Raw genomic sequence first — 127,973 nt, forward strand, 5'->3', positions numbered from 1 at the left:
TGTTCATGCTGGTACAGACAGGTCTGGATACACTCAGGATCTGGGGATTAGGCTCATCTATTTAGGGTCTGCATGCTTACTGGGTTTAAGAGGTTCCTAGGAAGTGAATTATTCAACTGTCTCTGTCCTCCTGATTACATAACCCATTTGTGGCAAAAAGTAAAGTGTACAGTTGGATGTCATAAGCTGTTTGTGTTCTTTTAGTGTCTTTTAGTTCTTTTAGTGTGTTCTCCTAGTGTCCCAGCGTCTACCTAAGTCTCACTGCGAACCACAAATCAAGATATCTGATTTAAACAATTGTTTTGGGGAGACTGGCAGGGGTGTGTGTGGCACAGCTGTTAATGAGACATGAATTTGCAAATAACTCTTCGGAAGCTTAAGACTAAAAAGGTATAATTTCTAAAGGATTTAGCATATTTAAAATGGATACATGCAAAACAAGCTTCCTTCTTAAGAAAGAAAATCAATTCTAAGTGTTGCGTCATAGAAACGTGGTATTGCCTCTGCACACATCTACACCCCCAGCCACACACTCTGCACCTCCGTTTCCCCATTTTAGCAATTCTGTGACACAGGTCATGCTTCTGAGCAGTTGTCACCATGTTATAAAGTCAAGACTGTTTTACTCACTACTAAGGGTGCCTTGATCACCCATTCCCACAGTCTCCTCCAGTTTTCTGGAGATATGAGTACAGCCCAATTATGGACTGCCTGCATGGGAAGGGCGGGGAGGGGATCTTATTCCAAAGGCTGATTCTTCCCCAGACCCACTGAAACAGAATCTCTTGGGTTGGAATCAGCGGTTAAAAAAGATCTCTAGCTAATTCTTATGCACAATGAAGTTTAGTGACCGCTGACAGCAAGACCACAAGTAAATTGGTCCATAAAGGAGCCGACCCAATGCCTTGATTTCATTCTCATATGTATCCCATTAACTGTATCTCCAGTTCACCACCAGTCTCCAATGGTCCAGTGATAAGAAAAAGAAATGTACAAGAAAGGTTTAAATGTGAGGGAGCAAAATAAGAGAAATAAAACCTAAGTAATTCATGCTAAAATGTGAAACATTCTAACTCTTTTTAATGACACCAAGACACCTAAGACATAATTACTTTTAAAGCCATTGTGATTCAGGTAACCAAGATGACTGAAATTACAAACACATTTTAATACGGATGCCTATTTAGAGCAAATGAACTAGAGACAGCAAAGCAAAGCAAAATAAAACAAAACAGAAAGAGGGGTTTTTCTTCAAAATATTTTTAAAAAATGCTTTATTAAAACATATGGATAGACAGTAAAAGTGTTAGTTGCTTAGTCATGTCTCACTCTTGGCAACTTTATGGATTGTAGCCCACCACACTCCTCTGTTCATGGAATTATCCGGGCAAGAGTACTGGAGTGGGTAGCCATTCCTTTCTCCAGGAGATCTTCCAGATCCACGGACTGAACCCTGGTCTCCTGCTTTCCAAGCAGATTCTTTACTCTCTGAGCCACCAGGAAAGCCCTGGATAGATAGTTCAGTTCAGTTCAGTTGCTCAGTCGTGTCCGACTCTTTGCAACCCCATGAACCAGAGCACGCCAGGCTTCTCTGTCCATCACCAACTCCCAGAGCTTACTCAAACTCAAGTCCATCGAGTCGGTGATGCCATCCAGCCATCTCATCCTCTGTCGTCCCCTTCTACTCCTACCTTCAATCTTTCCCAGCATCAGGGTCTTTTCAAATGAGTCAGTTCTTTGCATCAGGTGGCCAAAGGACTAGAGTTTCAGCTTCAACATCAATCCTTCCAATGAATATTTAGGACTGATCTCCTTTAGGATGGACTGGTTGTATCTCCTTACAGTCCAAGGGACTCTCAAGAGTCTTCTCCAACACCACAGTTCAAAAGCATCAATTCTTCAGTGTTCAGCCTTCTTTATGGTCCATTGCTCACATCCATACATGACTACTGAGAAAAACATAGCTTTGACTAGACAGACTTTTGTTGGCAAAGTAATGTCTCTGCTTTTTAATATGCTATCTAGGTTAGTCATAGCTTTTCTTCCAAGAAGAAAGCATCTTTTAATTTCACAACTGCAGTCACCATCCGCAGTGACTTTGGAGCCAAAAAAAATAAAGTCTCTCACTATTTCCATTGTTTCCCCATTGATTTGTCATGAAGTGATGGGACTGGATGCCATGATCTTAGTTTTCTGAATGTTGAGCTTTAAGCCAACTTTTTCACTCTCCTCTTTCACTTTCATCAGGAGGCTCTTTAGTTCTTCACTTTCTGCCATAAGGGTGGTGTCATCTGCATATCTGAGGTTATTGATATTCTCCTGGCAATCTTGATTCCAGCTTGTGCTTCATCCAGCCCGGCATTTCTCATGATGTACTCTGCATATAAGTTAAATAAACGGGGTGACAATACACAGCCTTGATGTAGTCCTTTCCCGATTTGGAACCAGTCTGTTGTTCCATGTCCAGTTCTAACTGTTGCTTCCTGACCTGCATACAGATTTCTCAGGAGGCAGGTCAGGTGGTCTGGTATTCCCATCTTTTTAAGAATTTTCCACAGTTTGTGGTGATCCACACAGTCAAAGGCTTTGGCATACTCAATAAAGCTGAAATAGATGTTTTTCTGGAACTCTCTTGCTTTTTCGATGATCCAGCAGATGTTGGCAATGTGATTTCTGGTTCCTCTGTATTTTCTAAATCCAGCTTGAATATCTGGAAGTTCACAGTTCACGTACTGTTGAAACGTGGCTTGGAGAATTTTGAGCATCACTTTGCTAGTGTGTGAGATGAGTGCAATTGTGCGGTAGTTTGAACATTTTTTGGCATTGCCTTTCTTTGGGATTGGAATGAAAACTGACCTTTTCCAGTCCTGTGGCCACTGCAGAGTTTTCCAAATTTGTTGGCATATTGAGTGCAGCACTTTCACAGCATCATCTTTTAGAATTTGAAATAGCTCAACTGGAATTCCATCACCTCCACTAGCTTTGTTTGTAGTGATGCTCCCTAAGGCCCACTTGACTTCGCATTCCAGGATGTCTGGCTCTAGGTGAGTGATCATACCATTGTGGTTATCTGGGTCATGAAGATCTTTTTCGTACAGTTCTTCTGTGTATTCTTGGATAGACAGAATACCAATAAATATACATATACTGGGGACAGAGTTCAAAAGTTTTCTTGATAAGAATACATAATCAAAGGTGTTGGGAGACTACTGCTTTATTTCATTCCTTCACAATCTTGGTAGTTCAGATCAATCTAATAAATTTTTGAATTACAAAATGATACAAATACATGGTCCTCTGTGACCCCTCTTAGAAGATATCTGTATTTTAACAGGGGACAATGCTTACTCCAGAGGAAGCCACTCAAGGTGAGTTTCAGGCTTGCTGGCTGGCAGGTAGATGAGACTTTGGGGTAGAGAAGACTTTCCCATGAAAAGCATATCCAAGAAGAAACTTCTAAGGGTTCTTAACCCTTCCCTTGGCTGGGAGGAGGAAATCAAGACAAGCATGGTTTTTCAGTGAATTCATCAATTACCTTCTATTTTCCCACCTGAGTGGGCTTCAAAATATGCTCAAGTAGGTTACTGATGGTGTCCTCAGGTAGTCTGAGGATAAGTGTCTTATTGGTGTTTCCTATATTCATATTTTTATTGCAGTTTTACATAGGCTATTTCAGTTTGAAGAATCAACTCCATGAGCACATTAATCCTTTCATTTGAAAGAATATTTTTTGTGTGTTTTGCTTGGGAAGGAAAACTCAGTTCCTTATCTTGCCTCTGTGTTTCTCTCCCTTTCACTCTACACTATAGCCGGCACATGTCTAATTCACGCTTCGCAAAATGCCAAACATTATATCTGCTTTAGAGTGATTGAGTATCCTAGTTTGCCTGGGATTGTCTTGTTTTAATGTTGAGTGTCCTGCATTCCCAGTCTTGCTCACCCAGAGCTGCACTACCCAATATGATCCTCACTTTGTTGCTGTTTAGGTGCTCAGTCGAGTCCGACTCTCTGTGACCCTATGGACTGTATTCAGCCAGGCTCCTCTGTCCATGGGATTTCCCAGGCAAGAATACTGGGGTGGGTTGCCATTTCCTTCTCCAGGGGAGATTTCTGACCCAGGGATCAAACCCACACCTCCTTCATTGTGGGCGGATTCTTTACCACTAAGCCTCCTGGACTTCCCCACTAGCCACATAAAGCAAGTTAAGTCTCAGTAAGTTAAAACAGATAAAACAGCTCCTCACTTGCACTAGCTATAGTTGAAGTGTTTAATAACTACATGTGGCTTGTAGTTACCTTATTGGCCAAGGTAGACGTAAAAATCTCCAGCGTTGCAACAAGTTCTGTTGGGTAGTGCTGAGCTAGAGGGTTTTTCCAGCAATTACCTAGAACTAACATCTTTGAAAGCCGTACCCTGGTCAGGCATCACCAGTTGGTTGAGCAAACTCATGTGATGGGGCCTGCCGTCTCAGTGAACACACAGAGTGTGCTAGCTCAGCAAAGCCTCAGTGAAAACTTTTGTTTTTCAGAGTTCACATTTCCTGATGCATCAGGCTTCTGGAACCATGCCCCTAATCTTCCCGGCTCCTGGGGATTCATAAACAGTTGTTGGCATTTAGTGAAAATGGGGACATGGCATATGAAGCGAACATGACAATCTGCCTCCTCTTAAATTGTGTCCGTGAGGGATGAGGGAGCACACCAGTTGTGTTCCCGTTTGTGGGTTTTCCCCTGATGCACAACACAGCAAAGAGGGGAGCTGGACCTGACTGAGTTAGAGCCAAAGGAGGACATGCAAGAGGAAAACTGTCTTAGGAATGGGGGCTTTTAAGTCAGTTGCATCCCGACCCCAAGCCATCAGCTGGCTGGAGCAAGGATGCTTCTCTTACAAAGTGGCCAAGAGTCACGGAGGACACAGCACTTTGACAACACCCCTGCTCCTCCAGGTCTAAGGAGAATTAGAAACAGAAGCAGGAACAAACCGCCCATTGGTCAGAAGAGTCTTTGCTGCGAGATCTAATCGTGAGCACAGGGATTTATTTGTTTCAATAATAGGTTAAGCACCTACTATGGGCCCTACTCTTGAGTCGTTCACTGTCTAGGAGGGGGGATTAATATGTCCGCTGGCTTTTAAAATATAAAGTAACCAATGGTTGTTTGTGAAGACAGTGATGATGATAATCATGACGGTGATGACTAACATTTATTGAGAGCTTTCCACGTGGCAGGCTCTACTCTGAGTGTTCTACGTGAAGAAATAAAAGAACACTTAGGAATATAGATGCCGGAAGAACCCCCAGGTGACGATGTAACACACTTTCAAAACTTCCAGGAAATTTAGCAAATAAACAAAGCAAAAGTCTCACAAGTTGCTTGAAAAAATAGCCTAGTAAATCGATTTAGACAATGAATGTTATTTTTCAAATAACCTTCTTTATTTTGGAATGACTTTAGATTCACAGAGTAGTTTCAAAGAAAGCACACAGAGTCCCCATATGATAATTGGTTTCTGAGTCAGAGAGAAATGCCTTCAAGTCCCAGTTCTGCTATTTACTGTTATGCCCTTGGATAAGTTATTTAACCACTCAGATCCTCAGATGCGGCTTCCTCAATTGTAAAACAGCACAATAGAAGCTACTTTGGAGGGCCGTGGGAAGGAAAACAATGAGAGAATTTGTGTAAAGTGCTTTGTACATGCTTGGGCCACTGATGTGCTTACTAAACAGTGCATTATTATTTATGTGGGTCAAATCTTTGTTTTAATGAATTAATGAAAATAATATGTCATAATAATTTTAAATGGCCAATACTTAATAGCTATGGTTTTAGCTGGGAAAGATTGAGAGCAGAAGGAGAAGGGGGCAACAGAGGATGAGATGGGTGCATAGCATCACCAACTCAGTGGACGTGAGTTTAAGCAAACTCCGGGAGATAGTGAAGGACAGGGAAGCCTGGTGTGCTGCAGGCCCTGGAGTTGCAAAGGGTCGGGCACGACTGAGCGACTGCACAACAATAACCGCGTAGTTTCCGCACTTCAGAGGACATGTTCTATTTCCTCATCTTGGTCCTTTTCTCAGGCAGTTGAAGAGGTGCTCAGTCTACCCTTCAACAGACTCAGTCTGCACCAGGCCAAAGGGATGCAGCCTCACTTTGTCTCACATTGTGAACATGTCTCTGCCCACCCACAGAGATGGAGGGGCGGTGGAGTGTACGTACCCACTGTCTTAGATAGCTCAGGCAGAGACAACCAAAACACCACAGACTGGGTGACTTAAGCACAGAAACTTATGCCACATGGTTCTGGAGGCAAGAAGTCCGAGACCAAGGTGCCCGCAGACCCAGTGTCTGGTGTGAGACCACTCTGGCTTGTAGATCATCGTCTTCTCATTGTATCTTCACAAGGCAGAGAGCAGAGACAGGAAGCAAACTGTCCAGTGTATTCTCATAAGAGCACTAATCCCGTCTTGAGGGCTCCAGCCTCATGACCTAATTACCCCTCAAAGCGTCTCCAAACACCGGCCAGTTGGGAACTAGAGTTTCAACACGTGAGTTCTGAGAGGACACACTCTGACCATGGAATCCATGCAGGATGCGAGGCTGAAATACCCTCCTCTGGTCTGCCCAGTGGGGGATCCCTGAGAGGGCTCACACTGCACCCCCTCGGGAGCCCTAGACATGGGCCCAGGGGCTCCTTCTTCTGTGCACTTGGGGAAAGTTCCATAGCTCAGGGTCCCGCTGTCCCCCTGCTGGGCTGGGGCTGGAAGCGGCAGGGCAGAGAGACAGGAGGACGTTTGGCAACTTCTTCCCTTTTCTTCCCCGTCTACGATCTCTGTGGCCCTGAGAGCTGTTTCTCTGTTTCTCAAACTCAGAGAACTCCCAGGATCCTTGGGCCCCTGTGTGTCCATCAGAGCCACACACGTGTGTCCCCATCTGAGTGGAGGAAGAGTCACTCCTGCTGTCTGATTCCTTCAGAAGAAAATACTAACTAGATAATATTTGGGCTATGAATTCAAAATCAGTTTTCGGAGACTTCAGAATTTGGTCAACAGTTGAACACACTTGAATTTTTCCATATGTCACTCTGTTAGCAGAAGACTTCTGATTATTACTTACAATCCCCCTTGATTAAAGCAAAGACTCCAGGTCAACACTTATCATTTACTTTTCTTCTTATCTACCCTTGCCCACATGAACTCGCCCCCATTACACACACACACACACACAGAAAGAGGTGTGATAATCCACAAACCTTGGACTTCAAGTCTATTTCAGTTGCTCTTTTCAATTCCTAAGAAGCTACTCAGGGTGCACTGGGAAATTCTGAGTTACAGACTTAATGGAAAGCCCCAGGTCAAGAGTAACAGCTCTTCTTCAGTTTAAAAGTTAATGTTGACCTTAAGAGAATTCTAAAATATGCTTGGAAATTGTTCCCATCAAATGTTTTCTGCAAAGAGTTCAGCCTTCTTGCAACGAAGAACCTATTTGACAGATTTAGCACCTCAGCATGCCCTTCACCAAAGATACACTGTGAAAGTTGGCCCTGCCACTTTCCGTTCCTGTACTTTCTACCAGTGAGGTACCTGTCGGTTAGACGGGCATTCTGACCAGGTGCCAGCTGTGAGGACAGACGGGCTGGGGGTAATTCCCATCATGAAACCTAACACTGACTGAGTACTTACTTAGCACTTCACATGTACTGTCTCATTCAACCTCTGATGAGTTGGGCACTCTTATTATCCCATTTTACAGTTGAAGAAACTGAGATTCAGAGATTCATTCACTTGCTTGCTGTCACACAGGTGAGGAGAAGTGAAACTAGGATTTGAAGAAGGACACACTGACTTCGGAGCCCACACTCTTGGCCATTAAGTGACCAGGCTTTGCCTCACTTCACTCCGGAGTCCACGCTTCTTTGGAAGTCAACATTTAGCTGCAGACCAGTAGGCTCACCAAACAGAAAGCAATCTGAGGCCCACCCAAATCATCCAGCATTTTGCAAACCCTTCCTCAGTCACCCCCTCTCTCTCAGTAGCGCTGTAGTGATGTCCCTGATGGGAGAAGAGCAGCAGTGCTGGGACTGCGCGCTGGGTTTTCCTGTGTGGCACTTGGCTTCTAGGCCCAGTGTATTCTCTCTTAGCTCCTGAGACGGTCCTCACTTTGAAAGCTACAACTAGACTCATAGGACCAGGGATGCTCTCTTTAACACCATCAAAGACCCAAAAACTTTGTAAAAGCTGTTCTGTGTTATTACAACAGTTGGGAGTCAATAGGCCTGCCGTGAAACAATCACTGTTTCCGAGAACAGAAAAAAAGTCACCTCCTCAGCACTTCAAGTAGCTCATTGGCGAAGAGGGCTCGTGGTTTGAGGTCAGCCTTGAAGACAAGTGGCTAGGCTTCATCTACTCCCTATGTAGACCTTTTCCATATCATTTTAACATTACTCCCTCTGAATCTTGGAAGGTGGATAGGGAAGGGGAAAAGGCAGAATATCATGGGAAAAGTTTTGATATCTTTGAAGACAAGTATACAAAGGGTTGATACTGGAGTAGAGGGTCAGGAAGAGACCTTACCTCTGACCAGCTGAGAAGCAGCTGTGCTTCTGTCAACAGGAGCTCACAAGCCATAAAACATTCTCATCCTGAGCAGGCCAGGTTTCAAAGAAATCTACTGTTCTTGAAGGTAAGAGAGAGATGCTGAGTTTATTCTGCATTGGCATGTGATTTATTTTTGGCACCAATAAAAACTGGAATCCCTTTGAGTAGCCCCAAAATGCCATGATTCTGGAGGAGAATGATGGAAAATGTACCTCCACCAACCAGACAATGTGAAACATTCTAGATGAATAATTGATACATAATGATTCAGACAGGGTTGGCAGACAGAAAATGCCAAAGGGGCCTACAGATTTGACCTTAAACTTCAGCCATTTTGTAAACAAGTATTCTGGGAGGTTTCACTTCATTTTTAAACAGGTCAAGTGTGGCATTTCTATTCAGGGGTCAGTCGAGTAAATTATTAACCAAAACAACTCCTTTTGACCAAATGAGTCAACTCTGCAATGAACAATTTGGCAGTTTGTGTGTGTTTTTGGATCTTTTTGTTTACTTTTTTGTTAAGGGGATTTAAAAACAAAACAAAACAAAAAACACAGCAACCTTTTCCTTGCTTTTATGAAACACTGCCCTATGTTTCCAGGCAGAAAAGCAAAAAAACTTTCAAAAGGTCGCCTGATGTCATTTCAGCAATGCAGAAATGAGAAGAAAACCAACTAACATGAAAAAAAAAAAAAAGATGTATTGGATAACAATCTTTGGCAGATGTCTTAAAGCAGAATGTATAAATATGCCTGCCATAGACGTAATACTAAAAGGATTTCACCTTGAAACTCGATAGCTGTAGTTCCTTAATAAAGACCACTTGTTTGTCAAGGGCTAGATTAATCTCTGAGCTGGGTTCTACAGGAAATCAAATTCTGGTCCATTATAGGAGTCATTATCAATATCCTCCCTGAGCATAAATTTGAGATGGAACAAGAGGCAAATAAAGCCTTTCCTCATCCCAAGCCAGTGCATGTAAACACAAACTGAGGTCCTGAGGTGCTTCTCCAAAGCGTCAGGGGAGAGCATGCTCCCATCTCCCCACAGGATCATGGCCTGGTCCATATGGAGGACGTTGAATTCTTTTGGTTTCTATAGAGTAATGGTCTTCACTTTAGGGGTGATTTTCTCCCCATGGACTTTTGGTAACGTCCAGAGATACTTTTGGTTGTAACATTGGGACCCCGGTGGCACCAAATACACAAAGTAAATCAAGGTAGCATCACAAAGGCTCAGGAAATTAGGTTGTCATTGGAACCATGGTCTACGAAAGTCAGGCCAGGACCTGTGTGCTAACCTTAACAGGGTGACTGATCGCTCAAATAAAAGATTTAAATAGGATTCAGAGAGTCTTAAGATAATAATCAAAATTTCTAGGATACAACTGAAAACCCTGGCCATACCATGAACCAGAAAAAGCACAGCTTGAATTCAAAGAAACAATCAACTTCTACCAACACAGAAATGAATAGGATATTGGGTTTATCTGACAAAGAGTGTAAAGTAGCTTTACATTAATTTAATATGAAGCATTAAAAAATGCTTTAATGGGCAATTGAAAATTCTCTTGAAACAGATAAAAAATAGAAAATATCCACAAAGAAGTAGAAGCTATAAAAAAGAACCCAATTAAAATTATAGAATTGAAAGATACAGTAATAGAAGAAAAACAAAAAACCTCACTGAATGGGCTCAGTACCAGAGTAGAGATAACAGAGGATACAACCAATTAACCTTTTTCTTTTTTTTTTTTAAAGGAAGTTCCATTTATTTATTGAAGGATAATTTTTTTACAGAATTGTGCTAGTTTCTGCCAAACATCATTTCTGGACCAATTTACTCAAGTCAAAAACCAGAGAGAAAATAGACCGGAAAAAACAAAATCTAATTAGAAGAGCCTTTGGGAACTGTGGGACAACAACTAAAGATCCAAAATTCATACCATTGGAGATCCAGAAGGAAAATAGAAAAAGAGTTAGATTGAAAGAGCATTTTTTTTAATGGCTGAAAATTTCTCAAATTTGGTAAAAGATATAAATCTACAGACTTAAGAAACTACACAATCTCCAAATATGGGAAGTCCAAAGAAATTCAAGCCACAACACATTGTAAATACACTTCAGAAAACTAAAGATAGTTTTCAAAACAACCAGAGACAAATGAAGCATTAACCATAGCGGAACATAGCTTCAAATAAAAGCATATTTCTTACCTAAAACAGTGGAGGCCAGAAGGAAGTTGCACAGTATTTTCAAGTGCTGAAAAAAAAGAACTGTTAGCAGTGAATTCTGTATCTTAGAAAACTATTCTTTAGGAATGAAAGGGAAATAAAAACATTCTCAGATGAAGGAAAACTTAAAAGAATTTTGTTACTAGCAGACGTGCCCTTAAACCATGGCTAAAGGAATTACAGTCAGCCCTCCCTATCTATAAAGACCCTGGTGGCTCAGTTGGCAAAGAACCTGCCTGCATGCCGGAGACCTGGATTCGATCCCTGGGTCGGGAAGATCCCCTAGAGAAGGAAATAGCAACCCATTTCAGTATTCTTGCCTAGAAAATTCCATGGACAGAGAAGCCTGGCGGGCTACAGTCCATGGGGTTGCAAAGAGTCAGACATGACTGAACATGTCCATATCTGTGAGTTCCACATCTACAGATTCGACCAACTGTGGGTCAAAGATATTCCCCACCTCCCAAAATTCCAGAAAGTTCCAAAAAGCAAAAGTTGAATTTGCCAGACAGAAATTATTAACATAAAATTTTTATTGTTTTTGTAACTATTCATAGACACACCTCATTTTATTGCACTCTGCTTCATTGTACTTCACAGATAATTGCCTTTTTTTTTTTTTTTTTAAATTGAAGGTCTGTGGCAACCCTGCATCAAGTAAGTCTATCAGCACCAACTTTCCAACAGATCTGTCACTGCGTGTCTCTATGTCACATTTTGATAACTCTCACAATATTTCAAACCTTTTCATTATTATTATATCTGTTTGGTGTTCTGTGATCAGTGAGTTTTGATGTTTCTGCAATGACTCAGATGATGGTTAGCATTTTTTACTAATAAAGTATTTTTTAAATTAAGTTATGTACATTCTTTCAGAAATAATGCTACTGCACACTAAATAAACTATCAGATCAGATCGGTCACTCAGTCGTGTCCGACTCTTTGCGACCCCATGAATCGCAGCACGCCAGGCCTCCCTGTCCATCACCAACCCCTGGAGTTCACTGAGACTCATGTCTGTCGAGTCAGTGATGCCATCCAGCCATCTCAGCTTCTGTCGTCCCCTTCTCTTCCTACCCCCAATCCCTCCCAGCATCAGGGTCTTTTCCAATGAATCAACTCTTCGCATGAGGTGGCCAAAGTACTGGACTTTCAGCTTTAGCATCATTACTTCCAAAGAAATCCCAGGGCTGATCTCCAACTATAGAAGGCTGTAAATACAATTTTTATATGCCCTGGGAAACCAAAAAATTGTGAGTGACTCACTTTATGATGTTATTTGCTTTATTGTGGTGGCCTGGACCTGAACCTGTAATATCCCCAAGATCTGCCTGTACATAGCATTTATTCTACAGTAGGGACTATAAGTAATTTAGAGATTTAACACGTACAGGAGGATGTACCTAGGTTATAGGCAAATGCTACACCATTTTATATAAGGGACTTGAGCATGTTTGGATTTTGGATCTGCAGGAGGTCTTAAAATTAATCACCCAAGGATCTTGAGGGATGTCTATAATTCTAACTGGAAGAGGATGACAAAAGGATGAAGCTTGAAGCATCAGAAAGGATGAAAGAACAATGTCGAGAGCAGATATGTGGCCTAAACAATAGACTAACTCTTCTCATGAGTTTTAAAAATTACTTGATGGGGAGAACAAAAACTGTAACACAATCTGATTTCTAAGAGTATGATATTAAAAGTGGGGAAAGTGAAGGGACTAAAATGGAAGTAAGAAATCCAAGAGGCAAACTGTAATGCCAGCAGGCTGTAATAAGTCACATGTGTGTATTGTCATACCCAGAGCAATCATTAAGAAAACGACACAAACAGATACACTCAAAAATACTATAATTAAACCAAGACAGACTCTTAAGAAGTGTTTAATGAACACACAGCAGGCATGAAAGGAGGAACAGTGGTAAAAAACAAACAAAAAACAGAGGAAACAAGTAACTAAGTGGAAAACTTAAGTCCTAATAAACTAAAACCTACCTTAACTGTAATTGCCTAAATATATCTATTGAAAGGCAGAGACTGGCACAGTGCCTCACAACTCGTCTATGACACTTACATGAAACTTGCTTTAATGTCAACAAAATAGATAGGCTGGCAGTAAAAAGATTAAAAATATGTACCATGTAAGCATTAATTCAAAAAGAAAGAATAATATTAATATCAGATAAAGTAGGCTTTATCTGAGCACAGAAACTTGTTAGAGACAAAGTGATACATTACAAATGTTAAAAGGATTAATCACCAGGAAGGTAAGTGATTCTGAAGTTGTATATACCAAATAATAGAGTCTTATACACATAAAGGAAAAACTGAAAGGCTGGAAAGTAGAGATAGCCTAATTTATAATTATTGTTAGGCCCTTCAATACTGCTCTTCAACAAATGACATAATTATTAGATAAAAAATCAGCAAATCAGAGTGCAGTTTCTATATACAAATATACATGACTCAAACATGGTACTGTACAGGCTGCTAAAACAAGGTAGCCAGAGCTTAACCGCTAACCTTCTTGTGGTGAATTTCCCAGGAAAATAGGCATTCACATGAGTTTTAAAAGGTTGAAACTGGAATTACTGATTGGTCAATATTGAATACATTTCTTAACTTTGCTGATTAGTTCAACATGTAGAAGTCTATCTGAAATATCTGAGTTCTTTCATGAGAAAACTCACACATTTCTGATTAACACAGTTTTGCAAAACATGAAATCTGACATGGCATTAAAAAAGTCGTTTGTAGGTACACAGCTTCTCTTTAATAACTTCATCAGACCTCACATAATCAAGTGATACACTAATTCAAGCAAGAGAAATACACTTGAAAATTTTAGAACTTGGGTACAAAACAAAGTAATTCAAGAAATAGTGAAAACTCACTGGCCTGATTGTTAAGACACTTGTGTTCTGGTCATTGGTCCCCCCATTAATAGCTGTGTGATTTGGGGCAAGTCCCTTAACCTCTCTGAGCTTTAATTTCTCATCTGACCTCAAACCGTTCTTTCCTGCTCTAAACCTTCAAGACAATGTGAGTCAATTTCATGCTTGTAAACAGGAAGAGTTCTTTGGCCTTGCAACTGAAAACGCACCATTAAAATTATCAAGAGAACTCAGCTCCTTTGAGTGGGTCCAAGAAGGTTAATACAGACACTGCATTCTACTGTGAAAGCAGAGCTGGATTAGAGAGTAAGGTAGATCTGGATCGGGTTTCCCAATGCAACAGCCAACATGAAGGCTAGGAAAGTTCTCATAGATTGGAAAAGGGAAAAAAAAAAGGTTCTGATGCCTTTCAGAGTTGGCTTGGTTTGGTGACTGGAAACCCACACGTGGTTTCCCCAAACGGACTTCAGATGGGAACCTTTAATAAATGTTCTAGCTTTTAAAAAGCAGGGCAGTAACAATGACATCTAAGAGAAACAAGTGCTATTAGATGGGACATAAATAACCCAAAGGGTGAAACACTTCATTCTAACTCAGTCCTCAGCCGCTTGTACAGCAAATGGATGAGGGGCCCTAGGGATGCAAAGTCCACTGGAAGGAAGATGCTAATCTCCCTGAACTTGGCTTCAACTGGGCATGACACACATTTAATTATTTCCAGAAACATCTACTTTTTACTGGGGGAAAGAGCCATTAGACGACTGTGGGGGTGATATTGGTTCAGAGGCAGCAGGGCTTCTAGATAAATACAAACAGCTCTGGGTGATGAGAGCAGTAATGATCAGGAAATCCAAGGGTAAGAGAAACTTCCCCTGCCCCAGGCAGATATTAAGAAAACCACAATACCAGAACTGATCCATGCAAACAAAGTTTATTAGCATCTAGAATTTACCTGCTATCTTAAACAGTGCTGGCTTCCCAGGAGGCTCAGTGGTAAAGAATCCACCTACCAATGCAGGAGATGCAAGTTTGATCCCGAGCTGGGAAGATCCCCCGGAGAAGGAAATGGCAACTCCAGTATTCTTGCCTGGGAAATCCCCTGGACAGAAGAGCCTGGTGGGCTACAGTCCACAAGGTCACAAAAGAGTCAGACACGACTTAGTGACTAAACATCAACAACAAATAAAAAGTGCTGAGGACCCAGAGGTGTATCAGATACCCTGGGAGGCGCTCATAATCTGATTGGCTCCCCAGAATTGCAGCAGAAAGAGGTAGCCCCCACTCAGCTGGGAATTTAATAATGGGACTGTTCACTAAAGGGTGGATGAAGTGAAGAGAGTGTGCAAGGGCTGTGGAGGTATAGATCAACTTTGAAAGGAATGAGCCAAATTGAAATGGCTCTTTATAGGTTAACAGGGTAAGTGGAATACAGATAAGTTCCACCAACTTGTCTTGAAGCTTAAAGGGACTAAGATTTACCAGTTAGTTTGCTTAGCATCGTCAGCTGGAGGGGTCCCTCCCTTGCGCCAGAATGAAACCATAATCCTTCAACCTTTTCGCCATAACCTCAAGAATTTTGAGCTCCACGGCCCTTAATTCCCTCTCACCATTGTGCTACCTGCGGCCATCACTGTGAAGGGTCTTCCACTAACCCTTCCACTGTGGTTGGTGCTATGGCATGCCTGGAAGTGGGTGTGCATCTGCGAGGGCATGGGGCTTCCCTCCAGTCTCTTTAGAGGCAAGCCCCCTTCAACTACTCCTTTAGCCCAGTAGACATCCTGGCTTTAGGAAGCGAGACAATCACCACCTCTTACTTGAGGGAACTAACACCCCAATGGAAGCCAACGTCTGACCAGCTCAAGGTCACGCAGTAGATGCAAGCCCACATTTGAGCCCCTGCCCTTTTGCACTTCATCATTCTGTGGCTGGCCTAGGAGTGGGTTATCGTTTCTGTCAGACAAAACTGTTCCCTGTGTTGGTGGCCATAACAACTTTGTTCAGGGAGATGACATTAATTCTTACTTTCTCCTGCACAACCTCCAGAGTCTCCCCTGCTTTAGTCAATGCATTCATCCTTAACTCTGTCTTCTGTATATTTAGAATGACAGAATAAATTTGCAGGCTAATTTAGGCTCCATTAGTACGCTCTGCCTGCCTCTATTACAGTACTTATCACATCGTGCTATAATTTTTTGTTTACATATCTGTCTCTGCCATTTGACTGTGAGATCCTACAGGGATTAGCCTATGTCTTGCTCATTGTAGTACTGTACCTCCTCCCCAGAAGCCAGCAGCTGAACATTTTGAGTATAGTAGGTATTTAATGAATGAAACAGCTTTATAGTAAGGTTCAATAGACAAGGGGCTTCCCTTGTGGCTCAGCTGGTAAAGAATCCACCTGCAATGCGGGAGACCTGGGTTCGATCCCTGGATTGGGACGATCCCCTGGAGAAGGGAAAGGCTACCCACTCCAGTATTCTGGCCTGGAGAATTCATTAGACAAACACACCCACTATGCACATATTCATTTATTCAACAGATATTTACAAAGTTCTTATTGTGTGCTTAACACTATGCTAAGCTCTAGGAATCAAAACACACCACCTGTCTGTGTTTGAGAGATAATGGGACACACAAAAAGATAAATTCCTAATTGTTATAGACTGTGTTTCTCCAAAATTCATGAGTTGAAATCTTACCCCCAAAGTGATGGTATGGGGAGATGTCACCTTATGAAGGTGATTACGTCATGAGGCTGGAGCACTGGTGAGGGGGCTGGAGTCACTACAAACGGTGCCCCAGAGAGCTGCTGGCCGCTTTCCACACGTGCAGCAATGTGACTGTCTGGAAAGCAAGCTCTCACCAGACAGGATCTACCGGCATCTTAGCCTTGGACTTCCCAGCCTCCAAAACTGAGATAAATAAGTTTCTGTTGTTGAAAAGCCACTCCATCTGTGGTATTTTTGTTACAGCACTAAGACACTAATCATCATGCAATTTGCAGAGATGCACAGGGTATTAAGGGAGACTAGAAGTGGCTATTCAACATGGCCTGGTTGAGGAGAGGTTCAGGTAAGGGTTCTAAGAGAAGGAAACTGCTGAGCTGTATTAGTAAATGGTTATGGGATACCAAGTCAAAGACATGTTAGGAGGAGGCCTCCAGGGAGAAGAAACAGGAAGGGTAAGGGTACAGGACGTGACATAGCCGGTGTAATTGGAAACTCTGCCAATTTGGATTGTAGGAGGAGCATTAAGTATGAGACAAGAGTGCGGCAGGAAACAGCATCAAAGCTAGGTGAGAGGGGCCACTTCATCAAGTTATGGGACTTGGATATTATTCTATTAATGATACCGACATAGTAAAGGGACCTGAGTTGAGGAGAGACAGAGATGTTATAAGGTTGGCATTTTAGGTTGAATCACTCCCTGACCGTGTGAAGAACACAGTTGGGGGATGAGGCGAGAATTAGGAAAACCAGGTAGAACAGAGTTACTGTAGTACTAGAAAGAGATGAAGACTTGCACTAGGGCAGCTGCAGAAGAAATGGTGAGAGGAGGACTGGCTCGGGCTGGATTGGGAGATGAACTTGGCACCGTGAGAGAGAGGAAACAAGGAGGACTCCCAGGAAGAGAATGGGTCCCTACTCACAGAGAAGGGAGGGAACAGTCAGGTGTGGGGCAAGGTAGTGAGTTCATCTTATACATCTTGAGTTTGGGGCGCATCTAACTAATTGAGGGAATGTCCAACATGTAGCTGAAGATATGCTTGAAGCTTGATGGGGATGGGGAGACGGTTGGGACCAGAAGTATGAAATTTTGACCACAAGCTAGAAAGCAGTGGTAGAGACCAAGATGATGGCAAAACCACTGCGGTAATACATAGTATGAGATGGACAAAGGGCTGGACCAGCTCCCTGGGAAACGCCAGGGAGACTGAGGCCTTTGTCTCCTCTCCTTTCCCAATATTTCTTCAAATCCTTACCCATCTGCAGACCTGTGCTTGAGATTTTGTATAAAGAGATAAAAGTCCCTCAATCCATGATGATGCTTACTAGGAATCCATCCTGGGGGATATAGCACAGGGAGTCACATGAGCACCAAGTTTTAAGATGTATCTGATCCTTTCCTGAGAGAATTTTCTGATGGAAGAAGTAGAGGAAGTGGAGAAATATTGCAAAGGGAGTCTGAGGGTGGACAGAGCACATATGGTTCCTTTGTGGTTAGGCATGATGGCTCAGATGGTAAAGAATCCACCTGCCATGTGGGAGACCTGGGTTCGATACCTGGATTGGGAAGATTCTCCAAAGAAGGGAACGGCTACTCATTCCAGTATTCTGGCCTGGAGAATCCCCACGGACAGAGGAGCCTGGTGGGCTACCGTTCATGGGGTCGCAGACTTGGACACAACTGAGCGATTTTCACTTCACTCTGGTTAGGGTTCAGACTGCAACTCAACCTGCCTCTTAGTTTCTGTTGAATGCATTCAGCTCGGGCTTCAATTTTCTCATCTGAAAATGAGGATTACACTAGAACGTGCTTCATAGCGGTGTTTAGAGTGCTGCACAAAGCACTTGGAACAATACCTCCCGCACGATAAGTACTATATTAGGCAATATTGTTATATTCAGTGTTAACTTGGGCTGTGGACCTGTGTATGGGATTTTATATTTCTCATTTCCCAGACTGCCCTTTCCTTTGAGAATGGTTCCAATGCAGACCTTATACTGTTGGCTCAGGCTTGCTCTTCCCTCGTGTTTAGCACCTGATGTCTAGGATCCAGTGATTCCTAGGAGGTAGTTTGCTTGTGTTTTGCACTCCAGGTACAGCCTGCTGTTCTTTCCCCTAGTTCCTGCGAGCTCTGATTAAATCACCAAGCACCGCCCACTCCAGACTTACTAACTGCACCAGGAGCACTTCCCTCAGGGACCTGCTCAGAACCCTGCGAGCCAGTTGCCCGGGGAAACAAGCTGGTGATGTCACAAGGTAGACACTTCCAGACCTCTCTGAGGCCCCCTCTGTAGGGCCTGTGGCAGGGCCCAGTTCTGAAAACTTTGCCCAGCCTGAGCATATTCTTGTCCACTCCAAGGCAATGCAGAGACCCTCATTCCCTTCCAGCGGTGTCCGAACTCAGGTATGTTGGGGTCATGGCCACACGTCTCTTCCTGGTTCTCTGGCTACAGACCTCTTGCCGTACTTCTTCCCTCCCAGGGAATAGAAATGCCTATGCAAATGGAGTGTGTGGGACAGCTCTCAGTAACTCTTGGTTCTCTAGCATACAGATAAAAATCCGGGGGGGTGGGGGGAGGCAGCTAAAACCCTGGGGCTGATCGATAGAGGATCAAAGGTTATTTCAGATTTCAGAGGGCCTCAGAGACCTTCGGAGCAAGATTACAACACCCTTCCCATTTCTAGTTACTCCCGTCTGTGTGCTAAACGTACCCACAATCTCTTCCACCAATCTCTTCCACCAGGTTTGTCAACCTCATTCTCATTCTCTCAGGATATATTATGGCAACTTCCTCACGCTTCCCTTTGCCCAAAGGACAGGGTAGAAAAGAGAATATCTGGCTGTGAGGATATTTCACTAGACTTGACTTACCGATGAGGTCATTTAATCATGCCCCACCCTAGCCAAATAGTGCAAAGGGCACTTCTTGCATTGCTCCCTGCCCTCTTCAAAGCCTAAATACTGAAATGCACGAGCAAAGCTGCACATTCCCTGCTATTTTCTAAATGAAGGCATCTGAGACTCAGCCATAATCCTCTCCCCCACGTTTATCAGGAACAGGAGCCTATGAGGGAAGCAAAACCCAGCTGCGTTGGAGTTGTCAGTCCCAGAGGGGTGTGTTTTACGGTGCTCGTCTCTGGCCTGCCCTAGGGCTTCTGCTGTTACAAGGACTCTGGAAGGAAGCTGCTCACTGCTCTCTGCTTAGACCTAGCCATGACGAGGACATCTACGTGTGTATATCACTTGTTTGTCTTGAGCTGGTATATCTTCCTCAACTTTTATATCTCACGAGAAGGAGAGGATCTGCGGAAATCCCAAATCTTTCTAACTGGGGGACAATGGAAGTACCTAACATTCCTTAATCTGGTAAGTACGCATCAGGAAGCAAGCTATTTGTCTCTAATATCAGTGCCTTAAACGTTAACACCCTTTGGTTTTATCCAGTACAAAATTCCATGATCTTTCTTCTTCATAGTTTGTGAGTTTGGGCATTCTCTTTTACTTGGCAATTTGCTCTGAGAAACCCACTTTGGGAGTTATCCATAGCTACCTCCTGTGCTGACTAATTGTGAAACACTTTTTAAAATTCTCTTTTAAAGAAACTTATCTCTTTTTTTAAAAATTATTAAAAATTGTTATTTTTAAAAATGTTTAACTGGAAGATAATTGCTTTACAATGTTGTGTTGGGTTCTGCCATACAACAGTTGGAATCAGATATTAGTCAGTTCGTCCCGCCCACTCCTTCCCCTGCTGTGTCCACAACTCCTTGCCCCCATTGGATGTTTATTTCTCCTCTGCTCAAGCCCCCTCATGAATATGCATGTTCCCTTAGCTTGAAACCTCCCCAGTTTTGCTATTTGGGGAGACACTACTTGAGGAGAGATCCCCAGTGTTCTCCTTACCTGCTACAGGTAATAAATCCTTCCTACTCAGGAAAAAAAAAAAAAGAATCTTACCCTGAAGTGCTTCTCAGATGAGCCTAAACGAGGAACTAAAGTCATAGTCTCATGGTTTCCTTATGACATTGACAACATATGCAGAAGAGATTTTGAACTTTGCTTGGGGAAGTCTGTGAGGGAAGGCAGAGTGGCGTATGTTGCGTAGGAAGTGCAATTTCCAGTGGAGGAATAATGCCATTTTACAGCACACCCAGACTAACAGATTTATCTAAGAAAAGCAAATACATTTTGCCACATTCAGATCCCACTTCAATTTTTTTATAGGCTCAGGCTCTATCTTAAAGGACAAATCACCCAACCAAATGGCAAATGCACATTTTCAACCATCCACAAACCAATCATATCGCTTGCTCCTTTCTTCTCTTCCTAGCCCAGCTGACCACAATGGGATGAATGAAATGATGAAGTATAAGTGAACGGGAGAAAAATAGATTTCTAAAAAACATTTGGGGAATATGTAACATTATTTTTGGAGTTAAAAGCTAAGAATGCTGTATCCTTTGGAGATGCTAATTTAAGCTTTGGAATTTTTAACCTAAATGTAGGGTGCAACATAAGTATCTGATTCCAATTTTTTGGCATCATGATCCAGGCATACGTAATGCATGGTAAGAAAAAAAAAATGACTCTCTGTAATGCTAAGGAGAGGAAATTCAGAAAGCTCAGTTCACAGAGGCCTGGAATTTCAGCTTCCTCCTCACTGGTAATCTGACTTTGGTACCTGAAGTTTGAGATTTGAGGTCTGTGTACATGCTAAGTCGATTCAGTCATGTCCAACTCTGCAAACCTATGGACTGTAGCCCACCAGGCTCCTCTATTCATGGGGTTCTCCAGGCAAGAACACTGAATGGGTTGCCATGCCCCCGTCCAGGGGCTCTTCCTGACCCAGGGATCAAACCCTTATCTACTGCGTTGCAGGCGGGTTCTTTACCACTAGTGCCGCCTGGGAAGCCTGAGTACAGCTCTGCCATGCTTGAAAAACATCAAAGTGACTGCCTGTTTCAATCGTAGAATTTTATGAAAACAAGTAAGCAGAAAACAATAACAAAAAACGATTTTGTAGAATTAGAATAATACAGCAAAAGTCTCAGCTTTCTGTATCTATTTGCTTTATATTAAGAATGGTCAATGTAAAGGGAGCAGTGTCAGCCAGGACTCATGATCTAATCAAATCTAAATTTTAGTATGGCTGTCCTATCTCACTCTCAGGTCAGTTCTGTCACTCAGTCGTGACCAACTCTTTGCAACCCCACGGACTGCAGCACTCCAGGCCTCCCATTCCATCACCAACTCCCGGAGCTTACTCAAACTCATGTCCATTGGGTCGGTGATGCCATCCAAACATCTCGCTCTCTGTCGTCCCCTTCTCCTCCTGCCTTCAATCTTTCCCAGCATCAGGGGCTTTTCAAATGAGTCAGTTCTTTGCATCAGGTGGCCAAAGTATTGGAATTTCATCTTCAACATCAGTCCTTCCAATGAACATTCAAGACTGATTTCCTTTAGGATGGACTGACTGGATCTCCTTGCAGTCCAAGGGACTGCAACGCCAACAGTGTTCTCCAACACCACAGTTCAAAAGCATCAATTCTTCAGCACTCAGCTTTCACACTAAGCGTGGCTAACAGCGGATTCATCACCTATTCCCTCAAACCAGCTTAGTGACTTCTAGCTCAGTTACATGTCCCAGAGCCATCACATTTCCAAGACCAGAGAAAGACAGTCATCTGTCAAAGACACATTTCCTAGTGCTAATTCCCTGAGTAACAAAAGGAAGACTTTTCTGCATTCTTTAGCAGTATAGTCTCTTTGGACATCTTTGGGCCCTTTGAAATGGGCTGAGAGGGGCTTACCTGTGGCTGTTTCCTTTTTTTTAGTTGTCATCTTGAAAATGTGACTTAATGAAGCATTTTCCAACTGATAAAGATGGGTTAAAAATATTTTTAGAGGATTAATTTAAGGTCAGATTTCAAATACGTGACTTCATGTATGAGCCACATATGAGTAATGAACCACCAAGTCCTGTTTCCCCTCTTGCTAGGCTCTCCCCTTCTCCCCTAGTCGTATCGCCCCTCTCATTGTAGGCACTTATTAATTGGTACCTAGATGACCAGATCATCTCTTCACTGTCCTCTCACTATCAGTCCAACCATCCATCACTCAGATTTCAGATTAATCTTCCCGACAAATGGTTTTGGTTTTATTTTGTTTCAAACATCGTGAGCCTGATTGGGAAGTGTGGTCAGCTATTCAAGAAACTAGAGTGGCTCCCTCCTACCTCACAGGATCAATCGAAAGTCCTGATCTAGGAGCTCACTGCCTACTTCGCTCTCTTTCTGGCGCTCCCCTCCCCAGTAAGGCTGGTCCGTTCTCCGGGAAGCCCTGTGTCTTCTCCAGTGTTGGTCCCCAGGCTTCTGCGGTCACTGCTCTATCCACAGTCACACCCTCCTTGAACAAAAGGCCCCCCTGCTTCTCCACCACGTTGCTGCTTTCCCAGACCACATGAAATCTCAGATCTTCCTTAAAAATCTCTGCTGAGCCTCTTTGTTTTTTCCAGATTTGTTTTTCCCTTTCCCTGAGTTTTTCCAGCATCTATTAGTCTCTGCTTATTTATGTATTGTTTGCACATCTCCACCCACATGTGATTCTTAACATTTCAATTTGTAAATAGCTCTAGAACAGTAGTTTGATCTCCAGTCTTCACCAGCCCTAACATTCTACGAGTCTCCATTGTATTATAGTGATGGGCACAGATTATCCCCATAATAAAAATTTGGTGCCTTTGTATATTGACTGGACTTGACCTCAGACTTTTCTGCATTCCTGAGCAGTACAGTCTCTTCGGACAGCTTCAGGCCCTTTAAATGGGCAGAGAGGGGCTTACCTGTAGCTGTTTCCTTTTTGTTAGGTGTCGTCTTGAAAGTGTGACTTAATGAAGCATTTTCCAATTGATAAAGATGGGTTGAATATGTTTTAGAGGATAAATTTAAGGTCAGACTTCAAATATGTGACTTCACGTGAAATACTGGGCCTTAAAATTTGTAGCTCTTGGGGTCTTAAAGGATCGTGTTTCCTAATGATTAGTGTTAGCAAATGACTAATTAACTAATGGTTGCATTTATAAAGTCACAGAGGTCTCATAACTTACTATAACACTCTTGGATTTATTTTACGTAAATTTACTGAAGTCAGTACCCCATCCTGCTTCCAGGAAATTTACACCCCTCGCCTTTAAATGGGGCTTCCTAGGTGGCTTCTTAGTGGTAAAGAACTGCCTGCCAATTCAGGAGACATGAGAGATGCAGGTTCGATCCCTGGGTCAGAAAGATCCCCTGGAGGAAGGCATGGCAACCTACTTCAGTATTCTTGCCTGGAGAATCCTATGGACAGAGGATCCTGGTGGGCTACAGTCCATGGGGTCGCAAAGGGTCAGTCAGACATGACTAAAGTGACTTAGCATGCCCGCACTTCTTTAGACAGCCTTAATTTCTAGTGGGCTGAATATCCATTATGGACCCTGAGAACAAAGTCTGACTTAATACAAGTCAGCATTCTAAGAGTGTCTCATTTCTTTCTGAGGCCACCTCAGGGGATTCAAAGGATTGACGCCTGGGGCGTGAGGTGATTTGTGGGAATTTCACGGAGAACTGGTCACCATGACCGATTCCTGCCTGGTGCCTAAGGAGAGTAGAGGAAGGAGAGGAGAGATGTGAGTCTCTGAGGGAGTAAACTGACCCAGGGAAGAGGCAGCCAGTTCTCTGTGGAGAGGGAAGGCAGCATAGCCTAGCGGTTATCATTGGCTCTAGGAGCATGGGCTCTGTGGGCAGCTCCTCGGTTCTACCACTCCTGACCCCAGGCTGGATATTTCTTTGTCTCTTACTTCCAAATCTGTCAGACAGAAAAAAAATAGTGCTTAACCACAGACTGACTGTGAGGGACAAAGGACCTGACATGAGGGAAGCACCCAGAATGGTGTTAAGCAGTAAACAGTGGAATGAGAAGATGGGAGAATGCTGGTGAGTTTCTAGTCATCTCAGCTAGAGCAGGGGTGGGGCAGAGGGGAGGGGATTTTGTGGGACATCAGTCCCCTCCCTGAGCACCATGGGTGGTGGGTCATGGATTCAGGCAAGGATCACCCACGTGCCTCACTGCTCAAGTATCTGCCTCCATGGGCTTTGTGCTCCAACTCCCCAGCTGGCAGAGGCCCACAGTGGAGTCCCTGCTTTATCTACGTAACAGAGGCCCAGTGGATGCTCAAGGGGGTGGGGGCAGCACCCTAGGGGAGAGTCTGCAGGCTCAAGTAGAGGGCAGTGAATCCCACTGAATGTGAAAGCTCCCAGAAGCTGGGCATGGAGATCAGGCAGTGCTGTCGGACACCCTCCGGGTGCTCATGTTGGCAGGGCTTCCAGAGCCTTGATCTTCCACAAACGTTACGTTCCCTCCACTCTGTCTGCTCCACTTCCATCCAGGGGTGGTCCTGGATTCCCCAGGGAATGCAAGCTGGGGAGAGGAGATAGAGGGAATTTTCAGCTACAATTTAAACTGGCTTGCAGAATTCATAGAGTTTGCTGGATTTTCCTCTTTTGAAAAATAAACTTCCTTCTGAAACGTGGTTGGAGGTGGTGCCTCATAACTGGGATCTCCAGGGGAGATTCTGGGCAAGCCCCTCCCTGTTTCCCACGCCCCACTTTATCGACAGAGGCACTGATATTTCCCTCCGCTCTTCATATAAAATTGCCCAAGTCAGGCAGCTCTGACTCGAGTATCATCAAGCTGTCTGGCTCTTTGGCTTCCCTGGTGGCTCAGATGGTAAAGAATCTGCCTGCCAATTCAGGAGCCCCATGTGTGATCTCTGGGTCAGGAAGATCCCCTGGAGGAGGAAATGGCAACCCACTCCAGGATGCTTGCCTGGAGAATCCCATGGACAGAGGAGCCTGGTGGGCTACAGTCCATGGGGTCACAAACAGCCAGACACGACTGAGCTACTTTCACTTTCACTTTCAGGCTCTCAGGATGACAACAGCAACTCCAGTGCATAGGTCCTCAGGGATGGCAGAGCAGGGCCAGGGGGAGAGAGATGCTTGGGGACATCTCATCGTCCAAAGTCCAAGGTAACCCGTGAACAGTGAGAAGACAGGGATTCATTTACAGTATACAGAGCCCACTTCCATACTTGGGACCAACCTCTGATTTCCATCATCAGTCTAATATATTCACTCTCAAGCTCAACAGAGTCAGAAATAAATATACTTAACTGTCTATTCCACAAAAACGCTTGAGACCACTGCTTTTACCTCTCAGAGAGCGGAAAGAATGTGGGCTGATAGGAGGGGAGAGTCCCCACCAGCACCCGAATAAAAGAACTGCAATTTATTGAGTAACCACAACAACCTTTTGGGAAGTTCACTCTGCACAGTATAAAGACTAGTGGCTGAAGGAAGGCCTAGCTTCCTGGGTGCCCCTCACTTGCCGTGTTCTCCTGAGTGAGTTACCTACCTTCTCTGTGCCTCGTGCATAGTGGCTGTGTGGTGTGGCGCACGGACTCCTGCCCTTCCCAGCCTCAAGGTACTCAATCCCCAGCTCCTGGGAGGAGGGTTGACTGCTGATTCCTTACATGCGAGCGCCTGTCCCGCAGCTGTCCTCAGCAGAAGGGAGCAGCCAGGACCAGGGCTTAAGGCCAGTGACCAGCGGACCTGGGCTCCAGAGGCTGGCCTCCAGGGCAACTCTGACGGCAGAGCGAGCTCCAGAGCTCCTTCCCAGAGTGCGAGAGCAGCTGATGGCCCTCAGCTGCACTGCCCTTCCGGTTTTCCTGGCTCCCTTCCTCTTGAGCCCTCCTCTTTGAACACTCGGCAGGTAGCTCTCAGCATCTCAGATGCTGTTTCTCGAGGAACCTGACCCACAAAATGTGAGTCAATGTACAGAAACGGTTCCTCTGCCACCGCCTCTTTCTTCTTCTTCCTAATAAAGACATATTAACATAGAGCCTGCCCTGGTCTGTATCATGTCTAATTTCTGGCACCTAACAGACATTCTGTGAATGTTGGCTGCACATGATTAAAACATGACTCCCACTGCTAAGAGTGACTTTCTAGAGAAGCCCATCCCACTGGTAAGACAGTCTACCCCATGGCCATCCTTCCCCTACACAGAAGCCAGCTGTGATCAGCTGCACAACACAGGCCAAGCACTCTGACAAATATATCTTCCTTCCAACCTGTCCCTCAATGTTCTTAATTCACCACTAGATCTCCAGGGAAGCCCCAGTTCAGATCCATTTGGCAAAGGCTTCCTCTACTTGCCCCAAGCGCCACCACCCTGACCACCACAGTTACATATTAATAAAACTCCTCAGAACTAATCCCCATTTGCTGCTTTATTCTGGATTAATCTCCAGTGCAAGTGTTGCATCATTCTGAAGGCGAGACCTGAGAAAGTCCCAGCCTGTCTGAGTCAGGCACGGAGAGCTGAGCTGGGCGTTGTATTACTTGACTCATTCAATCAGAGCTGTAATGCCTTGCTCAGGAAATTTGTGGAATCTCCCTCTGTGGAATTATTTTTAAATGAAGCAATTCTCATTTCCTGGGATAGGTTAATAGGGTTCTGGCTTAAAGCAAGGAAAATAAACTTGATGGCTTAGAAAGGTTAATAAGCTTCTGTGTTCTCAAGATTTTTGTGAATCTTGTGAAGACGTACAAATGTAAAAACTGAATATCCTTTAGCTGTGGTTTCTTAAATTGCACTAGTTATAAAAAATGTAAATTAAGCTCTCCCAGGTGGTAAGTTTGTCAGCTAGCAATAAAAATGGAAGACCGTGAACAAACTTAGATCAGCAGCATTTCAGGAGAAGGCATCAAAGAGCCAATGGAATTACGCAAGAAAACATAAATTAGAGGACAGCAACTCTGAAGTAAACCCTGACTGAGAAGATACCATCAGCTCTGCTTTTCTGAGCAGCCAAAATAGTTGAGGAATGTAAACAACAGTAGTTTTGTTGTAAGAGCCATAAAAGGTGGCCAGTGGTCCTATCTTCTTTGAATGCTACTGTATTAATTTGCTGCTATAACAGCGCACCACAGGCTAGGGGACTTGAACAGCAGAAATTTCCTCAGAGTTCTGGAGGCCAGAAGTCCACGACCAAGCGGTAGCGGGGTTGCTTCTACAAGCCTCTCTTGTTGGCTTGCAGATGGCTGCGTCTCCCTGTCTTCACGTGGTCTACCCTCCGTGTGGTTCTGTGTCCTTATCTCCTCTTCTTATAAGGACACCGGTCCACCCTACCGTCCTCATTTTAACTTCATCAGCTCTTTAAAGGCCCTACGTCCAAACACAGCCCCTTTCTGAGGTACTGAGGGTTATAACTTCAACATGTGAATTTGGGTGGGGGAGTGGGTACCATTCAGTCCATAACAGCTGCCATGTTCCCCTTGACTATTCTTTCTGTGAGTGTCTTCTCAACATTCCAGTGTATCATCCTTAGAGAATGAGCAGACGAGTGTCCGTTTTGTGAGCTGATTCAAACCTGGCCTCAAGGCCTTCCCTGAAGCCTCCCTCTCCTTGCTCCCAGCTCTGCTGTGAGCATCCTCTAGGCCCTGTGTGCCTGCTCAGTCGCTTCAGTCCCGTCCGACTCTGTGGCCCCATGGACTGTAGCCCACCAGCTCCTCTGTCCATGGGATTCCCCTGGCTAGAATACTGGAATGGGTAGCTATGCACTCCTCCAGGGGATCTTCCCAACTCAGGGATCAAACCTGCATCTCTCATGCCTCCTGCATTAGCAGGCGGGTTCTTTACCTTTGAGGGCTTCCCTGATAGCTCAGTTGGTAAAGAATCCGCCTGCAATGTGGGAGACCTGGGTCCGATTCCTGGGTCGGGAAGACCCCCAAGAGAAGGGAAAGGCTGCCCACTCCAGGATCTGGCCTGGAGAATTCCATGGACTGTATAGTCCACGGGGTCTCAAAGAGTCAGACACGACTGAGCACCTTTCATTTTCTTTACCTTTAGGGCTACCTGGGAAACCCTCAAGCCCTCACTCTCCCTTATTTATTTCTTTTGGCAACCCCCTATCCCCTGCCTCCTGGGCTCCTCCACAAGGGCCCCATAGAGACTCCTTGTTGATGCAGACGGTGGCGCGGCACTGCGGGTGGAGATCAGTGGAGACAAGGCTGCCTCATGTCCACAGTGGGCATCTCTCCAAGGCAGCGTCCGCCTGCGAGCTGAGGGGAGAGGGGAGACGGGGTTGATGGGTTTGTGGGCTCAAGTTGTGTCGGAGAAGGAGAAGCCCCGGAGGCTGTGAGTAAGAGCCGGTGAGAGCCCACTTTCCGTGTTCTGCAACTGGGAAAAGGCAAGAGAAAGTCAGGATGCGCTTGACGTGGGATGACACGAGGAAGGTCCCTGCAGAAAGCAGTCACGTGGACTTCACATGCTGGGCGGAGGCCGCTCTCCCCGAGGAGGGAAAACCTGGCAGACGCTCAGTGCTCAGCGCGTGATGAATTGCCGTGTTGACAGAACGGTGCAGGCCTCCTCACCGGGGCCCAGGCCCCCGCCGGCCCTCCCTGACTCCAGCAGCTGCCTACGCTGTCCTCGGGGGGCGAGCTGAAGGCCGCTGGGGAGGAAGGAAGGAGAGGCCTCTGCAGCCAGCTTCCGCGGGCAGAGGCTGCCCCCCGGTTCTGCAGCTCTGAAGGGGCAGAACAGCAGGAGTGAATGACAAGTCCGGGGGTGGTGGCAGCCTCTTCCTGGCCTTTAAAACTGTTGCCCACGGTGGTGCCAGTGGTAAAGAATGCACTTGCCCATGCAGGAGACTTAAAGAGACATGCGTTCGATCCCTGGGTGGGGAAGATCCCCTGGAGGAGGGCATGGAAACCCACTCCAGTATTCTTGCCTGGAGAATCCCATGGACAGAGGAGCCTGGTGGGCTAGGGTCCCATAGCGTTGCAGAGTCCGACACGACTGAAGTGACTTCCCACACTTTGTTGCACACCCATCCTCGCTGGAAGGCCCCCTTCTGGCTTGAAGCTTCCTCCTCAGGGTCAGATAGGCGTTCTTGCATGTTCCTGCTTTTCTATCATCTGGTCATTCTTGGCTACTTTGCGGCCCCTCCTGCCCCTTAGAGGAGGGTGTTTCCTCAGCCTTGGCTGCCTGCTTCTCTCCTCTTCCTTCTGTCATCTCTTCAGAAACCTCATTCCACCATGGAGCTTCACTTTCTGCATCTGGGCAGCCCCGCCTCCCTGGAGACTGCGAGGTCTGCGTTTGCAAAAGCAAGTTCCTCTAGACAAGTGATTCTCAACCTTGGCTGCTCTGATGGAATCACCCGAGAGAATGTTTTAACATCCTGAAGCTAGGTTGCACCCGAAGACTCATTACATTAGAATCTTTGGGGGCTGAGAATCAGACTTCGGGATTTTTTGGAGTCATTTTTAATTCTCCCACCTGGAGACAGTGGTCTCTGGTCTGAGCTCCCACAGTGGTTTCATCTTTGTTCTTAGACAACTGACACGTGGTTTGTTTGTTTGTGGGTTGTAAAGTCTGGCTTGAAAAACAAACTGGGTTTCCTGGCCTTGATATTTATCAACCATGAGACTTCAGGCAAGTTTGTTCAGCCTCAATTTTCTCGTCTGTAAATGGGATGTGGAGAGGAATAATACTACTTACCTCAGGGGGTTGCTACAAGAAACTGAAAGCTTAGATCAGTGCCTGGCATACAACAGGAAATCAATAAAAGTCAACTATTACCCCCAAATCAGCTATCATAGTTTTGAGTAGTCAGTAAGATTTGTAAATGATAAATTTGTGTCTAATCCAGTGGTTCTAGAACCTAAGCCTTTAAAAAGATCACCTGAAGAGTTTATTAGAAAACAAATTCCTGGGCTCTATCCCCAGAGTCTCTGATTCTGCAGGCTGGGGATGGGGTGGGGAGGGGCTGAGCACCCTCATTTCTAACAGACTGGGGGGCATTGCAGGTCTGAGGACCCAGGTGGGAGCGTCCCTGCCCTCTTCCCCCAGCGTCCTTTCCTGCTCACCCCTGCTGCCGCAGGAGTGGCAGGAGGCCAGCTTGGCTAGAGGTCTTCTAGGGTCCCGGACACCGAGATTGTTTTCCAGCCACCGATGTGGTTGATCATTAATTAGTCCAACTGCCCAGGTACCAGAACTTGCCTGACTCAGACTCGGAGCAGAGTCCAGGTTGTTCTTTCTGTACCAATCAGAGCTCTCAAGGAACAGGATGGATTCTGAGGCAATAACTCAAAACCAGCTCCTAGTCTGTACTGTCATGACACTTTTTAGAAGCTGTGGGTTTGTGGCAAACTGTGCGAATGGACAGAGTCTGCTCTGATTGTGATCTATGTCCTCAAAAACGACCCTGCTTCTTTTTTTTTAAATAAAAAATTATTTATTTTTAATTGAAGGATAATTGCTTTACAATATTGGTTTCATTTCTGTCATACATCAGGGGGGGCTTCCCTGGTGGCTCAAACGGTAAAGAATCTGCCTTCAATGCAGGAGACTCAGGTTTGATCCCTGGGTCGGGAAGGTCCCTGAAGAAGGGAATGGCAACCCACTCCCGTATTCTGGCTGGGATGGTTCCACAGGCAGAGGATCCTGGTGGGCTACAGTCCCTAGGGTCGCAAGGAGTCAGGCGCGACTGAGTGACTAACACTTTCACTTTCACTGGCAGATATCAGCTGGAATTAGCCATAGCCAATGTACGTATGTACATAGCCATTGTACATATGTCCCCTCCCTCTTGAACCTCCCTCCCACCTCCCACCTTTCCCCTCTCAGGCGAGGAGAACAGACTTACAGAGACGGGCAGGGGGGAGGAAGGAGAGGGTGAGACGGACAGAGAGAGAAGCAGGGAAGCACATACGCCGCCATATGGGACACAGATAGCCAGCGGGGATTTTCAGGATGACGCAGGGCACTCAGACTGGTGCTCCGTAACAGCCTGCTTCTGTTTTACCCCCAAGGTACTCAGATGTACCCGAGCCCACCAGGTGCTCTATCCCTGTGGACTGAAATCACTCCCTCAGACAGATAGTCTCTGCAAAGCCTTCAGATTGACCCTCTTTGTTTTTAGGTGTTTTTTTTTTTTTTTTTTTAGTTTATTTATTTTAATTGGAGGCTAATTACTTTACAATATTGTAGTGGTTTTGCCATACATTCTCATGAATCAGTCCCCTCTTAATGAGGCGAGGAGGGGGCACTGGCTTCTTCCTCAGACACGCAAGATGCTGCTGTGTGGGTGTCCCCCGGGGGAGCACAGAGGTCCTTCGCAGTGCTCTTGACCCTGATTCTGGCTTCTCTAATGAGATTGCAGCACCAGGCTTTTAAAGCCATTTTCTTCCGAGGAAGGAGCCAGAACACATCCACCACTGAGTCTGGTGCTGTGCCCTGGTGCTGTTTACTTGATTTTCCCCTCCTCTGTGCAGCCAGGGCATCTATCTCATTACATTCTCCTGTTAAGCGGACTCTATTCTGTTTCCATTTTCACTCAAGTCCATTATGCTAACTACTGTACACATTATTATCCCCTAAACAACTTTACACATTCCGTTTTAGTGAGCAAGGTCAGGGCCCAGTGAGCTGAAAGACCAGCCTTCCAGTTGGCTCCCAACCAGAACAGCCAGCAGCCCCCTGCTCCTCAAATCAACCCTGCTCCCAGAGGGATGGCGCTTCACGTCAGTGAAGAATGTATTAATTAAAGGAAATGAAAATGTGCTCATTTGTTGTAATGAATTTAGGTCTTGCAGGCCATTTTCTTCGGGGTGGCCTGCCTGGAAGATGTGCTGAAAAGAACCAAAGGGAAAAAAGACATTAAGTTTGTAACGGCCTTCAGGGACCTGCTTTTCACCACACTGGCTTTTCCGATATCCACAGTAAGTTACAAAGATATACAGGTGATATAATGCACGTGTCATATGGACCAACGGTTCTCCTAGGCAGCAAGAGCCCATTACTGTAATCCATGGCAACTGCATTTGCATAAATAGCCCGAGGACTGCATTGCACTGCCCAGTGTCTTGGGGAAATAAGACACATCACTGCCAAGATTTATCATTAGCTTTTGTATCTTTGTGAATGTTTGATATGAGATCCTTATTACTGTCTGGCAGGGAAGTCTAAAGGACCTTTCTTAACCAAAATACATCCAAGATAACCTTGGTTCCAACAAGATGACGGGAATGGAGGGTGCTAAAGATGGACAGGGAGGCCTGGCGTGCTGCGATTCATGGGGTCGCAAAGAGTCGGACACGACTGAGCGACTGAACTGAACTGAAAGAGGGAGATGAATAACTTGCCTTTCCTACATTTGGTTTCACTTGAACAATAAGCATTTGTTACTTTTGCAAGTGGAAACCATTTTTTTAAAAAAGGTATGAAACCTTCCAAAGTTGACATTTTGAGAGGAGAGAGACAGTCTGTCTGAAATACCTGGGGTGGGGCCCACAGTGCGTGGTGCCTCATGCATTTTGTTGAATGAGTGGACATCGGGAAAAAGTAAGACATATGCCAGGGGCAGTTGTAGCTGGTACTGTCCACATTTCTACAACATCACTCACGATCTCATTCATTAGTTAGAATGAAAACAAACTGAAGCCAGGCACACCAGTGGCCCAGCAGGGCCTGTAATGAAAAATGACTATCTCCTTCCACCTGTCATTGTCCTGCTTCCTACAGTATTGAGACTTTAAACTTAAATCCAGCATGAAACTCTCCAAGCACTAATGAGTTCTCAGATGGCAGAGCAAGTACTGGCATTCCAATCTTACTTTGCAGGACACCTTCTCCTCCACCCCCAAAAATCTTCTAAAGCCCAAGTTGCTTAACAATGGAGTTTATTCATTTTTTCTAAGAGTTAGAAATTGAGCCTTTGGAATTTAAGAAGATAGGACAATCAGAAGATTAATGTTTTGTTTTGTTTTTTTATCTCTGCATTGATTTTGTAGCATGGAAGGCAGAGACTGAAAAGATAGCCAAGGGGTACAAGAGGATGGAGATCAATCCAGCGTTCTGAGCAAGAAAGAGATCCAACTGTCAGTTAACTAGCTTGGTGGATTATCCTGGGGGCTTGTCACTTATCCTCCCCCCCAACCCCGACCCCGTCTCCCTGCTCCCCTGGCCACGCCTACCTAGAGAGTGGGCAAGCTGTAAGGCTTAGCCACTCCATTTGGCTGCTTTCAACCTCCTGGGGAAGCTTAGAGAAGAGAAAAGTCATTGGTTAAAATGAAATGACTTAACGATCTGCAAATTCTGTTTCTCTACATCCTCTTTGCCTGCCACAATGACAACTGATTCCTAACTCTCTCAAGTCCCCAGAGACTGAGCGTTGTAATTCTGTGATTAATAATTTTTTCCTTCATTTAATAATTCTATATAAGAATGTATCTTTAAAACTGGTATCTATTTTTATTTTGCTATGTTTCTCAACTATCTTAGGAAGCGCTGATTGAAAATAAACCTAATGGTGTTATTTTTCTGTTCTATTTTGCAGTTTGTATTTCTGTCATTCTGGATTCTCTTTCTCTATGATAGAGAACTCGTTTACCCTAAGGCCCTAGATAACGTCTTTCCAGTGTGGCTGAATCATGGAATGGTGAGTAAAAGGAAAATTTAGTGAATCCTGAAAAGCAGTAGACTCTGTTCTGAGAACTCCAAGTGCCTTATTTATGTTTCCAAGCTTCTCCTCAAGCCCCGGCATCCCACTCACTCCTCCCGCTTCACCCTGTCACTGTTTATTTAAAGAGCACACAGAACATGAAATGAACAAAAAGTGGTGCTGTAGTCAGAATCACTGAGAGCAGATGGGATGTCCAGGCAAAACTCTTGCCAAGTTGCTTATGAAGTCATCGAAAAGACATGAAACCAAACGGACAGGCAACTTCTTGGAGGTTCCAGTCCTGAAAGAGAAGCACCTTCAGCAAATATTAATAACGTGTAATGAGATTCCTACCTGGGAATTGAATCAAGCAAGCTTTAAAATTAATCCATCCTGAATGTTAACTAGACTTACCGTGGTAAACATTTTGCCGTACATACGAACGTCAGATCATTATGTTGTACTCCTGAAAGTAATATGTAATTCCTGTCGATTATACTTAAACACCTCCCCCACCAAACCACCCAAGTGTTCAAAGCATATGTCACAGCTCAGAAGTAATTTCTTAGTCAATACCTGATCAGGAACATTTATCACAAAGTGTTCTGCATAATTCTGTTTCCCATTTGATTTTTTTATTCATGCATTTATTTTTGAGGAACTGAAGAGTACACAGGACCTGTTCTGAGTTATTCAGGTCACAGTATCTGGATGCCCCTGCCAGTGGCCTGCACAAGCAGAGCTGGAGCAGGCCTGCCCAGGTCTGGGATGAAGGAGGAGGTCTGAGTCATGGGCACGAAGCCATCGTTCAGAGTGTTTGCTCCACTTCTCAGTATTTACAAAATGTATTTCCACGTTAGTCAGGTGTTCAGAAGGAGGTCCGAGAGTCTGTGAAGCAAATGACGTTTAAAAACCTCCGGGAAATCACAAGGGAGTTGCGTGTCCAGGCAAAAGGAGAAGGGGTCAGCAGAGGAGGAGATGGTTAGATAGCATTACTGACTCAATGGCCAAGAACTTGAGCAAACTCTGGAAGACAGTGGAGGACAAAGGCATCCGGCATGCTGAGACCACGGGGCCACAAGGACCCAGACTTGACTGAGCAACTGAACAACAGAGTGTGTCAAGGCTCCTCGGGTTCACGGACTTTCTTGCACCCTCAACTTTTCCACTGTCCAAAACGTACACGATTAGCAGTTTGGAAAAGCGGCTCTGTCCACTAACTCTGCTCTACCACACGGCCTGCCCCTTAGGAAAAAAACATACTTTCACTTGAAATATGTTCTCAGTGAGACACTAATTATTAACTAAGGTATACAATTCCAATCTCATTTAGAGTTCAGGACCAAATGTATTAAATAAATCCCAGTGCTCAGAGACCCCTCCTACAACCTTCTCTGTGTCAGATCACCTCCTCACCGTCCCAGCTTCCCATGAGCATTAATCTGAAACCCTTACATAGGGAATATTCTGAATATTTGATGGCACTTACACTGTTAAACGGGCTTCCCAGGTGACTCAGTGGTAAAGAATCAGCCTGCCAATCTGGGAGACACAGGAGATGTGGGTTCAGCCCCTGGGTCAGGAAGATCTCCTGGAGGAGAAAATGGCAACCCACTCCAGTACCTGGAAAAATCCCATGGACAGAGGAGCCTGGGGGGCTACAATCCATAGGGTCGAAAAGAGCAGGACATGACCGAGACTGCACTCACAGACACACACACGTACTGTGTTAAGCCTTTTCCTCAAATAGGAGCCCATTTAATTCACACAACTTTCTTTAAATAACAACTATAATCCTGACTTTTTTTTCCAAATTTAAAAAACACTCAGAAAATTTAAGTGATTTACCTGGGGCCACTGAACTCATAAGTGGGACAGTATTTAAATCCAAGGCTGATTCACTCTTCGTCACCTTATATTACAGTAAGTGCAGAACTTTTGGTTTGATCTGGTTTCATAATTCACCAGGCAATCAAAAAAGATGTCACTTTGCTGATTAACATAGCAAAGTGAGAATTCTCACTTAAAAAAATCCAAAACCCCCATCTGCCTGCTAATAAGCCAAAGCACTACTTAAGAAAATGAAGCTATTTGAGACAACTGACTGAGCTAGACGTTACTGAAATAAAAAGGCAGAGTATTGAAAGTGTCTTTTATCTGGAGCCAAATACATATATCAAATAAATACCTTTTCGAGGTTTTGTTAGCCCAGCTAGTAGTTTTCTTACATCTATTTCAAGCTTCCTACCTCTTTGGGGTACCATTTTCCCTCATGGAAGTAAAGTTAGGTTTCTTCCAAATAGTTGTGATGGTGATGCCCAGCACTTGTGAGCTTGCTAAACAGCCATATGGATTTTTGGTACTTTTGGAAGCAGACAGCTTGATAATGTACATCCTATCCATCAGTTAATTAGCCAGGCAGATACTATACAACAGAGAACACAAAATAGTTGCATACCTTCACAATTGGGGGTTTCTTTTGACCCTGCTCCTTGACTTTTGGCCAATCAGGTAACCCGAATCCTTTAACGTGAAGGTCAAAAAAGGTGGGATGAGAGTGAAAAAGAGAGCAAAAAAGGCAACCTGCCCTGTGTCAGACACAGACTCTTCTGTGATTTTGTTAATTTAATTGGAGAACCTCTCAAGAGAACCATTTCTGGTGACAATGTTGGTGTCAGCAAAACCAGCATTGGGTACACCCAGTAGGATCATCCCCAAACTTCCAGGCTCCTTTTCATGTCTGACCCACATCCAGTGTGCTCACGACTGCCTCTCATCCCTCTCCCCCAGCCTGCCACCCTTACTCTGGACATTTTCTGTCCTCAGCATTAAAGTCTCCTGGTCTGTGGCCTCAAGGAATGCTCTCTGTTAATTTTCTAAATACTGGTACAAAAGAATACAGAAATGACTGTTACTGGGTTAATTTGTCAACACTTCCTACATTGTAACAGTGTCCTCGTGTGACAACTCAAATGAGTAAATAAAAATACCCAGAAACCACCACTGTGGCGGCCAAAGTGATGATGGGTAGTCAAACCGGCATGGATCTAGTTGTCTCCACCTGAGGCTGGGCCTGGCCTTAAAAGGAACCGGTATTGTTCCTTTTTTCCTTTCCACACTATAAGAATTTCTTCTGTACAAATCCAGTGTTATGCTTTCCTGAAAGGGCCTTTCATTTCACAACAGCATTTGCGTTTGCTATTCCTTAGCTTTGGAATATCCTTCCTGTTGTCATTTGCGTTGCTGCCCTGGGATTATTGATATTTGTGCAGTCCTTCGTAGTTTGTAAGGTGCTTATATACACATGCTCAATAATCGGGTGGTATTTTCAAATGCAGAGGGCATCTGCGGGGGTGGGTGGGGTTCTCTGATATTTTCACCTTTCATTTGGAGAAACCTGAATGATGTAGGTTGATTTCCAGAGAAATAAGTTCCCCAGACACCCCAGGTTAGGATCTAACTGTTTCCTCAGTTACTGAGTCCTCCTCCTGCTGTTTAAATCTGTCTTTTCTGGTTCTATCTTTAGTAGTCTTTTAGATAATGCCTGAGGAGTTAATGTTTTCCTGGCAAAACCTGGTGGAATACTTTGTCGTTTCTTTCCCTTCTTTCATGAAGACTGGAGAATGCTTAGCAATAAAACAGTCAGGTTGATCTACTTTAAATAAGGCAGCCTGACCGTGGTGGATGTAGGCATTTAACCGATGTTACTGTTTGGTTTGAATATACAGCAAGGATAGAAAAATGTCAATTAAAGGTGATGATCAGCTTTGAACGGTCTTACTGCAATGGCAAGTCTATTATGAACTAGAGGGGTTAGACTGGAAGGAGACCAAAGACTTGAAACATAAAGGTTTTAGAACTACACTGTGTCAAAGGGGAGAGTGGTATTTCTTCATTTGACAAATATTATGTCACTGTAAGATGATCACTGGATTTGCAGTAGTGATCTCTGGTGACTTGCAGGAGAGAAGTTTGATCAAGGGGGCCAAGGAGAGCCTTGGTAGTGCTGTATGTATTCGATTCCTGCTGCTGCTGTAACAAACTAACACAAACTTAATGACTTAAAACAGTACAAACTATTATTTTGCAGTTCTAGAGGTCAGAAGTTCAAGGGGTTTCCCTCGTAGCTCAGTTGGTAAAGAATCTGCCTGCAATGCAGGATACCTGGGTTTGATTTCTGGGTGGAAAAGATCCCCTGGAGAAGGAAATGGCCACCCATTCCAGTACTTTTGCCTGGAAAATCCCATGGACAGGGGAGCCTGGCAGGCTACAGTCCATGGGATCGCAAGAGTTGGATATGACTTAGCGACTAAACCACATGTTCAAAACGGGTCTTAAGTGGGCTAAACTCAAGGTGTCAGAGCACCGCTCCTCCTGGCAGCTCTAGGGCAGAGTCTGTTTCCATGCCTTGCCCATCGACAGTCTGCCTGCATTCCTCGGTCCATGGTCTCCTCCTACTTCACATCTGTTGCACCATTAAATTCTTAAATCTTCTCTGAACATTTTGTACTCTAGACCAAGTCCACATTAGAAAAAAAAGCTGTGACTGTCAACAATGACCAGAGAAGGGTGTTGGGAAATAACTTGTCATGTGACTCTGCAGAGGGAAGAGCGGCTCTAGCTAAGCCAGTGACTGGATGTGTCAATGCTGTAACCACAGGAAAGATCCTTTTTCACAGCCCTGCCCTAAAGCTCCTGGGCAAGAATGACACTAGAATCATTCATCACACCTTGATATTTACTTTGGTATTTTTTTCAGGTTTAATCACTACAGTGTTATTTATAAATTATCCTCTTGCTTTAAAATACCTTATTCTTTCCATTCATCTCCTAATCTAAAGTAGATTAGGCTCTCCAATGGGACTAGAGAAACACTGAGAAGTTAAATGAATGCTTAAAACTCAGCAGTGAAATCAGAAGCTAAGCTGGGATTAGAAGACAGAGTGAGTTGAGTAAGGACAATAAAGCCATCTTGCCCCTCAGGAAGTCTTAAGGTAAACAGAGGAGATTCTGATAATGAACTTCCAAAGGATTACCAGTCCACTTAGAGTTTTATATAACTAGAACCAATCAATCACAGTGCCTGCTTTCTTCATCACTTGAGAGCAGGAGCCAGAATGGTGAAAGTATATCTTTTTTTTTTTTAATCCCAATTCAGAGAACTTCCAATGTGTGCTAAAGAGTAGCTTTCTTTAATAATTCTATTATCCAGTGATACTCTATCAAGGGGCTGCCTTTTAAATAGAAGAACACCAGTAGAAAATACATCCCAATTTCAAAATCAAGGTCAAAGATTTTTAATGACCAAAAATTATACATGTCTTCTAAGAAGTTACTGGGAATTTGAATAAGTGAAATCATTTGGTGCCCTTGAGGGTTTGCTAGCAGTTCTCCTCTCCTGTGTGATGTAATTAATCCCCACTTCCATGGGAACCATGTGCAATACCACCAAGAGGATGCTAGAGAATAACCAGGATGGAGAAACTCACAACAGAAGATCCTAAACCTCCCTGAAATTCCAAGACAGATAAATAGAACCTAAGTAGGTTCAGTTCAGTTCAGTTCAGTCACTCAGTCATTTTCGACTCTTTGCGACCCCATGGACTGCAGCATGCCAGGCTTCCCTGCCCATCACCAACTCCCAGAGCTTACTCAAACTCATGTCCATTGAGTTGGTGATGCCATTCAACCATCTCATCCTCTGTCATCCCCTTCTCCTCCTGCCTTCAATCTTTCCCAGCATCAGGGTCTTTTCAAACGAGTCAGTTCTTTGCATCAGGTGGCCAAAGTACTGGAGTTTCAGCTTCAGCATCAGCCCTTCCAATGAATATTCAGGAGTGATTTCCTTTAGGATGGACTGCTTGGATCTCCTTACTGTCCAAGGGACTCTCAAGAGTCTTGTCCAATACCACAGTCCAAAAGCATCAATTCTTCAGTACTCAGCTTTCTTTATAGTCCAACTCTCAGATCCATACATGACTACTAGCAAAACTAAAGCTTTGACTAGACAGACCTAAGTAGGTAGGGGAGCATTAAAGTCCCATGATCTCAGAACAGAAGTGAAAATGCCCACAAGCAGCCTGGTAGAAAGTGGGAAAGCCTTCTCTGATAGATCTGAATGGACATCCCCTTCCTAATTAGGGAGCCAGCACAGAAAAGCCCCTTCATGCTTCTAGCTGCTTCGTTACCCGACAGCAGACACTGAGAGCTGCAGAGTCCTGCCCTTGAACAGGGAGCTGCTGACAGACTCAACCAGCGCCCACATCTCTTTCCCTGGTCTCTTCATCTTCTCTGCCTACAGAGCAATCACTCATGCCTAACTGGGAATTGAGCCTCTCCAAGTCCTCTAATCTTACTCTCACCTCCAGGGCTTTGGGTTACCAACCAGGAGATGATTTCTATGAGCTTCCTTGGTGACTCAGTGGTAAAGAACTAACCTGCCAGTGCAGGAGGTGCTGATTCCATCCCTGGGTCGGGAAGGTCCCCTGGAGGAGGAAATGGCAACCCACTGCAGTATTCTTGCCCGGGAAATCCCATGAACAGAGAAGCCTGGTGGGCTGCAGTCCATGGGGTTGCAAAATGTCACACAGGACTTAGCAACTAAACCACCACCACAACAAGATTTCTATAGAGAATTATCTAGTCTATTTGATGGTGATTCCACTTGCCCACATATTATACATCCATCGCATGGTTTCCTAGCTCTCACATGCTTATATTCAAAGTTTTGAATTCCCAGCCCTGCCCTCTGTCCCTCCCAACCCAATGGGCACATTCATTTATATATAGGTACTTGCTTGCCAGGTGCTTCCTAAATCTCAACAGCTCTTCCAACCCACCGTAACTTACCAGCTTCAGCCCTTTTCTATCACCTTCATGTACTCATTAGACTCATGCATTTTCTCTAAAAGTTTATATTTAGAACAAAGCCGAAGAGGAGTGAGAACATGGAGACGAGAATGAACTCTTTCTCTAGGGACCTAGGGAGTTCGTGAGTGTTGAGCCACGTGAGACGGGGTGACTGCCAGAGCCTATGGGAGTATGAGCAAAAGATTTGCTCAAAGAGAAGATCCTGCTCTTAAGCTCAGTGATTCTACACTGAGTGCTGAATGTATATGCACCGTCTTTTAATACTGGTCTGACAGCCAAAATGGCCCAGATGCCGTTAAAGAGCATCTCCATTATTATGAAAATCTGTAGGCAGGTCGTGCCCATTCCCCCTAGTCACTCAACGAATCAGCTATCTAATTATGAATGTTTAATAACAGAATAAAAACCTGACGTTAGAAACAAGGCTGCCGATCAGGAGCAAGAGGGCATGGCCATTGATTACTTGAAAATACCATTTTTGCTACTGTTTTAGGACATGTGACTAACAGACAATAATGTAGTGATATTTCCCTTTTTAGCCATTTCGTGCTTGACATTCTTTAGCAGCAGTGATTGGCAGAGATACTAAAATACTTAACCTATCAAACAGTATTTAATGAAAGTCTTTTGTCTCCAATCAACCTAGGGAGTTTAGTTTAAGGCTTATATGTGGGAACATTTTTAATTAATATGCATACTTTTTCTGACATATTTTAAAATACTTTGCGAACCTAATCATGTCAGAGTTAGTGGCATTAAAATATCACGGTGATCACAGAAATTGTAAGCTTAGCAAAAAAGGTGCTTAAGAAATATTTGTTGAATGATATTTGACAACTGGAATATTAAGCTGCCTATCCAATGGGAATGACACTTAATATCTTTTGAGACAGTGACTTTTAGAGCATGGTATATATAGTCTAAGACAACTCCAGGTGCAGATCAGCAGGAAATGTGCCATCTGGTGAACCAAACTCTATCTTCACAAAAGCCCTTTCACATCTGTTAAGGTTCTTCTTGGGCTAAAAAGTTTGAATGGATAAATATTAGGAAGAAAGGTGCTGACCCTTGATCCCTAAACCTCAGTTGGGGATGAGTGGAAGCAAAATGTCTTGGCTCTGGGTCTCAGTTGCAGAAATGGTTGATCTCAGATCAACAAGTTTTCTACAAGTTAAAGTTTGATTTAATGTAAAGATTTTACTTAGGTACCAGAAAATCTCAGTTCTAGCTCCATTTCTGGGATTGTCTTGCTGTGTGGTGTTTGGGAAAGCTAATAGACTTACATTGGGTATTAATTCCTTAAAATAGGTGTGTTTACTCTTCTTAATTCTCCCTGATGCTATTGTTGTTCAGTTGCTAAGTTGTGTCCAGCTCTTTGTGACCCCATGGACTGCAGCATGCCAGGTTTCCCTGTCCTTTACTATCTCCCAGAGTTTGCTCAAACTCATGTTCATTGAGTTGGTGATGCCATCCAACCATCTCATCCTCTGTCATCCCCTTTTGCTCTTGCCCTCAATCTTTTCCAGCATTAGGGTCTTTTCCAATGTGTCAGCTCTTCAAATCAAGTGGCCAAAGTATTGGAGTTTCAGCTTCAGCATCAGTCCTTCCAAGGAATATTCAGGGTTCATTTCCTTTAGGATGGACTGGTTTGATCTCTTTGCTGTCCAAGGGACTCTCAAGAGTCTTCTCCAGCATCATAGTTTGAAAGCATCAATTCTTCAGCACGTAGTTTTCTTTATGGTCCTACTCTCACATCCATACATGATTATTGGAAAAACCATAGCTTTGTTGACAAAGGTGATGCTATTAGGAGCAAATAAAATAATATGTGTGCAACATAAATGCTATCAGGGATATGTATCAACCTACGCCAAACTGTTGTGAACTTGGAATCATCGTCACCCCTTATCCATCCTCCTCTGTGTAGCAAGGGGTAAGTTTGGAACCACACGCCAGCTCCTAGAATCTCTTTCTCCATATGGTTCCAGGTAAGAACCATGTGCCAATGAGAGGCACACCCATGAGATGTAAAAGTGGAGATGTAAAGTAAGGAAGCCATTTGTATCTAATGTTCGTTGAAAACAGTTGTGCAGACGTGAGATTAGCATCAGCTCCTGGACAGGCACCCAGGAATCACAGGCTTTTATCCTCAGCGGCTAAGTTCAAGGGAGGCAGTGCCCAGAGACTGCTGAGATTTGCTGCAGCTTCTTGGCCAGCTCCCTTGATCGTTCTCTCGTAGTGGAAGTCTCTGTGACTTTTATTGCTTTCCCTTTTCCAATAACTGCCAATGCCTCTAAAACCTTCATGCTTGAAAACCCTCAACGGGCTCCCCTGTTCTTGGGGGATCCTGACTGATAATGAGAGTGAATTCCTACATCTTTCCAAATCATGCCCTCAACCCTTAACAAGAGGAGAGAGTCATTCATCCAAAGGAAACAAGGTCCTGAGTGATGGCAGTTTCTGGCTACAGAGAGCAAGAGTAGCTTGAAGCAAACACACACACACACACACACACACACACACACACTTTACAAGACATCTCAAATGTCAAACAAAATATTTTAAAAATATTAGTAAACATTTGACTTACAAGAAAATAATGGAAATTCTCCAAAGCTAAAATAAAATAGAAGAGGAGCTAAGGAAGAGTGATGTGCAGGCAATATTTGAAGAGAGAATCACTCATTATTTCTTGGAATTTATGAGAAACTAATCCTCAGATTCAAAAAGTGCAATTAAATATAAGACATACACAGGACACAGAGCATCCATGTCTTGTATGACATCACAGACACCTTAGACAAAAAGATCCTAGAAGTAGCCAGACTAATAAAGTGCATCTTCCCAAAAGAGAACATTGCTACACTGATAGCTGATTTCTCAGTATCAACAAAGAAGCCAGAAGAGGTGGAATCACAGCTTCAAATATCGAAGAAAAAAATGGCCAACCTATTTCCTCACTGAAAGTGTCTTCTGAAACAGGGACAAAGTAAAGACGTGTTTAGACACATCAAAACAGACCTTATCACCTGCAGACCTACATTAGTGGAAAATGCTAAAGGTTATGCTGCAGGAAGATGGAAAATGGTCTCCAAAGGGGAAGTATGAGATACCAAAAGTGATGACAAGTAACATGTTCAGTTTATGGTGATTTTAAAAAGAATGAACTAAAATCCTGGATGAAAATAGGGTAAGTTGAGAGAGAGCTGATTAGAATTAAGTTATACCCCTCCTCGATTGCTGGTGGGGAGGGCTAGAAATAATGATTTATATTAGCCATTACCACATTAAATAAGCATGTTTTAATGTCTAGAATGGGCTTACCTGGAGGTTCAGAAGGTAAAACAATCTGCCTGCAACGCAGGAGACCCACGTTTGATCCCTGAGTCCGGAAGGTCCCTTGAAGAAGGGAATGTCTACCCACTCCAGTATTCTTGCCTGGAGAATCCCAGGGACAGAGGAGCCAGGTGGGCTATAGCCCATGGGGTCGCAAAGAGTCGGACACAATTGAGTGCCTAACACTTTCACTACACTAATGTTTAGATTCAGTTCAGTTCAGTTCAGTCACTCAGTCGTGTCCGACTCTTTGCGACCCCATGAATCGCAGCACTCCAGGCCTCCCTGTCCATCACCAACTCCCGGAGTTCACTCAGACTCATGTCCATGGAGTCAGTGATGCCATCCAGCCTCTCATCCTCTGTCGTCCACTTCTCCTCCTGCCCCCAATCCCCCCAGCATCAGGGTCTTTTCCAATGAGTTGGTTCTTCGCATGAGGTAGCCAAAGTACTGGAGTTTCAGCTTCAGCATCAGTCCTTCCAATGAACACCCAAGACTGATCTCCTTTAGGATGGACTGGTTGGATCTCGTTGAAGTCCAAGGGACTCTCAAGAGTCTTCTCCAACACCACGGTTCAAAAGCATCAATTCTTTGGCTCTCAGCTTTCTTCACAGTCCAACTCTCACATCTATACATGACCACTGGAAAAACCATAGCCTTGACTAGACAGACCTTTGTTGGCAAAGTAATGTCTCTGCTTTTGAATATGCTGTCTAGGTTGGTTATATCTTTCCTTCCAAGGAGTAAGCATCTTTTAGCCACATAGAAATGGAGTGTATGAATTCTACATCAGTAGAAAGGGAAAAAATGAATAGGAAAAAAAACTGATGAAAATTCAAATCCATAGTGAGAGGCTACTCTAAGATGTGGAGACAAGCATGGGAACAGGACCCAGTGTAAAGTAGATTCAAAGAAAGACCTGTTCTGCAGGATTAAATTCCCGTAACTGAGCTATTTCAGTTAATAATGGAGTCAGATATGCTGGGGGGTGGGGATGGGTGCAGTGGCATTATGGGAAGGTCAGAATATATTTGAAAGGGAAACACAAAGTCTCTGCAGTACTCATTTTAAAGGGATCAACAGAAGCCAAGAAGGAAAGAACGATTAAATCACCCTCTTTGTTCATCCATTTATTAGGGACAAGAGCCCCATCCCTCAGGTTATTCCACAGGCTGCTATTTAATAATACTAAATTGTGATTATAGATGAATTTGGTGGTATGTTCTCCTTTCTACTTCTGGCGACTGTCCCTGGAGAGGAGGTCCTGAGAGTTTCCTGGCAATTAAGAAAAGGCTCTTGATCCTAAAGTGATCTCTGGAGGTGATCAAATTGCTTGCCTTTCATACTAGGCAATGTAACAATTAAGCACAAGTTTGGTTTTTTTGGGTTTTTTTTTTTTTTTTTTACTATTCTGGTACATGCTGTGTATTTATTCGTATATAATTAAAGTTTCAGGATTGGGTTTTAAAGTCCCAAGATTGCCTGATTTACCTTCCTGTTAATGTCAACAGGGCAGTTCTGCACACACATCTGCAGAATAATCTGGACCTACTAGTGAGTGGAGGGGTGAGATGCATGTCCTACTTGTTAACTGGGATTTCTCCCACTGAGAGAGCTAACTGGAAACCAAGCTCTCAGCTCTCCCCTGAAGCTGCCCAGTGCCCCCACATGGAGACTTTACCAACAGAGGCATGCATGCGTGCTAAGTCCCGTCAGTCATGTCCAACTCTGTGCGGCCTTATGGACTATAGCCCACCAGGCTCCTCTGTCTGTGGGATTCTCCAACAAGAATACTAGAGTGGGCTGCAGTGCTCTCCTCCAGGGGAATCTTCCCAACCCAGGGATGGAACTCACGTCTCTGTGTGTCCTGCGTTGGCAGGTGGGTTCTTTACCACTAATGCCACCTGGGAAGCCCTCGGGGGCTACAAAAGAAAGAAAGTGAAAATGAAGTCCCTCAGTCGTGTCCAACTCTTTGCAACCCCATGGACTGTAGCCTACCAGGCTCCTCCATCCATGGACTTTTCCAGGCAAGAATACTGGAGTGGGTTGCCATTGCCTTCTTCAGGGGATCTTCCCCACCCAGGAATCGAACCCGGGTCTCCTGCATTGCAGGCAGACTTACTGGGGGCTGTGTGGTTGGCTAATTAGGAGTCTCTTTCAGGGCAGATGCTTCTATTCCAGCCACACATACTAGAAGCAGGCGTGCCTTTCCAAACAGAGCAGCGCCCAAGAGCACTGCCCCAGACCCACACGTGTTCCGTGTACATTTTGCTCATCCCTCTTACTCTGCTCGCCAAGTGTCCCCACGCCGCCAAACCCAGGGCTCCTGCATCCACCCCATCTCACTTGCCTCTCAGCAGCATTAGGCCCACTCCACTTCTCCTTCCCTGAAACTCTGCTTTTTTTTGGCTCTACTGATAGCAGACCGACTAGTTTTCCTCCTACCGCAGTCTCTGACGTGCCCTCTGCCTGCCCTAAACGATGGTGTTCTTTAAGGCCAACGCGCTGGTGTCCACCTTCATTCCTCATGTAGACCTCCAAACTGATCTCCCTGCTTCCGTCCTCAACCTTCTCTGTAGAGCAGCAATAAACAGGAAATCCGGTCTCTCTCCTAGTGCCTGCAATGGCTTTCCATTATACTTAGAATAAAGCTCGAACTTCTCCTGGGCCCGGCTGAATGTTCTAGACTCTGGTGGAGCCTGTCTCCCCTGACCCTGTGTTACAGCAGCTTCAGCTCTGCTTTGTCCGTGCATCTGTCAGAGCTCTTTCCCACACGAGGACCTCTGCATATGCTGTCCCCCTTCCCTGGAATGTTCTCTGTCCGCTCTTCCATGCCTTGCACTTACCATATACATCCCAGCTTAAAAACAACCTCTCCAGAATGACCTTCCTGGATTGCGTTACGGAAAAGCAAGCGCCTCCCTCCACTTTCCTTCCGATGCGTAGATTCCTGTTTGTTTCTTAGGACACTTATCATGACTGGAATCTGTGTGGTTGTTTAGCTGTTTATGGAAAATCTTGCTGGTTAAACTGTAAGGTCTACAAGGCAGGGCTCATATTTGTCTACATTTAATCCCAGCACCTCGTACAGCACATGGCCTGGGGTACACATGCCATGAAATCGAACGGCTGTGCCAAAGAATGAACCAGGTTTTCCCCTGTTGCCCTGGCAGCTCCTCTGTGCCCTTGACTGACCCCAGAGTTCCTCCTCAGGTACAGAGAGAGGTGCGTGGGGCCAAAGGGCATTGAAGGCGGAGAAAAAGCCGTTAGCAGCCCTGCCTTCAGTGTCTGTGGCTGATATTATATACTTGAAACTTTGAGGTGTTCTTTTGTACAGAAAGTTAGGAGTGACGAAAATTATAGAGAGATTATTGGTACCTTGAAGTATCTCTGGTGTTTTAGTTGTTTTATCTGAGATATAGGACTGATTTATGCTCAAAGAGTTGACAGAGTCATAGTAATGACATATCTTTTATTAAAACAGTTGATATTTGTTCTAATTTGGACTGAACTGTGGCTCAAAAACGGTTCTGGAGAAACCATTTCCAGGCTTACACTTTCCTCTGCTATCACCATTCTCAGCTGTTATTTAGGTAACTGAGTATTCATGTAGCCAAAAAGAGTTCAAAAAAACCCATTAAATCAAGAAGGAGGGGTGGCAAAGGCTGAACTTCAGAAGAGGGATGAAGAAATGACCATGGTGAAAAGAAAACCAGATGAAAGAAAAGCAGTCAAAGGGAAGAGGAGAAGAATCAGTTGCAAAAATAGCCTCTTTATTTATTTATTTATTTGTTTTTTTAACTCTATGAAAGTGTGTGAAAGGTCAGTTTCCCCTTCCTCTTTCTGGCTGGGCTAGCCCTGGCTCTGAGACAGATTCTTGATAAGATCCAATCGAGGGTTCTTGTTAATGGGCAGAAGCTAGTAAGTATGGGGTGCATTAGTATATGTGAAAAGTAAGCCCAGTAATGTGGAATTCCACCAATAGAAAAAGAACAGCAACTTAGGTGGCTGCATGGAACCTAATGTTTTAAGAATGCCATCATAATGAAGAACCTTATGTTGAGGGCAGAACAGAAAGTGAAAAAAAAAAAAAGGAAGGCCTCATAAAGGCAAGGGAGATTTTAGCATTTCACTTCCCTTACTGAGAACAGAGTTTACCAGTGAAAATTCAGATCTGAAAGCTATAAAAACTAAACAGAAACAAAACAAAAACCTTTGTGCTATTTTTCCCCTGAGTTTGGAAACCAGAAAATGCAAAAATCATTTCAGAGGGGCATCCTGGAGAGCTCAGCTAGCACAAACTGGTTGGGAATTAAAACTCGTGTGTTTTGAGCATCTCTCTCCAAACACATCTAGGAACTCATACAAGCCGCATTTTACTATTCCGTGGTAAGAGGGAATTTTGTGACCTTTTGAGAAACTTGTTTTGTCTTTCCTAAGAAGACCACAATAAGGAAGTCAGCCACATTTCTTGGCAATGGGACACTATTTCAGTCCCCAGGCTTGCATTCCTGGGAGTGGAGAGGGCTCTGAACAAGCGACTTGTCATCAGCTTGTCCCACACGTAGACTCCCAAAATGTACACTTACAAACATGTCTAGATTTCCACCCACTGCTGGGGGTTTGTAGAACAGAAGGCCATGGTAACCATGGAAGCATCTTTATGTTAACCTTCTCCCAGACCCAGGGGCTCCAAGGTCCAAGTCTAACAATACTATGAAGAGGAGGTTGAAACCCAAAGATGCAGGAACCTGGACCAGAAACATGGAAGTCGGCCTAGGAGGAAGAAGGAGCCACCGGGACGTGGTGGCAAGCTCCTTTCTGCCCACCACATGTCCTCAGCCCTAAAACCAGGGGCACTACACCTTGGCATTGGACCACATCTTTTCCTCAAAATACTCTCTGCCTTTACCTTACCGTAGACTGTCTGACACTCCTTTTCAACTACTTTTGCAAGATGGACTTCTTTTGTCCATCACTTAAATCAGGGATTTTCAACTGGGATTGCTTTTGCTCTCCAGGGAACACATGGCAATATGTGGAGACAGTTGTGATTGTCACAACCAGGGCTGGGGGGGTGGCGGGGGGCGCTCCTGGCTTCTAGTGAGTTGAGGCAAGGGCCGTGTCACACCTCCTACAAGGTAGAGTCAGCCCCCCATGCCCAGGTATTATCTCTTCAACATCAGGGGTTCAGAGACTGAGAAACCCTGGCTTTCACAGTGTTTATTTCTAGATTCCTTACCACTATTCTCGCTCTCATGCATTCTCTGGGTTATCTCATCAACTACCACTAAAAAATCATCCTCGCTCTGATGGCTCACACAGCTCTATCTCCAGCTAGCTTTCTCTTTTGAGCACCAAACTTGCGTATCTACTATCCTATCCAGGCTTCTTCCGTTTACTGTCCTATAAAGATCCCTTTTGTTTTCACTGTTGGGCTTTTTGATGCTCAGCAAGAAAAATAATTGTTCATAACAGAAAAAGTAGTCTGTGGTTATAGCTATCTGCTTTTAATAAAAGAGAATGGAGATTGACTGTTATTTTGAGAGAACAAAACGCAGCTTAGTGACTGTCTATGAGACGTTAAGATACAGACTGTCTTGACACTCCTTTTCTGGGATGCCTCGAAAGCTGTTTGGGAGAAACCCTTGAGTCTCTTAGGTGTGAAGAATTCTTACCTAGTGTGTCTTTGCAGTGAACGACAACTTGTTCTCTTTGGTTGTGGACTACAAGGGCTCAACCCAGTGCCGCCTGCTGCTACTTAATGCTGTCAAAGCCTCCACGACAGAGAACCTGCCCAGGTCTGTGTGCAACCTGTAGTGTTAGAGTCAGTGTAAGTTGAAATTCATCAGTATCTTTGTGAGTTCCAAGACCATATCTTCTGGACCTTTTAATGGCCTGGAATGCTGAAACATCTCTGCTGCTCATGAGGTGGTTGATGGATATCAGATGAGGGCACTTCCCAAGCAAACTTTTCTTTTGCTTCCAGACCCCATTCCGATCCATCTCTTTCCTTTACGGGGGAGACACAGTGAACTCATGTACCCCCCTCATACAGACTAACTTACAGGCTAACCCTCAATCAACCACTTACATACATCTGGGAAAATCCTCAGTGAGCAACCGCCATTCTTGCCAAACAGCGCGTGAGTCCCTTTAGAGACAGTGTGGAAATGATCCACCGCAGGATCCATCACCTGGAAAGTTTGGAACTTTGCCCCCAGTGCCCGTGCTGACCCGGGGAGGAGAGAGTCGTCGAGAGAAAGGACAGCGTCCTGAGAGACGGGGGCTCTAAAGCAAGGGCGGATTCTTGCGCTTCCCAAACTCTCTCTTTCTTGAAAAGAACAGTCTCCTTCCTCCAACTTGGAGCAGCTTTCTAGAGAGCTGCCCATCTGTCTATGTCTTAAAAACAAGTCTCCATGTGTGCTCTGTGGAGCCAGGCACAGCGGCATGGAGGAAGCATGGATTACAGATGGACAGAGAGGAGGGGTTACAAGGAGGACAGCAGACAAAGCCTGGCGAGTTTCCATCTGGCCCAGTCTCAGAACGGAGGGCCCCAGCCAGCGGGCCCCAGAAAAAAAGAGTCTGCTGGCTCAGCACCTCCTGACTTCCTGCAGGGCTGCAGGGAGGGTGACCCATCTTTACTGAGTCTGTAGTTTAGTTGCCATCATGTGGGCACCCAGAGGTTGTTCGCAGGAGTCACATTTTCTTACAGGTGCTCCTGTGACCCACAACATACTGGTTTTCAGGATTTGGAGTGCCATCTATAGCTTCCCTGGTGGCTCAGTGGTAAAGAATCTGCCTGGAATGCAGTGAGTACAGGAGACGCATGTTCAATCCCTGGGTGGGGCAGATCCCTTGGATGAAGGCATGGCAACCCACCCCAGTGTTCTTTCTTGCCTGGAGAATCCCATGGACAGAGGAGCCTGGCGGAATACAGTCCATAGGTTCGAAAAAAATCGGATGTGACTACAGCAACTTAGCACACGTGCACGCACCATAGCCATGACAAAGGGTAAAGGTGGCCAGCCTGAAGTGGGGTTGACTCTGTGGCCCTGCTAACCACGGGCATAGCCTAATCTGCTGCTGCCAAGGCCAGCTGAGTCTAGCCTGTGGCTGTTGTCCTCTTGCTCTGCAACACTGACTGTCTTCCCAGGCTATGCAGAAGAACCCTTCTTTCTCTTCTGTCCCACTCTGCTGTTTCACTGATTCAAGCATTAATGCCATAGGTATTCAGTGGCCAGAGAGGTTAAGCCCCATGTTAGACACTGGAGGTCACCTGGAGACAGCCCTGCGCCTTGAGTTGTTTCCATCTCTGGAAGGTCTGGCTAGAATTGGACGAATGAGATAGTGTGATGCTGTGATGCAGGTGAGCAGAGGGGTGATCCAGCCCTGCCAAGAAAGGCTGCCTGCTAGAGGTTCCGTTCTGCCCTGGAGGCTGTGATACCTACACTGAGCCCTACAAGGGGAGAAGGTGGAGGGGGCTGAGGAAGGAGAGACACAAGTGTGTGTAATGTACCAGGGGTGAGAACGGGGACCGTGGGTGGAGGGCAGTGTAGTCGGGGGGTAAGGGCCAGGTGAAGGTCATAGGAGAGGGGCTTCGCAGGGCAAGGAAGTCAGATGGGGCAGGCAACTGGATCACGGCGAGCTTTGCAGGCCATGCTGCTGCTAAGTCATGTCAGTCATGTCTGACTCTGTGCGACCCCATAAACGGCAGCCTACCAGGGTCCGCCGTCCCTGGGATTCTCCAGGCAAGAACACTGGAGTGGGTTGCCATTTCCTTCTCCAATGCATGAAAGTGAAAAGTGAAAGTGAAGTCACTCAGTCATGTCCAACTCAGCGACCCCATGGACTGAAGCCTACTGGGCTCCTCCATCCATGGGATTTTCCAGGCAAGAGTACTGGAGTGGGTTGCCATTGCCTTCTCCATTGCAGGCCATATTAGGGGTTTAATTCTTTGTGACACACAGGTTCCAATGAAGAAAATCAGTCAAAAAGTATGATTTGATCAGAAGGTGAAAGGGAGTCCTGAAAAAAAATAGGAGGTGAGAGCTTTGACCTTAAATTGTTTATAATCTAATTGAGAATAGAAGAAAAATACATGAAATCAACAGTGTAAAAATGAAAACTGAATATAATTAAGCACAGAAGAGCCTGATGTAAACCGAAAGAGCTGCAGGAGGGGCAGCGAGAGTCCGCATCTCAGGCAGAAGCAGGATGCGTCAGGGTTGGAACACGCCTGTGACTTGGGCCCCAGAGGTGGCAGAAAGGGCTGGCCGCTCAGCTCTGAGAGGCAGGATGGTTTCTGTGGTGAGGCTGCTTACTTGCAATAAAAGAATGTCAGCACCACCACTGACTCTGAATTCCTGCAAGCCTTTAGATCTCTGAGTCATCAACAGTGTATAAAACCTACACTCTAGGGTCTAAGCAGAGAAGGAAACACTGGCTGTTGTCTGACTCACAGGGTGAAAGCCCACAAAAGCACTCGTGGCAGAGATGTTTTTTCTGGAGTCCCTCTATCGCTCAGAAGCCTAGGTAATCGTACAGTGTTATCCCCTTACTGGCAGAATCCCCTTCAAAGTATGTTTTATTATTTTGCCTCCAGATTGTATCAGATTGTATCATTTTAGGGTGCTGAGGTCTCTGAAATGTTTTGCTATGGGGACACTGGGGAGGCCGGTGCACTATTACTTCAGTCAGTCATTTCAGTCACTCAGTCATGTCCAACTCTTTGCGACCCCATGGACTGCAGCACACCAGGCTTCCCTGTCCATCACCAACTCCCAGAGCTTGCCCAAATTCATGTCCTTCAAGTCATTGATGCCATCCAACCATCTCATGCTTGGTCGTCCCCTTCTCCTCCTGCCTTCAATCTTTCCCAGCATCAGGGTCTTTTCAAATGAGTCAGTTCTTCGCATCAGCTTCAACATCAGTCCTTCTAATCTATATTCAGGACTGATTTCCTTTAGGATTGACTGATTTGATTTCCTTGCTGTCCAAGGGACTCTCAAGAATCTTTAACACCACAGTTCAAAGACATCAATTCTTTGGCGCTCAGCTTTCTTTATGGTCCAATTCTCACATCCATACATGACTCCTGGAAAACCATAGCTTTGACTAGACAGACCTTTATTGGCAAAGTAATGTCTCTGCTTTTCAATATGTTGTCTAGGTTTCTCAGAGTTTTTCTTCCAAGGAGTAAGCATCTTATAATTGCATGTCTGCAGTCACCATCTGCAGTGATTTTGGAGCCCCCAAAAATTAACTTCTGTCACTGTTTCCGTTGTTTCCCCACCTATTTGCCATGAAGTGATGACATGAAGATGCCATGATCTTAGTTTTCTGAATGTTGAGCTTTAAGCCAGCTTTTTCACTCTCCTCTTTCACCTTCATCAGAAGGCTCTTTAGTTCCTCTTCACAATAAAATGCAACAGAAAAAAGTTCTTTGAGGCCTAATTACTAGTGAAAAAGCTTAATTTCCCCTAGAAAAGGAACTGTACATGTTCTCTTTCTTTTCATTCTGGCTCTTGAATGGAACTGCTAAGTTTGAATCTCGACCACAGCAGTCCAGCAAACCTCTGGCAGGCGCATTCCTGTTTCAGTCTTCTGGGTCCTCATGACCTTTCACATCTTCTCATGTTAATGTGTGTGCTTTTGGTTGGGAGGCATCTCAAAGGTGTGTGGGTCTGACTGAGAGGGAAGAATTGAGAAAAGAGTTAGGTAGATGAGAAGAGGGAGGAGTTCTAGAGAAGGAAACAGAATGGAACACAATAATGAGGAGCTGGGGTTGAGTGGAAGCCTGTGGAGATACTGTGGGAAATTCGAGAGACAGACGAGGTCAGAGGAGTGGACAGTGGGCTGAGGCAACAGGGAGCCACAGAAGTAACACGAAACTTGCCTTAAGAGGTTTGGTCTAATTGCAATGTTGAGTATGTACCAAAATAGGAGAAAGTGAGCGAGGTGAAACTGGGGAAGATAAAAGGAATAGGAGGCCATGGGAAACATCTGAGGGGGGAAGTGAATCGAGTTTGGATTGAGAAGGAAAAGAAATGAGTCACTGATTACAGCTGGTGTCTGGGGTGTTATTATTGCTGGAAAGAGTCAGCTTAGAAGAAGGGGTTTGGGTGCTTTGGAGAGGCAGGGACAGAGAGGAGGAGAACAGGAAGAGGCAGGTATATTCCTGACTGCAGCGTCCTAAGAGCCCAGATCTTTCTTTTGTCTCATCCTTAACTGGATAGAATCTAAATGGGCACTCCTTCACCAGGCTGGACACCATCAGAGCCAACTAGCTTCCTATTTATAGAAGAACGCTGCTTTGAAATGTTGGCTAAACTACTTATTAACCCGAAGGACAATAGCATAGTAAGTAAAAAATCACTTAGAAAGTTCAGAAGATTCAGAAAGTTATCTTTTAACCACCTGCTCAAGTCACATACAAGTTCATAAATAATGGCATGCTTTTCTTCCTCAGCCCAATGGAGCATTCATTTCACTTTCCAGGTCCGTAAGACTATTCACATTGCTCCCAACATTTTATTAGGAATATTTTTAAACATAAAGCACAGCTGAAAGAATTTTATAGAGAACACCTGTAACCTGCCTGATAGGTCCTACTATTAATAGTTTACTGTATTTGCTTTGTCATAAACCTATGTATCTATCTATCCACCAACTCATCTTATTTTTGGTGCAGTTCAGTTCAGTTCAGTCAGTCAGTCATGTCCAGCTCTTTGCAACCCCATGAACAGCAACACACCAGGCCTCCCTGTCCATCAGCAACTCCCAGAGTCCACCCAAACCCATGTCCATTGTGTCAGTGATGCCATCCAACCATCTCATTCTCTGTTGTCCCCAGAGTAAACTGCAAACATTACTACTCTTCTGCAATAAATAAAACTATTGTTTTTTAACTTCTGTTCTCTGAATTTTTACCCAACTGGGCTGTGTCAGCCCACCTAGGTAGACTCTGAAGATCAAAGAGAAGTATTTAGCTCTTTCCATGGGTGGCTTATCTTCCCAGTCCCTCATACCCAAGCACTGACTCTTTGATTACAGTTCAGTCGCTCAGTCGTGTCCAGCTCTTTGTGACCCCATGAATCACAGCACGCCAGGCCTCCCTGTCCATCACCAACTCCCGGAGTTCACTCAGACTCACGTCCATCGAGTCCATCTCATCCTCTGTCATCCCCTTCTCCTCCTGCCCTCAATCTTTCTCAGCATTGGGGTCTTTTCCAATGAGTCAACTCTTCGTATGAGGTGGCCAAAGTACTGGAGTTTCAGCTTTAGCATCATTCCTTCCAAAGAAACCCCAGGGCTTATCTCCTTTAGAATGGACTGGTTGGATCTCCTTGCAGTCCAAAGGACTCTCAAGAGTCTTCTCCAACACTACAGTTCAAAAGCAGCAATTCTTCGGTGCTCAGCTTTCTTCACAGTCCAACTCTCACATCCATGCATGACCACAGGAAAAACCATAGCCTTGACTAGACTGACCTGTGTTGGCAAAGTAATGTCTCTGCTTTTGAATATGCTATCTAGCTTGGTCATAACTTTCCTTCCAAGGAGTAAGCGTCTTTTAATTTCATGGCTGCAGTCACCATCTGCAGTCATTTTGGAGTACCCAAAAATAAAGTCTGACACTGTTTCCACTGTTCCCCCATCTATTTCCCATGAAGTGATGGGACCAGATGCCATGATCTTCATTTTCTGAATGTTGAGCTTTAAGCCAACTTTTTCACCCTCCACTTTCACTTTCATCAAGAGGCTTTTTAGTCCCTCTTCACTTTAAGCCAACTTTTTCACCCTCCACTTTCACTTTCATCAAGAGGCTTTTTAGTCCCTCTTCACTTTCTGCCATAAGGGTGGTGTCATCTGCATATCTGAGGTTATTGATATTTCTCCCGGCAATCTTGATTCCAGCTTGTGTTTCTTCCAGCCCAGCGTTTCTCATGATGTACTCTGCATATAAGTTAAATAAGCAGGGTGACAATATACAGCCTTGACGTACTCCTTTTCCTATTTGGAACCAGTCTGTTGTTCCATGTCCAGTTCTAACTGTTGCTTCCTGACCTGCATACAGATTTCTCAAGAGGCAGGTCAGGTGGTCTGGTATTCCCATCTCTTTAGAATTTTCAAGTTTGTGCTGATTCACACAGTCAAAGGCTTTGGCATAGTCGATAAAGCAGAAGTAGATGTTTTTCTGGAACTGTCTTGCTTTTTCCATGATCCTGTGGATGTTGGAAATTTGATCTCTGCTTCCTCTGCCTTTTCTAAAACCAGCTTGAACATCTGGAAGTTCACGGTTCACATATTGCTGAAGCCTGGCTTGGAGAATTTTGAGCATTACTTTACTAGCATGTGAGATGAGTGCAATTGTGCGGTAGTTTGAGCTTTCTTTGGCATTGCCTTTCTTTGGGATTGGAATCAAAACTGCCCTTTTCCAGTCCTGTGGCCAGTGCTGAGTTTTCCAAATTTGCTGGCATATTGAGTGCAGCACTTTCACAGCATCACCTTTCAGGATTTGAAATAGCTCAACTGGAATTCCATCACCTCCACTAGCTTTGTTCGTAGTGATGCTTTCTAAGGCCCACTTGACTTCACATTCTGGGATGTCTGGCTCTAGGTGAGTGATCACACCATCATGATTATCTGGGTCGTGAAGCTCTTTTTTGTACAGTTCTTCTGTGTATTCTTGCCTCCTCTTCTTAATATCTTCTGCTTCTGTTAGGTCCATACCATTAATAGTGCCTAATCTGTGCCCTTGGAGAAGGCAATGGCACCCCACCCCAGTACTCTTGCCTGGAAAATCCCATGGATGGAGGAGCCTGGTAGGCTTCAGTCCATGGGGTCGCGAAGAGTCAGACATGACTGAGCAACTTCACTTTTACTTTTCACTTTCATGTACTGGAGAAGGAAATGGCAACCCACTCCAGTGTTCTTGCCTGGAGAATCCCAGGGACGGCAGAGCCTGGCGGGCTGCCATCTACGGGTCCCGCAGAATCGGACACGACTGAAGTGACTTAGCAGTAGCAGTAGCAGTAATCTGTGCCCTTGAGTTCCTAGTAAGTAGAAAAGGGAATTTTTACAAACCCAGTTATCTTCCATAAACTCTCGTATTTGACATGGCAAAGACTCCTGGTGGAAGAGTGAAAAAAAGTCCCTAAGATAAATAAGTAATATAACCTATGTCTACATACCTAGATTGCCATCTATGCAGCAAAACTGCACCTTTAGTAACATAAGGGCCACAGAGAATACAGATGGTTTCTGCTTTTGGATACAAAATATTCCCAGAAAGACCATCACCCCTGTCCCAAACTGTGGGATTTAGAGGCAGAAACTACAGTGAGAGAAGCTGGTGAGGAGTGAGGTCAAGTTTTTTAGCTGGCAAATGGATATTATCAAAACCAGAGATTGCCTTACTAAGATTTACAAAACAAGCATTTACTGTGTGTGTTTCACCGTGCGTAGTTTTCAAGCTTAAGGAACATGATCTGCCACTGTAATAACAAGCCTGGGTACAATGGTGTTCTATTAAGATTTGTTTTGCCTCCATCTTCATGTCTATTGTTTTATTTATGTTTACGTTTTAATTGATGTTTTGACCATGTGGTTGCCTTGAGGAGATTTTGTGAAGGCTTCCATTTTGAAACACATTTTAAAAATAATATATTTAATGTACAGTAAGCAAAAATATTCTTGTGTATGTACCCAGAAGTAAAATCTTACTGGTGCACTAAAACTTCATTTTAAATGTCTATTCATTAGTATGATAAACAAACCAAAGACGTGATCTTAGAGTCTCGAGAGAAAGAACCTCAGTTTGGGGAGAGCCAATAGAAGGAACTAATTCTCAGATCCAAGTGCTGCCGAACAGAGAGGAAGGAGGGAGAAGACTGAAGCAAATGTGAACTGGGCAATGTTACATCAGCTCAGGACAAGGAACAGCACATGGAGGAAAAAGCCTCTCGATGACCAGTCTGAGAAGGTGGAGGCTTCTCAGACTGGTCAGCTCAGTCTGGTTGACTGAGTCGGTCAACTCAACCTAAGTTGGTCAACTCAACCTAAGGGCTGGTGTCATAAGGAAATGAAATAGAGGAAAGAGGCAGAGAACTGACTTTAAAATGTTATTGTCTGATTTTTAAAATGTCTCGGCTCTCTGAGTTTCTTTCGCTGAAAACAATCAAGTGCTCTTGGATCCCCAAAAATCTTGGAGATAAGTGTGTGGCTATCCTAGCCTTCCAAAGGAGGGAGATTTGTCACCTCTGTGGGTAATCTGAGTGACCAAGACTTGGGTCTTTCTCAATAGTCAGGCAAATGCATCCTGTTTTAATTTGAGCCTCAGACGCAGGGAAGCTATTTAGAGCAGCTACTTGTCTACTATGAAGTTAGTAAAACTAAGTGCTCGTTACTTTCCGTGTTGCCATTCGTATAACCTTACAGGAATTCTCCATAGGCTGGTAAATTTTAGTACTTATCTGCAAGGCTACTTTGCAACCACAGACTCTGAAGTGCAATTATTATATGATACTTAAATCAGTCTTTCATGCTTATGTTTCTGTCTCCAAGATGTTCAGATGGAAGTAGGTATCACACAAAGGATAGAAGGAAAGGTGTAACTTAGTAGGAAAAGATGAAAAGAAAGAACAACACTTGCCTTTTAACCAATGCTCTTGGAATGAGGTATTTAAATAAAAATCGACCGAAATGATGGCTCAGTTGACGAGGAAAGATAGCTTCCTCCCATCCCCTCTGTTTACGCATACTATTGTTGCAGCCCATGATGTTTTGTTTACTTTGGAAGGAAATATTTTACCCCCTCAGAGATAATTAATTTTTGTCAGCTTCACTGTTTATAAGGGAAACTGAGAAACTGTTAATTGAAATACAGAATGAGTCACTGTTTTCAGTAATTTTTGGCAGCATTCTAATTTGTGTCAATCCCAGCCCAATTATTAGATTTTTTGGAAGCAGAAAGCATATTTGATTTTTCTCTTACTAAATTTTTCTCCTGTTTTTTTCAAAAATATGTGCTGCCTGACAAAGGTTATGTAATTTATGTCAACGTGAGGTGAAATGCCAGTACCTGCGGAACACCAGGAGGTTTATGGCGTCACACCTGGCTCTTCGCACTGGCTCAATATTTAGAAAGCTCACAGAATACAATCTTCCTCTTTTCCACACTCCTACCCCTCAGCCCTGATCAAACAATGTGATTCTTTTAAAGACCTTTTAGCTGGTATTAAGCCACAGTATATGGCCCATCACTCATGACATCCCTGAAGTAAACTTCCCAGAAGCCATCAGGGAGAACTCATTTGGAAATCCAATTGAATGTCGCTTGCAAAGGGCAGGCTCCTAGAAGAGGCGACCAGTCATGCATTCCTGAGTTATTTGTCGTAAAAGCATTAATCACTGTGAACTCATTTGCTCCCGATGCAAACTCGCCACACTGTAGCACAGGAATTCTGTTCCAAGCGATCATTAACGTAGAGAACAGAAGCTGCTGACTGTGGGCAGGGATAATAAACTCTGTCAGATCAGTGGCCAGTATAATGGGACTGTTAATGGTTCCTAATAGAAGTCGGACCTTCCTGACGGAGTGAAGGTGGAGCAGAGAGGCAGGCAGCTCCCCTGGGCAGACAGCCCCATCTCTGGCCTGCTGGAGGATGAAAGGAGCATCAGTGTCGGTCACAGAGCATTGCTAGGGCTCTGAGGTGGCCATCGCTGGGAGCATGGGCAGCAGCTATGGGTTGGGGAGGGACCCGTGGAGACGCAACCACACTCCAGCCGGTCGCCGGCCGCAGGCAAGGTTGCCGTCGGACATCTGGCGCTGTGGACATCCCAGAACCTTGAACTCACCCCACTCCACGCTGGGTCACCACTGACAGGGAGGATGGCAATCACAGGGACGATAGCACAGCCGGGCACGGGAGCATGTGACGCGGCTCTGTGACATTCCTAAGCCCCGGCCACTGCTGTGACTGAGGTGCTGACACGGCTGTCCCGGGGCTCAGCAGTGGGGCTCGGTGGCTTCCAAGAGCTGAGGGAACTGGGGAGAAGGGATGGAAGAGGGATGCTCGCTTTAAACATAAAAAGTGTAAAGTACTAACACTGCGAGATATTTGCCAATAAGCACAGAGTACCACAGCGGAACTGAATCAACGCGTTTAATAGATGAAAGGACATTGCCAATAGACTCCAGTCACCTCTCCCAGATGAGTTCCCAGAAACCAGAGCGGAGTGGGACACGCCAGTCTGTGCCAGAAAACACCACTCATCCTCGATTATGTTGTTTACTAAAACCTAGTGTTCAAGAGTTTGAAAGATGTGAGAAAACAGATGGTTATAAAGGAGGAGGTGAAGCAGGGAAAGCGCCGGGAGAGTTTTCAGAGGAGCCTCTCCCCACCCCCTGCCCAGCACCCATCACCGTCAGCAGGACCATCCCACGGAACTAGGCACCCCACAGCGGGCAGAGATGGGCTGATGGCTTCTCGGCCTCTCCCCCACAGAGCCGACGAACACGCGCCGAGAGTGCTAGACTCCACGGCACTGGGGGAGCGAAACCAGCAAGAGGGAAATTCAGAGACAGCGGCGTGGAAGACTGCGCTGGCTGTGAACAGCGTGGACGAGATGAACCCGGGGGTGGGGGTGGGGTTCACACAGACTGTCGAGGCATGAACAGGAGTGTGAAGGGGGAGCAGCATGCTGAGTGCAAAGAGGGAAGGAAGCAGCCTGGTTCGGTGACGGAGTGTTGCATATGCGTGTGTGTGTGTGTGTGTGTTAAGATAGTGGAGCAGCAGGCAATACGCAAGACCAGAAGGGTGGTCGCGTGTTACAAAGAGCCTTGGTAGCCAGACAGAGGAGTCCGGATCAATGTGGTGGGCAGTAGAGACCCGCTGTAAGCCCTTGGCCTCTGAGGAGCAGAGCCAAGCCAAGTTCTGGAAAGTTTCATCTGGTGTCTGTGTAGGAGGGGAGACTGGAGGGGAAGAGAGAATTGGGGGCACTGGGGGCAGCTGGGGCGCCCTGACTTGACTAGCTCTCACCGTTCCTCCTGCAGCACACGTTCATCTTGCCCTTCTCACTAGTTGAGGTCATCCTCAGACCACACTGCTACCCACTGAGGAAGAAAGGACTCACTCTGTTGGCCGCTGCTTGCCTCGCCTATGTCAGCAGGTAAGACTGGCAGAGAGAAAAATCAACTTGGACTGGTCATTCCAGACTCTGAGGAATATTCCAGAAGCAGCACACTGTTCTATAAGCGTGCCTTCATCTTGGGACAGCAGGGATTTCACCATCTTCTAATTTGCAAGAAAAAATGAATCTTATTGCTTGCTTTTGCTGCTCGTGGAAACATCACTTGCCCAAGAATACGTAGGTATGCGTGCGTGCACACACAGCGGGTCACGAGCTCTCCCAACCCCTCGTGAAGAATTCATCTTTGTAAAGCTATGCATGTTACTTTCCCTAGGAAAACATTGATCTTTGGTTCCATCTGTAATTAAAATGTTTGAATGCTTGAATGACCTAGGGCACCTAAACATATTCCATCTGAAAAGTCATTTGACAGATTGAGGGGCCGAGGTTTGGTCCATCCGTCTTGCCTGGATCACCATGGGCTTATTTGCATCAACATCTGGCACTTGAGCACCGAGAGGGCATTTGGGCAACTGCCCAGGGGCTTGCAGAACAGCCTAGCTGGAGGCCTGGGAGATAATATAAGGAGCTGGCCTAGATTTCATCATTCAGCCACCTGGCGACACTAATTCTCAGAAATTTTGCCCAATGCCTGTAATCAAGGGAAAGTGCTTGGCCACGCACCGGTAACTGGAAACCCCCCTTTCCATTCCACAGCCTTCTCATCCACGGCCAAGCTCTGGCTCTACTGGGAGGGGCTTACCAAGGAAAATACCTGCAGATTGCATGTAAATCATGGTGTTCCTACGTTAGCCTCGACTCACCTGAGCTTTTCACATCTGCCAATTTGGCTAACTCCCCAACCCCCACTGGGGGAAAGTTTCACCCAGGGCAGTGTTCTGGTAGAGACAAAAGCCTGGGAGAGAACACAGTCCACAGGACTTGGTCTCCAGCAGCTCCTGCTTCCCCAGCCTTTGTCTTAGAGCCGTAACCTTTATGCCCAGAACTCAGGTGCTGGTTCCTCGATAGCCTTCCCTTCCCTTTTGCAAGATATGCTCCTCCTGCACTTCTGCAGCCTTCTTTCCCTGAGGGCAAAGTCCCTTCAGGTTTCTCCTTTCCCTAAGAAATCACTTGCTCAGTAAATCCACCCCAGCTCTCCATTGACCTACACTGTTCACTAGCCTGGGCCTCTGCCTTTTAACAAAGGACAGTTTGAGAGAATAAAGCATAAACTGGGGACCTGCTAGTAGCTGAGGTCTGGAGCACGGTGTCGAGGAGGATTCTGGGACCCTAAAAGAGTTGTGCTATCATCTAGCAATATCTGCCAATAGCATGTGATTGGAGAGTGGTGTTGGAGAAGACTCTTGAGAGTCCCTTGGACTGCAAGGAGATCCAACCAGTCCATTCTAAGGGAGATCAGTCCTGGGTGTTCATTGGAAGGACTGATGCTAAAGCTGAAATGCCAATACTTTGGCCACATCATGCAAAGAGTTGACTCATTGGAAAAGACTCTGATGCTGGGAGGGATTGGGGGCAGGAGGAAAAGAGGATGACAGAGGATGAGATGGCTGGATGGCGTCACCGAGTTGATGGACATGAGTTTGGGTGAACTCCGGGACTTGGTGATGGACAGGGAGGCCTGGTGTGCTGCGATTCATGGGGGTCGCAAAGAGTCGGACACGACTGAGCGACTGAACTGAACTGAACTGGAGAGTGGTGGGACATGTGCTGTGTATTTTCCAAGCCTGGCTTAACCAAAGAAATAAATCCCTAACTACAGAATATCTAGGACCTGGGGTGGGGTAAGCATATGCATAAAAGATACATTTTTTCCTCTTGTGTGTGTTGAGAAGAAGCAGGATGGTAGCTGGTTGATTACGCACATGCATTTCCATACTGGCTTTTTTTTTTTTTTTTTTTGGTGGACTTTCAGCTGATTTTATTCTTTCTTGCCAAGGGTAACTTTTAGACTTTGTATATAAGATAGCATTTTTGGTTTATTAATTTTTTTCTGCCTAAGGACTTGGGGGTTGATAATCAATCCTCATATCTACCCTCACTCTTTCTCCTCAGAAACCAAGGAGGTCAAAGAGCACCTGAGGCCACTGGTATTTGGAGAAAACTGTGATGCCTGTAAAGATGAAATGCAATGGTCAAGAGGGTTTGGTTCATAGCTGCCCGGGCATGTACTCTGACATGCAGGGAACGTGGGTGTTGGAGAAAGGAGGTATAACAAGAAGGCACTTATTCCTCAATGCCAGGCATTGAGCAAAAGGTATGAGGACACGGAGATGTACAAGATACCAGGTTGCCTTCAAGAACTGCCCGAGACAGAGAAAGGAAAAGAGACGATGGTCAAACAGGGTGATGAGACTCTCAGAGGGATAAGCACAGGGTGCTGGAGAATGTCGAGGACTGGCTTCTCAAGGGAGGCGGTGTCTGACGTTAAGTCAACAGCGATGTGGAAAAGAGAGTCAGGCAGAGGGAAGGGCATACCCGAAAGGCTAGAGGAGCTGAGGGCATGGCTGAACTGGAAGACAGGGAGGAATTAGATCAAGAATTCACATCAGTGGGTTCAGACTTCTGAACGGAGGGGGTTTTCTCTGTGAAAGTTTTCACAGACAGGTGAAATAACGTGGCTTGTGGAAGAAAGATGACTAGAAAGATGATTCTGGCTGAAAAGTGTGTAAATTAAAGAGGAACAAGACAGGGAAGCCAGTTTGTGGCATTTGCAGTAACTCTGGAGAGTTGATGTTGGCTTACAGATGATGATACCAATCAGTCTGCAAACAGAATCAGAGAGGGTGGGTGATGGAAGGCTCAGCGGGTTAAATGACATGGCCAAGGTCACATGGCGAGGGAAAATCAAAGCTGAGACTTAAATCAAGGACTTTCAAATCCAGTTCTCTTTTCAGTGTATTCAGATGGCCAAGTATTTTGTTCACTCCCTGTTTGGGGCTTCCCTGGCAGTTCAGATGGTAAAGAATTTGCCTGCAATGTGGGATACCCAGGTTCGACCCCTGAGTCTGGAAGATCCCCTGGAGAATGGCAACCCACTCCAGTATTCTTGCCTGGAGAATCCCACGGACAGAGAAGCCTGGACTAACACGGTGTAAAATATACACTACTAAATGCTGGAGGGGTGAGAATGCAAACAATCTTACCATCATCTCTAGAGTCTAAAAGCTTGCATGAAGTCCTTCTCAGGTCTGTGCTCAAACTGTACGTTACAGCGAAATAATAGAGCAAATGAAGGGAAGGGACGGAGCCTTATCACCAGCAGGAATGTAGGCAAGTGGACCCTGACAGGGAGTTGAAGTGTTTTGGGATTTGGGTTTTCTTATTATTAATGAGGGGCTTCCCAGGTGGCTCACTGGTAAGCAAGCTGCCTGCCAATGCAAGAGATGGGAGTTCGACCCCTGGGTCGGGAAGATCCTCTGGAGAAGGAAATAGCAACCTGCTCCAGTATTCTTGCCGGGGAAATCCCACGGACAGAGGAGCCTGGTGGGTTACAGTCCATGAGGTCATGAAAGAGAGGACACACTTTAGTGATGAAACAACAACAACTCGTTAAGGAAGTACAAAATCAGCACTCTGGCCCGTAGGCCTCATTTTTGCCGGAGTGCACCAAAGGCACCTGTATACCGGCTTTATACGCTGCCCTCCTTCTTGACAGCTCCCCACTCTGGCTGTTCCCTCACCAGAGGAGCTCAGACTCATTGCTGCCAGCTGCCTCCACCCTTACGTAACACCCTGGGGGCTACATGGGCCTTCTCGGCCACAGATGACCATCAACAAGTCCCACAGACTGTGGATATCCATGGAGATATTTTAGGGTCATTTGTCAGGCGTGTCCATTTGGATGCTCAAATAGGGAAACCACATAGCAGGAATGAGGTAAAGAATATGGTCCCGAGCCAGAGAGAGCGTGGGAAACCAACATGAGTCAAAAAAATGGAAACAGCCCTGACCCGGGGAAGCATTTCTCTGCTGAAACCATGTTACAATGACTTAAAAATAGTCCCCAAGACCATGGGGACGGCCTCCTATGTGGCACTTGCTTTTTTGTTATTTTTCAGATTGCAAAATTGGAGGGTTGACCCCGAAGAGGGAAAATAAAGCTTCGCAATGTAGTAATAACTGTAAATCTTTCATTTCCTTTGGAAAGCATTAGTCATCTATAAATATGGTAGCTCACTCACTCCACCCTTCTCTCTCACCCCGGAACACATCACCTAGCTCTCTGTGAGGCTGTGCTGAAGAGCAGGAAAACAGAAATGTTCCTACTGCTGGCTTTTATTCACTCTTTTATTGAACAAATATTTCCCCTAACACAGGACTGGTCCTGCTGGGGAAAGCAAAGCTATATAAGGCCAAGCCCCAGCTGGGAGGGGGTTTGTTCTTAATAAGTGGAGATGAGCCATGCATGCAAATTATAAGAACACAAGATGGGAAGTGATAAACTGTCATAACAAGTATGAGGAGCCAACAGGAACACAAGGAGGAAGCGGTTACGTCTGGCTGGGCCGTGTGGGAAGGACTTCATCAAAGGTGTCGTTGGATCTGGGCCCTCAAGGACTGGCTGGGTTGGAGCAGCAAAAAAAAAAAAAAAAAAAATAGAAACTGAACAACACAGCACAATCGCAAAGCCAAGAGGACACAGATCCCATTAAAGCAATGGTTTCACTTTAGCCGGACCTACAACTGAAAGAAACTAACAGGAAATGACCCTGAAACTGCCCGCTCACAGTCTTGCAGATGGCAGGCTGGAGGGTATAGACTACATGAGATGTGCCCGTTGCTGCTGTTTGTTTGCCGTGGCATTAGGAGTGAGAATTATAACTTGGCCAGAGAGTCAGGCTTTAAAAAAACTATCCTGACAACTGTACCTATAATGGATTGAAGCGGCAAGACGTGGAAAGCAAGAATCAAGCAATATCCAAATAAAAAGCCATCCAGAATGCTCTGAAGTCATCTAGTTCAGTCACAATGGTTTATTCTACATCCATGGATATTTCACAATTGCAGCGTCTGGACGCTTGGAACATCCTTCTGCAAGGGGTCTAGTCCTCCAAGACTGCCATCTCCGAGGGATCTTAACAACTCAGTGAGTGTTCACACATGGCCCTGTGTACACTGTCCTGAGCATTCCTCTCCCTCACAGACTGTAAAGTCACAGTACCCAACCTCTGGGATTCAACACCCCACTGGGACCTGCCTTAAGGTCAGCTTACCGCCCCCACCACTGTCCCAGCCCACACTGCCCCCGCCCATCAGTCTCCACTGTTGGCAGAAGTAGGATGCTGCTGCTGCTACTGCAGCAGCCCCAGGCCAGTCTCCACTGCTGGCAGAAGTAGGATGCTGCTGCTGCTACTGCAGCAGCCCCAGCTGGCCTGCAGTGCGCCGACACCTTGCTCTTGATGGACCAGAAGTCTGCTGATGCAGTAGGTGTCTCTGCCAGGGTGTCAGGTATTCCACGCCAGGTGCAAGTGTCACACAGCTGTGCAGCTATACCCCAGCCTGGGGAGAGAGATCTGTAAAGTCACTGCTCAACTGCAGTTCTTACGGGGAAAGAAATGATTCCTATCTTCTGTTCTGTGCTCACTTGGGTGAGGGCCCAGAGCAGAGCTGTCTGGTCACTCCTAGTGTAATAACCCTCTAAGTTTCTGCACCCGTTTACACAGTTACACACATAGACATCTTCCTAGAGAAGACATTAGAAACTGCCAGAAGGGCGAACTGAGCTGAGTTCCAGGACCAGCCTCCATGTTATACACGCGCCAACAACCCTCTCCTACCCCTTCTACTGCACTGTGTAAATTCCCTCCCAGAGCCACTGTGACCCTTTCCTGAGATGTGACCTTAGTCCAGGACCATCTAGATGGCACCATTGTTTTACAGCCTACAAAGTTGGGGTCGGAATCCTAGCCTCATTTTCCACAGAAGAACTCCTTAGCCCTCATGTAAATTAATATAGGAAAATAAATATAAAGATGCCACACAGCTTCCCCTGTTATCAACATCTGGGGTCCAGGTCAGCCTGCATGCAAATTGAAGAGGAATGGAAATGGAGGGCTAGGCATGGAAATGAGTGTCTACACTTTTCATGCTTCCTGTGCAAATCTCAGTTCCTGTTCACCCAAAATGCCTGTTACAAAAGTGAGAGATAAGAAGAGGTTGAAAATGGATATAGCTGTACAATTAGGAATGAGGGACATACCTGAGACATATTGTTGGTGGAACAGAATGGGGTTTTATGGATTGATTGGTGTGTAGTAGGCTAATGAAAAGGAAAAATCAAGGAGAATACTCAGGATTTTCAGCTGGTGAACTGGGAAGATGGTGATTCCATTAAAAGATATGGAGACGTTAGAAAACAAATAGTTTTGGGGTACCACTCCAGTACTCTTGCCTGGAAAATCCCTTGGATGGAGGAGCCTGGAAGGCTGCAGTCCATGGGGTCACTGAGGGTCGGACACAACTGAGCGACTTCACTTTCACTTTTCACTTTCATGCATTGGAGAAGGAAATGGCAACCCACTCCAGTGTTCTTGCCTGGAGAATCCCAGGGACGGGGGAGCCTGGTGGGCTGCCATCTATGGGGTTGCACAGAGTCAGACACGACTGAAGTGACTTAGCAGCATAATGTTAAAAAGCCAATTTAAAAGCCCATATCTGGGTCCCATTCCAGAAGATTCTGGTTTAATTGGTTCAGGATATGTCCTGGGCATCAGAATTTTTAGAATGCCCAAGGCAACTCTGGACTCAGCCTGATGGCTCAGACGGTAAAGAATCTGCCTGCAATGCAGAAGACCTAGGTTCAATCACTGTGTCGGGAAAAGCCCCTGGAGAAAGGAATGGCTACCCACTCTAGTATTCTTGCCTGGAGAATTCCATGGACAGAGGAGACTGGTGGACTACATTTAGTCCATGGGGTCACAAAGAGTCGGACATGGCCGAGTGACTAATGCCCTAAAGACAACTCTAAATCTTCAATCAAAGATGAGCCACTTGTCTAGAGGAACTTGCAATTGGAAATGCAGATCTGGCAGTCTCCAAGGAGGTGGGACTGTGGAGATGCAGAAAGTGGAGCCCCGTGGTGGGATGAGGTTTCTCAAGAGAAGACAGAGGGAAGAGGAGGAAGTGGGCAGCAAAGGCTAAGGAAACGCCCTCCTCTAAGGGGCAGAAGGGGCCGCAAAGTACCAAGAATGACCAGATGGTAGAAAACCAGGAACATGAAAGAACCCCATGGCCCTGAGGGAAGAGGAATCTTTGAGGCAGAAGGGAGCCTTCCAGCGAGGGTGGGCAACAGTTTTAAATGCTATGAAGAGGCTGCCACCCCCAACAACTCACATTAATGCTGGTATTTTAAACACCCACCCAGGTAAACTGTTTGTTTATCTAACACTCTAGCTTCACGGTTTCTTTTCACTCCTTTAAAAAAAAATTTTATTTATTTATTTATGTTTTTTGCTTCCCACCTAAGATTTATTTGAAAGTAAATCATGCAGGAAATTTATTTTTAGGACACTAGTAGAACTTCACAACTTTATATTAAAAAAAATTTAACTCTTGTAGTTATTAAAGCTAGGAAAGTGAAAGTGTAGCTCAGTCATGTCTGACTCTTTGTGACTCCATGGACTGTAACCCGCCAGGCTCCTCTGTCCATGGAATTCTCTAGGCAAGAATACTGGAGTGGGTTGCCATTTTCTTCTCCAGGGGATATTCCTGACGCAGGGATCAAACCCGGGTCTCCTGCATAGCAGACGGATTCTTTACTGACTGAACCACCCGGGAAGCAATCATCCTTCGTATTTCGTCAGGAACAGAAACCCTGGACAGATAGGTGAACTGAGGCAGGAGTTTCGAAGTCAGTACCAGCTCCACCCCCATGCTAAGGAGTCACCAGGGAACAAGTTCTCAGGGGCATCTTCAGTGCAGGAAGTCCTCTGCTAACTTGTCGAATTTATTCACAAAATATAAATGCAGACTGTGCTTGCTTTCTGGCATCAGATGTAACTGTGACCCTCTCACAGGGTTACTTATGAAGTCTATGAAAACATGGAACCAGAGGATCCTACCATTCTGTTTATTCTGCTGGTCTCAAAAGATATGTCGTGAGAATTAAAACGTTGAGAATTATGTGCCTGCAGCCGACCAAACCCCTAGTTATCTACTAACCTCTAACCCAATAGACTTTCACTATTGATAAGACACAGAAAATACAAATTTCATGATCATCATTTGATGCTACAAGATTTAGGATGAGGAGATTATAAAAGATTAATGTTTGGCTACCACTTTATGCCCTCCTAGCCTGACTCACATAGATTCACGTGGCAGACAGCTCCACATACAGTATTCTTTGCCGAACTGAGGGTCAGAAGCATTGGCCTCTTCAAAGTATTAATAAAGTGAGTGGCCAATTAACTACTATTTGGAAGGCTACTGTTTACACTTCTGCGGTGTTCTTGCTGCGTCAGCAGCCAAGGCCTGCCTGTAGAAGCCACAGCGAACAGCAGTTAAAAGGAAACACTGGTGCTCGTGGTGCCCCCTCAACAGCCATTTATTTAAAAATAAGGAACTTGGGAAACAGATAACACATATCAGATAAAATCCCCATCCTCATAGAGCTCCCAGAAGCCCTGAAGGAAGACAGACAAATATGAGGGCAGGGTAAATTCATGGCCGGGGAAGCACACGGCATGGCAACCTAATCGGATGTGGGTTGTGGGAAGAATGGGCAGGAAATATTTTCTGGAGAAATGAACTTTTAAGTTAAAATTCAAACGTGAGGAAGATTCAGCTAGGGACAGAGTAAGAAGTGTGTCCTTGGAAGGGTGAAGATCAGAGTTGTTCCAGAGACCATAGCAGGATGCAGAAGCTGCAGAGCTTGGTCCATTCAAGAAACAAAAATGGGTCCGCAATGGTCGGGCTGCGGATCTGAGGACGGGTGGGTGGACGGGTGGACAGGGCAGGGCCAGGTAGGCTGGGGGAGGAGTGTGGGCTTTTTCCTAAATCAATGTGGATCCCCTGGGAGGAGGGGGAGCACCGGGAATAGGTATTTTTCTTTTAGAGACATTATTGAGTTGCTGCGGGGTGGAAAGTAGATGGAACGGAGGATCCTGGATTGAAATCATGAAATGAGTGCCCTGCAGAAATACCTAAATAGGATTCCGTGGGATCAGATTGGCAGCTAGGAAGGACCTGGGACTTCCCTCATAGCTCAGCAAAGAATCTGCCTGCAATGCAGGAGACCTGAGTTCGATTCCTGGGTCGGCCCTGGAGAAGGAAATGGCAATCCATTGGAGTATTCTTTTGCCTTGAAAATCCCACGGACAGAGGAGCCTGACAGGCTGCAGCCCATGGCGTCACAAGAGTTGGACACGACTGAGCAACTAAACCATCACCACCCCCCCCCCCCACCAGGGAGGCCCTAACACTGACGGGGGGAGGACCAGGAGGGTTCAGCTGCATGCAGGCTGAGTGCTTTTCCCCTCCCCCACGCCTCCCAACTTCCGCCCTCTCCTTCCGCCTCTCCCTCCCTCTCTCTCTTCCCTTTTTACATATATTCTGGCAAGCCATAAAGAGGTAATAGCACCTGAGCATGACTATCTCTGCACTCAAGCCTCTCTGCGGACCGCCCTGCATTAAATTGACTGCCATCTCCCCTGACACTCTATTTGTATTTGCATTACTTTCCCCGCCGTCAGTTATCACACTTATAACTTTCTCTGCACCTTCTCTGGGAAAGCACAGACTTCGTTAACTTACCTCAGGAAATTTCCTTTACAAACCTTACTCTGGAGGAAATAAAAAGTAAATAAACAGAAACTTTCCAGGCCTCTAGGAAAACGTCCTTATTTGTAGACTATCTTATGTAAATGTGCATGGAAACTAGGAAGCCCTAACTTCAACTCTAGGAAATAAAGCAAGCAAATTAATGCAACCCGTTTGGAGTCTGTTTGGAGCTCCTCACCGACCCCAAACGCCTGGCCCTAGGTACTTGAGGGTATTTGCTTTCTGTCCCTAAAATGTTCCTTTCTGTCCCTTCCTCTGTCCTGTCATGCAGCCAGGCAGGAAAGAAGTGTCATGGGTGTCCTTCTAGAATGCACCCACGGGACACACGTGTCACAGAATTCCAGCATTAGTCATAGTGCTAATAACTGTTATTGTTATTGTCCTGTTCTGAGGACATGAGAGCAGCATCTAGACAAGTCCAGGGCAGCAGAGCAACACCAGCAGGGCCAGAACGACACACACACAGCATGCAATTTACCATTTCGAGGACACCGTTTAGTGGCACTAAAGACATTCTCACTGCTGTGCACCCATCACCACTATCCTTTTCCAGAATGCTTTTCTTCCCAAACTGAAGTTTTGTACTCCTTACACAGAAACTCCCCATTCCCTCCTCCCTCAGCCCCATTCTGCTTGGTCTATCCGTTTGATGACCCTAAGTACTTCATGTAAGTAGAATCATACAGTATTTTTCCCTTTGTGACTGGCTTATCTTACCTAGTATCCTCAAGTTCCATTCATGTTAGCACATGTCAGGATTTCCTCCCTTTTGAGGGTTGCATAGGGCTTCCCCGGTGGCTCAGCAGTAAAGAATCTGCCTGCAATGCAGGAGACTTAAGAGATGTGGGTTTGATCCCTAGGTTGGGAAGATCCCCTGGAGGAGGGCATGGCGACCCACTCCAGTATTCTTGCCTGGACAACCCCATGGACAGAGGAGCCTGGCGGGCTACAGTCCATAGGGTTGCAAAGAGTCGGACACGACTGAAATGACTTAGCACACATACATGCAAGGGTTGCATAATATTTCATTGTGTGTGTATACCTGAACCACACTTTATCTGTTCATCCTTAAATGGACACTTGGGTTGCTGTCATACTTTAATTATTGTGAGTAATGCTGGTATGAACATAGGAGTACAAATATCTCTGAGTCCTTGCTTTCAATTCTTTTGAGTCTGTGCCCAGAAGTTGGAATTGCTGGATCATATGATAATTCTAGGTTTAATTTTTTTCAGGAACTGCCATACGGATAGCAGTTACACCATTTTACATTCCTGTCAACAACAGTGCCCAGGGGTTCCAATTTCTGCACATTCTCTACAACACTTGATGTTTTTTCTTTCTTTTTTTATAGAAGGCAGTCTAATGAGTATGAAGGTAGTATCTGACTGCAGTTTTAATTCATATTTCCCTAATGATTAGTGACACTGAGCACCTTTTCCTGTATTTGCTGGCCATGTGTATATCTTCTTTATAGAAAGATCTATTCAAGTCCTTTTTCCATTTTTCATTGGATTTTTTATCTCCTGTTGAGTTCTAAGAGTTCTTTATATATTTGCATATTCTGGATAACAATCTTATATCAGATGCATGATGTGTAAATATTTTCCCCATTCTGTAAGTTGCCTTTTTTATCCTGTTGGTTGTGTCCTTTGATACGTAGGGATGAACTTCTGTTCACCTCCCTCACCTCACCCTAGTCCTGGCCCTGATATTAGCGCTTCTCTCTTCCAACAAAGCATTTGACGAAGTATTTGAAACAACCAAGAACGCTTGGGTTCTAAAAGTTGAATTAAGTGCATAATTTTCATTCCTCCATCGAACTCCTATGACACCCTGGGATATCCAAATCTGAACATCGTTTCTGAAGCATAAGCTAGGCTGTGCTAAGTTTTACAAGGGATGAATAGCCATAAAGAAATTGCTGAGGCATGCCCACTGTGCCATCCCTCGGAGAAGAGAAGCTTTTAAACTCTTATAGAATGATTATGATATGCCGGACGCTGTTGTGTGTAATTTGCATATGTTAAATTAACGCCCTTAATCTTTACAATAGCCTTATAAGGTGTATGCCCTGTGCATCCCCACTTTACACAGAGAGCTTAGGGGGAGAGGAAGCTTAATAAATTAGTGAAGGCAGCGTGGCTAGTAGGAAGCAGAGCTAGGATCTGAATCACAGAAGCCTGGGGCCACGTTCTGTACTCTTAACCAAGTATAAAGTGTAGCTGCTACATCATCTTCCTCATATTTAAGGAGTTATTTCAGACTCTGGCATCTTCTGGTGCAATTTGTTTCCAGCAAACTGCATTTTTAGGCTTCACTTAGACATCACGGCTCCTCTCCCAGCATTTCTTTTCCTTCTCTTGGCTGACAGAAATGACTTATATTCTATCCTCACAAGAGCAAAATCTGAGCCTCCTGGAGATCCATCCATTCCTACTTAATACTCTACCCACGGCTATTTCCCCGAGCTGAAATCGAGGCCAACAATTAAACCCCAGGCCTATTGTATTAGAGTAATAGTGCTCAGTCTCTGCCCCTCCTACCCCAACGGGCTTGGGGGAGCTAATGGAAAGCCACATTTAACTCTTAGGTACAGAAAAGCAAACCCCACTTGTCTGGCTGAGAGTGAGCATATTGGGCACCATCTCAGCAAGTTCAATGTCTCAGCAGGTCATATCTCTCAGGGGAAGAAATAATCCATGTTCTTATACATTTTGTTTAGCTAATGATGTGTACAATGTTTTCCCATATTCTTTTATAATCGTTGAATTTTAATGGATTGGGTAAAATAGCCCAGCCCAGCGCATAAAACAGAAGGTCTCAATGAAACAGTCTAGTTATCCAGGAAATACTCACTTCTGTAGCTTCAGCAAACACCACAGCTGTTAAAAAAAAATGTTCCCTGGGGCTTCTTTCCCTCTGCCTGGATTCCAGGATCTCATTGGTCTTGAAGGGACTACGGCTTTCTCTCCGCTGCTGTCCTAACCATTGTGATTTGTCATTTTTTGCAGGGTCCTATGGATCTACTCTGAGACGGGTACATGGGTATATCCTGTGTTTGCCAAACTCAGCCCAGGGGGTCTAGCAGCCTTCTTCTCTCTCAGCTACATCTTTACCATCGGCATCTACCTATTTGGAGAGAAGCTCAACCACTGGAAGTGGGGTCAGTTCATTTCTCTTTTACCTACAGAAACATGTCTTTGTTATGTGTCTTTACTCCTCCTGAAAACAGAAGGATGCCCTAGTAAAGCAGAAGGCAGTAATGTTTGATGCCTTTGTCCAAAGTAGGAAAAAGCCTGGGGGAGGTTCCCACTTTGTCAAAAGACCCCATCAAATTATCTCCCCCACTGCTCCTCCAAACAACACCTCATTTAACTTTACAGCTAAACGCCATCTTGCTTAGAGAGCTTTGGATCCAAAGAGCACAGTGTCACCATCCCCTCCATGCAAAAATGGACGCAGAACCTTCCTCCCTTAGTGGGGACTTGAGATTCACAAGCTCTTCAATGTCAAGATTTCTTCTTCGACTGAAATGGGTCCAGATGACCTTCTGAGCTCCTCCCACCCTCAGCTGTGCCTTCCCTAAAGAGTTACCACCCCTCTCCCACTAGGTTGCTTCTCAGACTTCAGTAAAGTGTTCATCAGGTAAAATCACACCCTGTACTTGAGATCAGAATTCTCGATGGAGGTTTTAGGCAATGTGAGTATGTCAGAGAGCTGAGCTTTCTAATTATAGGTAAGCAGAACCACGTTGCTTCTTCATAGCAAAAAAAAAAAAAATCCTAACTTAGTTGGTTTTAAAGTGGAAGATTTCATTCTCTTCCCTGCTTCCCCCAATGCTCCCACCCCCAGAATATTTTCTTTTGGAAAAGTAACCACGGAAAAGTCAGGTTGCGAAATATCCATGATTTGTTACCTACCCCAGGAGAAGTGCGGGAACTCCACTCTGATTCTGTACATAAGGAAGGCAAGAGTCACACACAGGCCCCCACCACACACCCACAAGCCATTCTGTTCCATTAAAATAGAAGTGGCATCTTCCGCCCAGTCTATGAACTGGTGTGAAAACATAAGCCTGTGTATGCAAAAAAATGAAAAAGAAAAACCAACAATTTCAGAAGGTTCAGTACAAGAGTGTATATTTCTGAGAGGAGACTGAGACCCTGGAGAAATAAGCAGACAACTTGGCTTTCTCACGTATTTTCGACTCTTGGAGAATTTAACTGGTTAAGAAAGCCTCAAAGGCAATATTCTCCTTGAAAGCAAACACTTTAAAAGAAAAAAATGACATACTAAAAATTACTCAAAAAATCAGGATTTCAAATCACAGGAAATTATCCAGGAAAAAAAAAAAAACAAGTGTTGACATTTCAGATGTGCTGACTTCTGATTCTAACTAGTTTTGGCTTCCTGAAGTTCTGGGTAGATTTTTGATGCCTTCCCAAAATCTATATTAAAAAAAAAAAAGGAAGGAAGAAAACTAATCCATTTAAAACTTGGCAGAAAATGTGCAGAGAAAAAAGTGATTACTCAGAGCTTAGAGAACAATAACTTTTTAAATCAATTGTATTGAGTTCAATAGGATTAATTTTAAAATTGACAGTCTACAGTGACTTTTAAACATTTTATTGAATTAAAAAAATTTTTTTTCACTGTATTCATATTATTGAAATTGCTGTTTTCAACACAAAGCCCTTTTAATAAGCCTCATTGTTTAAGTACTATATCCAGTTTTCCACGAAAGCCCCAGTGAGCAAACGAGTTAGTGTCAACATGTGGTCGCTCATTTGCATCATGCATGTGTGAATGTTCATGTTAGAGACAGACACTCCCATCAGGGGCTGTGTTTCTCTCTTCTCTCTAGATTTTTAACTCCTTAAGAGCAGAATGGGTATTCTATATGAATTCTATGTAGCATTGGAATAGGATGTGTTATATTCTGAACTGATCTTAATTATAAATGGTTAAATAAGAAATTAAAAGAGAAATTAGATCACATAAAATTCCAATGGCAGTGAACACTGGCTTGCATGTTCATTCACTCTGTCATGTCTGATTGTTTGGGACGGTATGGACTGTGGCCCACCAGGCTCCTCTGTCCATGGGATTTTCCAGGCAAGAATACTGGAGTGGGTTGCCATTTCCTACTCTAAGGAATCTTCCCGACCCAGGGGTCAAAACTGAGTCTCCTGTATTAGTAGGCTGATTCTTTACCACCGAGCCACCTGGGAAGCTAGCCATGTCCCCAGTGAACACTTAAATCATCTACAAGTAAACAGAGCTAAATATGTGAAAATATTTCTCACTTCCTATTCTGCTGAAAGCCCTGTAAAGAAAGTAAAAGTGAAAGTCACTGGTCATGCCTGACTCTTTGCAACCCCATGGACTACACAGTCCATGGAATTCTCCAGGCCAGGATACTGGAATGGGTAGGCTTTCCCTTCTCCAGGGGATCTTCCCAACCCAGGGACCAAACCCAGGTCTCCCACATCATAGGTAGATTCTTTACCAGCTGAGCCACCAGGGAAGCCCAAGAATACCGGAGTGGGTAGCCTATTCCTTCTGCAGCGGATCTTCCTGACCCTGGAATGGAACTGGGGTCGCCTGCATCACAGGCATGTTCTTTACAAACAGAGCTATCAGGGAAGCCTGAAAGCTCTGTAAGTCCTCCTCAATTGACAGATGAAAATCCGAGTCTTCAGAAGGCTCACAAGGGTCTCTGTGAGCCAGGCCCTGCCCTGACTCTTGCTCACCTATCTGCATTAATGCATTCAGGTCCTCAGTGATAAGATGACCTGTATGAAGGGCAATTGCTCATCTCCGTTTGCCCAGGACCGTCCTGGTTAATGCCTGCTGTGCACATGTGAACAGAGTTTTACCCTGGCCAGGCTTGAACAACACATCCTTCTATCTCTGAGTCCCTCTCCAAACCCTCTGTTCTGGATGTATGGAAACATGTAAGTAGCCACCTACTCCATCCGAATTGAGGGCTCACTCTTGCTTTCCGACCTTTCCCACAGCCTGAGCTTCCTTGGATGAGAACAGAAATTCAGAGGAGTGCTTTGATGATGCGGCGGGAGGCAGTGGTTAGGAGAAAACTTCTGTGCCTGATTGCCTGGGCTCCTCCCTCGGGCTCACCACTTACAGACCTATGACCCTGGGCAAGGCACTCCATGTCCTTGCATTCTGGTTTTCTCTTATGCATCATGGAGACAATTTTAGTACCCTTCTCACGGGATTCTGGAGGATCAGAAATGACTTGGGAAGTGTCCACTGCCAAGAACAGGGTCTGGCACACAGGGTTAGCCACTACTGCCCTAATAACTACATTATTACTATTGCTGTAATAATTTCATTCTCACCAAGGAAAAATCAGTAACCTTTTCTGTGTGGATATTCCAATCATCTCCTGCAATGGCATGCACATGTTATCAGTTTTCCCCAGCTGAAGGTGATTAAAAGTAGCAACCATCTGCTGCTGCTGCTGCTAAGTCGCTTCAGTCGTGTCTGACTCTGTGCGACCCCATAGACGGCAGCCCACCAGGCTCCTCTGTCCCTGGGATTCTCCAGGCAAGAACGCTGGATGGAGTGGGAGCAACCACCTAAGAATGCAAATTGACAGAGGTAGTGTAGTTCCTAGAGAACTTACAGAGTGAAATGGGAGGTCAGGCTAATGGAGGCTAAAATTAATTGGAATCTCTGCTACTGAAATCCTGAGCTACCCTGGCTGGAGGTCACCAGCCAGCCACCAGGTAATCAAGAAGTATCAGTTAGGACCCAGGTCATATGCAGGTGTCTCTCTAGTAATCGTGCTCAAATGTGACTATAGATTTATAAAATCTCTAGGGGAATTTTAAGAATACTAAGTCCCAAGCCCACTCCAGACCAATTAAATCTATCCATGGAGATGGGGACGTAGCATGGGTATTTTTCAAAACTTCTCAGTTATTTTAATTTATATTCAGGGTCAAGAACCACTGTCACAGAACAGTGACCCTCAAACTTGTATGCACCTGAAAATCTTGTTAAAATTAGGATCTTGTTAAGATATAGACTCTCATTCAGGAGACCTGAAGAAAAGCTTGGAATTCTGTCCTTCCAGCGTGTGCCCCAGAGAGACGGACACTGCTGGTCTGAGAACAAGGCCCGATGTGCCACAGGACACTGGACTCCTCCCAGCTGAGATAATTGTATCTACCAGCTTCCTTGTGCAATGTGGTGTTTTCCCAGGTCAGATGCTTGGACGAGAAGGCTGTTGGTAATGATGGTCATGTCTACGGACTTTCTGCCTCCTCATGTGTCATGTCAGTAGGTGAAAATGAGAAGCTTTAGAAGGGCAATAACCATGAGTGACACCAGGAATCAAATGTAAACTTGGAAGTGTGTGGCATTCTCTAGGGGTATAGAAATGCAGAGAGCAAGCCCTGGGCACCAGGGAGACAGCCCATCAGGCCCGCAGGAAGGTACCACTGGCCTTCAAAAAGATGCTGTGGCTCGGAAAGCTCTCACGAGGTTCCAGAGGACCAACCTGCTTGAGTTGTTACCATCTCATTCCCAGACCTGTACTAGCTTTTCTGCGTCATGGAACAGAGGGGTGGACAAGCACTGAGCCAGTTATTGAGGCCAGAAAACCACTGGGTAAGAGCCATTTTCTACATTGCAGGCAGAGTGAGGTAAAACACGGATTTCCATCCCTGACAAAAGCCAACGGGGGAAGCAGTCTTTGGTAGATCACTGAAAGCTTGGCTCACCATGTCTGAGCACCTAGAGATGCTCTAGACAGATTGCTGCCACTCTGAATGCTCGGAGAGAGGGGCTGTCATGGGGTCCCAACACAGGACCCCTTCTCTGCCACTTAATATTTAACTTTGCTTTTTGTTTTTCCCCCTTCTTGATAAGACATAAAGATTTTGACGCCAGGACACAAGTCCATCAGGAAGAAAAACCCAACAACCCACAAGATATATCAGGCGTGAAAGGGGCCATGTGCCTCCAGGTCAAAATGGAGAGCCTCTTATAGGTAGGTGTGGCTGGAGAGGTGGTCAGCTTACCTGTGGCCCATGTTCCCTGTCCTTACATTCACATGAGGGCTATGTGCCAGGCGTATCCTTCGTCAAGGCCCAAGACCACAGATTCTTTCCCCTCCAGGATAGTTTATAAGCTGAAAATTCCAATCTGGCCAAGTAACCTTGTGATGGTGCCTTGGACAGAATGATATTAAAGTCTTCCTATAATATAACTTCCTATAGATCAGATTTATTTAAAGGAGATTTTATTGTTGAAAGCTACTTAGAGGCCATCTAGTATATCCCCTCAGTTTTATCCACAAAGACATGTGTTATAAGGTCTGTCTATCTTGCATATTGTCCCTGATCATTTCATAAAAAAGAATCCTACCATGAGCTGACTCCATATGTATGTATAAAGCGTAACCCCACTGGGCACCATTTAGTCAAAAAGAAGAATACAGCTCCTTTTTGCATTTCTTGTCCTAACTTCATCTCTCTAAGCTCTAAGAGAGTCCACTCAGGATTATTACTTCTCCCTCTTCCTCAGCCTCTTTTCCCTCGAGGATTTCTCCAGCCAGCTCTCAATTCCATCTCCCCCCTCTACTTTCTACACTGTGACTTGTACTCATCTATGTTCGAATCTCATTCTTCTAACACCTCATATCCCCCCAACAATCTGCCTTCTCACCCTTTTCCAAGCCAAGCCTCTGAAACTCAACAAATGTTCTTCAGATTTTCAGCTCTAAGTCTGTCAGTAGCTTTTATGATTGTGGATACATAGGTGTCAATTTTTTGAAATAGTCTGATTTTACTTATCCCGTGTTCCAACTGTACAAAGAATAGGGTGTGTAATTATATATGTGTCCATAGTGATGTTGGCTAAAGGAGTGGTTTCCCTTACCATGCCCGCAGAAAAGGTTTGAATCTTGCATGAGACGAACGTTAAATGTTTGGCCTAAAATATCTCTACTTCTTGGTACTAACAGAGGATAAAGAGAGGACTGAAATAATTCAGGATGGGAGGAGATCAAAACGGGCTAGTAGGAGGATGCCGGGCTCACCTTCCCTCATGAACACATCAGAACCACAACTACATATAGGGTGACTCTTGATTTCAGGGAGAGTACAGCAGAGCAGCTACTCTCCAACCCAGGCTGTAAAGAAAGATCCATGCAGAGCTGAGGAGGAGGGAGGAGAGGCAATCTGCTCAGGACTTGCCCTCACCGGTGGGGGACACAGGGGCGGGGGAGATATCACGGGCAAAGGGATCCTCCCTGCTGAACGAGGACTTTGAACCGTGTATCAGGCACCTCAGCCCTTGGATCTGACATGGGGAAGATGAACCCGCTTGGCTGGCTTGAAAACCAGTGGGGTTTACTGAGGGCTGTAAGAGACTGAGACTCCACTCTTAAGGAGGTCATGCACAGGTCTGCTTCCTCCCAACGACAGCACAGAGGCAACTGGTTGCAAAATGCTTGGGGACCGCCTCGGGGTGCCCCTCAGCCCGCACCAGGCTCCGGCTCCAGCCCCTCTTGCTCTGGTGGTGCTGGTCTCCTCTAAGGCAGAGGCCACCATTGCCAGCGAGAGTATGCACACTCGAGGGCATGGAGCCAGCCTGGCCCCTGGCCCTGCTCTGACCTGGGTGGAGGCAACCATTACCAGCTCATGAATCCCTGCCCACACTCTGCAGGGTGAGTGTCATTGCTGCAGGACAGATCCCCTTTGGGGGGCGGAGGGGTGGGGGTGGGGTCAGCTCAGTGGCATGGCATCAGCCTCTAACCGAGGGCACACACTGGGGAGAAAGTAAAACCAGCACTGAAGTGGGGCCCCAAGGCCTTAGGCCCCGCCTTTGTCCCAAACCAAGATGGGACTGCCATCACACCCGAGAGAAACCAGCTCCCTCAGGGGTCCCTGCTCCAGCCCCTATGCCCCCAGCCACTGCCCCGCTCCAGCAGAGCAGTGACAGTCACTGAGCATAGAAGCAGCTCTGCTTGCACCTGGTTCCGGCTCTCGCCCCTCCAACCCCAGTCCTTCCACCCACCAAGGCCATGAGCACCAGCACATCCTGGATGAAGACATGCTCACTTCAAAGCCGGCTCTCTCACCAGAGCTGATGGGCTCACACAGACTCCAAGGGAATCTAACACCAGGACTTGACTTCAAGACAGAGATGAGCATCTGTTTCACCTGACTTCACACAGACAAAGAAAGTTAAACAAAATGAGAAGACAAGAGGACTATGTTTTAAATGAAACAACAAACAAACAATAAAAAGTGCTAATGAAACAGATAAATAATTTACCTGACAAAGAATTCAAAGAAATAGTAATAAGAATGCTAAACTAGAGAAAAGAATAGATGAACACAAAAAGAATTTCAACAAAGAACTAGAAAATACAGGAAAGAATCAGTCAGAATTGAAAAATGCAATGACTGAAATGAAAAATACTCTAGAGCGCATGAGCAGGAGATTATGTGATATTGAGCAATGCATAAGCAGTCCGGAAGATAGAATAATGGAAATCACCCAAGCAGAAGAGCAAAAAGGAAAACTTAAAAAATGGGAATAGTGTAAGAGACCTCTGGGACATTATCAATTGTACTAACATTTGCGTCTTAGGGTTTCCCAGAAGAAGAGAGAGAAAAAAAAAGTATAAATTGTATTTGATAAAATCATGGTTGAAAACTTTCCAAACCTGAAGAAGGAAACAGATGCCCAGGTACAGAAGCACAGAGAATTCCAAACAAGTTGAACTCAAAGGGACTTACACCAAGACATATCGTGATTAAAATGGACAAGGTTAAAGACAAAAAGAGAAGTCAAAGGACAGCAAGAGAAAAACAGCTCCACATACGAGGGAACCCGCCTAAGGCTGTCAACCGATTTGTAGCAGAACGTTTGCAGTTCAGAAGGGAGTGGCACGATAGAGGTAAAGTGCTTAAAGGAGAAAATCACAACCTAGGATACTCCTCCCAGGAAGGTTATCATTCAAAATTAAGGGGAAGATAAAAAGCTTCTCAGACAAGAAAAAATCAAGAGCTCGTCAGTACTAAAACCAATCTTACTTCTCAGGTGGTTCCCTGGTTAAGAATCCACCTGCCACTGTAGGAGATGCAGGAGACGTGGATTTGATCCCTTGGTAGGGGAAATCCCCTGGATCCCCTGGAGGAGATCATGGCAACCCACTCGTGTTCTTGCCTGGAAAATCCCATGGACAGAGGAGCCTGGCAGGCGGCAGTCCATGGCGTCACAGAGTCGGACACAATGGAGTGCATGGAGAGAGAGAGAGAGAAATCAATCTTACAAGAAGTGTTACAGGGTGGTCTTTAAATAAAAATGAAAAGGCTATAAAAAAAAAGATAAAATTATAGGAAGGGGAAAATCCTACTAGTACAGGCAAATATATAGTAAAGGCTGTGGATCAACCACTGACATAAGATAGCGTGAAGCTTAAAAGATAAAAAGGTAAAATAAGCTACAACTACAATAAACAGGGAAGGGAGAGACATGAAGATATAAAATGTGACATCAAAAACACAAAACATGGGGATGAGGGGGAAAATGTAGACCCTTTAGAATGTGAATATTCATTGGAAAGACTGATGCTGAAGCTGAAGGCCAATACTTTGGCCACCTGATGCGAAGAACTGACTCATTAGAAAAGACCCTGATGCTGGGAAAGATTGAAGGTAGGAGGAGAAGGGGGATGACAAAGGATAAGACGGTTGAATGACATCACCGACTCGATGGACATGAGTTTGAGTAGGCTCCAGGAGTTGGTGATGGACAGGGAGGCCTGGTGCACTGCAGTCCATGAGGTCACAAAGAGTCGGACACAACTGAGCGACTGAACTGAGCTGAACTTTAGGACGTGTTTGAACTTAAATGACTACCAGTTTAAAATAAATGGATATAGTTACTGATCAGCATATATGAAGTCCACAGTAACCACAAGTCAAAAAACTACAATGTATATACAAAAACCAGCTATGCATTGTGAAAACATCAGTTCAGTTCAGTCGCTCAGTCGTGTCCCACTCTTTTCAACCCCATGAATCGCAGCACGCCTGGCCTCCCTATCCATCACCAACTCCTGGAGTTCACTCAAACTCATGTCCATCGAGTCAGTGATGCCATCCAGCCATCTCATCCTCTGTTGTCCCCTTTTCCTCCTGCCCCCAATCCCTCCCAGTATCAGAGCCTTTTCCAATGAGTCAACTCTTCGCATGAGGTGGCCAAAGTACTGGAGTTTCAGCTTTAGCATCATTCAGAGATAAATTCAGAGAAGGAAATGGCAACCCACTCCAGTGTTCTTGCCTGGAGAATCCCAGGGACGGGGGAGCCTGGTGGGCTGCCAGACGTCTATGGGGTCGCACAGAGTCGGACACGACTGAAGCGACTTAGCAGCAGCAGCAGAGATAAATTCTGAAGACTCAAAGAAATCTAGAGACTGTTGAGCACCATGAGAATTCAGAACTAAGAACCCATCCCTACCTTCTAGAACCCAACATAAAAATATGATTCCAGTGATATTCACAAGATGTGAGTCCCCTCAGAGCTTTGTGGTTGGACATGGAGACTCTGATCCAGTGGAAGGAGCCACCTGCCTTCCTTCCCCTGAGGAACTGCCCACCATCACCTCCACTCCTGCTTCTGCTGTTTCTCTCCAAGACGTCGTGTTCTGTTGTGTCTCTTGACTCAAGAAGGAATCTCCAATCCTTGGCACCCAGGGTTGAAGCAATGAGCTTTTGATTACAGTTAGACTTTGAGGATTGGTAACAACATGGATAAACAAAGTTTTAGGTTGCTTCAGAGAGATCCTGGAAGGAACAACTTTGAGAAGTTTACAATGAGCAAGCTATTGAATACAAGAGAACTAACTTGTTGTTTCAGAGAAGGCAATGGCACCCCACTCCAATACTCTTGCCTGGAAAATCCCATGGACGGAGGAGCCTGGTAGGCTGCAGTCCATGGGGTCGCTAAGAGTCGGACACAACTGAGCGACTTCACTTTCATTTTTCAGTTTCATGCATTGAAGAAATGCATTCATGAAATGGCCACCCACTCCAGTGTTCTCACCTGGAGAATCCCGGGGAGCCTGGTGGGCTGCCGTCTATGGGATCGCACAGAGTCGGACTGAAGCAACTTAGCAGCAACGTGTTGTTTACCTGAAAACAGATTCATTAAAGGTCCTAAATGTATACTTCAGAAAAAAGAAGATATTGTGCTTATGTCTACAGACCTAATGTAGAGAAGACCTAACTGGGGCAAAGAGAATTCACATCAAAAATGTAAAACAAGTGGAAGCATCAATGAAAAGAACGTGAAACATGTAAAGCTAGATAAATCAGCAAGGCTTCACTTAAGTTATTGGGTGTAGTATGGATTGATGAGGAATTGAAGAAAGGAGACTGTGCTTAAAGATGTTGAGAGACATGAATTCAAAGGTGGCTGTTGGGGCTGGGTGATTAGGAGCTAGCCACCCTAGAAATCAGTGTGATGAGGGGGCTACAGGAGGACCTCATGTCATCAATCTCTAACACCTCTGAGAAGGGGAGTTCCAGCAAAATGCAATGATAAGCTATTTAAAGTTTACTGTTAAGGATATAACTGATGGAGGGGGCAGGGTTTAAAGAATAAAGCCTGGAATTGCAAACTGAGACTGTTGTGATAATATGAGCCAGGAGTAATGGGGCTCTAGAAGGGCTGAGAAGAGACTGAGCTGAAAAAAGACTGCGTTTGGCAACAGACAGGAAGGACAATGAGCTAATGAAGTTTCTGAAATTTCAAAGTTTATGTGAAGATTTGTGATCATTAAAGATGGAGATACCAATTGTTGGCTAAATGGAAGTCATTCTAGAAATCTAATGCTACAATTTCAGTAGAATAAACCCCTCTAATAAGCTTACTAAACACTAATCAATATTCCAGTACTTTTCTATGCATGCCAATAAACTGATTTGGTTAAAGGTCACAGAACGGCACCTAGTTAGGTGAATAGCCACGCTTCTATTTCCTCTCTCATTTGATTGATGTGGTCTCTTCATCTTCATCTGCAGTCTCAAAATTTGTTGACAGACTGTGTGCAGCCTTCAAACACATGCCGAAAGCAACAGCCATCAGTGGTTCACAGGAAATGTTCAGAGCCACAGGATGCCAACTGCCCCTTTGGTCAGCTGGCCAGCTGTGAGTCACGCCCCAAGCAGGACAGCAGAAGCGTCCCCTCCTGTCCTTGCAGCAGTGCTGGTGGGTTTCAGAGCTCTTCAAGTGCATCATCTCGCCCATGCAAAAGTTTCCTCAACTCTCCACTGTGCCAAGTCAGGGTGGACATCTACCCACAGGAGAACACCCATCAGGGAAGCCCAAAGACTAAGGTCTCTTTCTGTTCTCGTTTGTGCAGGTGATACAATGCAACCCAGGAAGAAGAGGAAGTGATCAGACACTTTTGCAAGAACTAAGACGAAAGAAAACATGAGAATTTTTTCCCATCTTTTTTTTTTTTTTTTTTCCTGGTAGGGGAAGGTGGTAGAGCAACATAGGAAAGTAGAAAGGACAGGGAATAATATATAAATTTTAAAAGAGGCTTATGAAGGTAGGGGATTAATTTGAGGACTTTTGGCTTTTGGAAACATTTGCCCCCACAACAATTCCTGCTCTCTCAGAATGTGTTACCTCTGTCTGACCTCTGGGGAGGATGGTCTGTGGTCAACGTCTCGCCGAAGGCCAAAGACACTTGTGTAAATGCGGTGTCAGGGAATGTTTAAAGAGAAAGGAACTTCGGGTCATCCACACTCTTCACAGAGAAGGAGCCTGAGGACCTAGACGGGAAGTTACCTCATGCGGCCAAAGCTTTAGTGTTAGAACCAAGACAACAACTTTTATCTCCCAGACCTGCCAACTCCCAGTCCTGGCCCATGTCTGAATAACCCCAATTTTCCTCAAAAGAAGCGCTTTAATAAGCTAGTTATTTTCATGGATTTCTCATCTATTTTTTTTCCTGTAAATGGAAATGTAGGAAGATGGCTGTTGCTAGCAAATTAACTGGGGCAATGAGAAAATAAGTTATAAAAATATTGGGAAATCTGTCCCTTTGTGAGCAAGCATTTGGGGCAAGTAAACACAGAACACAGGGACATTGTTAGAATCTCTTACATGGGAATACTGATTGATTCGTTAAATAAATGATCATTTTACTTGGGGAACAATCTGGATGGGAAGTGACATGATTATGACTGCTGAGACTGCTTTGGTACGAAGCACTTTGCTGAGTTGCTGTTGTTGTTCAGCTGCTCAGTCGTGTCCAACTCTTTGTGACCCCATGGACTGCAGCACGCCAGGCTTCCCTGTTCTTCACCATCTCCAGAAATTTGCTCAGACTCATGTCCATTGACTCAGTGATGCCATCCAACTCGTCTCATGGCTTAGGTTATGGTTTAAAAAAGCTGATTGTCAGCTGATTAACGAACGTATTCGTAAACCTGCTTTAATTTTCCTAGAGAATTTTTCTGGGTCTTTATTTTCAGACACATTTTATAAAGAACACAAATGATTAGTGGTAGGTAAACATGTCTGAGTCCATCTATACGCCAACAGACCCATATGGGCTGGGTGAATTGTACTTGGGCTTTCCAATCTAACATGATACAGGAGAAATATGGTTAAAATGGACACCAAGGGCGGTTTGATAGACTTAGGGAAGAGAGCAGCGTATTCCAATAGGGCAGGGAGTCCAGGGGAAGACCAGGACAGGCACCAAGAGACCCCCACTCCTCTTCAGTTATGCAAATATGAGCCTTGAGTCTTTTGTTCTGAATCTGGAAACACCACCTCCTTTCCCACACCAGCTGCTTCTTGACTGCTCCACACACCTGGTCTCAGCGGGAGCTGAGAAGCAGTTGTCACAGTGGAAATTCTCCAAAGGTGAAGCCCACAGGGGATCACCCAAATTTTCCACACCCCCCGAATGACTCGGGGCTGCATATTTCTCAGAGTCATAGTAAGCTCCTGCCTGGGATGAGCCTACAAATTTCTATTTGTGACTTCACTGTCCCCGGGACCAAATTAAACTCTGCTAGCTGCATGACTGGCCACTGTGCAGTAGCTAATCCAGCTCTAGAAATACCTCAGAATCATTCCCCAGTGAGCACAGATGTAATCACACAGTGCTTCCTTGACGCTGCTGTAGCTTAGGAAAGGAGAGTAATAGAACACCAGTCATGAACACTGATGAAACGCTCCTTAGAAAGGAGATAGTGTCAGCCGCCCACATAAAGCTGTGTGAGACCCTTAGTGGTTAGAGAACAATACGAACCAAATGATAACAATGAGAAAACTGGCAACAGTATTTGTACAGTGTCATGAATTTAGAGCCACTCTCACTTCCAAGACCTCGTTTTATCTTGGTGGTTGTTCAGTCGTTGGGTCATGGCTGACTCTTTGTCACCATGGACTGCAGCATGCCAGGCTTCCCTGCCCTTCACTATCTCCCAGAGCTGGCTCAGACTCATGGACTGGTCCCTACCTGTGCTTATACTCTGAAGTTGCTCTCTCCCACGTGACACCGATTTCGAGTTTGGGGAGAAGACTTGCCTTGTTTGCCTAAACAATACATTAGCTCCATCCTCCCTGTGAATGGGTCATCCGTTTCTCAAGCTATTTTTGGCTCCTCTGCACCTACTTGCTTGCAATACTTGTCATTACAGGAAGTCAGTTTCATACACTGTAATCCCCAAACGCCTGGTGCTGGCATGTGGAGAGTGCGGGGTGTGGGGGAGGGGGGTTGAGGAAAGAGTGAGGAGGCCAGTCTCCCAGAAGGCTGCCTGGCTGAGCGCTGAGCCCACCCCAAGTCCGGGTACCCCCACCCCAAGGGCACAAGTATCAGAAACCTGAATCCATATCCAGACTTTATTTTCCATTCTCATGTAGCTGATGGTTCTTTTCTTTTCTTTTTTTTTTTTAAATAAGAGCATTTGAGTAGGCAGCAAAGCCAGTCAGAACTGTTTATTTATAGCAGTGGATTTTCAATGCTGTATAAATTAGAAATCATTGCTGAATGAGGCCCGCGCCCACTCACACAGGCAGGGCCGCTGAGAGTCCTTTCACACAGTTTGACTGTACACAGTCTAAAACGGGAGAAAATGACATGCTCCGAGTCAAATGACGGAGTCACAGCGAAACTGCAAAGCAGAAAACCAGCAATTATTTTTCTCCAGCACAATATGGGGAGTACGACAGGTGCAATTATCCAATATTATTTAACAGCACCGGTTTGTGGTGTAGGGAGAAAATAAAGGTTTCTGTGTCGTGGAGAGAAAAAAAGGAAAAAGGAAAGAACTTGCCTCCAGCTCCTGTTTCTGTGGATTAAGCTGTGTTATGTAAATTGAAACTGGCCTGGATTCCAAAAAAGGAAGGAAGAAGCACCTGGCTTCCTCAGCTTGGCTCCCCGGAAGCTCCCCACTTGCGTCACCAGGAAAAAGACCCTTTCCTGGGGATCCTGAGCCTCCTTCTCAGAGGCAGTGGTTCCAGGTAAGACTGTGTGGAAGGCTGAGCTTCCTGAACTCCTGTCCCTTAGAGGGAAAGCGTCTCCAGCAATGATTCCTCCACCCTCAACTGAATTAAGATGCAGTAAAAGCGAAGGCAGACCACAGGAATAATTTTCACTCCCTTAATCAGATCTCCAAGATTTTGTCCTTCAGCACACTTTTATTTCCACTCCCAAGCCTTTCCGTTCTTGGCCATCCAACTTGGATGAGTTAGATGGCATCGTCAACTCAATGGACATGCGTTTGAGCAAACTCTGGGAGATGGTGAAGGACAAGGAAGCCTGGTGTGCTGCATCCATGGCGTGGCAAAGAATCGCGCATGACTGAGTGACTGAACAACAACAAACCTGGAAAGACCTCTCTTCTTCCAGCTATTATCAAATAAGTTGTCCTTTGTGGCTTCCAACTCTGAGTGTCACTTAGTTCTAAAAAGTTCTCTCTTGCCGGTCCAGGGCAGCGGGCTCTTCCTCTCAACTCCCACCGCAGGCCCCATCCCGCCTTCTAGGCTCTCCTTTTCACCTCTCCCTCTGGGATTCTGTTTCCATAACACTACGGAATGCTGAAAAGAACATAAGCATCAGAACCCCGTCAGACCTGAATTTAAATCCTGACTCCACCACTCAGTATTTATATAGAACCTGGGGAAAGTTTACTTTTCTGAGTCTTGGTTCCTTAAAATCATGTGATAATCCTGATCAAGTGAGATGATTTAAAGTGATGCATGCAAGTGTTTGGCATCCAAGGTTCCCTCCCCATTCCACCTCACTTAGCTGCAAACTCCTGGAGCCCATGTATTTGTCTATATCCCCCATAATGCCTAACTCCATGCCATGAGAAAGTACTGAAAATACATGCAGACTCACTTGAGGATTATTTACAACTTCCAAATTCTACAGGCCTAACCACCAAAGAGGAACTAAAAAGCCTCTTGATGAAAGTGAAAGAGGAGAGTGAAAAAGTTGGCTTAAAGCTCAACATTCAGAAAACAAAGATCATGGCATCTGGTCCCATCACTTCATGGGAAATAGACGGGGAAACAGTGGAAACAGTGTCAGACTTTATTTTGGGGGGCTCCAGAATCACTGCAGATAGTGATTGCAGCCATGAAATTAAAAGACGCTTACACCTTGGAAGGAAAGTGATGACCAACCTAGATAGCATATTCAAAAGCAGAGACATTACTTTGCCAACAAAGGTCCGTCTAGTCAAGGCTATGGTTTTTCCAGTGGTCATGTATGGATGTGAGAGTTGGACTATGAAGAAGGCTGAGCACCAAAGAATTGCTGCTTTTGAAATGTGGTGCTGGAGAAGACTCTTTCGAGTCCCTTGGACTGCAAGGAGATCCAACCAGTCCGTCCTAAAAGAGACCAGTCCTGGGTGTTCTTTGGAAGGACTGACACTGAGGCTGAAACTCCAGTACTTTGGCCACCTCATGCGAAGAGCTGACTCATTGGAAAAGACCCTGATGCTGGGAGGGATTGGGGGCAGGAGGAGAAGGGGACAACAGAGGATGCGATGGCTGGATGGCATCACCAATTCGATGCACATGAGTTTGGGTGAACTCCAGGAGTTGGTGATGGACATGGAGGCCTGGTGTCCTCCCGGGGAGGATAGGGAGAGTCGGACACGACTGAGCGACTGAACTGAACTGAACTGAATCACCAAATCACTTCCTTCTTTTCCAGAAGCTGAGAATCCTAGCATGAGATTCACTGTTTCATTTAAGATACTTTCTCCATCTTAAGTCCCAGAATCTTACTGACAATGGTGATCAAATTTTCACATGATACTGCAGTGGAAAGCATATGGATAGAATGGGACTTAGGACAAGTAAATTTTTATAAAGAAATAAAAAGAAAGATGAGGGAAGGCCTGAAGAATAAACATTGCATACAGGTGACTCTCCAGATTGGACTGTCTGAATGACAATGATTAACCCAAGGAGAGCCCACAGGATGCTAGGATTCAAGTCAGGGAGATTGACCTTTAAAAGGTGGGGGGGGAGGGCATCAAAAATAAATAGTGTTTAGCTCTGAATTTATTTTCCTTTAGGTGCCTGCCCACCTCTTCCTCACAGATGATACCTGCTGTCATTGAGGCTTGGTCTAGTTTAACTCTTACTTCATCATAGCTAAGACTTCTTCAGTCACTCCGTGGTATGAGTCTTCAGGGATGTTGGAAAGGGGACTCTGCCACCCAAATATCTTGCCAATGTACAAAAAACCTCCTTCACTAGAAATTAAAACCTTTCATTTTACAGGGAGAGACATATTGAACATAAACACTTCTGAGGCCTTCCCTGGTGGCTCAGATGGTAAGGAATCTGCCTGCAATGCAGAAGACCCATGTTTGATCCCTGGGTCAAGAAGATCACCTGGAGAAGGAAGTGGCAACCCACCCCAGTATTCTTGCCTGGAAAATTCCGTGGAAAGAAGAGCCTGGCAGGCTACAGGCCGTGGGGTCACAAAGAGTCAGATACAACTGAGCAACTAACACTTTCACTTCTTATGAGAGAAGTAACTTATTGACTTACACTCATCCATGTCCAATTATCAATGAAGGATATTTGATGATTTAAAAGTACGGTTTAATATGGCAAGAGGCATGCTTGGAAAAATAAAAATTGGGATATTGTAAGAAAAGGAGCAGTACAGAAAGAGTCAGCTACAGACTCAGAGGACAAACCTTACTAATCCACAGCGTTTTATCACATGGCTGCCAAGAAAGGACTGGCTGTGTGTCCTGTGATGCTCACCCCTCCTTCCGAGAGCTAATCTATGGCTGGAGCACCCCCAAATAGAGTAGACAGTGATCTCAGCCACTGATGGGTCAGAAAAACTCTGCATCCCTTTGAGGAAGCACGGCTGTGACCCACCACACTTGATGATTCCAGTCTTGACCAACTGGCTGCACTACAAGAATTTAAACTTGCTTTACGACTGGGGAGAGAACTCACTGCAGGGTTGTCACCATTCTTAAGAAGAGAGGAGACAGCAGAGACAAAAAGGGATCCCACTGGCTCCTGAAGCAATTATGATGCCTTCAGAAATGCATTTTACATCATGATCCAGTAGAAACACACACACACAAAACACACTTTTAATATGTATGATAGACCAATTTATTTTCTATCCTATTATTTTCTACTATTTGAAAGATTTTGTGATAATTGAATTGATTTCTTAATACAATAGCAATAGGGTTGCAAGCAATGAGTTGAACAACACTGTACTCCACCATATTGTGGGATTGATTCATTCACTCATTGAACGAGTAATTATAAAGTGCCTACTATGTGTATGAAAGTGAAAGTGTTAGTCACTCAGTCGTGTCTGACTCTTTGCGACTCCATGGACTGTAGCCTTCCGGGCTCCTCCGTCCATGGGATTCTCCAGGCATGATTACTGGAGTGGGGAGCCATTCCCTTCTCCAGGAGATCTTCCCGACCCAGGGATTGAACCCAGGTCGTCCACATTGCAGGGAGATTCTTTACTATCTGAGCCACCAGGGATACTTTGTGTATGGCCCTGGCCATGTGCACGCCGTAGCCTGACGACAGGAACGTGGTGGCCGTCATTGCATTAGGGCCTGGGGTGTGCGGCCTTTTATCTTGCTGCACCCCTGGGAATACAGAACCAAGCCTAGTTTTTCCAGCTCAGTCTGTTAGCAGCTGCTCTGCCAGGCTCAGCTCCTCTGAGATGCTGACAGGAAGAAGAGAAAAAACACTTCCACTGCGAGAGCTTACAAAACCTTCCGCTGAGGCTTAAGTCTGGCCTGAGCCAATATATTTGGTTACACTTTGGGGATTTGTTTTCACTCAACACTTAATTTTATTAAGATTCAAATGATGAAGTTAGATGACGCAGAGTTAGGAAAACATACTATACGACTTCTACCTTGCCAGGAATCTGGTACAGGATTCTGAGAACTCTCAATCTAGGCATGTTTTATTCCATTTGAAAAGTTTTCTAACTAAATCCTAAAATGCACTCACGTTGGACATTTTATGTACATGCATTAACGCAACTTGGCCAATTTTTAAAATCATGGAGTTAAATAAAATTCTTTTTACTGTGAAATAAGTTGCATTGGCACTGCCTGAATTTTCCCCTGTAGACTTCCTGTCATCGTGAACTTCCAGGGCCCTCATACCACCAAACCAAAAGGAAGAGGCCAAGAGATCTATCTGCACCCAATTCAGTCACAGCCACCTTGCTCAGCAGTGTGGGTAAGCCTCACATTAAGGGAAAGAAAAGATGGGTTGAAAAATATTCTTCCCAGTTACAGACGAACCTCTCCCGGGCCCACCTGGGGGCCATATTAGACCGTAGGCATAGAATGAATATAGGGGTTACTTGTGTGACTGTATCAACAATGATGAAGGGAGACTTTGCTGTCATTCTGGTGGGTTTAATGAAAAGGCTGTGTGCTCGTTCTGTGGCTGCTCATTAGGACAGAGATTGAGACTACAACTCTAGAAGCAGATGTCCAAGGATGAAAGCCAGCAAAGTCTAAGCTGTTTGTGTGTGCATGTGTTTATGTGTGCGTTACAGGAGTTGTGCTTGTACACCTGACATTCAAGGGCAGCAAGCCCCTTTCCCCTGGTTGGTGGGTGGAGGTGCCAGGGCAGGCAGCAATGCGACTTGTCCTTATTGCCTTCCTGCCTCTCCCCTTTCCCCCTCTACACGCATCACGCATTAGTTCACGCATCTCTCACACAGTCACCCTTGAACACCCTCCCCGTGCTAGTGGTCTCAGCCCCTAACATAGAATGTCATCAGATAAGTTGTTTATCCAGTATCTAAATAATCTTAATTAACATTTAGCTAAAACAAGAAGGGGATGACAGAGGATGAGATGGTTGGATGGCATCACCAACACAATGGACATGAGTTTGAGTAAGCTCCGGGAGTTGGTGATGGACAGGGAGGCCTGGCGTGCTGCAGTCCATGGGGTCGCAAAGAGTCGGACACAACTGAGCGACTGAACTGAACTGTCATTTCTAATTTGAATTATATTTACAATACAGATTCATTTATAGTTGCGATAACCCGGAAGTACTACATTACCTACTGAATTAGTTTCCTCGGGCTACCACAACAAAGGACCACAAAGCAGGCTAACTAAAAACGGCAGAAGTTTATCCGCTTACAGTCCCAGAGGCTGACAGCCTGAAATCAAAGTGTTAGGAGCGCCATGCGCCCTCAGAAGGCTCCAGGGAAGAATCCTCCCTTCTGAGGGCTTTTGATGATCCTCGGCTTGTGGCCACAACACTCCAATCTCTTCTTCCGGCTTCAAATGGCATTCTACTTTGTGTGTCTTTGTGCCTCTTACCTTAGAGAAAATCTGGAATCTGTGTTCCAATTCCCCTCTCCTTTCTTGTGTAAAGACAGCAGTTGTTGGTTTTAGGGCCCACCCTAAGTCCAGGATGATTTCATTTTGAGACACTTCACCGATCACAGCTACAAGGGTCCCATTTCCTGATAAGGTGACGTTGTGAACTTCCCAGTGTGCAGTAATATTGCAGAGATGCTGTTCAACCCAACACATTATCCCAGTTTTACAAATGAGAGAACTGAGGGGCACAAGTCGTTAGACATCAGATTTTAGCTTTTAATTTCTCTCTCTTGTCTGTCTTAAGCCAAGCAGTCACCAATAGTTTATACCTCTTTGAGTGCTTACTATAAAAATGGCCATTTACTATGCATTGACCATGTGTTATGCCATTTACTATGCATTATCATCTAGTCTACTGATGCCTTTGAACTGCGGTGTTGGAGAAGACTCTTGAAGAGTCCCTTGGACTGCAAGGAGATTCAACCAGTCCATCCTAAAGGAAATCAAACCTGAATATTCATTGGAAGGACTGATGCTGAAGCTGAAACTCCAATACTTTGGCCACCTGATATGAAGAATCGACTCATTGGAAAAGATCCTGATTCCAGGAAAGATTGAAGGTGGGAGGAGAAGGGGATGACAGAGGATGAGATGGTTGGATGGCATCACCGATTCTATGGACATGAGTTTGAGTAAGCTCTGGGAGTTGGTGATGGATAGGGAGGCTTGGCACGCTGCAGTCCATGGGGTCGCAAAGAGTCAAACATGACTGAGTGACTGAACTAAACTGATCTCTCTAGTCCTTCCCTGTCTGAAGGGCAGACATTATTACCCCAGTGTTAAGGATAAAGAAACAGGCTCAATGAGGTTGACGAATATGACCAAAAAAGAAAGTTACCCCTGAAAAATGGAGCTCAAGCCCAGCCTGGTCAGTTCAGGTGGCTCCTTTTCTTTACACCATGTAGCTTCTACCAAAGCTTGCTTCTGTTTCCTCTGTGATGTCTTTCCCTCATGATTAGTCCTTCCTGCTAACTCCTTGAGATCACTTTATACCCTCTGATATGACATGGGAATGTACAGGCCCCAGGAAAATCACATTATGGTGGAAAACTCTCTTTTCAGAGCTGGAGCAGCTCAAATGGCCATGAAAATGGGTTACATGGACATTGTGGGGAGCCTCATACAATGTTCAGCTCAAATGGCCATGGAAATGGCTCACATGGACATTGTAGGGAGACTCATACAATGTGGGGAGGTGGGGAAGGAAATATAGCTGACCCTTGAACAATGCAGGGGTTAAGAGTGACGACCTCGCCCACAGTGGAGAATCTGTGTATCTTGTATAGTCAGCCTTCTGTATCCGAGGTTCCTCTGTACTCATGATTCCACACCCATAGATTTAACCAACAGCAGATCATGCAGTACTGTAGCATTCACTACAGAAAAAAAATCCATGTAAAAGTGGACCTGTGCAGTTCAGATTTATGTTTCTCAAGGTCAACCGTAGTGCAAAGGGCTGTTGGAGCTGTATACAGAAGAGCTATTCAGTCTTGCCTGCATATTTGGAGTCATCTGGGAAGCTTATAAAAATACTTTTGCCCAGATCCCTCCTCCAGAAATTCCAAATTGTTCTAGGCTTTGGATTAGGCATTAGGAGTTTTAAAAGCACTTCTAGGTCATCAATGGGCAGCCAAAGTTGGAAACACTGATATATGGGAATCCTGTTTGAATATTATTTGGAAGTGGCAGCAGCTGAGGCCTAGTTGAATATAGTAAGTTTTGATTGCTTTAAACATGACCTGGGAGAGCCCCCGCCTTCTATCCTCACTGCCTTCTGAGGCCCTGCCATCCTAGCACCCGGCAGATCTGGAGGCTTCATTGACGGTCTGCTCTATTCGGATGCAGTATCAGAAGTGACTTGGGCAGAGTGCGGGACCAGCCTCTGAGGGTGGTTCACAGTCCTCTCCAGAGCTTTCTGGTGGGGTCTCCTCACAGCTGCCTGTAGATCTCATTGCGGTTCCCTAGCACAAAGCCCGCCGGCTAGAACCCAGAGGAGGCTCCTGTCGGGAACTCTGCGGGCAATCAGCCTTTGGATCTTAACTGCGGCACTGGCCTGCCTGGATCTCCAGCCTGCAGGCCCACCCTGCAGATTTCGGACCTGCCAACCTCCACAACAGCTGAGCCAACCTCCGTGAAACCTCTCTCTCTCTTTCTCTCTCCACCTACCCACCCACCCAGACACACACCCACGCAGACACACACCCACACACCAAGACACACCCACACCCACACCCACACACACCTCCACCCATTGGCTCTGCATCTCTGGAGAACCCTGGCTAACACACCCCTCTCTTCCCCTTCCCAGCCTCACTTCTTCACTCCTTGTCTGTGGCACCCCCTTCCCGCTCCATGCCTGCCCCTCATTCACTCACCCCTCTCTGATGACGCCTGCAGCCCCTGTGACTCACAGGCCTATAATAAGCCCTCAGCTTCCGTTTGACAAATTCTCCCTCCTCTCTTCATTCAAGAGTCTCCCCAGATCCCACATCATCCAATCAAGGAAACAACAGTCTGTCCTTCCTCGGATGAGTTCATTCAGTGGAACAGATTTCAGAAAAAAATCTAATGCATGAATGTTGCTTTGAAAATTGAATTCTGAGACTGTTCCACACACGACTGTAAGAGGCCTTGGTGTTTCAAATTTCTCTGCTTTAGGGGCCGGGCTGCAAGGGGCTGGGTGTGGACCACAGAGATTCATCCTTGGCACATTCTCACACATGCTAATGATGCTCACGAGGCCATGGCCTTGGGTGTGACTTCCTGACTGAGGTACTAAAGGCCACTGCCCTCCATGGCTACAGATTTTACAACCAACCTCACACCACCTCTGTCCATGTGACACTGCTTACCAGGTGCACTGGGTCAAAAGGAGTAAAGGGGTCAGGACAAATCCGTAAGCATATGTTCTCCCACCTTCTTTCTGGGGGCAAAGCCCATTCTTACAGCTCAGTTTAGTTCATGTCTGACTCCTTGCGACCCCATGGACTGCAGCACGCCAGGCCTCCCTGTCCGTCGCCAACTCCCGGAGTTCATTCAAACTCATGTCCATTGAGTAAAGGAGTCAGGAGTAAAGGAGTAAAGGGGTCAGGACAAATCCAAAAGCATATGTTTTCCTGCCTTCCTTCTGGGGCCAAAGCTCATTTTTACAAAAGTTCAACACAAATGATCAATATGTTACAATTACTCTGGAGCCTTGTCAACCCCACTTGTGCTTTACCTGCAGACCATTCCACAGTCAGAGGCCACTAGTATCTGAGATGAGAAGAATGAAGGGAAAGTGAAAGTTGCTCAGTCCTGTCTGACTCTTTGCGACCCCATGGACTATACAGTCTATGGAATTCTCCAGGCCAGCACACTGGAGTGGGTAGCCTTTCCCTTCTCCAGGGAATCTTCCCAACCCAGGGATCGAACCCAGGTCTTCCGCATTGCAGGCAGATTCTTTACCAGCTGAGCCACAAGGGAAGCCCGAGATGAGAAGAATAGCCATGGCCAAACCATGGCAGTTATTGCAGAAGCTCTGCAAGGGTCATCACGGCCCCCTGCACAGTGGAGGATGGAGGGCTGGGGGGCAGTATCCCTCCCTTTCCTACTGCACGTGCAGAGGGGCCTTGTGGTGCTGCTGCAGCTGCCATCACACCACACTCTCAGCAGGCATTTCAGGGCCTCATTGCAGGGGCTACTGAACACACTGCTCCACCAACGAGCTGCACTTTCAAAGGCTCCTAAATGGTCTGGGGAGAAGAATCCTTGGGTAGCCAGGGGATAAAGAAAACAAAAGTTAAGGGCATGGCAACCCACTCCAGTATTTTTGCCTGGAGAACCTTCTAGACGGGGGAGACTGGTGAGCTATATAGTCCATAGGACTGCAGAGTTGGACACAAACTGAAGCGACTTAGTGGACACACACATGCACACAAGCTCATATTATTGAGGCTGGTCTGAAAGACCATGAACTTCACAGGTAAGCAAAATTCAGTGAGTCCACAACATTTACCATCTTGGGTGACTCGTTCAGCCTTTCAGATCTGGGTTTCCTCCTATATAAATTGAGACAGCAATACTTACTTTATGTTAGAGTTACTTTAGGGACAGACTTTAATAATGAAACTACAACACAACCCAGCGTGTGGCCCCCAGTAAACTTCTGTTTCCTTCTCTGTTCTCTTAACTCAAAGGCTCTATTAATCCAATGAGGGGTTAATAATGGGGGCACCAAGGGTCAGAAAATTTTAACGAGAGGGACACTAACCTATCGCTTGCACAGCTTCACAAAATCAACAAAAGGGTCCCAATCATTCCCTGACTGAAAAATACTAATAAGAGACCATTACAAATGACCCAACAATATTGTCAGAGAAGGCAATGAAAACTTGTAAATGCCAATCCAGCAATCCTAGTTTTAGACTCTTCTAAGTCTTGACAGAGCACTGAAATTTTAGTGAACGTCACCACTTCAAGCCCCATTGTAACTCTCCTCTTCCTTCCACACAACACATGGGAATACCTCCCAAGTGTCCTTGCATTATCATAGGGCATTAGAGATAAATTCATTTTTCAATTAACAAAAGACAAAGAGGCCCTCTTGGACATTCAGAGACAGACTGTTTAAAGCACACTGGCTAGTTTCAATTCTCTCATCTTGTAGTAAGACGACTCGGCAGGATGTCCTTGCAATGGTCGTGTCCAGCTAATGGTGTGGGAAACCATCATACACACATCATCGTACATCCTCCTCTGGTCTGCAGACGCAGTTTTGTCCATCTCATGAACAGTTCTGAGCTTACAATTACATGGAATGATGAGAGCCCTCTGGTGGCTAAATTCACTCTTCCGTTTTTCTTAGATTAAATTCCCTTATGTTGTGAAAGTCCTATGAGTTATTCTCATTAGCAACTTGCTGCATGAACATCATTGTTTCTCCACCTGTGTCCCTTCCCCCTCTGATAAACAGATGATGAGGTATTTTATTTTCAATCTATTTGATGCTCTCACTCAGCAAATATCTGGGCAGATATTTAATCCTTCTGAAAAGATAAAACACGTTTTAAAAAATTAATTTTCAGACATTTGTCTAACATATCTATTGAGCATCTATGCTATAAGAGATACAAGGAAATTTAAAATATAATCTCTAACTGCAAGGAGCTTACTGAACAGTACAGAAAATAATAACATTCAAGACTCTGGCTTAGTTGGTCCATGGCATGTGGGATCTTATTTCCTGGACCAGGAAATCAAACCCATGTCCTCTGCATTACAAGGTGGATTCTTAAACCACTGGACCACCAGGGAAGCTCCTGAACATTTTTATCTTCTTAGGCCTAATGGAGAAGAGGGCAACAGAGGATAAGATGGTTGGATAGCATCACCCACTCAATGGACATGTGTGTGAGCACCGGAGATGGTGAAGGACTGGGAAGTCTGGCTTGCTGCAGTCCATGGGGTCACAAAGTATCAGATTTGATTGAGCCACTGGACAACAGCAAAGTTAAGTTTGGCCTCAGGTCAAACAACAGGGAGGGAACACAGCCCTGCCCATCAACAGAAAATCCAATTAAAGATTTACTGAGCATGGCCCCACCCATCAGAATAAGACCCAGTTTACCCTTGTCAGTCTCTCTCAACAGGAAGTTTCCATAAGCTCTTATCCTTATCCATCAGAGGGCAGAGAGAATGAAAACCACAATCATAGAAAACTAATTGAACTGATCACGTGGACTACAACCTTGTCTAACTCAATGAAGCTATGAGCCATTCCATGTAAGGCCACCCAAGACCGACAGTCACGGTAAAGAGTTCTGACAAAACGTGGTCCACTGGAGAAGGGAATGGCAAACCACTTCAGTATTCTTGCCTTAAGAAGCCCATGAACAGTGTGAAAAGGCAAAAAGATGGGACACTGAAAGATGAACTCCCCAGGTCGGTAGGTACCCAATATGCTACTGGATATCAGTGGAGAAATAATTCCAGAAAGAATGAAGAGATGGAGCCAAAGCAAAAACAACACCCAGTTGTGGATGTGACTGGTGATGGAAGTAAAGTCAGATGCTGTAAAGAACAATATTGCATCAGTTTAGTTCAGTCGCTCAGTCGTGTCCGACTCTTTGCGACCCCATGGATCGCAGCACGCCAGGCCTCCCTGTCCATCACCAACTCCTGGAGTTCACTCAGACTCACATCCATCGAGTCAGTGATGCCATCCAGCCGTCTCATCCTCTGTCGTCCCCTTCTCCTCATGCCCCCAATCCCTCCCAGCATTAGAGTCTTTTCCAATAAGTCAACTCATCACATGAGGTGGCCGAAGTACTGGAGTTTCAGCTTTAGCGTCACTCCTTCCAAAGAAATCCCAGGGCTGATCTCCTTCAGAATGGACAATATTGCATAGGAACATGGAATGTTAGGTCCATGAATCAAGGTAAATTGGAAGTGGTCAAACAGGAGATGGCAAGAGTGAAGATCAACATCTTAGCAATCAGTGAACTAATATGGACCGGAATGGATGAATTTAACTCAGATTACCATTATATCTACTACTGTGGGCAAGAAACCCTTAGAAGAAATGGAGTAGCCATCATGGTCAACAAAAGAGTCCGAAATGCAGTACTTGGGTGCAATCTCAAAGATGACAGAATGATCTCTGTTTGTTTCCAAGTCAAACCATTCAACATTATAGTAATCCAAGTCTATGCCCCGACCAGTAATGCTGAAGAAGCTGAAGTTGAACAATTCTATGAAGACCTACAAGACCTTCTAGAACTAACACCCAAAAAAGATGTCCTTTTCATTATAGCGGACTGGAATGCAAAAGTGAGAAGTCAAGAGATACCTGGAATAACAGGCAAATTTCGCCTTGGAGTGAAGAATGAAGCAGGGCAAAGGCTAACAGAGTTTTGCCAAGAGAACGCACTAGTCATAGCAAACACCCTCTTCCAACACAAGAGAAGACTCTACACATGGACATCACCAGATGGTCAACACCAAAATCAGATTGATTATATTCGTTGCAGCCAAAGATGGAGAAGCTCTATACAGTCAGCAAAAACAAGACCGGAGCTGACAGTGGCTAAGATCATGAATTCCTTATTGCCAAATTCAGACTTAAATCGAAGAAAGTAGGGAAAACCACTAGACCATTCAGGTATGACCTAAATCAAATCCCTTATAATTATACAGTGGAAGTGACAAGCAGATTCAAGGGATTAGATCTGATAGACACAGTGCCTGAAGAACTATGGATGGAGGTTTATGACATTGTACAGGAGGCAGTGATCAAGACCATCCCCAAGAAAAAGAAAGGCAAAATGGCTGTCTGAGGAGGCCTTACAAATAGCTGAGAAAAGAGAAGTGAAAGGCAAAGGAGAAAGGGAAAGATATACCCATTTGAATGCAGAGTTCCAAAGAAGAGCAAGGAGATATAAGAAAGCTTTCCTCAGTGATCAATGCAAAGAAATAGAGGAAAACAATAGAATGGGAAAGACTAGAGATCTCTTCAAGAAAATTAGAGATACCAAGGGAACATTTCATGCAAAGATGGGCTCGATAAAGGACAGAGACTGTATGGACCGAACAGAAGCAGAAGATATCAAGAAGAGGTGGCAGGAATACACAGAAGAGCTATACAAAAAAGATCTTCATGACCCAGATAACCGTGATGATGTGATCACTCACCTAGAGCCAGACATTCTGGAATGTGAAGTCAAGTGGGCCTTAGGAAGCATCACTACAAAAAAAGCTAGTGGAGGTGATGGAATTCCAGTTGAGCTATTTCAAATCCTAAAAGCTGATGCTGTGAAAGTGATGCACTCAATATGCCAGCAAATTTGGAAAACTCAGCAGTGGCCACAGGACTGGAAAAGGTCAGTTTTCATTCCAATCCCAAAGAAAGTCAATGCCAAAGAATGTTCAAACTACCGCACAATTGCACCCATCTCACACGCTAGCTAAGTAATGCTCAAAATTCTCCAAGTCAGGCTTCAACAGTATGTGAACTGTGAACTTCCAGATGTTAAAGCTGGATTTAGAAAAGGCAGAGAAACTAGAGGTCAAATTGCCAACATCCACTGAACCATAGAAAAAGCAAGAGAGTTCCAGAAAAACATCTATTTCAGCTTTATTGAGTATGCCAAAGCCTTTGACTGTGTGGATCACAACAAACTGTGGAAAATTCTTCAAGAGATGGAATTATGAGACCACGTGACCTGCCTCCTGAGAAATCTGTATGCAGATTTAGTTAGAACTGGACATGGAACAACAGACTGGTTCCAAATAGGGAAAGGAGTATGTCAAGGCTGTATATTGTCACCCTGCTTATTTAACTTATATGCAGAGTATATCATGTGAAATGCCAGCTGGATGAAGCACAAACTGGAATCAAGCTTGCTGGGAGAAATATCAATAACCTCAGATATGTAAATGACACCACCCTTATGGCAGAAAGTGAAGAGGAACTAAAAAGCCTCTTGATGAAAATGAAAGGGGAGAGTGAAAAAGTTGGCTTAAAACTCAACATTCAGAAAACAAAGATCATGGCATCTGGTCCCATCACTTCATGGGAAATAGATGGGGAAACATTGGAAACAGTGACAGACTTTATTTTGGGGGCTCCAAAATCACTGCAGATGGTGACTGCAGCCATGAAATTAAAAGACGCTTACTCCTTGGAAGAAAAGTTATGACCTACCTAGACAGCATATTGAAAAGCAGAGACATTACATTGTCAACAAAGGTCTGTCTAGTCAAGGCTATGGTTTTTCCAGTGGTTGTGTATGGATGTGAGAGTTGGACTATAAGGAATGCTAGTGCCGAAGAATTGATGCTTTTGAGTTGTGGTGTTGGAGGAGACTCTTGAGAGTCCCTTGGACTGCAAGGAGAAACAACCAGTCCATCCTAAAGGAGATCAGTCCTGGGTGTTCATTGGAAGGACTGATGCTGAAACTGAAGCTCCAGTCCTTTGGCGAAGAACTGCCTCATTAGAAAAGACCCTGATGCTGGGAAAGATTGAAAGCAGGAAGAGAAGGGGACAACAGAGGATGAGATGGTTGGATGGCATCACCGTCTCAATGGTCATGAGTTTGAATAAGCTTCAGGAGTTGGTGATGGACAGGGAGGCCTGGCATGTTGCAGCCCATGGGGTCGCAAAGAGTCAAACACAACTGAGTAACTAAACTGAACTAACAGAAAATAATACCCTTTAGTTTTTTAAATTGTGATTTTTCCATAAAACGTAATCGTCTTATCAAATACACATATTTTCCTCTACGAGATATACTCTTCGGTGCTCTTTTTCTGCTCACTTGGGTACTGCAGCAGGAATCTGAGCGCCATCCTGGACCCTTCCTTCTTCCACTCGCCTTTCCAATTACTCACCATGTCCTGCCAATTCTACTTCTCTTTGTTTCTGTTGACACCAGCCTAGCTCAGGGCACCATGATTTCAGGTTATTCTAATATATATTTTTTAATATTTTAATTATTTTTGAGTGATTAAATCATGCACATATTATAAAGTTCAAAAGGTACAATGAGAATACATAAAAAGTAGGTCTCTTTCATACCCTTAGTTCCCTAACTACCCAGTTTCCCTCTATGAAAGCAAGCTACAATCCCAATCTCTTCCACGTGCTTCTAGAGATACTATGTTCATGTATGAGCATATATATATTTTTTTGCATATACATATTTTTTCACAAGTAGTGACATTGTGTTCTGCACTTTGCTTTCACATCTTCCACACATTTTGGAGAAAATCTTAACTATGTGTAAAGAGGGCTGCCTCGTTCTTTTTTAAGAGATTAATAGAATTCTCCTATATGTGTACTGCCATAATTTATGTAATCAGTTCCCTATTGATGGAAATTCAGATGGTTTCCAATCTTTTGCTATTATAAGTTGATGCAGCAGTAAAGATCTTCATACAGACATCATTTTGCATGTGTGCCAGAATATATTTAGGCAAAATTCCTAGAAGTGGAAGTGTTGAATTGAATGAAATGTTTTTTTTTTTAAACTACTGAGTTATTGCCAAATTACTCTTCAAAGACATTTTACCAGTGTCTACACTCACTGACAAGACATAAAACTCTGTTTCCCCAAATTCTCAACAATATAGTGGGTTATACAATCTTATGGGTAGAAACAGCATCTCAATATAGTTTTAATTGACATTATCTTTATTTTGAGTGAGGTTGAGAGTCTTTTTATGTTTAAGATGTATTTTAGTTTGTGTAATATATATGTATTTCTATGAACAGACTTTTGTATCTTTTCCCCATTTTTCTGTTTTGAGAGTTTTTTGCCTTACTGAAGTGTAGGCACTTACAGCAGGCAGCTTCAAGCGTGACCCCAGATGACCCCCAACTCCTGATATTCACATCCTTGTGTAATCTTCTCTCGTGTCTTACCAGGGTTGGTCTCAGGGAACCAATACAATATGGCAGGAGTGATGGTATGTCATTTCAAGATCAGCTTGTAAAAGAGGTTGTAATTCTCTCTTGGTGGTCCACTCTTTCAAGTTCCTTACTCTGGCAGAAACCAGCTGCCCTCTCAGCCAACTGCTGATGGAGAAGGCCAGTGTTGAGGAGCCCAGGCCTCCAGCAGGCAGCCAATGCGGAACCGGGGTTTCCTGACAGGAGTCACATGAATGACCTTAGAGGTGGGTCCTCTAGGCCCAGCTGAGCGTTTCGATGACGCTGTGGCCCCACCGACAGCTTGCCTGCAGTCTCATCATGAGAAACACTGATCCAGACACCCAGCCTAGCTGCTCTCAGATTCCAGATCCTTAGGAACTGAGAGATAATAAATGTTTGTTCTAAGCTGTTAAGTTTTGAAGTAATTTATTACATATCAATCAATAACAATATAGAATTCCAATTTTAAGAAATCAGTCTTTTCCTTTGAGTCTAACTCTTTGTATGAGTTTCAAGTACTTCTCTCCATGTGTTGAGTGTCTACTGGCCTTCTTTGTGTTTTTTCTTTCTTTTCTTTCTTTCCATGTAGAATTTTAAAAACTCACTGTGTAAACATAGTGAAATTTACCAATTTAGGGGAATGCTTCTATACTCAGAGAACAGTGAAAATGAGACTATTAAAAACATTCCAAATTTAATTTCCCTCCTTTTCTAAGAATAAAGGGATGGGCCATTTGCATCAACCCCCTGATAAAAATTTATAAAATAATTTTCCTAAAAGTTTGTAAAAATTTCCAGTCTCCTTAAAAGCATCAAAGGAATGATAAGATAATGAGGAATTACCAGATCAAGTTCTAAGAGAATCTAAAAACCCAGAAAGGCAAGAAAAACAACCAAAGCCTTTTGCCCTGAGGACATATATGGGGGACTTGTGTTACTGTTTTGAAGACTTGACAAAGTAAAAGAGACAAGTCAAAGCTCAGGGTCCACCCAGGTTGAAAGACCAATGTTAGATACCACCTCTGTTAATCTAGAATCCCAAAGGGAGAACCCACCACAGGATAAAGGTAAACCAGAAGTAAAACTACCTACTTCTCACTCCCAACTTCCAAAAAAACAAACAAACAAAAAAAAACCACCAATAACTAAGAGTCCAAAGACAGAGATGTCTTAATAGAGCAAAGAAAGAAAACAGACACACACACACACATAATCTCTCCTCCAATAGTTCTACCCAGAGACCACCCCCCTGAGAATTTACAGTGTGAATTCAAATCCTAGAAGTAGTTCAGAGAACTTCAAGGCATTACTTTAGTTTGAACTGGTTACAGATAAGTGTTGTTGTTGTTCAGTCGCTAAGTCATGTCCTACTTTGTGACCCCATGAACTGCAGCATGCCAAGCTCCTCTGTCCTCACTATTTCCCAGAATTTAGTAGTAGTGCCATAAATGTCTGGCGAGGTAAAGACAAGACTGTCTGGAGAAGGGCTCCCTTACTCAACTCACAGGAATCACCAAAAACTATGTCTAATGGACACGGATCACTGAGAAGTCAATGACAATCAAGTCACGAGAAAAGTTACAATGAGAAAGAAACAGCAGCAAAATAAAAGTACTACACTGTATAAACAGACCCTGAAAGACTTCAGATCCTGGAATAATCAGAGGCAAGTTATGAAATACCTATGTTTAAAAAAATAAAGATAAAATCTACAATATATAGAAACTTGAAAAAATGACCTAGCAGATTTGAAAAAGAACCAGGTGGGACATCTAGAAATGGAAACTACAAAAACATAAATGAAAAACTCAATTGATGAGGACTTCCCTGGTGGTCCAATGGTTGGGAATCCACCTTCCAGTGCAGGGGACACGGGTTTGATCCCTGGTCCGGGGAACGAAGACCCCGCATGCCCTTGGGGCAAGTAGACTCATTTGCTGCTACTGAGCCTGGACACCTCACCTAGAGAGCCCGTGTGCTGCAAACTACACAGAGCCCAGGCCCCAGGGAGCTTGCATGCCACAATCAGAGAGAGCCACATGCCGCAAGTAGGACCCAAGGTAGTCAAAATGCTTGTTAAAAAATTAAAAAACAGAAAAGCACTACCCCGCCCCCTGGTCGCCCTTTGCCTCCCCCCATGCTGGGCTGCACCACTAAAGGCAAATCAACATAAGGGGCCTCGAGGTGACAGGTTCCTCGGGGACAAACATGGCCAGGCCTGGGGCAGTCGCCACACTGATCTCTAAGCCTGTCACCCACCTCCGTCCGAGTCTGCTGACATGGAGGTCAGAGGGCAAGCTTCCTGTTTTTGCTCTGCTTTTCCTGCACCTGCTGCTTTTACCACCAGTGCACTCCGTCCCCACCCCTACCCACCCCCTACCACTGATTATCACTTGGCTGCTGGCTTTCTGGTACAATCAGCATTTCTGTTCCAAGGATTACAGGTAAACTGCTACCCAAGGTTGCTATGTTTACTCACTTTTACTGCTTTCTCTGTGAGGTCGTGTTGATGGCTTTTTCCCTATTCAGGAACTTAAATGAAGTCCTCTGGTTGTTTTACGGGGGAAGCTATTCAGCAAAGCACCATGCAACAGCCCAACTCCTCTTCTTCCTACCATATTCTCTATGCTCTACAGAGAACTCATTTTCTCTAACGGCCTCCAGCCCCTAGTAGGACTAATAGTTCACCAGAGATCTCTGGCCATGAGTCAGAGGCAAAATCCTCATGTCCCCGTGCTGGTAACTAGATGCTAATGTCGTGAGTGGAGAAAGTCAGGGTTATAGTCTTTTCCCTTTAAATGCAGGGGACTTTCTGCATAAAAGGTTCCCGGAACCCCAGTGGCCATATGTAAACTAACCCAATGGTCCTGGGTTTAGACAGTCAAAAGATATAGATCAGCCATCAAGTTCTCTCAAACTTTTATAGCCTCAGAATCCTAACATGTTAATCTAAGAGCAGAGCTGTAAGGACTCTGTGATTAGCTGCCCAAACTCCTACCCCCTGAGGTGGCGTTGATAAATGCAGGGTTTTTGTTGTTTTTTTTTTTTAACCATGCTTTTCAATCATTTCTTTTCAAAGATGATATTTTCCATTGCATTTATTCCTTAGTCCATACCTTTCAGTGACAGGGATACAGGAAATCTGTGAGGATATGTACAGATTTGTGGTTCATTGCAAGGGAAGATGTGATTTTGAATCAACCGGAACACACGCTCACTAGACTCAAATCCATTCAGAAAAATGGTCAAGGAAGCATCTTCCCTGGAGACCCTCACAGTAGCGGACACTTGTTTTCTAAACGGTTCCAGGCAGGCAGAGATTGCTGTTTGATCTTTGAGTGTGACTGAAAGCGTGTCCTTAAACCTAAGTTTAAGCCCTACAAATTCCCAGGAAACAGTCCCTCTTTATGACTTCCTAAATGTTCTGACTCAATTTTTTTTTTTTTTGCTAATAATCTCATCTTCACACAGACTTACACATTACTTCTATTTTTTAAGAATAGAGGTAACTTTGTTCATTGGAATGGCAGCATGAAGATAGATACCGAGAATTCTAATAGCTTTTGGAGAGAGACCAAGGTCAAACATAGGAGCCTGAAGGAAAGTGAAACCAGAGAAATAATTACAATAATAGTTATGCTTATACAGTTTGCCAAAGTTTACAAAGCACTTTTACATATATGATCTATAATAATCTACAATCAACTTGGAGGCAAATAACAGACAGGATTCCTGACTAATCGCAGTGGAAATTAGTCAGACTCTTCACTAGACTATGCCAACACTGAGATTCTGCCACCATCGCAGCCATTCTCTGGAGCTGACCTCTAAAAGCACCCAAGTCTTTGTATCCCTCCCTCCAGACTCAGAGTTCCAGGTGGGCCCATCTGATCAGCTGACCCGGTGCCTCAGCTGCTAGAGAGATAAGAAAGCCAGTCTTGACTTCCTTTGCTCTCACCTCTTGGTGTTCAGTACTGAGTGTATCAGTTCCTACTGCTGCATAATAAATTATCACAGACTTAGCAGTGTGAAATGACACAAACTGATTATCTCACAGTTTCTGTGGGCTGGGGATTCTGGCATCGCCTTAGCTGGACTTTCCATTCAGGGTCTCATAAGGCTATAATCAAGGTGGCAGCCAGCTGCATTCTTATCTGGAGAGTCATCTGGGAAAGAATCTGTTTCCAAGCCCCCACAGGTAGCACAATTCAGTGTGTGTGTGAGGCACACACTAGCACAATTGCAGCTGTGTGTCTGGGGCCCCTGATTTCTTGCTAGCTGTCTGCTGGGAGCCATTCTCAGCTCTTAGAGGCAGCACTCAAGTTCTTGCCGTGTCCACAGGTCCATCCATCATGGGAAGTTCACAGTCAGACTGCTTGCTTCTTCAGGACCATCAGGGTATCTCACATATTTTCCTTCAGGGAGGCCTCAGCTCTCTTTTAAGAGTTCACTGGCTTAGGTTAAGTCCACCCAGGAAAATCTCCCTTTGCATTAACAACTCTGCTTAAAGCACTGTGGTGATCTGAATGGGAAGCAAGTTCGAAAGGGAGGTAATATATACATATGTATGGCTGATTCATTTCGCTCTATGGTTGAAACTAACACAACATCGTAAAGCATCTGTGTGTGCTAAGTCACTGCAGTCATGTCTGACTCTGCAAGCTCATGCTCTGTAGCCCTCCAGGCTCTTCTGTCCATGGGATTCTCTGGGCAAGAATACTAGAGTGGGTTGCCATGCCCTCCTCCAGGGGATCTTCCCCACCCAGGGATTGAACCCCAGTCTCCTCTAGTTCCTGTGTTGCAGGCGAATTCTTTACAGTTGAGCTACTGGGAAAGCCAAAGCAACTACACTACAACAAAAATTAATTTAAAAAATAAAAATACTTTTTAAAGGAAGATAAAAAGAAAAAAAAGAAACAACTTGGGGACAGGGAGAGAGATCCTTCATACTGGTTAGTATGAGAGCTAAAGTCTACATTCTTACTGTAGCTTTTAAAAAGTGTTTACTCATCACAAAGAGTGATTATTTTCTAATTGAAAAGAATAAAGCTGAAATAGAACTTAAAAAAAAAAAACTTCACAGGAGTAAAACCTCATCATATTCACAGATGTCACCCACACTCAAGGAGAGAGGGTTACACAGGGTACGTATATCAGGGGTGGGAAATTCTGGGTGCAACTCTGCATTCTGCTTATCATACTTAGCAAAAAATGACAAGAACCCTCCCACTTCACCTTATTGGAGAAGCAGGTCAGGCGTAACATTTCTAATTTTACAGAGGGGAAAAATAAGACTCTGAGAAGTCAGGGGACTTGGCTATAGCCACAGAGTTAATACACAGAGGGTGCAGGTTCGACCCCTGGGTTGGGAAGGTCCCCTGGAGGAGGAAATGGCAACCCACTCTGGTATTCTTTGCCCAAAAAATCCCATGGACCGAGTAGCCTGGTGGGCTAGGGTCCAAAGTGTGGCAAAGAGTCGGACACGACTGAACGACTTAAACATAAGCACCGAGTTCAGAAGCAGCTAAACAGGAACATGCCATCCAAACTTTTGACAGTGCTTTTTTCAAAGACAAATGGAAAAATCAGTAGCAAATGTAAACATTCATGAAAATAAATGATTTGACCATTGATGCCACAAGTTCTGATGGAAATAAGAAATGAAAACTAAAGATGGAGACTTATGACTAATGAGCCCACGCCTGCTAAAGGGAGGCTGTTCTTCAGCCTCGGGAAACAATGCCAACAAAGAACATGAGCTGTCCGTTTGATGTTAGAGAGAATGACATGCATCTGTGACATAACTACTATTTTTATAAGCAGCAATTGAGAGCAGGTTTCAAAGGTGAGTATTCAAGGAGACAAAGGGCTCCAGAAAAGACCACGCAGGCACTAGAGAGATCACTGCTAAAGCCCTGTAGTTTCTCCAGCTCTCCTCCTCTGTGTGTTTTTTGCTTCCTGTTCACCTCTTGACAGTTCAGAGACCACCCTGCCCTCCTTGGGCAGGATTCTCAAAGAGAAATTGGGCTTATGTCAAGCTAACCAGGTTGTTCCCTTCATCACCATAGTGAAAGGTTACCAAAGAAGCTTTTGAAAGGCAGGATTTAGAAAGATAAAAGAGTTAAGGTCCTCAAAACTTTAGTGTGATACTCTACAAATAACAAAATTTTGTTGTCTAAGGATATATAAGTAGAAGTTTAATAGGTCTTTGAATTAATGTCTGTGAATGAAAAAAACACCTAAATGTATAAAAGAGAGCAGTTTTTAAAAATATATTCAAATGTGTCTGAACACATAATAACATATTTAAGGAGATCAAACAAGCCAACCCTAAAGGAAATGAACCCTGAATATTCATTGGAAGGACTGCTGCTGAAGCTGAAGCTCTAGTACTTTGGCCACCTGATGCGAAGAACTGACTAATTGGAAAAGACCCTGATGCTGGGAAAGACTGAAGGCAGGAGGAGAAGGGGACGACAGAGGATGAGATGGTTGGATGGCATCACTGACTCAATGGACATGAGTTTGAGCAAGCTCTGGGAGATGGTGAAGGACAGGGAAGCCTGGTGTGCTGCAGTCTATGGGGTCACAAAAGAGTCCAACACGACTTAGCAGCTAAACAACAACAAAATAACAATTCACATGTATACCACATGCAATGAGTAACAATAAAGTTACCAGAAAACCTCTGTGCTAATTTAGAGCCTGCCGCCATCCTGTTGGTGATTTAATTTATTGGATACATCCAATTTTGGATATCACCAATCCAGTATTGAATATCACCATCCTATTGGAGATATGATTTAACTTATAGAGGCCTCAATTTTCTACTGTGTAAAAATAAGTGAGAAAATGTGATTTCTGAAAGCCCTTCCACCTTAAAGTCTCAGTAATTCTTCAATTGACTAGATAGTAAGCAATAGTCAATATTTGGGGAAGTCCATCTTTAGATGGAAGGATGTTACTTCACTTTGATCATGGGTGACCATGAATTTAGTTACATTTTGAATTACATTCAACTAAGAACATTATCCAGCCCCTGTTTATCATTTGGGGATATTTGCCTACTGTAGAACAACTTAGCATAGCTATATATCTAGCCATCTAGAATCCCCTACTGTAGAACAACTTAGCATAGCTATATATCTAGCAATCTAGAATCCCCTACGAAAACCCACACCATAAATATAAAGACAACATAGTGACCAGGTTTCACAGAGCAGAAGAAAGGAGTAGCTGAGTTAGCAGAGATTTGCAGGAGGAGAAAAAAAATAGAAACAGCACACAGCTTTCACAAATTGACATTATCCATATGGATCACCATTAATTATAATAATCGTCTCCTTTACAACAAGTATACTGTTTGACCCTACGCCCATGTTTTCTTTCTTTCTGTTTTTAGCATTTCTTTTCTCCTTTATTTTTACCTTTAGGCTGTTAATTAACTGCAGCGAAAGATTAAAGGTCTCCATCACACGATCTTTTTGGCCTGTTGCTGCTCTCTGCTATCTTTAAAGACTCCCAGCACTTTTACAGGAGAAGGGAACGGCAACCCACTCCAGTGCTCTTGCCTGGAGAATCCCAGGGGCGGGGGAGCCTGGTGGGCTGCCGTCTATGGGGTCGCACAGAGTCGGACACGACTGAAGCGACTTAGCAGCAGCACTTTTACGAACAGCAGTCTGTTTCAGCAAAACCAACAAGATAGCCAAATCTCTTCTCTTAACCCCTCGTGTTCAATTTTAATTGCAGAACAAAGCACAGGAATGCGAGACCAGAGTCCAGACTCTGAAACACAGTGGAATAGCTGGGACTTGTGCCCATTGTGTTTTCCAATCTATGCAAGAGGAAAGCATATTCTTGCTAGGACCTTCTTAAAAGTCAACTGTATTCTCTTTAAAAGAGATACGGAAACGTTTTTTAGGAAAAAAAATTCCATTTTGTTGCCACTTCTGCTTGACATATTCCATCAACCAACTCAGACTGAACAGTCTTTTTCATTGAGGTAACTTCCTCACTTAACAAATGGTATTTCAACTTTACCTATAATTCAAATTTCAATGATTCCCTACTTGTCTACTGTCTTACCCTACTCTCTTTACAGCCAAAAGGAAAGGAAAAGGAAAGTGAAGTCATTCAGTCATGTCTGGCTCTTTGCGACCCCATGGACTGTAGCCTACCAGGCTTCTCTATCCATGGGATTCTCCAGGCAAGAATACTGGAGTGGGTTGCCATTTCCTTCTCCAGGGTATCTTCCCAACCCAGGGGTCAAACCCAGGTCTCCTGCATTGCAGGCAGATGCTTTACCCTCTGAGCCACCAGGGAAGCCTTTACAGCCAAAAATTACCTATGAATTGCTTTGCTCAGTGGGCATGGTGCTTTTACTACCCAACCTGTGGTCAAGTCACGGCTAAGCCCTCTCCCGTCTTGGTGAAATTCCCTCTTCCTTGGTTCCTGAGCCTTCTCCTTCTCGTCTGTCCTTTCTACCACTCCAACTACTCCTCTTCTGTCTTTTGGAGGCTTTCTTCCTCTGCCTGACCCCAAAATGTAGGCACTCTTCACAGCTCCATTCCATGGCCCTTTGCTCCTCTCATTCTTTATACTTTTCAGGATTACATTCAAACTCACCACCCACTCAGTGACTGCCTCTATATCTATATCTCCAACAAAGACCTGAAATATCTGCTAGAAAGCATGAGTAAGATGTTCCTCAGATACCTCATACTCACCTGGGCTGTCTTAGTGTGCTCAGGCCGCCATAACAAAACACCACAGAATGGGTGGCATAAGCAACAGGAATTTGTTTCTCACAGTTCTGCAGGCTGGAAAGTCTAAGATCCAAGTGCCACCTGCTTGAGTTCCTAGTAAGGGCCCTCTTCCTGGCTGGTTCAGTTCAGTTCAGGTCAGTTGCTCAGTCGCATCCGACTCTTTGCGACCCCATGGACTGCAGCACGCCAGGCCTCCCTGTCCATCACCAACTGCTGGAGCTTACTCAAACTCATGTCCATCGAGTCGGGGATGCCATCCAAGCATCTCATCCTCTGTCATCCCCTTCTCCTCCCACCTTCAATCTTTCCCAGCATCAGGGTCTTGTCCAATGAGTCAGTTCTTTGCATCAGGGGGCCAAATTATTGGAGCTTCAGCATCAGTCCTTCCAATGAGTATTCAGGGTTCATTTCCTTTAGGATTGACTGGTTTGATCTCCTTGCAGTCCAAGGGACTCTCAAAAGTCTTCTCCAACACCACAGTTCAAAAGCATCAATTCTTTGGTGCTCAGCTTTCTTTATGGTCCAACTCTCACATCCATATATGGTGCCGTACTTCTTGCTTTGAGCTCTCATGGCCTTAACTTGGTGCGTGTGTGTGTGTGTGTGTGTGTGTTTAGAGAAAGAGAGAGAGAGATTTCTGTGTCTCCCTTTTCTTTTAAGAGCACTGATCTCATCACAGCCTCTTGACCTCATGTAACCCTAATCGCATCCCATAGGTCCCATCTCTAAATACCATCACATTGGGGATGATAGCGTCAACATGTGAATTTGGAGGGGACACAGACCTTCTGTTTGTAACAGCAGCCAAAACCAAACGCCTCACCCTCGCACTTACATAGCTGCGCCTCGGAGGTCATCTCATTGAGGACAGCACCACCCCGTCAGCTGCCTGATCGGGTAACCGGAAAGCCACCTTCTAGGTTTCCCACGTGTTTTCTCATCTGCAAAATAAGGATACGAACAGTATATGAGATTAAGTAAGTTAATACATGTAAAATGCTAATATAACGTAGGACACAGAGTAAGCTATTGGTAATATCACCTCTCACATTTTCCCTGCAATTTCTTCTTTTTATTAAACCCACAAAAAAGCTTTAGATCTTACCTTCTGTAATGTCCTTGGACTTGCAAACTTTCCCCAGCTCTGTCTCTAGCACCTTGACTTTGGGCAGTTAACTGCACACATAGTAAGCTGGAATTGCCTCCTAACTTGATTTTCTGCGTTCTCTCAGCTATCTGTCTAATCTTTTCAGTACACAGTTATGAGAGTAATCTTTTCAAATTGTAGTTATCATCATCACAGTTCTCTGGTCAAGTCTTCAGTGGCTCCTCATGCTTTCGAAGTTCAAATTCCTTAGTGTTGCCTAAGGTTCCCTTACTGGTGTAGCCCCTGCTTAACTCTCTAGCCGCTGTTGGGAGACTGTCCACCAGGGGCAATAAGTGTCTCTCCCCTCTTGCTGAGGGTGCCAGACTGCAAGAGCCTCCCATCTCCTGACCCGGAGCAGTCCCTGGAGCTGGTCACATAAGGTACCCACAGTGTGACTACTGTGTCACTGCTCACTCCCTTGATGGTTGACTGCTTCCATAAACAGTGCTGTGTCCTTGGCTTTGACTTTCTCAGCCGCCATGCAAACCCACTGAATGGGTAGCATCCATCTAGGTTATCATATCAGCCGAGTGGGACACGGAGGGGAAGGAAAACCAGTGTAAATAGGCTGATGGGAGAAGGCAATGGCACCCCACTCCAGTACTTTTGCCTGGAAAATCCCATGGATGGAGGAGCCTGGTAGGCTGCAGTCCGTGGGGTCACTAAGAGTCAGACACAACTGAGCGACTTCACTTTCACTTTCCACTTTCATGCATTGGAGAAGAAAATGGCAACCCACTCCAGTGTTCTTGCCTGGAGAATCCCAGGGATGGAGAAGCCTGGTGGGCTGCAGTCCATGGGGTCGCACAGAGTCGGACACGACTGAAGCGACTTAGCAGCCGCAGCAGCCCGTGATGTTTGCTAAACCATTGAGAGTGAAGTCCTTTGCCTCTCACCTGGGAGTTGTGTGTCACCTGCCAGCATCCATGAAATGGTACCCGGCTAACTTAGTAGCCTGCAAATAGGGGGAAATTCCATACCCTTCACTTTCTGACAGTCCCACCTTCTTCTCTTTCTTGTTCTGTCTCTTCTCCTATGCTCCAATGTACTGAATTAGTTTCTGCCCCTATGATTTAAAAGATGCTTGTCTCTCTACTCCAAATCTTCTTTCCTTTGTTTTCAACCAGCTAATGGCACCACTTCCTCCAGGAAGCCTTCCAGACTTCTAGTGAGGTTTTGAACCCTTTCTCTCTTCTCCCACAGAGCCCTGTGCATGTCTCTACAGAGCTCTTGATGTATTGCACTGCGGCTTATTTCACTCGCACAGCTTCTCTACTGGACAGAAAGCTTCTTGAGGGTAAGGGCCATGTTTTGTCTTCATATGCCTTGTTGTCTTGAGACTTTGTATCCTGCTATACCTGGCCTGTAAATGTTCAATAAATGGTAAATGCCTGAATGCATGACTGGACCTTAGTAGGTTGGACTCATTCTGAAAAGTGAGCTTAGAAACAAATTACTCTCTATGTCCCTCTTTGTCCTCCACATATTTTTTCCTCTTTTTAACCTTCCCATCTCCTTTTTTCTATTCTAAGCTACACCCTGTTCTGTGTGCTTAGCGAGACGCAAATAGACTTAAGCGGGGCAGAAAAGTATGACTGGAAAGCCATGAGGTGGATTCCATGCACCAGATGGGAAAACTAACCTCACCTTATATAATCAGGGCCTAAAGAGAGACAGACTTCCTTCCCTCTCTCCAATTTCCCGAGAGATTGCAAAAATGGATTAAGTAGCAGGGATGAAGTAGTGTTTCTATTTTTTAATATTTTTAAATCAATCTCCCCCCAGCCCCCTCCACACACACAACACACCCCTTGTGATAACAGGGAATGGGCCACGGTGAAAACAAAGCAACACTGCCAGGCTTCAGACAAATTTGCTGCTACCACGTGGAAAACTCAACTTTAAATGAGCCCCCTTTGCTGCAGACAGTCCCCAGGCAGCACACCATAAACCTAGATGGTACATCCTGACGTGTACTACATAAATACGTGAGCCGATGAATACTGTTCATGGCATAAATGACCAACCCCATGGACACGAGACTGTAGAAATAAACATTTTCATAGAGAAACGAATAATATTTTCCTTCCAAGGAAAAGTCTATGTCCTCCCCTACTTGCCTTAATTACCATCCTGATTCTGACCATACTTATAAGTGTATTCATAATAAATGGCTAGGACTTCATCCTAGTGCGCTCCGTCACTGAGTCAATTATTAAGCTACTCTCTCTCCGTGAAATACACCCTTCCCTCCTTGGCCCTGTGATTCTGGCCCTGCTCTGCAAACTCCGTCTCTGCTTTACCGTTCCTTGCATGTTTACCTCTTCTGTGAGGGCTTAATAGAGAAGAGAGGGACTTGCTCCTTGTTTGTTCACCATTGTGGTCAATGTCCCCCAGCCTCACTTCTTGTGATTCAAAAGAACCTAGCTCTCCCATAAACGGCAAAGAGCCCATCCCCACCCCTGGGGCAGCATCTTCACCGCCTGCTTTCCTGTTGGCTTCCGCGGGCTGCCAGCACTCACGGCTCCGCGCTCCTCCCGGTCATGTCATCATGCTCGCCTCTTCCCTTTCTCCTCTCCCTTTTCCAGCCCTCTGTGAGATCACAGCACTGTCCGTTTATAGGGCAATTGCTAAAATAGCAACTGAGGTGAGACCAAAAATGAGCAGCCAAGAAATAAATATTTGTGCTTGTGTGCTTAAAAATAACCGATCTGGAATGACACAATAGGAAGAATCCAGATAAAACAACGCTTGCCCTGCTATGAAATCTCAAGTGGCTTTACTGCTCGATGCATTTTTTTTTCTGATGGTAGCACAAATATTTAAAAACGAAAATAATCTCATGCATTCCTTAATCTTTCTTCTCTCCAAAACACATTAAGGAATTTAAAAGATTTCATTTAGTGTCCAGCATTAGTTTTTCCATTTAAAAGAGGGATAAACTGAGGGGCTGGCAGTTTTAGTGTAAATCTTGTCATTTTCAGCTCAGCCAAAAACTTAAAGCTCCATTATATTTCTTAAAGGGATGACACAGAATTGGTGGGGTATGTAAAAAAAAAAAGGAAAGAGAAAAGCAGAAGCAGTGACCACCACTGATGCCACCCCCACGACTGCTGCCCCAGTTGCTTGTCAGGTGGGTCACCACCTTGCTCTGTCCCCCCACCCCACCCCTACAACCCTCTGTGTTCTAGAAGGACATGGAACACTGGTGACCTGTCTTCTCAGTGCTGAGCAGTGGCCTGGTTGCTGTCCCCAGAGTTGTCTGAAAAACCTATCCTAGCGCTCTTGTCAATGTTTCATGGGTAAATGACTTGAATAAGGATGTCAATAACATACTGCTGCTGCTGCTGCTGCGTCGCTTCAGTCATGTCCGACTCTGTGCGACCCCAGAGACGGCAGCTCACCAGGCTCCCCCGTCCCTGGGATTCTCCAGGCAAGAACACTGGAGTGGGTTGCCATTTCCTTCTCCAACGCATGAAAGTGAAAAGTGAAAGTGAAGTCGCTCAGTCGTGTCCGACTCTTAGCGACCGCATGGACTGTAGCCTACCAGGCTCCTCCATCCATGGGGTTTTCCAGGCAAGAGTACTGGAGTGGGGTGCCATCACCTTGTCCGCAATAACATACTAAGCAACTGTAAATGGCAATTGATGGAGACACGAGCTAAAACTTTCCATGGGCGAAGGAGAGTCCAAAAAGATCTCAACAAGCAGATAAACAAGCTTAATTAGAACATTTAGGTCCCAACTAATATGTAAGATAAGGGAAGTTTGGCACACATGATAGAGATGAGGCAGTTTTATTGACTGCAGATTCCATATGAATCATTCATGTGTGTGTACTAAGTCGCTTCAGTGGTGTCCGACTCTTTGCAATACTATGGACTATAGCCCACCAGCCTCCTCTGTCCATGGGATTCTCCAGGCAAGAATACTTGGAGTGACTTGCCATTTCCTTCTCCAGAGAATCTTCCTGATCCAGGGATCGAACCTATGTGTCAATGCATTTCCTGCATTGGCAAGTGGATTCTTTACTGTTGAGCTACCAGGGAAGCCCCAAATCATTCATACAAGTGGTTATTGCATGTTAGGGACCCCTGCTATGAGTTATGTCTGTGCTTTTGGCTGAATCCTATTACAATGCTTATCACGCAGTACTGCAATGCTGTTGTCTATCTTCCACACCACTATAAACTCTCAGAGAGTGGGACACTGTCTTTTTTCTTTCTTTACTTAATTCACAAGTCTAGCATAGTATGTAACCCATTGTGGGAACTTCGTGTCAATTTTCAAAATGAAGTGGACAGCAGTTTTTAACTACAACACTCAACACCACTTATACTATAACAAAATGAAGCTACTTGAAGATTGTAATACTATTTATATTGTATTTGAGGTGAAGTCATATGAGACAGTACAGTGATTAAGCATGAGTGCTCGGAGAGAGACGGCCTTGGTGCTGATTCTGTCTCTGCCACTTACTGGCTGAACAACCTTGGTCAATTTCCTTAGGCCTTTCTATAGCTCAGTTTTTGTCTATAAAGTGGGGTATATAACAACCATCAATTTCAGAGGGCTGTTGTGAGAATTAAATTAGGTAATACCCCTACAGTACCTAAGTATACCTGGCACAAGGGGCGTGTGTGTGTGTGTGTGTGTGTGTGTGTTAGCCGCTCAGTTGTGTCCAGCTCTTTATGACCCCATGGACTGTAGCCTGCCAGGTTCCTCTGTCCATGGGATTCTCCAGGCAAGAATACTGGAGTGGGTTGCCATGCCTTCCTCCAAGGTAAGCACTCAATATACTTTAACTATATGGTTATTATTAACTGTATTAAAAAGATGATAATGATGATGACAAGGACTATAACTGAAGTTATAAGACAGTGACAAACTAGAATACAGTACTTGAAACATATGAAAAAGGAATAGCATATAGAATAGATATACATATAAGGAACTGCAAAATTACATTTAAAAATATAATATCAAAGAATGAGGAAAAATGGGATTTCCCTGGAAGTCCAGTGGTTGTGTTTCCAATGCAGGGGGTGAGGTTCGATCCCTGGTGGGGGAACTAAGATCCCATATGCCACTCAGTGTGACCAAAAGGAAAAAAATGAAGAAAGGTAATAAAAGACAATTGGTCGAAGTAGAAACACAAATAGCCAACAAATATTGAAACCCAAGCTTATCAATAATTTGGAAAATGTGAAGCAAAATCCATGAAATAACATTTCTCACGTATTAAGTGGGCAAAAATTTCAAAGTCTGATGATATCAAATGTTGACAAGCAGATAGGGTGATGGGAATGCCTATACACAGTGGGTGGAAGTAGAAATTAGCCAAAAATACCTTGCAGGGAAATTTGGCAGTATATATTAAATTTGAACATATCCAAGAACTTGGTGGTCTTCACACCAGGGTTATTGAAAGAGTTCACAAACACAGAGTTTTACTGAACTGGCCTAAGGACCTGCCTGTGTTCACAAAAGCCCTTTCCACATTCATCCCAAATCTTACTTCAGTGTGTTGTTCCTGAGTTTAAAAACCTTTAGGTAAATAAATAAAACAGAAGGTTCCTTTTGTGATTACTTAGAGTACCATAAAGCCCTTGGCCTTCTAGTCTTTCCTATATTACACACATTTCTGTTAAGAGTGAGGTTGGGGTTAAAATGGAATATTTATACGGTAGAGAGGGGTAGAAGAGATAAGCTCTGCATTTTTACCCCTATTATTTTGCCTCTACTTTCCTAGACTAATGTCAAAAATTGCAACTCTACTGGCAGTGGTGGGGTAGGGGAAGTTTATGAGAACAAATCACAGGTAAGATATTTTTAATACTCTATGACTTTTTCACATGTAGGCAATTTCAGGTATAGGCCTTTCTTTTAGGCTGCCCTCAATATTTATGTACAAAAGATATCATCAGCCAGAAAGAAAAGTAGCTTTGAATAACCAGAGGAATACATGTTAGTGACTCAGATTTGTTTTAAATGCACTTGAAATGTTTTCCTGGAACCACCAAACTGTGCAGAGTAAACTGGATAAAATCCATAAATGAAATATAATTCCTTTCTGACTTGGTGTGTGCACTTCAATAAAGCAGTTAAAATGCATGTGATAAAAGCTTATCATTAAACATGTATTACAGCTGAAGAAAATTCTCATATAATTTTATTTATAAAGCACTTAATCCTTTCTACTCCTCTAACAAAAAAATAATAAAATTATATGTTTGCTTCTAGATCAATGAGTTTCAGTGTAAGTTCTTTTTCCTTCCTTTAAATACTAGGAACGTATCTTAAGGTCTAAAAATTAATAGTGCTATTTATGTGTGATATTTATACTTGCTTCTAATTTAATTATTCCTCATGGCAGAATACCAACAATCAATATGTACACACAAACACATTTGCCAAAGAAACAGCATGCTTTTTTTTACATACCTACTTCAAAATAATTTATGATTTTTGCTAAATATAGTATGCTACATTATTATAAATTAAATAATGAGAAACAACATCTCAATTCATTATCTTATTTGTATAACTTCTTATAAAGTAAATAAATTATATTATATCTGCATTTCTTAAAATCTCTTTTTACTATGCATTATGAAATGTATTTCTTAGTTGTAGTAGTATTTAATATTTACTCAATATTAAATTCAAGGAATACATAATGAGATTTTTTTAATCCAGTATTAACATTTGAATTAAAAATGAAGTTAAAACACTTCTGTCAGAAAATAAGTCTTATCTTCCTGATAGGTTTAACAAAGGGTACTGGTTTTATTTATACTGGGAGGACTTTTTTTTTAATAAATTAAATGAGATAAATCTGCCACTTAAGTTTGATGAAAATATATTTTAAAACACAATAAGATAAATATTTTGATTAGTAACAAAATTAATGTTTTTATTTTTCAGCTATTACAGAAATTAATCACACAGAGTATCCTAGTGGCCTGGTGTCTTTAATTGGTAAAGAATCCACCTGCAATGCAGGAGAGCCTGGTTTCATCCCTGGATTGGGAAGATAACCCACAGAAAGCAGTGGCAACCCACTCCAGTATTCTTGCCTGGAGAATCCCATAGAGAGAGGAGCCTGACAGGCTAGAGTCCATGGGGTCTCAAGAGTCAGACATGACTTATCAGCTAAGCCGCCACCACCATGTAAGGCCCCGCTCTGAGCTCACTTCACCTTCTAGTGCAAGCGCCCAAGTCTTTCTGCTTCTCATTCTTACTGCTATAAAAATGAGGTTGGGGCAAAAATAATATCAATGCAGAAATCTGTATTGTTCTGGCATTACGCCACTCATCAATGGATTTAAGAATTAACTAGAGAGACAAGCATTATTTCAGAGAAACATTTTCCATGATACTTCATTTTTTCTGTTTAACAAATTACAATAGAAAAATTATTTTATAAAAAAAATTATCTTCGTCAATTGTATTAACAATAATAATTGCAACAACTCAATCTACAAGAAAGTTTGAATACAGCCTTATGATCCCAGGAAATAAAACATATTTTAAAACTTCAATTTCCATTCACTATTTTGTTAAGGAGAAGTATGATAGGGTGGTTCAAAAAGAGACTTCTGGCATGAAAATACATTACATGAAGATAAAATTCTGTGGGAGAATCGGAATGGAAAGAGAAAATGGAAAGAAATAAACTTTCCACAGGAAATTATGCATGCATTTTTCATAATGGATTATGGTTATTGAGTCAAATTGTTATGGTATTTAGACTCCTTTGGATACACTTAAAAGGGTAATCGTTTTATTTTCAAGTGTTAATATTTACAAAATGTCAGAAATTTTATTCTCTGGAACAATTTAAACCTATGACCTAAATCCTTAAATGCCAATGTTAAACTGTGTGAGGGACACACAGTTTTTCCAAATTCTTTAAGGGTTATGCAAAAAATAAACTTGAAGACTTACAGGTTGAATTGTGTCCTTCCACCAAATTCACGCATTTGAGTCCCAACCCCAGTACTTCAGAATATGACCTTATTTGAAGATAAGGTCTTCACATCTGCATGCTCAGTCATTTCAGTTATGTCTGACTCTTTGGGATCCTATGGACTGAAGCCTGTCAGATTTCTCTGTCCATAGGACTCTCCAGGCAAAAATACTAGAATGAGTTGCCATTCCCTCCTCCCAGGGATCTTTCCAACCCAGGGATCGAACCTGTGTCTCTTGCATTACTGGCAGATTCTTTACCGCTGAGCCACCGGGGAAGTCCAAGGCCTTCATAGAGGCAATCAAGTTAAAATGAAGTCATCAAGCGTGGGCCCTAATTCAGTATGATTGGTGTCCTTATAAAAAGGGAAATTTGAACACAAATAGACAGAAAAGATAATGTGAATAGACAAGGGATAAGATAGCCATCTACAAGCCAAGGAGAAAGTCCTAGAACAGGTTTTTCCTGACCACCCTCAGAAGAAACCACCCCTGTTAACACTCTGATTTTGACTTCTACCCTCCAAAGCTGTGAGAAATACATTTCTGTTGTGTAAGCCTTCTAGCCTGTACTCCTTTCTGACAGCAGCCCCAGCAAATTGTACAAAGACCACACTCCTGGAGAAACTCAAGTGCAGTCAAGGGGAGATAGACATTACTCACTCCTTGCATTAGCGGGGGTGGATAACTAAAATGGTATCCCAGCATGCCCTGCATAGTGCTGGGGATGGGTTCCCGGAAATGGGAATGCAAAGTCTGGTCTCTCTGGCATTATCCCTTTGGATCCCATGGACAGGGATCCCAGGGATCCCATGGACAGGGAAGCCTGGTGTGCTGCAGTCCATGGGGTTGGCAAAGAGTCAAACATGACTAAGCGACTGAACTGATCTGATCCCTTCGGAGTCATGCTCCTGGGTATCTAAAACTGAAAAATGCTCTTCCATTCTTTTCAAATGTCCTAAAGGCATGCAGGCTTTGAACCAGTTTCATGTAGCTTCTTTCCATGCAAATGTCTGGCAATCTTTGGGGTTGCAGTGAGCATCCTTACTCACTTCATCATGCCAAAGGATTTCTGCAGTTCTTAACTTGCAGGCTAATTTTTATCCTTCACATTCTTCTAAATGTGCCCCTTCCCTCACATCTATAAAATTTCTATCTTAAAATCCAGCACGGTTCTCTCCCTTGGTCTCTTTGCAACAAGGCTGGCTCTATTTTCTATTACATCAAAGGGCAAAACTGGCAGTATTGAAAATAAATGACCAGAATTCCCTGGTGGTCCAGTGGTTCAGAATCCGCCTGCCAACACTGGGGACATGGGTTCACCGCCTGGTCTGGGAAGATCCCCCATGCTGAGGGGCAACTAAGCCCGATGACACCCCTACGGAAGCCTGTGCACTCTACACTGCGTGCTCTGCAACCAGAAAAACCACCACGATGGAAAGCCCAAGCACCGCAAGGAAGAGCAGCTCTCACTTCCCACAATAATAGAAAGCCCGGCACGGCAACAAAGACGCAGCACAGCTAGAAATAAATACAAATGTTAAAATAAATGACGGAATTTTTTAAAAAGGTGGGTTGATGTGGAAAATGATAGAATGGGTAGACAGGCAAGTATATGATAAAGTGTGTGTAGTAAATGTGATAAAATGAGTGTGGTAAAAGACCAACGGTATCATGGAATGTGTTTTTTAAAAAAAAACTATTATAAAAACTTAAACCTTCGACTTTTCTGTGTGTTTTCAAATTCTCAAAATATTGGAAAACAAAAAAAATAAATGGCAGGCTGGATACAGCACAGAGTAAACAGCACAAATTACAGTACACGTTTATTAATAACTCAGGTGACCGAGGTTTTTATCAACTGTTATATTAATGAAGTGTCCCTGACGTGATGGCATGAAAATGATTCTTTACCTCTGTGATTTTCTTACCACAGAGAATCCCAGTGTAAACATGAGAAAAACATCAGACAAATCTCAATTCAGAGACCATCTGCAAAATACCTGAGCCGTAAAACCTAAAACCTTAAGTTCATCAAAACCAAGGAAAATCTGAGACACTGTGGCAGCTCAGAGGAGCCTAAGGAGGTCTGAGGACAAAGCGTAGCGTGGCATCATGGCTGGGACCTTGGAACAGAAGCAGACATGGGGTGAAACCTATGGAAACCTGAATGAAGCATGAATCTTAGTTAATAATGTATCGATACTGGCTAGTCCTTTGATCAATGCACCACAGTAATGGGAGATGTCAACCCCAGGAGAGGCTCAGTATGGAGTAAACAGAAACTTCTGTTCTGTCTTCACGATCTTTCTGTAATTCCAAAACTGTTCTAAAAGTTCACTTGAGAAAAACACAGAAGAAGGACTTTCCTGGTGGCTCAGTGGTAGAGTCTGCCTGCCAGTGCAGGAGACATGGGTTCAGTCCCTGATCCAGGAAGATCCCACACGTCCCCAAGTGACAAAGCCCGCGTGCCACAGCTGCTGAGCCTGCGCTCGAGAGCCTGGGAACTTCAAGTAATGAGTTCACGTGTGGCAACTAATAAGTCCAAACACCCCAAAGCCCACCTGTGCTCCACAATGAGAGCAGCCATCGCAAGGGGAAGCCTGCACTCTGCAACTTGAGAGCAGCCTGCTGCAACCAGAGAAAAACCCGAGGAGCAGCAAAGACCCAGCACAGGGAAAAAATAAGCAAATAAATAAAAAATTATATTCAAAAAACAAAACAAACAATTACCTAAAGTACTTAATGTTGCTTTGCAATTATATTACAGGTGCTGTTCGATATATAACTCTCTAAATGCAATTGTAAGATCTTTATTTGTGAGTCCCTATAGAATAAATGCTTTTATTTCCAATGCTGACCATTGTAGTACAAGGCAAAAGCAAGATCAACACAGGAGTGACATGTGGAGTTAAAGCATCTAGTCAGCTCAACTGTTATCATCAACTTTGTGTGTGTGTGTGTGTGTGTGTGTGTGTGTGTGTTTAGGATGATGAGATAGGGAGATGATATTAAACAAACAATTGAATTAAAATGGAAGTGATGGCATTTTCCCAGATTTGAACTGATAATATGTGTTATACCAATTCAAACACATTAATAGAAAAAGTATTTTATGAGAATGCCAAGAGTATTCTTGAACTTATTTATAGTAGCACGTACGAGATTTTAAAGTGCATAAATGCTTCTGTAATGCTTCTAAGACACCCGTCTTTATTGCATTTTAAATCTACAGAAAAAAACAGCTTCAGAAGTAGTGTCCTTCAGGGAGTCAGCTTTCCCGTCGCCGCCCTCCTTTGGGCCCTCTGCTGGCTGCTTCAGAGCCTGCCATCTAGACACTGTTCTGCCTCCTGGAGTCTCCAGCTCTCTGGTCACTGGGCTTTCTCCCTCAGCCACTTAACTCTTGCTTACTCTTTTTTTAAGTCTTGAATCAAAAGGCTCAGTTCTAAATTTTTATGGGTTTTTAAAAAACTAACATTTCACATTATACTGAAAACTGCAAAGCATTTCCACATACACAGTTTTATAAATGTTATTTATAAATTGCAAAATGTTATTTAAAAAAAAAAATCCATAAAACTTTGGAACTGAACCTTTTGAGTTGGGAAGATTCCCTGGACAAGGGAATGGCTACACACTCCAGTATTCTTGCCTGGAGAATTCCATGAACAGAGGAGCCTGGCAGTCTACAGTCCATGGGGTGGAAAAGACTCAGACATGACTTAGGAACTAACACTTTCGCTTTTACTTTTCACATAAATGACCTTGTTTGATTGTCACAAAAATCTTAAGAAATACTCCTGCATTGGCTGAGGAAACTGGGACACCGAGGGAAAGCTGAAGGGCATCCCTGACTCTCACCATCAACTGTTCTTCCTCTCATCTACGCAGCATCCGATTATCCTTACAGCCAGTGGTGAATCCTCCGTCTTATAAGGTAAGCATGCATGTTCTGAGCCTCTGTTTCAAAGTGTATGCTTTTGTCTGGCTTTTTTCACCCAGCATAATTATTTTGAGATTCAGTTAATCAATAATTACCTCCTTTTTATTGCTAAGTAGTATTTCACTGTACTGGCTTTCTAAGTGGTACCAGTGGTAAAGAACCTGCCTGCCGAGGCAAGAGACATAAGAGGTTCAGATTTGATCCCTAGGTCAGGAAAATACCCTGGAGGAGGGCATGGCAACTCACTCCAGTATTCTTGCCTGGAGAATCCCAAGGACAGAGGAGACTATGGGCCACAGTCCGTAGAGTCACAAAGAGTCGAACATGACCGAAGCAAATTAGCATGCAGGCAGACATTCCACTGTATAGAGAGACCATAAATCGTATATTCATCTACTGATAGGCACTGAGGTGTTTTTGTTTTGTTTTGTTTGGCTTGTTAACTTGTTTTTCTAGTCATCTGTCTGCGTCCAGTCTTGGTTGCAGCACGAGAGTCTTTGTTATGGGGCATGAGCTCTGTAGTTGTGCCCCGAAGGCTCATCAGTGGCACTGCTCTGGCGTAGTTTCTCTGCAGCATAGTTTCCTAACTAGGGATTGAACCTGTGCCCCCTGCACTGCAAGGCAGATGTTTAACCACTGGGCCACCAGGAAAGTCCCTGGTCGATTCTTTATCTGTTTTGACTCAACATACAACACCCAGCACCTGGTACAGCACTGAGCACACACAATTCCCTCTTTTCCAAAAATGGATGAATGAATGAAGTAGGTTAGGTTCCTCGACTAAGGTGACACAGTGATAAGTTGGGAAGCAGGAACTGGGTTTCTGATTCCTGGCTCAGTTATCAGCTTCATGTGGCACCTAAATTAACAATTTGAAAGAACTTCTGAACTGCTGTCAGACTCCCATATCTGTTCTGGAGATGCTGATAATGATACCCAGCCTGTAAATCTCTTAATGGGTCAGTCCCTCCATGCCCCGTGATCAGTTGTTGGTGCATTTGGCCTAAAGAACTGTGATGCTCTGAGGTTATTTATGGGTGACTCCAGTCTTCAGGAATTTCGGTTGATCCAGTAACTGGCCTAAGAATTCGTTTTTGATGATTTAGCCCTGTGCCTAGTGAATTAATGATGACTAATGATAGGGATTTCTAACTGACACTCCCAGGTAGTTAGCTGTTTTAAACAGTACATTAAATAATGTAACACTTAAAGTTCATGTGCCTTAAAAATATTTTATGAAAACCCAGGAGGTGAACTATAAGTGTTGGATTAGTTGCACTAAGAACTGATTTTATAGCTCAGAGGTAGAGCCAGAAGCAGTTCTTTTTCCTCTAAATGAACGTGCCCTTCACTAAGAATACAGGATCATGATGACTGAATAGCCAAATACGCATTCCAGCTCCCAAGCTTCCAAGATCCAGGGCCTAAAAGGGAGAAGCATGCAAAACTGAATTCAACCACAAGTAAAATTCATATCAACTCAAATCAAGAGACAGGTCTCAAAAGTATCTAGGTCATGAAAGACAAAAAGACACCGATGAACTGTCCTACACTGAAGCCAGACGACCAACTAAATGCAATTGTTGATGCTGTCTTAGATTCTAGATCCTAGAAAGAACTTTAGTGTGACAACTGGTAAAGTCTGAAGAAGGTCTG

General features: G+C 44.4%; 1 protein-coding gene and 1 long non-coding RNA gene across 3 annotated transcripts; one reads left to right on the top strand and one right to left on the bottom strand.

Moving 5' to 3' along the window:
- Window positions 1–19,043: 19,043 nt before the first annotated feature.
- ADTRP (androgen dependent TFPI regulating protein) lies at window positions 19,044–86,350 on the top strand. 2 transcript variants are annotated; one of them, XM_061398864.1, is made up of 6 exons: window positions 19,044–19,816; window positions 32,137–32,271; window positions 33,888–33,989; window positions 61,255–61,370; window positions 74,147–74,298; window positions 74,519–74,791. In XM_061398864.1, exons 1-6 carry the CDS (start codon window positions 19,664–19,666, stop codon window positions 74,536–74,538), a joined length of 678 nt encoding a protein of 225 aa, XP_061254848.1. In that variant the 5' UTR covers window positions 19,044–19,663; the 3' UTR covers window positions 74,539–74,791. The 2 variants fall into 2 exon arrangements, with proteins under 2 accessions (XP_061254848.1, XP_061254847.1); XM_061398863.1 differs by lacking the exon at window positions 74,519–74,791 and adding an exon at window positions 85,546–86,350 and having other exon boundaries at window positions 19,046–19,816.
- LOC133236702 (uncharacterized) lies at window positions 66,311–117,009 on the bottom strand. The gene is made up of 4 exons (XR_009732991.1): window positions 116,927–117,009; window positions 114,093–114,198; window positions 85,131–89,246; window positions 66,311–84,313 (listed from the first exon to the last, which is right to left on the bottom strand). It is a non-coding gene; the product is annotated as an uncharacterized LOC133236702 (long non-coding RNA).
- Window positions 117,010–127,973: the final 10,964 nt, after the last annotated feature.

Source organism: Bos javanicus, chromosome 23, assembly GCF_032452875.1.
Source record: "Bos javanicus breed banteng chromosome 23, ARS-OSU_banteng_1.0, whole genome shotgun sequence".
NCBI classification, from domain to species: domain Eukaryota; kingdom Metazoa; phylum Chordata; class Mammalia; order Artiodactyla; family Bovidae; genus Bos; species Bos javanicus.

Bases quoted from the DNA above. Each gene is read 5' to 3' on its own strand.
- ADTRP (XM_061398863.1), top strand. From the start codon at position 19,664: ATGACGAGGACATCTACGTGTGTATATCACTTGTTTGTCTTGAGCTGG. The intron at 32,272-33,887 runs GTAAGTTACAAA...TCTATTTTGCAG, and splicing joins TGGCTTTTCCGATATCCACA to TTTGTATTTCTGTCATTCTG. The intron at 74,299-85,545 runs GTCAGTTCATTT...TCGTTTGTGCAG, and splicing joins GCTCAACCACTGGAAGTGGG to GTGATACAATGCAACCCAGG.